Source organism: Nelumbo lutea, chromosome 5 (genome assembly GCF_056320005.1).
Source record: "Nelumbo lutea isolate HS-2025 chromosome 5, American lotus-T2T, whole genome shotgun sequence".
NCBI lineage: Eukaryota > Viridiplantae > Streptophyta > Magnoliopsida > Proteales > Nelumbonaceae > Nelumbo > Nelumbo lutea.
The window spans coordinates 82289842-82434020 of record NC_142688.1 but is presented as its reverse complement, the minus strand read 5'-3'; the positions used below and the strand labels follow the sequence as shown (position 1 = coordinate 82434020).

The following is a 144179-nucleotide window of genomic DNA, read 5'->3' as shown; positions in this document are numbered from 1 at the left end:
GGACTTGGTTCTAGTCATCAGTGCGACAAGGAGGGTCTGGAACCTGGTCCTGATTCTGGTTGTCGGGATGTTGGTTCACATATTGTTGTTGTTGTTGTTGTTTGGTCATTGCTACAAAACGGCTTTCCCATGTTCTCATCTATAGATCGATTCCTCGGATGAAGTGCACCAACTCGTTGAACTGGCGCGGGTCAATCTTGGTAGGAACCACTGAGGGCTTAACTAAAGGAGGAGGTGCATTCACGTTAGGTAGTGGCACGTTAAGATTCTGCATAGTTGGAACGCCGGGCAAGGTCAAAGGGATAGTGAATTGCTCGATGGTCACAGTGGGGATCTCGGGGTGTGCTCCAGGTTGGTCCTACCCCTCGGTGACTTGGTTGTTGTTGTTGGCGGGTTGGTTGCTTGAGGAAGCCATTGAGATAATAGTAGTAAGGTGAGGTGATAATACGACTTTTGTTGCATTTCCCACAAATGGTGCCAATTGATGTAGCACGATCTGGTGCTCCTTGCTAGAGGACAGGTCTAACATTGGGTTAGTGAAATTGTCTGGTCAAGCTATAAAAATAGGATGTCAGAGTGTCTAGGGTGTTTACCTAGTGTGGGCACTCCAATGCTTAAGTTAGCGATTTGGAGATTTGAGAGAGCTGACAACTAGATTACAAGAGAATTTAGAGAGCTGAGTTGCGCATACCTTGTGAGACTGGAGGGAAGGCCTTTATATAGGCGAGCTGTTGTGGGCCTCATGATGTGTGTCCGAGATCATCGGCCAATCTGGTCTGGAGTTGGTTTCTCACCCGAAGATGGACTCCACGTAAACTGATAAGGCTTCTTCAGGTCCATCCGAATTGGGTGGAGAGAAGATAAACTCTTTTGACGTGGTGCTGTGATCCCGAGGAGATCGGAGACAATTGGCTTGCTTCTATATAAAATTTACTTGGGACCTCAATAGATTGGTGCATGCAATTGAGCTATTCAAGCCTCGGTCTAGTTGGGTGACCTGAGGTGCGTGGGGTGATTGGGATTGTCAAGGTCATTGAGATGTCGCCACATCATTTCATCACTCCACGTGTCATCACATAATTTGATAGGCCAAATTATCGGTCATTTAAGCGTCTTTTAGGCTCAGTTTGGAAGGAGTATAAATACAAATATGTACAGTATAAATATGGGTTTCTTCTCTCTCTTTTGAGCTGTATCGCTGAATATAGTTAAGAAAAAACTAAGGGAATGGAGATTTTATTTTGAACTTTTTGTCTTTACGAGAAACTTCTTTCAACTGATCATTATACTCCGTTTGTTTGAGCTCAGGTGTCTAAACCATAAGGATCCTACCCACAGGACACTACAGCTGTATATTAGGAATATCTCCAATGAATGGTCAGCTGTAGTGTCCCGTGTATAAGTGTGAATAGGATTTTTGTGGGTGGGAGATCCGGATTCGGTTTGAGAGGTATACAAATACAAATATTTACTGTGCAAATATAAATGCTGTTATTTACCACTAATCATGTATATATATTTGTATTTGCACTCTTCTCAAACGGAGTTTAAGACTCATATAATGCGAATACATACAAAATAATAGAAAATGCAATGTTTTGCACTCTACATCTTTGTATTTGTATTTGTATTCTTTCCAAACTGAGCCTTAAGGCTCGTATAAAGGTGTTATAAGCCTGCGTAGAAACTAATTTAGGCCCAACTAATATTCCATGTAAGTCTCATATGAAGGTGCACGATCCAATGCTTCAAACAAGGGAAAGGTAAGTATGTTATGGGCTCAAGCCCATACATGGGTTCTTTGTGTTAGACCTCAGCTTTAGCCATAAGATAAAAATGAGCATCCTTACCAACAAGCTTTTACGTGCCAATTGCCTTAGATGTTGATGACCTAAGTTCGGCAGTCCAGTTGGACCAACAGATCCAAACTCAACAAACAAGAGTAGTTAACCGTAGGAGGACGTAGGATTTCTACAAGGGAACAAAGAAGCTAAACTTTAGGCTGTGGTACAGGGCCTCTGCTTAGCTATGTATCTCGATAAGTTTGATTTGATCAGTAATCAACTCAATAATAATAATAATAATAATAATAATAATAATAATAATAATAATAATAATAATAATAATAATAATAATAATAATAATAATACTTAGCCCCTCTCTCCTGACTTTATCAGGCCTGTACTTGTTGATGATTTAGTGCAATAAATCAACCTAAGGGCTTTTCAAAAATAAAAAAAATAGGCACCCAGTCTTTATGTATGTGTCTGCTGTTTTGTTTTGTATCATATACATTAACAACCACCCAATAGTCTGCCTAATACTGGTTGATGAGATCAGTTGCCAAATTCGCTTCCCTAACCTAACATCTGCATAATACTGGTCCCTTCCCTCCCCTGCACTAGAGAGAAACCATTTGGCAAACCGATTGGCAAGAGTTCAAATCAACCCCCACAATGTCCTATAGTATGTCTCCCAATAATGATATCATCATTTCTGGTATTATCATCAGGAGATGTTCTCAATAGACAGTGGGAATGTGTCATGGAACATTGTGGGGGGCAATCTTATGGGGGCTGATTTGATCTTGATCGACAAATGCTCTAAATCCAACCCTGCTCCCAAACCGGACAGCTCTTGCGAAATTACATGATTCCCAATTCATTATATGCCAATAATTTATGATTTGAGTTGTCTGAATTGATTGATCTTGTTCATTGGAGGAAAAAGATGAATCGATATCTATATAGTTAAGTACCCATGCATGGTTCAACTGAGTGAGATGAATGAGTTAAATAAATGAAGCCAGAATGTTATGCTGATCATGAATATATATAGCTAATTGGCCTTGAAATCAATTTTTACAATCTGAACCAATTTGGTATTAAATCAGATATAGTTATTTATTTTCTAGCCAACATACAAATTAAGTCCAAATCAGTTTGCAGGTAATAACTGCTTCAAAAGTTCATTCCTGTGAAAATGAACACCTCAGTGTATCTTATGGATAGAGGGTCTAACCGTCTAAAGAAAATAGAGAAAGGAGACAACCAGAAAGCAAAATGGAATTTCATGCATGGCTTCAAACTGGTAGGATGAGAAAGTAAGTAATGGCATCTTTACATAAAAAAAAAAAAAAGGTAATGGTATCATCTAGATAACTAATTTGATTACATTCATATTTATATTTATTCTTTAATAGATTGTACAAAACTTTTCCCTATTTTCTAAGTGTAGGTACAGCCATTTTGGGCATATACCTAAGACCAAATTGTACAAAACATTAATTGTTCATAGGAAAAACATTATGAACTCTAAGCTGTTCACGGGTCAGGTTGGGTCGGTTTACTGGGGTTTTCCCAACCGACCCAACTTGGTTGGGTTACCTGAAATCTAAATTGACCCAATGTTAAGCAAAACCGACCTGGTCGGTTTGAATCGGGTTGGATCGGTTTGGGTTGGTTTTGGTTTTGCTCCTATACAAAAAGAACATTGAAGCCTAAAAGGAAATATCTATTCTGAAAACTGAAAATTGAAAACTGAAGTTTTTAAGATATTTTCAGGAAATATAGTTAAAAAGTTAGAATTAGAATAGAAGACAAAAGTTATCAAGAAAATAGAAAGTCAAACTGTTTTAAAGAAAGAAGGCTGAAATTTGTATATTTCAAAAAACTTTCTAAGTTCTAATCTAAGTAAAAAATGACACCTAATTCTAATTGTAATTGCCTAATTGATTGCCTATTTGGTGTAAAAGACTAGAAACTAGGATAGAGACAACTTAGTTAAATAGGAACTAGAAGACTAGGTTAGGTTGTAATTAGGAATTAGTATAGAGGCAACTTAGTTAAGTAGGAACTAAATCGGTTCGGTTCGGGTCAGTTTCGACTTTCACACAAGAAAACCAAAACCGATCCAAACCATCGGTTTATGAATTTGTACAACCCGAAACTGACTGGTGCTTATGAAAACCCGGCCAACTCGAGTTGAATCGGTTTGGTCGGATTGAAACTTATGAACAGTCCTAATGAACTCGGTAGTAAAGAGCTCCATATATATATAACTCTATTTTTCTTTCAACCCTTTTTAGTGTCAAAACCAAAACTTTAAGACAAATATTTGATTTCCTTTAATTAATGAAAAGAAATGGAGCCTTTGGATACCCACTTTTCTTTCTGTTTGTATATTCTTTAATTTTTAGTACAGAGATAATAACATCAAGCAAGAAAAGAATGGTAGTGACAACTCACATAATAAGAAAAAGTTGAAGAAACTCATGTATGATAATGCTGCTTCTCGGTGACAAAAGGAAACCTTGCATTAGTTGAAATTCAAGTAAAATGCCACATAATTCAAAGTCTAAAGTCTGGATGGAACTCGATCAAAACCCATTGTACGAATAGTATAGCGTCAATTCTAATTTCCAGAGTTTTGTGGAGGGTAACTGGTAGAGTAGCCAAATTTGAACATCAGATTCCAGACTTTAGAGCATTTTTGCCATCTGGTGTCCACTTACACTGTAGAAATGACAGATGAGAGATATATAGGATAGGCTATAGATGATCATTAATCATCCACAATCAATGGTTAAATTTATCAGAAAACAGAAGTACCAAATCCTCAATCAATGGAATTGGAATCCAGCTTTCATTGCAAACACCTGGAGGCTGAAGCTAATTTATAATCTATCTTTCACAAAACAGAAGAAATTGTTGTGCCTTTTGTCAACCTTTTAAGTTGAATAAAAATAAAAGTTTTGAATTCATTGGTATGGGAGACTTGGGAGTTGGGACCTCACCTGACCTAAGTAAGAAGCAGGGGACAATTCAAATTGCAGGTTGTGGAAACCAGACAAAAAATAATGTTCCTGCTGGCAGCCTCAACCACGGACCACCCACCAACTGGGCTCTGCCCACTGCCTTCTCTCTCTCTCTTGAAATTTAAAACCAAGTTCAATGTCAGTTGATGATGGCAATCAATCGTGATATACTCATGACGGTCTCCTCAATTCAATTAGTCACTTGTTCACACTTTCCATCCCGACCCCACCAACCTTCATCGCCCCGCTTCTCGGGGTCCGGATATTCTGGTTCCAGGAGAGCCAGGTTTATGTTGTGGCATTGATTTAATTTTGTGTTGGGACATGGGGGCCTTAACCTTTTTCTTCTATCCAATCTGCTTCGGCCAAACACGGAACATGATTCAAACAACCTTTGTTTATTGTCGGATGGGAATCAAATTCGAAATCCTGTAGTGGACTAAGGACTATGGACAGGCAGACAGCAGAATTTGCAGGGAGGATAAGTTTCCTTTCTGCATCACTTTCAGACTCGTGATTATCTTTCTCCTCACTCCAACTCTAACCTTGTATTTGTTTAAGAGTTAAAAAAGCACAGAGAATTAAAAACAAAAAAGAGGGGGGGGGGGGTGCAGCACAGCACAGGTATTCTGATTCTTGAAATTTCGTTCAGTTGTAAGGCTACAATTCACGGACGACATTTTCATAACAACGACATGCCTTGTTGTTTAGGAAAAAGCTTAATGACATCTCACACCCATGACCCTCCTTTTTTTCTCTCGCTTTCAAATGTTGTCACTTCATTGGTTTATTTAAATTAAATTAAATAATAGGCTATCCATTTACTAGTAAATATATGAAAACTCTATAATGGGTGGATCAAATCATAATTCACCAAAGAATGATTCTACAACTTTAACTTTCGGTGGATAGACATGCTTGCTCTTTGTTCCCATCACTTGTTCCAGATGTGGTTGGGACTTGGGAGTTGGGACCTTGATTACATGGACAAGATGTGCGCCGGTTTTCTTGAGTATATGAAAAACCTCACCATTACGGATTACGGTTTACTACTTTATCCTGTTCAACTCTGAGTCGGGAGTTCCAGATGTGGTTTACTTCTTCTTCTTCTTCTTCTTCTTCTTCTTCTGTTTTTTTACCACCACCTACATGAATGATTATAGGTTTCAACAACTTGGGAGACATGGAGTTGGCCTAACATAATATTAATTAATTAATAATAATAATTAAAAAAGGACAGCCCCACAAATCTCCCACTGGCACCAGGCAGTCTCGAGCTCTCCCCAGCAAGTTGCAGGGAATGTTGTTTACTTCTATCTTGCATAATGTTAACTAAGAAACAAATAGAGAAGAACCCAGAGGCAAGATTTTCTACTAAGTTCACAGGCAGGTATCATAATAATGATTAATTGAAAAGACAGAATTAAGAAGAAGAAGAAGAAGAAGAAGAAGAAGAAGAAGAAGAAGAAGAAGAAGAAAAATCAAAGCCCATTTCATTTCATCTGAATCTATGCAACTCTAATGGAACATGGGTTTCTTGTTAGCTAGTCTGACCGTTGATGGGGAAGAAGCCAGTGGTAGAACCTGTGAAGAACTTGAATGGGACTGTGGTAAATGATGATGAAGCTCTTTCTCTTCGTTCTTGCCAACAAAAATTGTGATAAAAGACCCATCTTCCTCCTCTGGGATAGTTGATGCAGGAGCTTTCACCGCATCATCTTGAACAGACACAACATTTTTCTTGGCCCTTTTCTCAGCTTCTTCCACCAATTTTCTGTACAGTTTCTCCTCTGCGTCCTTCAAGAACTTGAACTTTGGAGGAGGAGATGACCTTATCCTGTTCAACTCTGAGTCGGTTGACGATTCAAAGAGAGGATTGAACCCGTGGTGGTAATAACGGTCCATGGGAGTAAGAGGAGGAGTGAAAAAGGGGGGAGACGACAGAGGTGTCAGAAACGGGGTCTCCACCGTAAGGAGGAGATCACTCAAACTCCTACTTCTTGACCCTTTTCGGCTTTTATCACCTCTAGACTTCCCATCTTCAGACTCCAAATCCTCCTTTGTCTCTTCTTTGATGGTGAAGAGGAACCTTGGGGGACCTGAGAGATTATGCAGCCTCATGAGTTCTGTGTCCATGCTGTCTTCTCCAAGGGGTTTTAGCATAAAATCCTTGCTTGAACCTGAATGCAGGTGAACTTGAGTGTCTGGTTCATGGACATGGGCGTCTGTGATTCTCACGGTAGTACAGAGTTCTTGAGGGTTCAGAGCCGTGGAACTCAACGGAGATGGTTTCTTCCAACAGAACAGATAGAAAAGTTCTCTGGTAGAGCTGCTATAATCCTCCTCAATTTCCCTATTGGTGATTCTCTTCTTCCACCATAGCAAGTAGTAGAACTCTGCAACAAGAGCTAAGAGGAGACAACCAAAAACCAGACTAAGACCGATCCCTAAACCGCTCAAAGATCTCATCTTTGCCTGTAAATCACATCTAGTCTTTACTTCGAAACAATCCCAACAATCACTGTAGAACTACAAACTTCCACCCAAATTTCACAGAGAGAGAACCCCAACAATCCCACATAGAACTTAAAAATCACATTCTTTTGATTGAAAATAACACAATACAGAAATAGCCCATAATGTATATCACACTAGACCGAAGCTCACAGAAACCAAACCCTCATTTTCCTCAAAAGCTACCATATACCCTAACTTTGGCTAAAAATTGCAAAAACCAAAACCACAAACCTCCTAAAACAGCCGAAAGATCCAAGGTTTTTACTGAAAATCAAAGATCTCACCTTTTGCCTGAAACTCGTATCAATATCATCCATGTTGCCAAAATTTCTAGAAATCTCACCTTTCAAGCCGAAACAACAACCCAGAAAGCAGAGAGAGAAAATAAAACCCTCCTCTAACAATGAAGAAGAATATCTTTTACCTGAAAACCACCACTCCTGCTAAAATGCTCCATTATCAGATATCCAGAAACCACCTTCAAGTGTTGTTATAATTGGCGGGACAAGGGGTCGGCAACGGGCCAACGGCAAAGCTTTTCAATATATTGTATAGATAGAGTGGTCACATCCTTCGAGGGCTGCTCACATGGGTGTAAAAGTAAAAGAAAAAGTTCTGTCGTTTACTGCAATTTCATTTTCAGTATTATTCGAAAACAAAATTAAATTAAAAAAAAATCAATAAAACACTGAAAAAGTGAAAACTGACCTATTGAACGTTGACTATTGAATTGTACCAACCAGGGGCCCAGGGCTAACAAGAAAAAAAAAACAATAAAGAAAATCCCCACACCTGATGCCCAATGGATCATCATCATCATCATCGTGAAAGCTTCTATTGCGAGCTAATGCCTAATTAAAATCTTGTTCGTAATGAATTGTAGCTTAAGGAAATAACAAACTTTATATTGCTCTAAGTATCATATTTTTTTATAGAAAAATGATTCCAAACGAATAAATATTTCTTAGAGCACCATTTTTTCTGATATGTTAACGATGTGTTGCTATTTTCTGGAACTACATTGATGTTAAATAAATGCTATAAAAATGATGTTCTTTTATCGGTTTGGAAATATTGCTTTCAAATAATAAAACGTTTTTTTAAGACAAAACCATCATCTTTTTATTTAGTACCAATGTTTCATATCTATTTTGACGACTGATACCCATAATAGGAAGTCCATGTTACTGCAACATCGTATCCTTATTATCAATAACGAACTCTAAATTGAAAAACCATCAAATTTACGTTTTCCTAAATCACATCTTTTCAATTTTCAAAACATGATTTCGAATACCTTTTTTATGGAAAAAGAGTTCCAAATATATTATGCTTTCTGGAGCACCAATTTTTTAAATATACCGCTGATGTATCACCGTGTTTTTGAACAAAGGCATCGGTGTTTGTTAGTCTTTAAAAATAAAATAAGCAATACCACAAGAATTCACACTGTTGATTTAAATGACTATGACGTCATGCACCCCAGCAAATCCTGTTCTCTCCTTTCTCCTGAGAGTAGAGTAAAGAAGTAGAGATATACATGAAGCTGATTCGCCTGTCGTATGAAAATTTTATCTCGGGCTTGGTAAAATAATCGGTGATCTCGAAGCCTATATTTAATGGGCTTTTTTTTTTTATGTGTGAGGCCCAAGAGAGAATTAGCTGGGACCTGGGAGAACGGTCTTAAATTCTGGGGAATGGGAATTGACAAATTGACAATCTAGAAGATATTGCAAATTGCTAAACGTGGTTTAAACTGTTTAAAGCTTAAGCAGCAGACGGAGTGGAGTTCTGGGTGGGCCTTTTGTCTCACATGGGAGCGTCACAACTCACACGTCTTGTTTGTAGTGGAGTTTGTCTGGGCCTAACTTGCCAGCTATCCATTTTCTTAATCATAACCAAATAACCAATTATGAATCGATTTAATCAAACAACTTTTAGATTGATAGAAAATAAGAAACAAACAGGAAGGAATTTGGGGGAAAATTGTCAACGATTGAAGGATTCTCTATTATTTTCTTATCTTACCAAACACAGCATAAATCATCAGATTTGGGCATAAAAAAAAAAAGAAACCTTGTCCACCGTTCATTTAAATGCATTTATCTGGGAAGGTCAAAACATTCTTAACAAGCCGGTATTTTGGCCCAAAGAGATGAATCATCATCGCTTTGTCCCAACTATATTATGGGGTCGTCTGTATAGTGTCATATCCATCATTAAAACCATTTTTTTACTTCCATAAAAGTCATTTTTCTTCTGCCACTAACTCTTTTAACTTGTAACAGATTAGTCTAAAATTTTCTAAGCAGAAATTATGTAAAAATGGGGCCACATGGACCGGTTCATATATGTACTTGGTCGTGAAATCTTTTTTTTTCTAGGGTACATACTATTGTATCTGACCTTCTGACCGAGTAATGGTGAATGAGCTTTCTCAAAAATGTATGGGTCATAAATTTGCCACCTGCTACGTGTTCTTAGCATCAGATCCCATGTCCTACTTAAAATACTTGAATAGGAGATATTCCCAGTATGTGGTTGGATTCTGTATGCACAGAATTTTTACTTACAGGAAATGGGGATTTACTTCTCATAACGCCACCTTCACAGAACATCCCACAATGCATTGAATATATCTCTCGATGAATAATATCCAAATATGGGAGATGCAACTGGAACATGCTGTGAGATTGGCGTGAAGAGTGCCGTGTGAATAGCAAATCCAGAATTGAATGCAATGGCTCTCTAATGGGCAGTAGAACCATAACATCCTCACACCAGCCATGGATTAAATGGTGGTGGGTCATATCTATATCAATTTTATCACTGAGTGGGGCATTATCATTGATTTCACAGCTGGCAAACACAGTCATGATGTTTAATATTCAATTTAATGTAGTGTTGCTTAAATGTACATGGTGAATGAATAAATAATTACAATATAGTTTAATTTATTTTGGTGATGAATTAAAATAAATAGTTTATTTTGGCTTCATGGGGACTACACGTTTGGTAACACGAACAAAACTCTGTATTTTAGATATCACAATGTTACAGTTTAGAAAATGGAAAACGCATAAAAATTTTTTTGTCAGGCCGGAGCAAAACTCAGAAAAATTTTGGTTGTTGATGTTGCTCGATCCGAGGTGGTGCATGAATAGAGGAAGGTAGTCACTTAGTCCTTGCCAACAGGCGGAGCTGATGTAGTTAGGATGGAGCCACGCTTCAAGACCTACGATCAAGAATGGATGTCAACAGGAAGTGGTGGATGGTTGGGCTGAGCACTATGGGTGTTGGTTCGAGCAGAGTAACAGTATGGGTGCTAGAAGTTGGAATCCCTTACCTTGAGCGGGAGATACCTTTTTATAGCCAGAGATCCGTGCCCTACTCGGATTAGGCTACCGAAGTTGTCAATATGAGGTTAACCATCGAGGTTTTTGGGATAGAGTCCTATTCTCCAATGGAGTTGTCCTCATCCCTCCTCCTATCCTTGGTCATGCTTATGTGACATATAGATGATGTGGCTGAATGGATAAGATGGGGGGCTACGGTAATAGTGTAGCGTAGTCACGGCCGCGAAGTCGCTATATGCCACGGAGCTGGTCGAGCCATGCCGACATGGCTGGGGTGAGGGTGATGACTGGGCGGACACGTGTTGCCTAAGGCCAGCTCAACCATGACCCAAATACCACTCTCACAGTTCTGAAGTCGATAAATGAAGTGCTCGGCCGAGGTATAGCGTGACAAGGTGCTTTTGTTTCTCGGCTGAGGAACTCCAAGTTGAAGTCTGGTTGAGGATCCGGTCCACTTAGTATTCCTCAGTGCTTGTCAAATTTTGGGATTCGTGCAATTGTGGGTTGTGGCTGAGGAGCTCTTCAATCGTAGGCTATGGAACTCCGAGAATTCTAACTTCGAAATCTGAACATCACTCCCCCCAGCTCCGAAGTTGAAGAGTGGAGTGCTCGGTTACGTGGGCTCCTTTGGTCAAGGTCCGTCATTGGGCGTCTTGAGGAGACCCAAGTGGTTGGTTGGACCGATGGTCTTGGGCGGACCGTGGAGGTTCACAGATTTGGTTGGATTGGCACTTTAGGGCGGACCAGCGTAGTTAATGCCTTTACATTGCTTGTCAAGAACATCGCTTTGGTTTCCGAGGCCTCGCATGTGGTGACAGTCGCATCGATTGGTCTTATCGAACTTCATCAGAGCGGCGCTTGATCTCCACCATTAATCTAGTTTCGATTTGCACTTCTAGGGGTTATAAGAATGGGAGGAAGGGCATTTCTCCTTCTTCATTCGCAAGAGGAATTGCTTAGATTGCTCGACAAGGGGTTGTTGGCGTTGCTCGGCTTTCACTCTAATTCTGCGGCTTCAAGTTTGGTAAGATGTCTTCCCTGTCTTCCCGTTCCTCTTCTTCTTCTTCTTTTGGTTCTTCGTCCAGTTCTGGTGGCTCTAATTATGAGTCTGAGGTCAGGGAATTTGAGACTGCCAAGGTCGAGGAGGCCGAGGTTGGTCCTTCCAGAGTAGAGGTAGAACTTCCCGTGAGCAAAACCCTCATCGTAGATCAACGCTTTTAAATCGTTTTTATTCCATTTCTTTTATACAATGAGAGGCAAAAAACTTTGGTGGTTGGTGCCAATAGCCTATGTTGTTGACAACATTCTTAGGAATGGCAAAGAGGTGGGTTCGGGGCAGGGATTACATTCTCCATCCCCAACCCCGACCCCGAAATCATCCCCCATCCCCGTCCCTGATCCCTATCGGGGAAAGGAATTCTCCTCCATCCCCGACCACGATGAGGATGAATTCCCCATCGAAGACCCAAATCCTCAATTACATGGAAGCCAGTAGCCACCAGCTGAACTTGAAACATATCATTTTACTTCCAATTCTATTCCCCCAAACAAAAAAAAATACAATTTAAATTTCATATAAAGTCTCCATTTAGCTTTAGTGCAAATCCCAACCTATATACAAAATTTGGATCCCATTCACATTTAGACTATGATTTGAACCCATACTTGCTGCAAATTTTGTACACTTCTGTTTTACTTGTGAGTTTTCTAGGAACTTGTGAGTTTTCTAGGAACTTGCAAAGCTTCTCTTCAGATCTAAATGAGAGAGACTTAAACCTTGCAAGTAAATTCAGATCTATACTGAAGTAGATTCAAATCTGTATCTGTAATCTGTTTGAGATTTAAAAAATAAGAAATCAAAAGCACAAAAATCAGAAAATTGAAAGCAGAGAGAGAGAGAGAGGGCTGCCACGAGTTGTGGGCTTGCGGTGTTGATAGATGAAAAAGGAAGCCGAAGAACTAGGGTTTTGATTACTGACGTCCAACATTCGACGGGCGACGGTGACGGAAATGGCGGTCGGCGATGATAGACAAAGGAAGAACTAGGGTTTACCTTTGTAGTCTATTCTTTCTTCTTTGAGTCTTTCTTTGTCCTCTGTCAAGTCACTCTAGTGGTAGTCTAGAAGAGAAGAGAGTCAAGAGACTCTCGACTCTTGAGAGTTTTTTAGTTTTTGTCTTTTATTTTTTAATTAATTATGAATTGAAATTGTTAATTGTTATAATGTTATTTGTTAATCAAATAAATGAATAATATATAATATAATAATATTATATAAATAATATATAATAATCAGGCTCGGGGTGGGGTTGGGGTTGCATTTCCCATCCCTATCATTGAACCCGACTAGGGATTCAATGATAGCCCCATCCTCAACCTTGACCCTGACAAAGTACTACTTGACCTTGTCGAGTCAGGGAGCCTGGGTACCCGTTGGGGACGAGAAAATTGCCATCCCTAAACATTCTTGAAAATGCCACATTATCATGAGAGTGGAGTAAAATAGTAATTGCCCCTATCTCCTTTTGACCAAAAAGATAGACATGGTAGTGAATGGGGAACGTGTATAGTTCATAAGTGTCTGTTTGGCTTCGATGTCATTTCTCCAGAAAATGACAACATATCAATGCCATGTTGGAAAAAACGGTGCTCTAGGAAACGCCTGTTTGTTTGGAACCGGTTTCCATAAAAAAAGGTACTTCGAGGTATGCCTTAGAAATCAGGAAACAGGAAGGCATGTCTTAGAGCAACACCGAATTTGATGTTTCCTAGAGCTACAGCTCGTTGCTGCCAATAGGGACATGAGGTGGCAATGACAAGGACATGACGTGTTACTGGATAATAGGTACCGGTACTGAAAATGTTTCCTGGAGCATTGGTACCAAACAAAAAACGTTGTTGTTACTCCTCCAGGAAACATCTTACCTAGCAACAATGTTTTGAAACAAAAAAAAAAAGATACCATTTTCTCAGAAAACAGTGATTCCAACCCACACATCAACAGTGTTGTATCTGTAGCATCAACGCTAACAATATACTAACACTCTCAACAACATAGGTTGTTTGGCCAAGCCAAAGTTATCCCACTGAGAGGATCAAACCCAACGAGGAGCACCCTATTGGCAGCATCAAGACAAATCAAATTTCTAAGCCCTGTTTGATAATGTCCCCACCTGTTCATATTCTTTTAGAAATTCTTGTGCTAGAATATGAATTTTATTTTTTGTTCTTCGGGAGTAATAGAGGCGTTTGGCAAATGAATGAAAGGTGGGTTGTTTATGGCTTGTTTCTATCATTTTGTATGAAATACCAAACATACCCCTTCTCTCATATGGGAATCCATGGCACATATTCATTAATATGCATTAACATTGTGAGAGCCGTGCGCTCTCTGGGAACATGTTCTTTGAGTTTGTTCGACTTGAGAGGTGGTGCTTGGCAGAGACGTAGAGAGGAAAGGTGAGAAAGAGAGAAGAGAGACAGAAGTCTGTTCGACGAGCTTGGTGCTTCTGTGCTGGCGGTTGGTGTTGGACCGTTGGTGCTTGCTTGCCAGTGAGGTGGCAATCGGCATTGTCGCTGGTGCTGCCGTGTTGGTGGTTGACGCGGGCTGCACGGCTGTTAGGAGTGGGGGATTAGGGAATAAGAGAAATGAGAGACAAAAGAATAAGGGAAAAGTAAAGAAGTGAGAGAGTGAAAGAGACCAAAGAGTAAAGTAGAAAGCCGAGAGACTGAATGAGACAAGCGAAAATGCTAGACTAGCAGTTTGGGGAAAAGATAAAAGAGAATTGATGGGTGATGGATAGTATTGGAGACTGTCAGACTAGCAGTCTGGCATTGTTGAGAAAGGTTGCAATTTCAAAGAGAATGGTTGAAACAGACTGCTGAACTCTTTTATTCGAATTTCAAAAAAAGTAAAAAATATAATGTAATAATATATATATATATATATATATATCAGTCGATTTGGTTAACCGTCAGTTTTTTTAAATGGTTAATCAAAACCAAACCGACCAATTCAATTAACTGATTTTTTAGTTCGATTTCAACTTGTTTTTTCAGTCGGTTTGGTTTTTTGGTTTTTTTCTCACCCCTACCTTCATCACCATCACAATCACGATAGAAGCAAGCGCAATAAAACAAGGAGATAACTTGGAGGCCAAGTTTCGCATTTCAACAATTATAATTGTTGTTCGGCCAGTATTACCCATCTTAGCTTTTATGAATTCTCCTAATCCTAGATGATTTCTTACTATTACTCATTTTTCGCTTTTGCATCAAAGTCTATTTTTATGGAGTTTGATTCAGGGGGTCATCTAATCCATATTACCTGCTTTCCATTTTGGTGGTGATGTATTCGTCATGAACCTCATCGCTTTTATCATAATTTTTGTTTTTAAAAATTCGGTTGTTGGGGCCTTGGGGGGCCAATCGCCTATGCTGTTGATAAAATTCTTGGAAATGCCACATTAAGATAGGAATGGGGTAAAATAGTAACTGCCTTTACTTTTTTTTGACAGAAAATATAAACATAGGCATGAATGGATGAACGTCTCCAACCCATAAACGCTCTCAACAGCATAGGAGATCCCAATTTGGCTCAGCCAGTCTCCAAACAAAGGATGCTACTTGGCATTTGACTAGAATGTGGTCTGTATCTTCATCTTGACCGCAGAAGGGTCAGGTTAGGTCAATGTTCAATCCCGTTTCAAATGATTTTATTTTTTTCTTGATTGTGATTTTATTCAAGACTAAGAGCCTCAATATTTTGTTTTTTTTTTTTATTCAGGCACATCAACTTTATATTTCAAGGGTAATTGGAACCACGATGGAATTTTCCTTTATGAGGTTATGTGCTGATTTAATATTGAATTCCCCTTTTAAGTCAAGCCTCCACATTACTATCTTCCTTCCTATTTATAGGAACATAGATTGCTTTCATTTGATGGATGATTTTCGGAGGAATATTTCTCACTTAACTTTCTTTGATTCCAAACGTTGTTCTCCACATTTATTTTCTATGTATATGTTTGATTATGTGAGTGTTTATTAAGTAAATGTTTGCTTTTGATTTGTTTTCAAAATTGAGAAAAACTGGTTGATAAACGATTTTCTAATATTTGTTGGTAGCTAGACGTTGTTAGGCGTGACATATAAGCGGAATAGTAAATAAATACTTTTGTGTTTGATGATACATTAAAATGAAACTTACTCCAATGATTGATTTACGTAAATCAAAACAAACATTTATAAGATAAATAGATGTACAAAATAGTGTGATGGGACAAATACCCATATGCAATGACATGACACCTTTTATCAAATAAACATAAGGCATACCAAGCACTGCATATATAATCCCCAACTTTTTGATCGCCATTCCATCCTTAAGTGCCTTATTTCCTACCCACACATCATATTGCAGAAACTACACATGGTTCCATTTCCAATCTTCCAAACAATCTCTTTATTCACGTTAATTTTCTCAGCATTTATTTTCTTGCATGCTCAAGAGCTTGATTTAGGGGCTTTATGATTTACGAAGTTTTCACCTCTAATATAATTTTGTTTTACTACTTGGGTCCTGAGATTATTATGTGGCACTTTCTAACTTTTGCAATCCCAGTGGATAGTTCAGTCAAATATAAGGGAATCTCATTGGCCTCAAAGTCAGACGTTGTGAGATTCCTAGCGAAAAGACTTTTGATCGCTGGTTTTCCTTGGGTGTGCTAGCATTCAAGTGTTGGTACCGCGCACATATCTTAAATTTCATTACACCCTTCTCAGCACATCAGAGATTGTACTCTAGATTGGTGGAACCTATGTAGTAAAAAACTTTAGCGTTGCCAAATTTTAACCCCTCAAATCCAGGTTTTCATTTGAACATGTATTACTAGAGCGCTTTCTTACAAACTTTGGCAAGGTTCAACGAAAAGATAGGTAACATCTGTAGGTGTTGTGGTAATGGGATTGAAGATTTGGATCATATCTTCTTCTTTGTGAAATAATGAAAGCAATATGGTTTGGATTGGATCGTGTGACATTGGTGTTTGATGGTCACCCATCATGGCTTGGATGTCACATTGGTGGGGTGTTGACTGCGGGACCCGAAAGGAGGATTTATCTCTTCTTTTCTAAATCTTCTATTATCCTTTGGCATGGGGAAGGCTTATTGCAAGAGGGTTATGGAAGGTAAAGATATCTTCCACAAAGGTTATTAGAGGGAAAATTTTCAATAATTTAGCATTCAAATTTTTAAAATGTAACAATTCAGTGCCCAAATTTTTAAAATGTTACAATTCAGTACCTACTATTAACCAGTTGATTAATCAGCCGTTAAGTAACATTTGAAAGGTTAAAAATACCCTTCGAATGCCATCTAATTCTCTTTATCAACCATCCAAACATTGACAAAAAAACTGAGCAGTCCCAAATCCTAACCTCTTCTATTCAGAAAAGTTGATGATTGTATAGAAGAATTTAGAATTTGGACTGTTCATTTTATTGTCAATATTTGGATGGTTGGTAAAGAGAATTAGACGACAATTTTAGAGCATTTTTAACTTTTCAAATGTCAATTAATGGCTGATTAACATGAAGGTATTGGATTGTCACATTTTAAATGCCCGAATATTAGATTAAATTCGGGGACCAAATTATCACTCAAGCCAAATTACAGGATACCGATCAGGGATTTTGTCATATTATTATTGCAGGTCACTCTCATATGAATTGAGCTCACAAGACTCAAATTGGACAGAACAACTGAAGTTTCTTTACAATCCGTACAAAATCTTACTTCCCCAACGACGAAGCAACTGGATACCTCCTTCCTCACCCTTTATAAAGATTAATGTTGATGGTGCTTTAAGCATCGCTTGCTTTGGAGCTGGTTTGGTGGTCCGGCGGGACCAAAATGTTGCCTTTTTATGTGCTAGAGCAGTGGTGTTGTCGCTGAAGCTAGAGCTTTTTAGGAAGGTCTTCGTCTTGCTCGAGATTTATAGCTTAGTCATGTGCATGTAGAAGGTGACGTGCAAAAGCTCACTACTATCTTGTAGGTAGGACCCTAACTTTGAGGTCCCTAGGCGCTTACGCTCAGTTATCGCCGACTGCGAGTCTTTTGCTCGACTTTGATCACTACTTTGTCTCCTACATCCCCTCGTACAGGAAAGTGGAAACAGAGCAGCGTACACTTTAGTTAAACATGCTTGTAATTTTTCTCGACCATTAACTTGGTCGTCAATTCCTGATTTTCTCTTACCTTTACTTTCAATGATTTGAATCAATGAAATAGCCTATGTCTGGTTGTATAATGGGTTTTTTGTGAAAAAAGAAAAAGAAAAAAAAACTCTACCCTCGCCCCTCCGTGTTACTTTGGGAGGTGTGAACTAAAAAGATGTAGGACTTTTAAGGGTAAATCCCCCTCAATGAGTAAGATTATCCTGTGCATTAGATGTTGGTTATTTGATCTTAATAATGTGACACCCCCTCCAAAAGTAAGGGACCACAACAGAACATGGGCAATCACCCTCTCTATTCCCCCCAAGCCAAGCCTCTTTCTCCTAGATCCTACAAATGAATTAACTAGTTTCCTCCGGTTGTAACATTCAAATTAAACACTAATGGTGCTTCTAGGGGAAATCCAAGCCTCAGAGGTGGTGGTGGTGGTATTATTCGGGACATCAATGGTAGATTCTAATAGGGTTGTCTGTGACTTATGGTCGATGCACTTCTATTCAAGTAGAAATTAATGCCCTCCATGATGGATTGAAGTTATGCTATGATCATTATTTTTTCAATATTGAAATTAAAAGTGATAATTGCATCATTGTGAACATTTTCAATTCTAGAGCTATTATGCCATTGGAGGATATAATATCAAAGTATTTAAGTTAAGACTGTGTTTGGTTTGAAGGAAAAAGTAGGGGCAAAGGAAGGGAAAGACAAGAAAATATATACAAGGTTTGTAAAGATTTCCCTACATTTCTCTTCCTTTCCGTACCTTTTCCTTCAAATCAAACATAGCCTAAAAGGAATTAGATTCTGAGTTATCGTATTTTGTTAATCACATCTTTAGAGAAGCAAATAGACCCATAGATTTTCTTGCAAAATGAGGAATTAATCTGGAAAATCCCATATCTTTATTTAGTTCTCTCAACTTCCAGGTTAGCTCAGAATTTTAGTTTTTGAAGATTCTATCTGCAGCCTTTATGTGTTGAGTCTCTTAAATGTTTTTTTTTTTTTTTTTCTTTTTCTTTTTGATTGTTTAGGTGGGACTGAGTAGTTTAGGGAGAGCTTATTTTTCTTGGGTTTTGGGGCAAAACGGGTTACTTCCTCCCGTGTATCTTTTAATATTACCTTTGATATTGGTTAATAAAATTTCAAGATGACCACCCTTCCACTTTGAATAAATTTTGGGATTTAAAAAGAAATTATTATTCCTAGCCCTCCTTTGGTGTTGTCCGTAAATACCACATCCCATTTGGCTATGGCAAAGATTTTATTATTTAGTTTTGAACCCTCTTTGTAATTTGATCATTTATTTTGTTATCTCCTCCTGAATGCCAAATATGCTCATCTGATACTTGAAGATTAGCCACAACAGTTTAAAGAAGGGTAACCTTACCTCTAATAAGATCATTTTATTTGAAGACTACTCATTTTGGAGCTCTTATGTTGGTCTATCTGCTCACTTTGATTGGACAATCGTTCTTTCGCTTGACTATCATTCTTTTAAAGCAATTGAATCGACCTTCTAAAAACTTTTGATAGATAACTAATTGCATTAATTTTTGTATCTCATGAAAGATGGGGTGGCCTCTGAAATAGAAAATATATATGTACAATGCACATAGCATAGCATTCTTTAGAAATGTGGTGATTGCATGTGGAATATTAAATCTTAAATATATTACTTTCTTTGGAATCATGGCTAATTCTATTTGTCTTTTTCCAAACACTTTGCTCACTATTATATTGTACAAATCTTCACCTTCTACTTATTCTTAGTTGGGTTGAGAAATGTGGTGATTGCATGCACCTTCTTATTTAAGAGAAACTAGCATTTTTATATTAAAAAATTGAAGAAAAAAAAAACATTCTTAACCCTTTATGAAAATTTTCTCTTCTTTGTAGGAAAACCATAAAAATATCGCTTGGATTTCCTGACAATCCTATAAATCTTCTCTATGTTTTGACCATATATAACAAAAAACCTTCCCTATGCTCAGTTTGGAACCAGTACAAATACAAATATGTGAAGTATAAAACCTTATTATTATTATTATTATTATTATTATTATTATTATCTTCCATCCCAGTTTCATGAGATTAGGCTGATTGACAATTGTTAATTTTTTTTTATTCCTAGTCCTCCTTTGGTCTTGTCCAAACATACCATATCCCATTTGGCTAGGTTAAAGATTTTATTATTTGGTGTTGAACCCACAAAAATTGTCTTTGTAATTTGACCATTTATGTTGTTGTCTTATATTCGTATCGTTTTGTATGTATATTTTTATTCTTTCTAAACTGAACTTATGGTTGTATTTGTTTGCAATATAAATGCAAATATGTATTCTACATAAATACCCATTTTTCGATTTAAGGATGCAAAGTGGATTCTCAATTCTAATCCATTTTTGTTCTCTTCCTGTTTGTTTTAAATTGATGAAAATGGCTGTATGGTGTTCTCTCTCCCATTCGGTCAATTCGAGATCCAAAAAATACAAATTTGTACCCAAAAAATAGATATAGTAATGCACTCTCCTCACACTATTAAAATGTCAGAAAATACATTCAAACATACAAAGATATGAACCGGGGTGCAAAAATACCCAGGTTCTGCATTTGTATCACAACGCAACCTATAGTTTTGGAAAAAAGATGCAAATACCACTTTGCTTTTTAGTGATCAAGACTTTAAAGTTACTAAAATGGCTTTATTAACATTAAGATATTAATATACAAAATTTAAAATTTCAACTTTATTCTTCACTGTTTTACTCTACATGCTCTAGTACTATTTTGGAGGAGAATAAGGGAAAATGGTTATTGAAGTGAACTAAAGAGAAGTAAATATGTTATTTTTAAGGTATTTTAAAAAATGTTCATTTTAATGAGGTTGGTTAAGGATAAATTTGATATTTTGAAGAATTATTATATTATATTAACATATTCCATCAGAAAAAACACATGGATGGTTTTTATAATCTTCCCATTCTTCTTTTATAATTAGGTCAACACTTTTCTACTCCAATAGGAAGGTTATCTATTTTCTGACATGTGGAAGGATGATATGGTAGTCCAAACCGTCCACCAAGTAAGCAACATTTTGGATTGGCTACTTGTTTAATCCTCCGATGCACATCATCTATATACGTCATTCAGCTTTCTAAGCTAAACTAAGTTAATAACCACCGCGTGATGAGTATGGAACAACCATACCTACATGGCCCACAATACACAAGATAAATTTTGGTTGAATTTTTTATTTGATTTAGAACACTTGGGTTTGATTTGTAATTAGCACAACCCACAATATCTAAATTGATGTGACCCATACCAATACATTGAAAGACCTTATGTGCTAGGGTTTTTTTAACTCCTTTGCTTCCAAAGGGGAGCCCTCTTGTTCTTATAATCTTATTATTAGATCTGATCGAGGTTTCTTCTATTCTATAGGGGGAAGCTGTTTGATAACTAAGGGAGCCATTAAAAATCTCGGTGGACTATTGTCTATGTTTGCTATAGAGAAGCGTTGGTTATCTGTCACTACTGAATCTAGTTCCCTCTTCTCAATTTCTTCTTTTTTTTTTCTCTCTATCTAATGGGCAATACAAAATCTACAGTGGTGGATTTAATGTATCCAGATTAGGTAACCAAGCAGTCCATTTAGTAGCTAATTTTGTATAACAAATTCTACAAGAATAAGATTGTTTTGTATATGTAGCAGTGTTCATCAAATTTTTTAGATGAATAAATAAATAAACAAAGGGTGTTGGAGAGAAGAATGATAGAGTCCTTTTTCAGATCCAAACTAATTTGGAGCGTGTAGACGGATTACAGTCTTTTAGGAATGTTTACTTAAAACAACACTATCAGAAGGCATTAGAGAGTAGAGATGCCGAGATGGGGCTGATAAGGGGTGATTTGGCCCTACAATGACCGAACGACATGTGGTATTACAGAACTACCAAATGACATCTCAACACCATGTAAGTATCAACCTTAAGCGCATCTCGGACACGTTGCACCTGCCTCGGTCTCCTTGATCCCACCATGTAAGTATCGACCTTTGAATGCCTTGAAGAGTATAGGTCGACATAAAAGGCGATCTGCCTCCACCAACTTGACCATGGCCCAGTTAGCAACTCGCACGATGTGGCTTGTGACCTATTTCACGAGTGGGCTATCGTCTCTGGCTCCTCTGGGCTCACGTCGCCATGCTGACAGAATTGACTCTTGTCTCGCCCACTTCAGAGGCAACTGGATAAGCATTATCGCTTTACGTAGAGTTCGATTCCAAGCACGAAACCACCTTTGAACCAGACGGGCAAGTGATCTAGGACACACTATGTGAAACCCATGGCAATCCGCACTTATATAAAGAAGTCTCCATTTCTCAAGAAAGGTATGCACGATTTAGTTCTCACCACTCAAGTTTTCTTGCATTCTAACTCTCCAAAATACTTTTCACTGACTTAAGCATCGGAGTGTCTACCCCGAATAAAGCAACTTAGACACTCTGATATTGTTTCTTGCATCTCACCCAGATGACCTCATCAGCAGCCCAGTGTCTGAACTATCTGCGAACAAAGAGCACCAAATCACGCACCATCAGGGGTCATGCGTGGTATGGTAAAGGCAAACAACCCCTTAAGAAACGAGCCAAGTGGATGATGGATGAGTGACAAAGCATTACTATCAAATACTGATTCTTTCCTCTCATCAAACAAAAAAGTAGTTTGAATGGGCAATTTCAGGTGGGCCTAAGCCTAACCTGGGCTCTCAGACAAGGATGCATCGGTTGCTCCAAGTCTCAACCTTTTTGACCCCCCGCTTATCGAGTAAAGTTTGTGCAATTGCATTGTTGAATCTTGAAACTTGGCACGAGTGGGCCTTTGGGGCCCCCTTGAGACGTATGTTGATGCTGATGCCTCATGCCATCAAATGGACTACGGGCTTATCGAAAAATACAACAGGTGGGGTGGGACCCACGCTACATCTCTAACAAAACATTTTCTGATTCTCCACACAAAAGATAAAAATATAAAATGGACGGAGCATGACAGAGGAACTTGTCATGGTTCGACTTAGACACTCAACGTGGTTACGTTGAGACAGGTGGGCCCCTCTGTTTGTTTTCATACGACTGATGATGGCCCATCATGGCCCACATAAAGAATCTCTTCTCTACACAGCAGACTACACTCTAAAATACACTGTTTCATCACCGCAGAAGCAATCAAGCAGCAACAACAAAAGACGGGCCGTTTGCTATTTAAAGCGTTGGAATGGAAGAACCTATGCCATCTTCATGATTGAGCCATTTAACTGTTCTAGTGAAATCTTTCTTTCTCTCTCTGTCTGAGTCACGACCTCATCCATTTTTATACAGTTCCCTTTGCCGAGGAATATATGCCAATGACAGATTTACAGAATTTCTTTTCCATTTAAAGAAGTTATATATCACAGTTGGTCCAGCCTGGTCTAGACTCTAGGCTCTAGAGTCGAATGGGAATGACCCAAGCTCAACTGAAAGTCAGGACATCACCCTTCACTTTCGGTCTTTTAACTAGGGAGATTAGGACTATCATACGGTGAAAGGTATAGTCACGTTGTCGATATCATGGTTCTCAAAACCAGAAAACCCGGGAACCGGTCCGTTTTCTCCAAAACCGCTTTTATCTCAAAATATTGATTTTGGTCAATAAACCGTTGAACCGATCGGTTAATTGTTTGAACGGTTTTGACTGTCTTTCAATTTTTTTTATTTTTTGTTAAAACAGGCCAATCGTTCGAATCGAACGGCTGAACCATTCAAACCAGTAATCATGGGATGTTTAAGCATGGGTCATGCCATGGGTGACGTGGCTGAGCTTTAGGCCTCACTCTGAAGTCTGATCTCCACCACGTCACACACGGCACCACCACTCACCAGGTATGTAAGATAACTAGATTAGATAAGATAAGACTTATTCATAACTCCAAAATGGGCAGTTCCTGTCCATTTGAGTTTTGACGCGTTGGCTTTGCTTGAATGCTTAACGTAGACTAAAGCCCACACCATTATCATTATCAGCCACATCCATTGTATATGTCCACAATATTAGATAAGAGTGGAGATGGAGACCAAGCCCATCTGGATCTTATTTCATCATCGCCTAAGCCCGTCTAGATCTTATTTCAGCCTTAAAAAAAGCAACATATGATATATGGGTCTAAATATAAGGTGCCATCCAAATATTATCTAATATATCAATTTTGCTTTTAAGCTGTTTTTGGCCAAATTTGGGAGTGCTTCTTTAAATAAGTACTTATTTGTGTTTGATAGCAAGTTTTTTCAAGTGTTTATTTTAAAAAATAAGCACTTCATTTCATATTAGGTATTTAGTGATCTTTTTCTCCATAAACTTTTTATTTAAAAAGACAATTTTAACCCTCATTTTAAGAGTACCACATTTATAATGATTTTAACCTGGATGCAAAGCTTGATTCGAGATTGTAAAACCCCAACGTTTAGGAAGAAGATAAGTTGGTATTCATAGAAAAAAAAAAATTAAGGATGGATGCATGTAATGGTTGTTCAATTGAATATGAGACAATGAAAAAAAAAAGTGCTTATTTCTAACAAGTACTTATTTATGTTTGGAAAATAAATCCGAAACAAATGTTTTATTTTAAGAATATACTTATTTGAGAAGCCCAAAATTTGGTCTTATTTTTAAGTATTTATTTCTTATTTTATCCCACCACGTCCTATTAAAAATATCTATACTACCCATGTTAAAAAGAAGTGATTTTTGATTTTTTTAATTTATTTTTAAGTACTCCTAAACTTTACTTTAGCATACAGGACTTAGACATGCCTAACTATTGGAAAATAGTTGAGTAATAGACATGCCTAACTATTGGAAATAAAAACACACGAACCTGAAGACGCCAGCTACAAGCGGTTTTATTCAACAATGTAACGATGATTAATTAATTGCTTATCCATTGCATGCTTTTCACATCTCACTATCCACAAGAACGAAGCACAAGAAAAAGGAAAAAGGAAAAAGGAAGTAAACCAGCCAAACCCATTATTTAATTACAAAGGTAAAATTCATGAAAAAAATACAAAAGGATTGTTGTTAAACAAACAACACTCTAAAATACACAGCTGTAATAGAGCTGGCTTGGCGTGGAATGCAGGATACATATAAAGCCAATCGAGATGGTTTCTATGATGAAGATGAACAGTCACAATGTGCATTGGGTAGAAGATTAATCTAGCTTCCATGTTGGGAAGCTCCCTATTAATTTGACCGATTAGGAAACCTGTTTGCTTCAATTTTAATTTGGACTCTAATTAATGGATAAATAATTGTTACTCACTTGGGGGGTCTTCAGTAGTGTGGATGAGAAATTGGTGGGTGTGAATTAATCTACACTACATTTTGTGAAATGAACCAATCCATATCACACCACAGTCCATAATTGTTTTGAATTGTAGATAGATTGTGTGAATTAGATTAATCCACACCTATGATGGCGTTTTGTAGTACTAATCCATATTACACTTTTTGATTTCATGTATCTCGTATATATTTGATAGGAAATCTACATAGTCGATCATAAATGTCTAAATTTTTGCATTTTATATAGTAAATAAATAGGAAAATGGCATCAATATGTAGACAATAATTGCATTTTAAATAATTAAAAATATTATTTTTAAATATTAAAATAAATAAAATTTAATATTTTAAATATTATTTTATTGATAAAAATATTAAAAATTAATATTTAAATAATAAAAAAAGAGTTGAGAATGACAACCATCGAACTTGTGCTAGAATTAACATTAAAATTTATTTTTTATTGATAAAATGTAAAAAATTTAAAATTTAAAAATTATTAAAAGATTAAATAAAATGAAAATAATTGGACCAATGTAACGCAAGTGCGTTACACTAAAACCTTCCCACAAACTATCTACACCATAGTGTGGAGTGTGAATCATCCACGAGAAAATACTATGGATGATAAATTGGGATGTTGTTCATCCATTTCCACACTATTTTATGGACAGGGACCATCTACACATAGCAAAACACCATATCTTATCGTAGACAATATCAAAACAGTCCCGTCCACGATATTTACACACTTCCGAATGCCACCTTGGTCCCCCACCCCCCATTATAAATTTACGGTATATACACAAGAATAAAGAATCAAAGACATTTCTCATTCATCTCTATTCTTTATGCCAACTACTTTTGCCTGTTCCTCGTCTTCATTAGAGGATTCCACAGTTGAGTTAAAATTGATTTATTTGGGAGTTGGGACCACGCTATTGTTAGCTGAACCACCCTCTACATCCAACAGTACACTTTGCTCAATGGACTATGGACCATTAACCACCCCCTACTATTCTTGCTTATACCAATCAACTTTGCTCCACCTCAAAGCTCAACCTTGTTTAATGAACTGTATGTAATCTGTACTGGATTCCATGTTGATCTGGTTTATTACGGGGTGGAGATTTCAGAAATATATAATTATATGGGTGTTTTCCCTTTCTTGCCTAAGTTATCAATTTAATCATCATCTTAATTTAAATATGTCTTGTTTGCTTTCATTGCAATTTGATTTGCAGTTTTGCACTAGTACTAAAGTATGGGAATGCAAATGAATTGATTGCAAATTCTGATTTATTTCCGCTATAGCTAGGTTTTACTCTGTTTTATTATGTGAGATGCGGATGAAGTAATTAAGGGGGTGTTCTTTTTTTTTTTGATTTTGAGAGAGGGGAACGTTGGTCAATGAGATTTTGGTTTCTATTGACTAAGAACCCCATGTTCTTTTTTTAGATTTATGTTGGGATTAGGAAAAGTTTATTTTCTTAGGTATCACTTACCCAGGAAAGTGATACCCATCTCTTAGGTGGATAAATGACTTTCTTACATAGAGGAAAAGTTGTCAACACTTGAATGGAACAAAAATGACCATTTTAATCATGGTTTTCAAAACCGGACCAGGCCAAACAGTCGGACTAGAAAAACCGGGAACCGATCACCTGATCAATTCCGTTTTTCCCAAAAACCAGATTTCCCTCCAAAATCGTTGATTTTGGCTAGCAAACTGCTGAACCAGGCGGTTAACCGTTCGAACGGTTTTGATCGTTTTTTATTTTTTTGATTTTTTTTATTTTTCTGTCAGAACAGGCCGAGCATTCGGTTCGAACGGTCCGGTAACCGAACCCTTGACCGGTTTGGTCACCGGGTCAGTTTTAAAAACTATGATTTTAATATTGAATTTCTATGGCCAAAATGGTCATTGCCTTATTTACATGGGTAAATACACTTACCCGGATAAGTGTTTCCTAAGAAAAATTTACCCAAATAACTGCATTTAATTACCCAGATAGGTTACTTACCAAAAATGAATGGGGCCTAAAACATGAAGTAAAGTGAAGTAAAACTTGCAAAGAAGAGAAAAAAGAAACGGGCTACAAGTTTTGCGCTGCACCAAATAGACTATTCCCATTCCGATTCCAATTTTGATTCCAATGGTGAACCGAACGTATCGTAAGAGTGTCTGACGTCTGTAGAATTTTTTCCAGTGCTCTAGGGAAAGTGGGATTTCCATTCAATATCAGGTGATTGGCTAAGCCAATTTGGCTTAATTAAATCATATTAATAACCGATTAAATTCCAAATTCCAATCATATCCTACCTTTTTAGGTTTTAATTGAAAATAATAATAATAATAATAATTGATGTAGCCATTTTCGGCCACGTACCAATGATTTTGTGATGTAAAATTTTTTGGCTAAGTACCTCATCATTTGACCCGGTGGTGGCGTGCCTTAGTGATGAGCTACTTGGTTGTGAACTGTCTACTGGCAAACTGCTTGGGGGTGAACTACCTGGTGGTGAACTGCCCGGTGGCGAACTGCCCTGTGGCGAACTGTCTGGTGGCGAACTGCCCAGTGGCGAACTTCCCAGTGGCGAACTGCCTGGTGGCGAGCAGCTCAATGGCGAACTGCCTGGCGGAGAGCTACTTGGTGGTGAACTCCCTACTAGGCAGCCGATGACTTAGAGAATGGTGGAGCTCCCTGGTGCGGCGCAATCCTACTGCCCTCAGCATGAGGTGGTCTTCTTTCCTTTGTAGGCAGTGGGAGCTGAGGGACCTGCGAGAACTCCATCTTTTCCTCCTCTTTGTAGGTGGCGGGAGCTGAGGGACCTACGAGAACTCCATCTTTTCCTCCTCTTTGTAGGCAACGGGAGCTGAGGGACCTACGAGAACTGAATCAGAGGTCCCAGGGGTATTTTCCCAGTGAGGGCTCTCCAATGCTTAAGTTAGCAATCTTATTGTAGAGAGCTTTGAAGATAATATGAGAGAGCAAGAGAGCAGGGATTACTTCACTTTTTTCATCCCCCTCCTTTTTGGGGGGTGAGGTCTTTATATACTGGAGTCCTCGCGGGTTAGGTGGGTGAAAAGCCTCCAAACAGTAAGACTCGTCACATCCTGTTAGAACCGGGGTACGGTGGTGAACTCCTCGAGGTTGTCAGGCTGGCGCTTGTGTCAGGCGGCTAGGTCGGTGCCTGGGCCGGGTTGTCAGGGGGGCGCATGCATCAGTAGGCAGGTTGGTGTCTGGGCCAGGTCGTCAGGTTGGCGCCTCTGTCAGTCGGTGGGTCAGTGTCTAGGCCAGGTCGTCAGGCAGGAGATCTTTCTGCGATATGCCAAACTACTCCTGTACCGAACTTCTCTACAAGTGGCGAGCTGCTTATAGCAAGCTATCTGGGGGCGAACTCCCTATGGTGAGCTACCTGTGGCAAGCTCTGCCGAACTGTTTGTGGCGAGCTCTGCCGAGTTGCCTGGCTCTTTGGCGAGCTCCCTGGTGAGCTACCGAGCTCAGGGGGGATGTACGCCGCCGAGTTTGTCGGTGGGCGTCTTATGGGCGGCTTGGCCGGATCATGTGCTAGGCTGGTCCAGGTCGGCCAAGTCGTGCAGGCCGCGCCAGGTCGCGTGTAGTTCGCGCAGGCCACGTGCCAGGCCACGCGCTAGGCCACACGTAGGTTAGAAAAGATAGGCATCCCCTTCATCGAGTATAGATACTACTGCTCTGTTTTCTGCAATTGAAACAAAGCAAACTAGTTCATTGCCAGTCATCCCAAACTTCACTCCTCTTTGAATGGAAATCTACCATGGTATATATATGGAAGCTAATAGACAACTCATTCTAAGCCTAGAATCCAAACCATAACAGTTCTAATATGAGACTTGTTCTGTTCAATTTCAGACCAGAACCTCCCTTAATCGATCTTTGATTGTGATTTATCTTTTCCATTGAGTAATTCTTGGAATGCCATTGTCATTACATTAAGCTCACAATTAGGTCAACAACACCCATCTTCACTTCAGTTTTATCCTTGTACATAGTTATACCATGGGCCAAATATAACATCAAGTCAGAGGAGAGAGGCAAAATCATGCATATTTTTTTAAGGAATACATAGGGGTAATAACACCGTCAGTGTTATTTGCAAAGTTAAAGACAAAAAAAAAAGACGTTTAGAGACAGGTGACATTGTTTTATTGGGTTAGTAGAGAGGATTATAGAATTGAGTTGGTAAGAAATCTGTACCGAAAAGGATGTGCCTACTATAGCTAGCCAAGGGCAGCAACTGGGCTCCAATCAAATCAACCTAAGCATTTGGGTACATTATGTCCGAGGCCTGGGCCCGGTCTAGAAGCAAATCGGATTGGGCAAGAATTGGGTGAGTTTTAGAAGAATTGAATTGCCATGCTTACTTGAAATTGATCCAAAGTATGAAAGTATCATCGGCGAGATGGGTCATATCTTAAATTAATCCTCATACACGCAACCTCATCACTACCTATATATTTGATACTGTGTTCATTTGTAGGCATTTATATTTTACTTCATCAATCAACATCTATTATTTGGTTGTGCTGGTGATGCATCTGAAAACATATCTAAATCTTGTTTTCAGATCTGAAAACCATAGCACGTGGGCCGATTCTTAACGCACTCAGACGTGTTTCAGAGCCAATGAATTGTCAAAATTACCCTTCCAATCTTTCAAAAGTGATGTGCACTATCTCTCTCTTTCTCTTTCTCTCCCCCTGTCTTCTCGTCACCACCATTGCAACTCTCTCTCTCTCTCTCTCTCTCTCTCTCTCTCTGTCTTTCTCATGTCTTCCTGTCACCGTTGCTGCAAGTCTCGTCTTCATACCACCGCCACTATATCTCTTAGCAGCGACTCTCTCTCTCTCTCTCTCTCTCTCTCTCTCTCTCTCTCCTATCTTCCCACCACTACCGCTGCAACTTGCAGCGGTGACGGTTGAGTAATAATAATAATTATTATTATTAATTATTAATTATCTTAATATTTTTTATTAGTGATTAATTATTTTATTAGTTTTTATTGTGTTATTTATAATTAGTAATTATTTTTAGTAATTATTATCAATTACTATTTATTTTATTATTTTTATTTGTGTTAATTCAATATTATTAATAATTAATTAATTAATTATTAATTTTATTGGTTATTTTAATTTTTATTACATTTTAATATATATTTATTAGTGAATAATTATTTTTATTATTTTTTATAATTTTGATATTAATTTGAATTTGATAAGTTGTTTTATATGAAATAATGCTAACTACATTCACGATTACAAAATAGCCTGTTTCAGGGGTAAAATAGTAAAATGAAATAATTTCAGATCTTGTAGAATTGATCCAACACAAACAGCATTATCTATTTAGATCCTCTAAAAAATAGAAAAGCATCTATACCTCTTTTCAAATTTTAGACATTTATAATATCTTTTTAACTTTCAAACTTCAGATTTCAGATTTATGAAACGCCACCTTTAGTAAATCCCAATTGTACCTTTTTAGTTTATTATATAAATGAAAGTAATTTTGTTTAAAAAAAACTTTTTTGAGATTTCTTGTTTCTAGGGGGCGTTTTCACTTCGGGTGCATCATACGACACCAAATAGAGTGTATTAAACAACAATAAACAAATGTGCACCCAGTTAATTATATGCAAAAAGCATATACTTACTTTTATTAGAATTACAAATATCATCCATTTGTTTTAAATTGAATTTGAATATGGCCAAGGTTGTTTATTTATTTATTTTTGAAGTACAGCTGCATCAATTCAATTATATATCTCCGATCAAAATTATAGAAGATACAATGGGGATAATCCACGCCAGGACATAGAGGCCAAGTACATGGCCAAGGGTAGGGTGTGATTCTTCCGTTTATAATTGGATTAATGAATATCATGGTTTTCAAAATCAGACTAGATCGGACGGTCGGACCAGAAAAATTGAGAATCAGTCCATTTTCTCAAAAAATCGTTGATTTTAATCAGTAAATCGTTGACCTATGCGATTAATCATTCGAACGATTTTGACCATTTTTTATTTTTTTTAATTTTATTATTTTTTTTTTGTCAAAACAAGTCAACCGTTTGACTTAAACAGTTGGACCATTCGACCCAGTAACCGGACCCCTGACCGATTCGGTCTCTGGGTCGATTTTAAAAACCATGATGAATATGAATCCACCCCCTATCCGATCCGTGTCTTATAGGACACTTTTTTTTTTTTTTTTTTGAATAAGCCCAGCAACTTCATTGCATCAAATCTACAGGCCTGATAAATTGAGGAGGGAGAGACCAAGACATTGGTCGGGTGATAGTACAGCCAAATTTAGCTATAGAGTGAGAGACAATGTTTCCTGTACGTTGGATGTAGCTGAGAAAAGGATGACAAAAGGTTTCTGCAGTCGGCTATGTCAAGGGACATTCAAAAATTAACCATCTTTGCGTTTCATTCAAGCCAAATGTGAGAGAAGTTTAGATTTGAAGGCCTGCTCTGGCAGCTGGAGCCTCAGAAAGCTCCGGGTTTGATATATAGTTCTGTAGGAATGGCTCTACCAAAGAAGAAGGCACCGCAATGATCCCGAATTACAGTACCCAACCTAAGACTTACCATGGCCCATTGCACCATTCACATTTATTAATTTTGACAAATGGTGCAGTTGGAGACTAGAGGTGCAACGGCACGGCCCGGCACGGCAGATGGCCCATTCTAGGCCCAACATGATGGTCTGTGCTGTGGGTATGGGGTTTTAAGTTCGCGGCCCGGACAGGCATGGTATGACTGAATGAGCCAAACCGAACCTTTTAGCAATGATATACAATATTTTTCATCAATTTTAGTTTGTTTCATTAATGATGTTCTAACATCCAAATATAACCTAATATGGATCATATCTTAACGAATCAAATTTGGATTTAGCTATAGCCAAACCGAACCTTTTCGCAGCTCTACCTTTGGACTAGCCTAATTAACATTGGCTCCATTAGACAGGAGCTCTAAATTTTGAACATAAATTAGAGCAGTCGAGATGGGATTATCTTTAAGTCATTATTTTTTTTTTCTCATAAAAAACTTTCAAGTTTCATTTGAGAATATTGTAAATACAAATGTGCTCGATCAATGCAAATATAAATGCTTGGTTCATAAAAGTACAATAGTTTTAATTTTGCAATGATAATAGTATACTCTTGCCAAAGGATTTATAGTCGTAATGGGCATGAATATGAATTTGTAGTTTGAAATCCATCTAGTTTTGAGTACAGAAGTTTGCATCCATTTTTTATTCAAAACTTGCTTTTGTTTTGAATGCCAAGACATCTTGAAATTCATCAATGTTGTCATTTTCAATACATAAATGTTTTTGTCAAACACTTGCAAAATTGTACCAGAATGAAGATATGCAATGAACTAACAATTGCACTCTTCAAGCTTTATGACTACATAACTGATAGCCCTTCATTGTGTTGGGCCAAAATGTAATTCCACAAGCCATGGTAACCCAGGCTTTGAGGGAGGAGGTATTTTAACCAAGGTTTTTAAAATCGAATTGGTTAGGGGTTCTGTTTCTAGGTCAAACAGTCCAATCATTCGAATTGAATAGATGACCCATTCTGACAAAAAATAAAAAAAATAAAAATAAATAAAAACCGACCAACTCGTTGAACGGTTCAAATAATTTTACCACCTGATTCAGTGGTTTACTGATCAAATCAACGGTTTTTGGGGAAATAATGATTCTGAATTTAAACAGAACCGGTCACCTAATCAGTTCTGGCCAATTTTCCAGTCCAACCATCCTGTCTGGTCCGATTTTGAAAACTATGATTTTAACAACTTATGATAGTAATCCATGTTTTTTCTTTTTCAAATTACTACAGTCATGTATCATCAATGCAAGCTGAACTTATGGCTCTCTATGATGACTTGAATCTTTGTTTCAACCAGGGTATTAAAGAAGTTGAAGTTGACAGTGATAGCTCTTTGTTTTTTGAAATTATGATGGGTGCTCATTGGAGTATAACATACGTCATGAGAAAAATAGTACATATTTCTTTTGCTAGCATACAAGTTAAAAGTTTAGGCATACACTATGAAAGGAAATTGGTGTGCTGATTTCTTACAAATTTGAGTATAGAAGAAGAGAGATTTATTGTTATTTAGGCTTAGTTTGGAAAGAATATAAATACAAATATGTACAGTATAAATACATATAAAATAATGCAAAATGCAAGGTTTTACACTGTATATATTTGTATTTATACTTCTTCCAAACTAAGCCTTAGGGAATTAAGAAATTCCTTCCCTATTAGACTATTAAATTTTATTAGAAAAGATCTTATATGTAATCCCTGCCTCGGAATTGGTTAATATTATATTGATTCCTTTAATTTAGCTTGTCTTGTTTGGTGATGTTTAGTGGTTTAGAACCTCCTTGCAGTTTTTGCTTTTTATTTTTCTTTGTAAGAGGTAAGGTTGAGTTATCAAGGGCAAGGTTCAAATTATAGACACAGGCGGCCTGTGTTGGTGCTTTTTTTATGTTTTTTTTTTCAAAATTGGTTTAGAGGGGTCGGTTTAAGTCTCAATTACCCTCTGAACCATGGTCTGACCCAATACAATCCCTGTAGGGATGTATCGGGAAGCTCCCGGCACGATATATATCGATCGATACGGATCGATACGTATTGATACTTTAAACCTTGCTTAAGGGAAAGACATTTTTATCTTGGACTTGGGGCAAGGTAGGCTATATCATCCCATCTAATCTTTTTTCTTCCTTTTTGATAATGGTTAATAAAATTATAAGTTGGCTCCTCCACGTAGAGTAAATTTGGAGATAAAAAGGGCTTTTTATAAATGCTTCAAGTTCCAAATCAATTGATAGAAAACATGAAATTGTATTTCGTTAGATTATTGGTTTAACTATCAAACCTAGGTGTGATTTTGATCCAGACGAAGCTGGCCTGTTGGGCCAAGAAGTTTTGGGCCTAAGCTTGGACTGTTATATATGGTCCTGCTTCAAGTCCTAGCTAAGATGGGCTTAGATAGAAAATGTAAACGTAGGCCAATGATGCAATACCAGAGGAAGTCTGAAACACTTCGAAATCTTAAAAAATGGTTGGAATTTTGGGCGTAGGCAGACAACCTCAGCTCTACTTAAAACCTTTAAATTCTGGTTCGTTGCTCTATTGTTATTTGGATTACCTTTAAATTCTAGTTCGTTGCTCTATTATTATTTGGATTATTTGGAAGGCCCGTTGTAAAGTGGTAATGGAAAATGCTGATTTTGACCCAACCCTGAATTCTATTGAAGCCCATTCAAGCCAAGTTTAAGTAGCTGAAAGTTAACTTTGATGGTGTAATCTTTAATAGTAGGGTTGGTATAGATATTGTACTTAGGGATCATGGTGGGTGGTCCTTGGTGGTAGCTAGGGTTGTTCCCCTTCCCATTTGCTCTTTGGTGGAAAGTGAGGCTAGGGCTCTACTTGAATCCCTCAAGTTAGTCCTGGAATTAAATCTAAACTACATTCTTTTTCCAAGGAGATGAATTGCAAGTGATTGATATCTTCTTTATTGGTGGAAACTCTTTTCCACCTCGGTGGGTTTCTATTATCCTTGCCGATGGCAAATAACTGATAAGATCTGTCTCCCACTGCCCAACTGCTCATATTAGAAGGAATCATAATCACTATCATTCCATTTCTAGACCTCATAGTGGCCTTGCCACCTCCTTTCATTTCTTTTGATTTACTTGATTGTAATTGTTCCTAAGCAATTCTAATGATTTGCCATTAGGTATTAAAAAAAAAAAAAATGAAACCACTCCAAAGCAAGTTTTAAATATTGATATGTATCGGACTGTATCGGCTGATACGCTCTTATAGAGGATGCATTGGGTTTTGACCGATTTAGGGGGTGGACAGACCTTAAAACATTCCCTCTGAATTGGATTTGAAAAAAAAAATACTAAGAAAAAAAAAAGCTATTGATACTGCCTGATACACCTCTACAAGCATATCAATATTTTGAACCTTGCTCCAAAGACATATAAGTAGCAAAATTAAGGGTGTCAATGGATCAGTTTTGGACCCGTTCAGCCCAAAATCAATTTAGGTAGATTGGACGGATCAATAAGACATATTGGATTGGACCAATCTGGTCCAAAATATAAATTTATATTGGATTAAGCCAATATCCAGTTCATTGATATAATATAAGAATATGTGTCAAAGGACCGAGGTTGGGTTGAAGCTAATCTAACCAAAATGAATTTAAATAGATTAGACGGTCCAGATATTGAATTGGATTAGTCAAAATTGGTCCAAAGCATTCATTGGATTGAATTGGACCTAATCCATTTATAATGGACTCACATTGGACTAGATCCGATTGGACCAAATCCAATCCAATTGACACCCTAACAAAAACGATGCTATTGAATATTGACCCATTTGAGCATGCATTTACCAAATTGATAACATCATCCATCTCCGCCATCGTACCAAGTTGGTACTGGCCTGCTGAATAAGGGGTGTCAATGGACCGGTTTCGAGTTGGACACCATCCGAATCGGAAGTGATATGGGCGGACTGGACAGATGTCGACTATTGCAAGCAGAACAGAGTAAGTTTTCCAATTACCTTCTCGCGGTTTCTAGTTGAAGTTTGAATATCCGATTAAAAATGAATTTCCCAGAATTTTTGGTGTAATACTGTTATTTGGGAATGTGCGTCTGAATTGTCGAGCCCATCCATCTCCTTTGATGGAAAAAGTAAAATTTTATTCACACGTCTGTAAATTAAAATTCACGTAATTAGTCTAAAAAAACAGTGCAGGATTGTTAATACAAATCCTAATAGATCAGAGAGGGAAAAAAAAAAAAAAACTATGAGAAGCCTCTGCGAATCGGATGGATGTTGAAGTCGGAGCATGTCGTTTGTCGAGTCAAGAGTGAAGAACTCTACCCTAGTCTCGGAGCACACACATCCAACTGTACAAGATTCTTCTCTAACATAAGTGTCTCCGATAGGTCGATGCCTGGAACCACCGTATAAGGCCCATTGCCGAAGAAAACAACTCTGTCCAATGAGGTTGACGACGGCAAACCGATAGCGAACTTCCGATCGAAATTAAACGCTGCTACAAGCTGCGACGATAACCCAATTTGGTTGCGACTGAAGCCCACCATTCCCTTGACACCACTTAGCCAAGAGGGGAGTTGGGGCACACGAGAAGAGGAAGTGATGGGTGGCAGCAATTGGGCTAGGCTCTGATCCGTACGCAGAGGGAAGGGCTATCACGTCTACTGCAAGCTCGCCTTCAGTTACAGTATTGGTGACAGTTTTCTCTGGGGATGTGGTTGTCACAGCTGGGGCGAGGAGTAGGGAAGCATAAGCCACCGCGTTGGAGAAAGTGAGAGAGATCGAGAGAATCAAAGGGAAATTAAAGAAGAGGAAAGATTCGAGGGGGAGTGCAAGGCTATTATAGTAAAAACAGATTCACATAATTTGTAAAAGGGTAAAATAGAAATTTTGAAAAAAAAAATTTTTTAACGTTTTCCATCTTAGTCATTGATAGAAGGGAGGTATTTGTTAAATTTTTCAAAAAAAAAAAGAATAAGTATTTATGAGTGTAGACCATTGCTAGAAAAGCAATTAATTTGAATTTATTCACATAATTAGTATTATGTTCTAATTTTGACTTAAGCTTTTTTTTTTCATGGATTTTTTTGAACGACGTGAACTGAGTAGCTGCTCCAACCAAGAAATTTGATAGCCACATATGGGCAAGCTTTCCAATCTTAGCTAAAAATTGTCACCCCTGCTCAGAGAGATAAGAGTTTATAACACTCCTAAAGAGAAGGAAAAAATATTAAAATATTATATCTAAACTAAATTCATTAGGTTTTGTATAAAAGATCTAATTTTATCATATAGAATTTGATAAAAAGAATAAGACCAAGTTTGTGAGTGTTTATTTAAAAAATGATTGATTAAAAATAAGTATTTATTTTAATAAGTATTTATGAGTGTTTGGTGAAAAAATACTTATTTTAAATATGGGTATTATAGACACTTTCAAAATGATGTGATGGACCAAGATAATCCAAAAAGGAAATAAACACTTATCAAATAAATATTTAAAAATAAGTCTTCTCAAATAATGCTTATTCTCAAAATAAACACTTATTTTGACCTTAAAAATAAGTGTTTAAGCACTCCCAAATAAGTGCTTATTTGGTGTCGGCCCAAAATAAGTGCTTAAGCACTCCCAAATTTAACCTTAAAAATAGGAAAAAAATAAAAACGATCAGAACATAATTCGCATAAAGAAGGTTCAAGTCAAATGTTGCAAATTGAGGAGAACACATAAATTACCGGTTGCAAAGGAATCGAGTCGAGTTGTATATACCTGAGGCTAAACTAAGTTTATGATTTGAATCGAATCTTATTCGTTTGGTTCAGGTTCACAGGGATTTGGATATTAAATAATTAATGATAGTTAAATATTCTGTATTATATAAATTAAATTAAAATTAATTTTTATAAAATTTGAGTTTATAAATGATTTTTCACCAAAATTAGAGGTGTAAATGGGGTCATGCCACTCACGGCCAGGCACGATCATGTGGGCCGTGCTGGGCCTGGGGTTTTAAGTCCACAGGCCGGCACGGCCCAGCCCAATACGGCCCGCAAAATATATATATATATATATATATATATATATATATAAAATATTATATAAATTATAATTATATAATAATATATAATATATGATATATTAATAAAATAAATAATTTTTTAATTTTATTATATTAATTTATTTAATTATTGTATATATAAGCAATTGTATACACAAAATTTATATAAAATTAAAATTGTAATTTTTTGTCAAATTTTTTTAAATAAATAGCTTTGACCCATTGCATGGCCCAACCTGACCCAAGGTCCGATCCACAGGTCAGTCCAGCCCACAACACGGCACTGGCTCGCACGAATCTGGGCCATGGGCCATATCACACTAACCCCCAAAATTTTCACCAAAAAGTGCGATACGACCCATAACGACCCCCTGGGCCAATACGGCACAGCCCGCACTTTGCACGGGCCGCCCACGGCACGGCACCGCCCATTTTGGACCCTTACTCCGGTTCTTGTTCCTGTTGGTTGGTTGGGCCCACTCTAAATCTACAATCCAGTGAAACTTACAAAACAAATCAGATGAATCCCATCGAAAGGAGTTTTGTCCCTTTTCCTCTCCAGGTATTAGATTTCCTTTTTTTTTTGTCCCGACCCTTGATTCAAGCTAGACCGAACCCTGCAAAACAGACTTTTGACCGTTGATTTATCACAGCTGAACGCTGGGGGGAGCGATATCGAAGCTCGAGGCCACCCATTGGGTCCCACTTGAGAGCTTCCACGTCAATACACATGGCAAAATAAAAACACCTTTTTTTTTATACACTAAAAACTTGGCCTCGTCAATTTTCTTTTTCTACCAGACTACCACCATTGTCCATTGCCATCGGCCAGTGCCCAGTGGCCACCCATTGCTTGAAGTTGAAGACGTCGCCGATTTCTTCCGTCGCCGCCGTCGCTTTGGTGTCGATAATCTGGTGCACTATGCTACAACGGATCGACTTCTGCGAATGCTGTCATCGTTTTTATGTCGCCAGCCTGGTACTTTGGCACACGTAATGCAATAATCCCAGTCTTCGGAGTTAGAATGAAGCAGAACCTTTTTATTATTTTCCTCTTCATTCTCCCACTCTCATTGATTTTAGTGTTTTGATTTGTTAACAAATGGTCTTTAGCTAGGTTATTTATGAATCAAATTGTGGAATTTGAAGTCGGGCTTAAAACTCTGAGGGGGTGTTATATAGTGTGAATGAAAAATTGATGGATCACACCGTGTGGTAGGGATCAATTCATACCGCACCACACTCTATAACCGTTCTGAATTGTGGATAAATTGTGTGGATTGGACACCTACAGTGGCGTTCTATAGGCGTGGTGTGGACCAATTCACACCACACTTTTTGATTCCATGTATCTCATATACATTTATGAATGATCTACACCAACATTTTAAAAAATGACCTAGAAACGGAACCGTTTTGGCCACTGGTTTCCAGCTCGATGGCCCGACTGACCGGTTCAAACGGATGGGCCATTTTGACAAACAAATTAAAAAATATAAAAAAATAATTAAAAATAAAACGGTAAAAACCGTTGAACAAGTCGGCAGGTCAACGGTTCGACCACTTGGGTCATAGGTTATTGACTTTTTCAATGGTTTTTGGCCAAAAACCGGGTTTGGGGTAAAATGGAACTGCTTGCCTGGACGGTTCCTGGGCCAAACGGTTCGACCATCCGAGTCAACGGTGATTCAAAAATCTTAATCTACAAAGTTAATCATAAATATCTATTTTTTTTGCATTTTATATGATAAATATATTGAAAAATGCATCAATGAATTAATATTAACCAAGAAATATTAATTTTTTGTAAAAACAATAGTAAAATAATTAAATATTTTAAATATTATTTTATTGATAAAACATTAAAATTAAAAAAATAAAAAATTAAGTAAAATAATTAATATTTTATTAACAAAAATATTAAAATGTGAAACAAACAATAGAGTTTCAATCTTTTAGGGAAAGTGTGAAGTAGGGGATCAAAAATCAAGTGTGGACGGTCCCTAAGCATGAGATTTTGCCGTGGATGAGAAATTGGGGTGTGAACGCCGTCCATAGCCTGTAGAATAGGTGTTCATCTCGTGGACGGAACCGAAATGAGATGAACACGGTGTCGAACACCACTTTAATTGCTCAGTCTCGTTTTTGATGGATAATTACCAATTACCACCACTGTTATGCAATCCCCTAACTTACTTGTTTTTGATGGAACCGTAGCTGTTTTTCAAAAAACGGTGCCACATCGGGTCCACATAGGCATTTCAACAAATGCCCATGTATCTCATTGTTTGGTTCAGTCGATTATTAAAAAATCGGGCATGCCTCAAAATTCAGCACCCCACTAATGCATGAATGCATCGGTGAACCGTTTCCCCCAACGGTTGACCGATGTGTATTCTATGTGGTGCTTACCTGTCTACACATACATGAAAAACGGTGATGAAAATCATCTTACCAAACAACATAGTGTTGCTCACTGCCTACATGGCAGAAGCATTTTTTTTGTGAAAGACAAGTCTTGGAAGCATGGGCATTTTTTCTTCAAAATTGGTCCCAAAAACCTCTCACGCTACCAAACACCATGTTAATCGTTGCTTGTTGCATGCGTTTCTTCCTTTTCAATTGTAGGATCTATTCCCTCTTTTATCTATCATCATTTCATAATGAGACATTTCATTTATTTATGTTTTCCCATACTATTTTTTTGGGAAAATTCCCGATAGGTACCCTGTACTTTAGGCTGAATGCCAATTTAGTACCCGGACTTTAAAATGTGACAATTTAATACCCAAACTTTCAAAATGAGACAATCTAGTACCTACTATTAACCAGTCGTTAAGTGTCATGGGAAAAGACACAAATGCCCTTAAAGTGGCAGCTAATTCTCTTTATCAACCTTCTGTTAATAAAGCAACAATTGTGTAACAAATGGCCTTCAAGTTAAATGCATCTCAGCACTCATCAATATTCGAAGGGAAAATCGAGGGAAGAGAACCTGGCGGAGCCAGTTTGACAATGACAACCATTGCAACGACCTCAAGACTCAAAGAACCCATATACAGCAACATACCAGAGATGTAAACCAACATAGCAAATAGCAAAACATCACATTTCCAGTGAACTACAGAAAGAACGATGTAGACAAGCCGTTCCGCAAAAATGTGCAGTTTCAGGCTGTGGTTGCCAAAGTTCGCATTCTTGCTCTAGCTGTGGTGGAATCTTGGTTACGAGGGAGGTGGAACCTGGCATAGCAACATACCGAGTCAACACATCCATGTGGAGCAACGTAATCAAGACTACCTAGACCTCACTTCTGTTGAACCCTCTGAAACTTACAGCCCTGGCAGTGCTCTTGATTTTATGGAACTCCATCACCTGCTTGAAATATTTGTAGTTGGTGTCACCAAGAGTGGCCATGAAACCAACATCACCTCCATCACCTGCCCCTGATTTCCTTCATCAGCTCGTAGCACATTACTAGGAAGCCCACTATTGAGGATAACCCTACTGCCACATCATTAGATGCTGCCATGCCATCAGATAGATCACCATCCACAGATGTAACTCTATCTAGATTAAGACAGAACTCAACTAACTAGATAGATCCTATTCAAACCAAAGATAAACTCTATCTGATAGAGTACAATGTTATCTGACTCTCTCCAACTATGTATTGTACTCAAACTGTACTTCATCTACAAATATACAAGGTTCGAATGGTTCTCCATTCCATCAAACCATTCTCAATTTATTTAGTCTTTCTATCCTTTATTTATTTCTTAACTTGGTATCAGAGCCATATTATCATGGCTTCATTCAACAGGTCGACAAGAGAGATCAACAACCTAGTGTCATTGACACCAACATCTACAACTGGTACGCCAGGATCAATTCCAAATGTCTCCCACTATCTCCCCATCAAGTTGAATAGTGACAACTACCTCCTATGGCGTGCGCAACTTCTTCCCATTCTCCGTACTCACAAACTCATGGGTATAGTGGAAGGGAAAACCCTTGCTCCTCCTAAAGAAATTGATGATCCTGTGGATCTATCTAGAAAGATTATAACCCAGCATTTGACCATTGGTATCAACTGGATCAACTAGTACTCAACTGGACCGTTTCATCCCTTACTAAGGGTATACTCGCTCAGGTCGTAGGTATGTCCTCATCCTCTAAAGTTTGGAGTGCATTGGAGGAGTCATTTGCTTCCCACTCTTGCTCCAGAGTTTTGCAATTGAAGAGACAACTCTAGAGTATCAAGAAATGTACCCTTTCTATTTTTGAATACACACAGAAGGCTAAAGGTATTGCTGACAAGCTTTCTACTGTCTTTGGCCTTGCTTCTCGGTAAAATCTTGTTATGTGTATTTTGAGTGGACTCGGATCTGAATACGAGTCCATTATTACTACTATTGCTAATAGACATGATTTTGATAGACTAAGAATTGCTGATGTTGTTGGCCAACTACTCAATCATGAGTCTTAGCTTAAGGAAAATCATGTTGTTAAATCTGATGATGGAGTTTCTACCAAATTTGTTTTGAACAAAAAAAAAAAAAAACTCACAGAACTCCCAGTAGTCGCACAATAATTCATAGTGCGGAAGAGCCAGAGTCAATCGCAGGAACCAAAATGATGGTCCCAGATGCGGTCATGAACGCAATACTATTATCTGTCAATTATGCAACATCCTTGGCCATGGTGTTTGGAAATGCAGGTGTCAGTTTGATATCTCCTATTTGTTCTGATCGGCAACCTACCCAGAACCCTACTCCGGTTCCAACTATTGCTTTTCACACTGGTTCTTCATCACAATTTGATCTGGCTTGGTATCTGGACTCTGGAGCAACACACCATATCACATCCGATCTGGACAATCTACAGATTCGATCAGAATATGGAGGGTCTGACTAGGTGAAAGTTGGTAGTGGTGCTGGTTTGGAAATAAAAAATGTTAGTTCTTCTGTTATTTCTCATAATGTCAATAAATTTTATCTTGAGGATATTTATCATGTTCCTTCCATTACAAAGAATATGCTTTCTGTCAGTAAATTTACCAAAGATAACAATGTTGTCTTTGAATTTCATCCTTCGTATTTTCTCTTGAAGGACAATACAGGGAGAATTCTACTCTACGGGCCCAGTAAAGGTGGACTCTATCAATTTCCTACTTCAGCATCCATCTCTTCGTCCTTTAGCAATACTGCATTTGTTGGCGAGAGAGCATCAGTTTGAGTTTGGCATCATCGGCTTGGGCATGCTTCAATTAAAGCAGTTCGGCAAGTGCTATCTCAGTTTGATCTTCCCTACAATGGTTCGTTTAATTTTTCAGTTTGTCATGCTTGTCAGTTAGGAAAAGTCATCATCTTCCCCTCCCTAGTTCGTCGTCATCTTACAATCATCCTTTAGAACTAATCTATTCAGATGTATGGGGGCCAACCCCGGTTGAGTCAAATAATGATTTTAAATAGTATGTGTTATTTGTTAATGCATTTTCTAAATTTTCTTGGATTTTTCCTATGCGACAAAAATCTAATGTATTTGATATTTTTCTCAAATTTAAATGACATGTTGAACTTTTATTTGACAAAAAAAAATTAAATATGTCCAATATGATTGGGGAGGGGAATACTGAAACTTTCATAATATCTTGACTCTCAAGGCATCAGACACCGTGTCACCTGCCCTCACACTCATGAGCAAAACGGCATGGTCAAAAGGAAGCATCGCCATGTGATAGAGTCCACCCTCACCTTACTGGCCACCTTCTCTCTTCCCCAGAATTTTTGGTTTGATGCAGCTGAAACTCCGATTTTCTTGATTAACGGCATCCCTTCTCAGACTCTTCAAGGCAAGTCACCATATGAAATTTTATTTCAGCACATACCAGATTATTCTCTGCTTTGCACCTTTGGCTGCGCATGTTATCCTTTCCTACGACCGTACTATAGACATAAAATGGACTACAGATCCTCTCTCTGCATATTTTTGGGATTCAACTCCTCTCACAAGGGTTATCTTTACTATGATATCAAGACAGGTTGGCTGTACATTTACCGCCATGCTATTTTTTATGAAGACCTATTTTCTAGCTTGCCACCACCAATACCATCTCTAGAACCTAGTTCTACAAGCATCAATCTGCTTCCAGTGTGTGTACCTTGGCAACCAAAATTTGTTCCTGCAGCTTCATCTCATACACCTTACGTGACTGATGTGCCTAGATCAGATACCAACAATAATGTTGTTGAAAGTGTTGGCCCTACTTCTGCTTTAGATGAACTTCCCCGCACCCGACCTCAGACTCGGTTGGTTCAAGATCTGTTAGACTCCAAGCAACTTGTTCCCGCTCCAGTTCGGTGCACTCATACTATGGTTACCAGGTCCAAGTGCTTTGAAGTCTCTATGGCTACTCGGTACCCTCTTCCCCTTTGCTATACTGCTTCTATTGCTGCTACTATATCTGAACCAATCATTTATTCCCAAGCCTCTAAACATCGTCATTGGTCTGATGCAATGTCCAAAGAGTTTCAGGCTCTTGTTCAAAACAAGACTTGGAATCTCGTTCCATATCATTCTTCAATGAATGTGGTTGGTTCTAAATGAGTGTATAAAATCAAACGGAAACCCGATGGATCTGTTGATCGCTATAAAGATCGGCTTGTTGCTCAGGGTTTTACTCAAATCTCGGGTGTGGATTTTTTTGACATTGTTAGCCCAGTTATTAAACCCACCACTATTCGTATTATCCTCTCTCTTGCAGTTTCCCATCAGTGGGTTATTCGAAAACTAGACTTCAATAATGCCTTTTTCAATGGTCTTGTCACTGAGAACATTTATATGTACCACCCTAAGGGTTTTGAGAATGTAGATTGGCTCAACCATGTGTGCAAGTTGTCCAAAGCCCTCTATGGGCTTCGACAGGCTCCTTGAGCTTAGTTCTCACACCTTAGCTCTAAGCTAATTGAACTGGGATTTCATACCTCTAGATGTGATCCCTCTCTTTTTATTTATCCTCATGATGCTCACTATATATACTTGTTATTGTATGTGGATCATGTTATACTCACTGGCACTTCCTTGGATATTATCAAGTTTATTATTACCAAACTAAGTCGAATGTTTCAACTCAAGGGCCTTGGTGACCTCCACTATTTTTTGGGTATTGAAGCTTACAGAGATTACAATGGACTTTATCTCTGTTAACGTTGATATATTATTGATCTTCTTCATCGTGCTGGTCTTGATGGTGCAAAACCTCTCTCTACTCTATGGCGGTGAATGCTACACTTTCTAGACTTCATGGGCCTCCTCTCTCTAACCCGTTTCAATACAGGAGTATTGTGGAAGGGTTATAGTATCTCACTCTCACTCACCCTGACATCAGTTTTGCAATCAACAAGGCTTGTCAGTTCTTACATAATCCCACAAATGAACATTGGAAGGCAGTTAAGCATATTCTTTGATATCTCAAATATACCCTAAACCACACTTTATTCTTCTCCTCTCAGTCCTCCTCTAGTCTCATTGCTTTCTCTGATGTTGATTGGGCCGAGTGCCCTGATGACCTCCGGTCCATTGGTGGCTACTGTGTTTATCTTGGTTCTCATCTAGTGAGTTGGAGTGCTAAGAAGCAGTAGATTGTTTCTAGATCAAGTACAGAAGCAAAGTTTAGGTCTCTTGCAAATACTTCTACCAAATTAATTTGGTTGCAGTCTCTCTTACAGGATCTCGGAATCCGACTTCCATCTACTCCATCACTTTACTGTGATAATTTCAGAGCATGTTATCTTGCTGCTCATCCAATCTTTCATGCTCAGACTCGTCATATAGAAGTTGATTTTCACTTCCTATGGGATCATATTCTCAAGAAGTCTCTCCAACTTCACTATGTTTAGTCATTGCATCAGCTAGCTGACATCTTCACCAAACCGTTGGCTTCCCCTTGGTTTTCATCCATTATGCACAAGCTGCATGTGCTCCCAATGCCCATTCGATTGAGGGGGCATATTGAGGATAACCCTACTACCACATCATCAAATGATGCCATGTCATCAAATAGATCGCCATCCACAGATATAACTCTATCTAGATTAAGATAGAACTCAACTAACTAGATAGATCATATCAGATAGAGTTCAAACCTAAGATAAACTCTATCTGATAGAGTTCAATGTTATCTGACTCTCTCCAACTACGTATTGTACTCAAACGGTACTTCATCTATAAATATGCAAGGTTCTAATGGTTCTCCATTCCATCAAACCATTCTCATTTAATTTAGTCTTTCTATCCTTTATTTATTTCTTAACTCACATTGTGCCAAGCAAGAATGTGGGGCTTTGCATCTTTCCATTCTCACACTCATTGATAATAGGTTGAGTGTGATGTACACCTGTAGCAGTAGAAGTGTTTCGTATCAGGAGGGTTTTGGTTCTTGGAATTGAAGGAGCTGTAGTGAAAGCAGAAGGCAAGAGTACGGTGGTGGTGGCCATATTGGATGTGGACGGAAGACGCCGAGCTATAATCGCAAATTTAGGTTGAATATGGACCTAGGAAAGATGAATATCCGATACTTCTGTTAGAGCCACTAGTTTTGTTCTGTGGTGAACTTTCAGGTGGGAGAATATTGTCGATGAATTGTAGCCGTTCGGTGAATTGTGTAAACTACAAAGGGCTCAGTGGCCCACCATTACCTGCTATAGGTGTACATCACACTCCACCTATTATCAGTAACTGCAAAGCCGTGAGGGTCACCAAGGCGGAAGAACTCAGCCCAATGAGGCCAATACCTTGTTGAGATTGCAGGCTGACAAATGCAATGAAAAGGGTGATGCCCGCCGCACGAGCAAGCCGAACTGGCAGAGGGATGAGACGCGTAGGCCTTGCATGCAAATCAAATGCAGCTATCACAAGAAAAAATACAGCCCTCCACTAACACTATCACTAGTGTGGTTTGGTATGAGATGGAACCTGATCCATGAAACCCCACTAAGTCGTATGAAAATTCACCCAAGTCTTCAAGAACGGAATAATCTCGGCATTGCTTCCCTGTAACAATGAGCACACCCTTTATGTCTCAAAGAATGGTGTAATTGAACAGCTTGTCTTAGGTTCTGTTTCATTTTCTTGAGAAAGAAGATGATGAACAGTGTTTTATTTTCAAGGGTAATTTTGGCATTTTTAAGTCTTAAATTGCACATGTGATCACATGATATACATAACTGATAGTCCATTTATAGGGTACTAAATTGGCACTCAGCCTAAAGTACAAGGTACCTATCGGGAATTTCCCTTTTTTTTGTTCTCGTTTATGCCTTGAATGGAAACCGATTCGTCTGATTCATTATTTTTCATTTTGACGAATTGATTCAATGCTCCTAGTTTTCAATACATTTACACATAACTAGAAAGGGAGAAAAGTAGGTAGGCAGGCAAGATCGGATATGCTCCTCAAAACTGGCACCTCACAGACACATCCTATCATGTATTGGGAGCATCTTCCATACTTATTTATTATTGTTCACAGGAGATGTTCCCAATGCACCCACCCAGGCAGGTTGGGTGGCTTAAAGGGGAGGAGGAGAGGGAGGGAGATGCCAAGGCAGCTGATTCTAATTGAAGCTACTTCCGATGTGTTAAAATGTGCAACTTTTGCCACCACCATGGATCCACACTGCAACGCCGCTTCATCACCCTCTCCTCTATCGTTCTTAGTCCAATTCGCGAAGCCTAGCCCAAAACCTACTACATACACATCCTATGATCCTACTACCCATTTACATCCTCAAGCAAGGCATACTTTTCTATAGACTTTGTTTGTTCGCGATACAAATGGCAAACCATGGTATTTATGTACCCCGGTTCACGTTTGTGAGTGTTCGTTTGAAACATAAAAAAGTAATGATTATTAGAGTAAAAACATATTTTATGATAGTTTTGTACTCTGAGAAGAGAGCACTACTGTACTTATTTTTTGGATACAATTTTGCGTTCTTTTGATAATTAACTTTTTGACCAAAGTTAATGCGTTGGTGTATAAGATAGTTGGAGCATTTAATGATGGACTCACACTTTTGCACTGATTTCAAACAAACAAGATGAATGCAAAATTGGTTTAAAATGTGAACTGCGTTTGCATTCATGAACCGAAAAATGGGTAAATATGTAATGTACATATTTGCATTTGCATTGCAACCAAACACAGCCTTAGTGACAAACATACCCTTGTCTTCCCACTTAATGATACTACTATACCTATTTCACTCCTAAGGATAGATGCCGAGTCTGTTCGCTATTCAAAACAAAAAAAAAAAAAAAGAAACTCATGGGCAGAATCATTTTTCAATGCATGCATGGCCCAACCAAGACGAACCTACCTATTCCCAACCTTTCTCCAATCTCCACCTTGTTCTCAAAGAGTTCGGCTTCAGTCCAAGCACCCTTAGTCAAGGCACCGTTTGTGCAATTGGAAGGTGTGCGTCCTCCAATTCGTGTAAATAGTTGAAACATGCGGGGGATGCTTCACGCCTAGACCTGTTCATGGGCTAGGTTGGGCTCGAGCTGGTCTTTTGCTCTTCACTAATAGAAAATTTTCAAGCTTGAGCCTGAGCCCAGCCTGACCAACGGGCTTACAACTTGGGCCCAAGCCTAGCCCTCATAAAAAGCCCAAAGCCCGACTTAAAGATGAAGATGATTAAGGGCAAACTTAATAAGAGAGAGAGAGAGAGAGAGAGAGAGAGAGAGAGAGAGATGACCTAGTTAACTGGTGGCATCAATGCTTGAGTTTGCCTCTAAGAGTGATAATGGTGCTTGACTTCGCCGGTTCTTGGGAGTATGGGAGTGAGAATGAAAACTGAGAAAGTGAGAAGATAGAAGATGAAAACTGTGCCAACCGGGGAGAGAGAGAGAGAGAGAGAACCTAGTTCGGGTGGTGCTGGTCATCGGTGCTTGAGTTCGCAAAATGAAAGCAGTGCACTTGGGTTTGCTGGTTCTGAGAGTCTGAGAGTGAGAATAAAAGTGAGAAGATAGAACGTTGCTGAAAATAGGGAAATGGTAAAGGGTTAGGCACTTTATGAATTTAAGGTTTAAACTATATAAAAGTCGGGCCGGGATTTTTTTGACAAATCCTGAGCCTGGCCCAAAAAAAATTGAACCGGTATTTTAGGTCCGAGGTCAAGCCTGTAGGCTAAAACTCATGTTCAAGACCATCCCCAGCTCGTGAACAGGTATTTCATGCCCTTAGTTAAGCAAAACCCATTTTTTGAGTATTTCTTGAGTGTCACAAGGGAGTGACTCATTCTTTTCTCCCTCTCTCTCCCCCCATCCACCCAGCAGCAACTTAACATCCATTACGATCGGCGGCAAACAACCATCACCAACGGATAGATCAACATCAGGTATTTTCTTCTTTGCATCTCTTCTTCTTCCATGAAAACTAACCCTAATCATTTTGGATGGCAGCCATCATCACCGGATACCGGCATCCAACAACCATTATCGGCGACCAGAGGTCTCTTCTCCCTCTTTCTCCCCCCATCCACCCGACCGTGACTTAACAACCATTACCGCCGACAATAAACAACCATCACCGGTGGTGGGATCAACCTAAGGTATTGTCTTCTTTGCTGAAGGTGCTTAGACTAAAGCCGAACTCCCAACTACATTGACTTTAGGCCATTTTAATAACCTAAATCCTCCAAATATGGATATAGGGCCATATATCGAGTCAAGCCGAGATCTGCAACTAACATAACAAACATGACTGGCTACAACTCCACAACAGATGTCGATTTCCGACACCTTGTGAATCTCTTGCCAAAGGGAGCAAGCTTCACCATCATCTCTAACTCCTACCACAGTGGTGGCCTCATCGACAAGGAGAAAGAGCAAATCGGGCCTTCTGTTGCCACCGGCGCACCGCCAGCCCACTACCCCAAGATCATCCCTCTAGACTCAATCCTGCAACACCTGACTTCACTCACCGGCATCGACTTACTAGACATTGGTACCCACATATGCCAAGTCTTCGGTGGTGACGCAAGCATCAAGTTTTGCCTACAAAAGCTTTAGAGCAGTCTGGTGGGGTCTCTACACCCAAATGCAAGCTTTCTTCTCAGTGGTTTCCAGGTGAAGGACACATCTGCAGACATGAATCCGACTGACAACGGAGACATGGCGTATGGAGCATTTAGTAACGTTGTCCAGATGGTGTTGAAGGAGCACAAGACCAAACTTAGTAATAGAGAGCCAGTGACCATGGCAAGAACTATTTTGAAGGAACAAGGCTTAAAGCAGCAACCTTGCTTCCTTTTCTCGGATAGCTCTAACCGGGATCCCAATGCTTCTTCCGTGTGAACTTGTCTGCTTCGGCGAGGAACTTCTTCATAGGTGTTGGAGGGTTCAGTTCGATCTCCCAGTGCAAGTCAGGGTGGTGGACACCGTTCACTGCTGCGGTTAGCTGTACCGTCGGGTTGAGGTTGGGGATTTGGAGATGTTCTAGATTGAATCTTTTGTTATAATCATAGAGTGTCTCATTTGGTCGCTACATGACTCTTAGTAGGTAGGTTGTAGATTTATGACACTTTTTACTGGTGGAGAAGTGAGTGATAAATAGATTAGTGAACTGATCCCCACTTTTTGTGGAACCATGGGCCAATCCTAAGTACTACAATCGAGTTGTGTCTCGAAGAGTTGTTGGGAAAACCATGCACAAACTTGCATCGTTGGCCCTGTGCAGTTGCTAAGGTCTGGAAACTGTCAACATGGTCCATAGGGTTTGTTGTTCTGTTGTAGGATTCGAGGCTGGGGGCCCTGAAGTCTTTAAGCCGCAGAGCTGTTAGTATCTTGGGGGCTAACGGCGAGGTACGAGATATTGGCCGCCTAGACAAGTTGCCTACCTGGCTAGCTTCCTTGTTTTCGTTTCTTTTGTCCATCTCGCTTACAAACGGAGCAAGATGACTCTTCTTCGAGGCATGATGGGTACATTTGTGGCACCTCCTTCTGGACCCCTTGGATGAACTAGCGGCTTCAATTCCAATAGGTGTAGTAGCTCGCCTTTCCATCGGGGTCTGGTTCAGGTTTTGGTTTGGAACCTGGTTAGGAACCTAACTAGGAACCCAATCAGGAGTTAGGTTAGGGTTCAGCCCGACATTCTAACATTGTTGTAGTTGTTACTGCTATGTTCACTAGTTTTGTTAGTGAGCCTGTTGTTGTTGTTGTTGTTGCCCCCCAATTAGGGTGGCAAACCTATCTTCATGAGCCCTCATTTGATTGTTCATCCCTCAGACACATTGCACTAAGTCATAGAACTAGCCTTATGGGATTAGTCCGAGTTGGTCGTGTCCTGTAGTGACCAGATTGTTGTTATTGTTGGTTAATTGGTTGCTTGAAAAAGCCATGGATGTTGTTAAAAAGTGTTGAGTGGTGAGAACTTAGCCTTTTGTAGTGGCTCCCACAGATGGCACGAATTGATGATGCGCGATCTGGTGCTCGCACTTAGCAGGTGACTCGGATGCTGAAATAGAATTTTCCTCTGTCAATGGCCAAGCTGTATAGTTCTTCAAGAGAGAGAGAGAGTTAGAGTGCCTAAGTTGCTTTTACCTAGGGTGGCACTCCGATGCTTAAATTAGCGAAGAGTTCTTTGAGATGCTTAGAAGATTAGAGAGTGCAAGAGCTTAATTGTGCGTACCTTCTCTGAGAGGAATGGTGGCTTTATATAGGTGTGAGTGATCAGAGACCTTCTGTAACGGGTCCCAGATTCTCATAGAATCATTTCCATTAAGTTGGGAGAGAGTAACGATGTCGGTTATGTAATTTGTGCAAAGGGATAAAGTTCATTTGATTGACTTTGACACATATGATGCAGGTGGGCCAGCCTAACGGTCAACTCATTAATATTCCAGAGAACTCGATCTGTCAACTAATATGTGTGATATGTTTGCGAGCATGCCTTGTAGGTCACCGATAGTACCTTTCTTGGCTCGATCAGTCCTTGTGATAGGTCGCTCCTTGCTCAGAGGTCCTTTAGGTCGGCCAAACCAAAATACCTTAAGTCGGCCCTGTTGAGGTGCTACAAGCCCATCTGCCGAGGTGATCTACTTACTCAACACTAAGATATCATTTGGAAGCCACGTATAGTGATGTAATTTGGAAGACCCAATTACCCCTCATCACTTCTAAATCTTAAATTGTTGATATGTATAAGTTTTTTCTTTGTAAACATTGACAATTAGTGCGATATGCGGTTGAAGTTACCAAATGTTCTTCATCCATTGGCAGAGAGGCAGATCCATTCACCATTCACCATTTCTATTGCACGATACATTCTTTTTTTTTTTTTTTTTTCCTTCTGAAAAAGATTGCAGGATCCATTCACCATTCAGTGCTGGGACCCAATAAAAAATGATTGATTTGTTGGGATGACTTATCATGGATCACGGATATCTATACTAATCACTGTTATTAATAAATTATCTTTATGCAGATTATTAAGATATTGATTGCTTTGGTTGTTTTTAATTTATATTTTTGTCGCTATTTTCATGTGAGCTGGTTGATGTTGATTGAACTCTCAATGCTATCCAACGGATTTAATAATTAATATAATTCAGTTGATAAAAATTATTCTGTGCCTTTTCTGTAGTAATTTAATTCAACGAATTCAATTTGGTAGCAATGGATTTATTGAACGAATCTAGATTAACTATTCTATTAAAATAATTAATAGAGTTCAAATGGCTTAAAAAAGATAATGATGCTTCTTTCTTCAAATTTGAGGATTGATATTTCCCTTGTACTAAAAAAAAAGGGGTAAATTGCATATTATCAATCTGTACTTTAGGAATAGTTTCCTGAACTTTCATTTACGACAAGAGTCCTTGGACTTTCAGATTTTAGCACTTTGTCCCCTTTTCTATTAATTGAATTGATGAAATAATTAATTTACTAAAATGCGCTTTTAAGTTTTGTATAGGTGAAAGGATGACATTTTGAAATGATAAAAATCTCTTTATGCATAGCCGACTTTGTCCAATAAATTAAGGGTAGTTTGGGGATTTAGAAATATTAAACAATCATATATCATTATTGAAATAAAAATCTTTTTTTATGCAAATATGTAGTGTAAAACCTTGTATTTTGTATGTATCTATACTTCACATATTTACATTTGTACTCTTTTCAAACGAAGCCTAAAGGACAAACTGGTAAATATTCTTTCTTTGTTTCATGTGGATAAGTTGAGGTTTCCTCAAGAAATTGGCTCTGATGTGCATTGAAAACATCTCCCCATGAATATAAACATCCAATTACAAAGATGTTACCATGTGCCATTGTAAGGGTTGTGTGGTGGGTGTGAGGACCAATTTTTGTGAGGAGGAAAGCCCAGATCTATATGGACATATTAGCTATTGAAACGAATATACTGACAAATATCAGGTTCCACTATATCAGAAGGCAGGCTTTTATTAAGAAGAAGAAAATTCTAGAGCCCCATACCATGAAACAGTAAAAGAAGACTGAAAAAAGTAGTACTAATTAATTAAATAAGGAACTTATAATTGATCATCAAAGCATTCACGTGAAGCAAAAGCATGGAGCCAAAGTGATTTGTTGAAAGCTCTATAAAGTTTTTGAGAACATTATAATTGAGGTAGATCAAAAGGCCAACTGAATATGCCACCATAGCCCATATGTGTGGGTTTCTTGAGGGTCAACCCCTCAATCAAACCTACTGTTAAGTGTGATTGTACAATCACCAATATATGATGAGTTGGAGTCTAAGAGTGGCCAAACCTGCAACTGTTCCATTTTAAAACATATATTCTTCCTTTTTTAATGATCTATAACCTGCTGCCAAGAGTGGCCAAACCTACTGTTACCATTATGGGTGCAAGTTGGACGGGTTTGGGTAGTGCTTTTCTCAAAATTTAAATGGACCCAGTCAAAAGCCCGTATAAAATGAAGAAAGAAACAAGGAAAGAAAAATTGATTCAAAAGAGCTTATTTTCACTCAGACATTTTCACACATGTTGCTTCGTTCAAATCAATTACATTAGAGGCGGCAATTTTTTCCATCCCCGATGGGGACTGGACTTCTCCAACCCGATGGGGTCAGGGATGGGGATTGAGGTTCTTGTCCCACCCCGACCCTGATTATATATATATATATATATATATATATATATATTAAATGTAATTTATAGTAAATATATATTATTTATATATATCAAAATATATTTAAAACATTATTTATAATTTACAATTTTTATTTATTTAAGTAAATTTCTTTTTCAAAAAAGTATTAATATCTAAAAAATTTCGGGGATTCGGGTCCTTGCAAGGAACCCATCCCCATCGAGGATCAGGGATGGAGGACAAATTTTATCAAAGCAAGGATCAAGAACAGAAATGGGATTAATTTCAGAATCGGGGGCAGGGACGGGGAATATGATCCCCACACCATTGCCATTCTTAAACTACAAAATCCCCACATGGATGAGTGGTCTTAATTAAGGTTCTAAATATCGATATGCCCGATACACTGGTAGGAGCGTATCGGACGATATCAATAGTGTTTTTTTACTTTTTTTTATTTTTTTTAAAACTAGTTCAGAGAGGCCGATTTAAGACTCCTCCACACCCTGGACTAGTCAGAACTCTGATGCACCCTCTATAAGGACATATTAGGGAGCTCCCAAAACAATACATATCAGCCGATCTGGGCAAATACATGTTGTTACTTTGAACCTTTGTCTTAACTAAACTTAACTGAGAACAAAAATACAGAATTCTCATCACAATTGTAAGGGATGAAAGCCACTGCATGTACTACTAACAGGAAAAAAAAGGAAGCTGAGGTGTTTCATTCCCAAAATCGTCTCACAGGTTTTTTTTTTTTTGTCAAAATCGATTTCTCCTGCTTTGCTGACTTAACTTAAATTCTAGATCTCATTCCCACCATAACTCTGCCATGTCTTTCCCTACATAATATGATATGATATGTTCTCGATATGTAACTGCAACGTTGTATGGGCAGAAGATCCGGACTACAATCTTTGCGGAAACAAATTTCGTGGGGATCAAATTATTCAAACACATTGTTTAGAAATTAAAACCCACTTCACAAAATACGGCCCACTGGCACCATACGGAAGATCTCCCTTTGTGCACCTCCCATACCAAATGATTCGTAGCGGGCCTATATATGGTCCACTCCATGTAATGGGTAGACAATACGAATCGATTTTAAACAAACATTCGCCATATACAAATGCAAATAAATATCGGAGAATTCCAGTTGATTGGTCATATATTTGCTTATTTAAGTATTTGCTATTGAACTGCTTATAACATACATTACGGTGTATCTCATGATGAGATGAAAGAATGTGATATGAAGGATTGCCTCCCTTTTGATAAATTAAATACACCATTAGGCAAGGAACATTATGGCCCTGGCCGGCTAACTAACAGCCCAACCAATCAGAAATTTCAAAGAAAGTAAGTCCCCGTTTGGATTACAGCGACGGCACAGAAAAGAATTCCTGAATTCCTCTATAATTAATTGTTTCCCCCAAAAAAATCCTCCATTAATTATTGACCTCTGAAAAACAGGTAGTGGCAGACTCCATGGATAACGAGGAGACCAGAGGCAGAGGGAATAGTCGTTCAATCATCCACTGAAACTGAACCATGAAATCTGCGCCCTTTCCCACTTCCACCCCTGCAATCCGATCACATCCTCTGGGTATTGTAACGTTAACATCAGCTTGTGTCTGTCTTACATGCAAACATCATTATCTGATTTCTTGCACCTCTCAGTCTCACCAAATGCCAAATTATAAACAAATAAAAAATAGAAACATTATAGGGAGAGAGAAAAAGAGAGATAAGGTAGGTTGACCGTCGACGCACGCACCATGCCACCATTGTCATAATGCTGTAGACCGTTCACCAAAATCCGGCACCCTCTGTCCATCCGGCAGTGGTAATATCTCGGATTCCGGCTGAGGCCGCACCATGTGGTTGCGACAGAGCGGACAATTTGAATGGGAGTAGAGCCACATGTCGATACAGGGTACATGAAATGAATGCATACACTGAGGCAATATCCGAACCTCCTCACCTTCCATGAATTCGCATAGGCACACCGGACACGTCCCGTCATCCCTCACCTCTTTGGTATACCTTTGAGCCGGGATGATTTGTATCATACGACTCCCTACGCTATTAGTCGTCTCTTCTTGTTCTGCACGGAAAACCTCTCGTCGCCGTTCTGAGCCTGCTGAAGTAGTCTGCCGCTGATTGCACCAACCGACGGTAATGCAATGGTAAATTGTGAGCACGAGGATGGCCGATAGAATGCCAACGACGGCAAGAGTAGCCGGAGAAAGATAAAAATCAATTTCTTGGGGTCGGGGACGGTTCTCATCCATCAGCTGGAAGACAGGAAACCGCCTTCAAAATACAGGCGAGGTTGGTGTTGAATTGCAAAGGGTTTGTGCTGTCTGCACTCTACACAAACAGAACTTAGAATAGGTGTATATGTGTATTATTTGGGAACTGGGTCGATGAATTGGTGGGCCATGAGTACGCCACTTGAGGCTCAATTGCTTCTAGTTATTTTATATGCTCCATTCGATATATATAAAATTTCACTAGGCATGCATGGATATATAGATCTGATGTGTATAAAATCAGTTTAATTTCTAAGGTGAAAGAAGCACCTAAATATAAATAAACATGGAAGTTACAAGTATCTATCAGTCTTCATCCACCAACCTCCGGCAACCTGTTTAGGGTGGAAGACGGCCGGAGGCAACAGTGATGGCAGTTCGAATAAAGGCCAATTGGCGTGAGAAAAGGGCCGCATATCGATACAAGGCACATGAAACGACTGTTTGCACCCTGGCAAAACTCCCTAACCTCCTCCCCATCCTTAACTGACATAGACACACAGCACATATGGAAACAATTAATGGAAACATATGGGGATGAGTTGTAGCAGTTAAAGAAAGACTAAGAGCAATTTTAAACAATGAAAGAATTTGTATTACTTGTATATGTCAACCAAGATGTTTTGGGTACAGTATATGTACACAAAAGAATAAAATAATAATAGAAATCAAGGAGAGCAGTTGCCTATCTACAATGTTTCCTAAATGGTTCTCTTCCTAATTTAGTTATTTCTAAATTTGAGTGAGAACCTCCACGGGTAACTCCTAAACTTGAGTGAGAGCCTCCATTGGTAATTTCTAAACTTGAGTAAGAGCCTCCATTGGTAACTACTAAACTTAAGTGAGAGTCTCCTTTGTTAACTTTGCATTATTGTAGAGTCACCATTTTTAGAGCTTTCCTTAATACGCCCCCTCAAGCAAAACTAGGCCGGAAGCACATTAATCTTAGACCATAATTAAGAAGTCAAATCAAACTGGAGAAAGGGGTTTGGTAAATATATCATCCAACTGATCATTAGTAGGAATATGTTGGACCTCCATATTTTTGCAAAGAATATGGTCGCACAAAAAATAAAAATCCACTTCAATGTGCTTTGTTTGAGCATGAAAAATTTGGTGCGTAGCCAGATACGTAGAACCAATGTTATCACAGTAGAGAATAGGTGGAGAGGATTGATGAAAAATCCTGTAAGAGAGACTGAAACCATAACACTTTAGTTATGGTATTAGCTAAGAAGCGAACTCAGCTTCAGTTCTGGAACAGGCAATGGTGGACTATTTTTTAGCGCTCTAGGAGATCAAGTGAGAACCAAGGAAAATACCATAGCCGCCAGTAGACCAACGGTCACCCAGGCAGCCTACCCAGTTAGAATCTAAAAATGCAACTAAAGATCCAGGAGAATTAGTAGCAAAGAGTATCCCAAAATCAATGGTACCTTTGAGATAACGCACAATTCGTTTCAATGTCGTCCAATGATCATCAATGGGAGTTTGAAGAAACTGGCATGCCTTGTTCACAACAAATACCACATCTAGTTGAGTCAGGGTGACATATTGTACGGCACCAACAATGCTGCGATATTGAGTGGGGTCAGGTAGAGGCTCGCCCTAGAATTTTGATAACCTGGATGTAGACACCATAGGTGTGGTCAAAGGTGTGGAAGCTGCATGATTGGTCTTCTATAGAAGATCCAGAATGTAGCGCCGTTGAGAGAGAAATAACCCGTTCTTCTCTCAATGAGCCTCTACACCAAGAAAGTAATGAAGAGATCCAAGATCCTTAAGAGAGAAACTTCAAGACAAATCCATAATAAGTTGAGAAACATGAGAAACAGAAGATTCAATAACAATAATATCATCAACATATATTAAAATATATAGAGAAATATTATCTTTGTTATAGATGAAGAGAGAAGGTTCACACTGAGAGCCTCTAAAACCAAGATCATGTAATTGGTTACTAAGTCAAGAAAACCAAGCACGAGGGGCTTAACGAAGACCATAAAGGGCTTTATTTAAAACCATTCAGAATAAAACCATTCAGAAAAGCATTGTGAACATCCAACTATTTGATGTCCCATTCGTGTGACATAGCCAGTGATAAGACCATACAGAAAGTGGCAGAAGCGAAACGACATGTCTGACAACCCATTTCAAAAATGGGATCTGTGTTGAACCAACTGGTTTGTCTAGAAAAACTGGTCCAACCTTGAGCCGCATGGTCTAAATTAAACGCTTAACCAAACTTCAACTTCAAATTCCTCAGCTAAGAACAAAAGAACTCATCCACGCCACACCGCGGCTGTAGACTTCACTCCTCGACTTCAGAATTGGGGGAGTGGTGTTCGGGTTATGGTTGAGCTGGCTCTGGATGCCACATGTCGCCTACATGGCCTCCTTATCTTTTCAGTTATGTCAGCACCATATCACCTTCGTGACCCACCTTATCTCTTCAGCCACGTCAGCACTGCTGGGGATTAGGTCTTATCCCGAAGATTTCGGCGGGTAACCTCATCCCGACAAGCTCGGAAGCCTCATCCGATCAGGACATGGGTCATCGACTATAAAAATGTACCTCCCGCTCAAGGTAAAGGATCCAACTTTTGACTCCCATACTATTACTCTGCTCAAACCAACATCGTTCTCCAACTGCTCGGCCCAATCGCCCACTACTTTCTATTGACTTGAGCGTTGGAGTATCTACCTAAGGATAACTCATCAAGCCTCTAACATTTTCTTGGTTTCAGATCTCATTGCATGGCTTCATCCTTCCATCTCGGCTCCGCCCAGTTGGCAAGAATTATCTAATTGTGACCTTGGTTCGTGCATTACCTCAGATCGAGTAGCATCAGTTTCTACTTGAAATGCTATGACATCAGCACCACATATGCATTTTGAGTTTAATGGTAAATTTTCTATTTGTTGAGACTATTTTGGGTGAAAACAGTCATCAAATGTTTCTACTCGAAAGATAAATTGGAAATGTTTCAATAAAAATCAATATGATGTTTCTTGTTTTGGGAGGTAAAGTCTTAAGACTCTACACTCTGATGTGGTGATGACATACATGGTGCTGAGATGACTAAAAAACACATATTTCTCACAAAAACAAAATTAAAGTACAAACCGTGGTATTTGTGTTTTAGATATAAATGAAATTTCAGCTGAAAACAGTGTTGGACGAAACACCAATGGCACCAGACAACCTTAGGTTGTGTTTGATTCCATTGGCGTATTGTCGTTTCCTCATAAAACGCTTGGGGGTTGATCAGTAGAAATTGATGTTAAAATATGTTTTGTTATGTTAGATAATCAGAAATGTTTTGAATTGATCAATGCAAATTACTTCTGTTACTTAAACATCAATTTGATGTTTTAACTCTAAACATCAATGGTCAGAAATGTTACTTTTGTTAAACAAGCCTGCCGAGAAACTCCAAACTTAGCTAGTAAACACGCAGCTCATTACACAAATGTGGAGCATGTTGCCAAAGGCAAGCAATGAAGGATTTCAAACCCAAGCCCAACATAAATTTATGGGTCCGCTTGGGAGGGTTGAGCTGAAGATTCAGGTAAGCTGGAATAAATGATTTGAAGCAATTCAGATTTCCTACCCACAAGAATCTTACTCACACCTACCCACATGACATTACATCTGTATATTGAGAATCTCCCCATGAATAGTAACATATAAATATAGGAGATGCTCTCAATGTACATCTATAATGAGGCATGGGTGAGAGATCGGATCTGCTCCTCATACAGAGTGCCTCACACGCATATCTTACCATGCATTGGGAACATCTCCCATATTTATTAGTTATTATTCACAGGAAATATTCCCAATGCATGGTGGATGTTCCTGTGAAGCACTCATTTGTGAGGAGCAGATCCCATTCCAGGTAAGAGATCCAAACTGGATTTGAGTCACTCTAAAGAGGTTAAAGTGGACAGCCTTTCAAACGACTGACTGACAATGGATTATGGATCTCCAGAATTTCATTAAACGTAACTTATAACACTCCCGATCTCCTACCCACACATTTTCTATATCCTTACTCACGAGATACTGCTGCCATGTATTAGGAATATCTTTCCATGAGTAGCAAGGGAGATATTCCCAATGTGCACCTGTTGATAGAAATGTTGCAAGAGTTTGTGGGTAAGAGATCCAAGCTCAACATATAAGCTGTCCATGTGGAGCCCCCCTTGAAAACGTTGGGCTGGCTGGCTCAGGCTTCTGGTGGCATAAACCCAAGCTCAACATGATCCAAGAATAGGCAAGATATTTCAAACTGAAGTAACCCAAATCCTAGAACCCAACCCACTCTGTGCAAAAGGAATATGCAGAAAAGTGCCCAACTTGAGTTGGCTCCCACAGATATTGCAGCCTATACTATGTTACATAACCAATTATCAATCACAGTAGAAGTGGCTTAACTGAATGGCTTATTGCTTAATGTCTTAAGGAGGTTGTGAACTATTGGGTTGATTACTATATCCTCAAATATTTTGATTATTTAATTATTTAATTTATTAAAAGACAAACCAATAGGTCGGTCATTCAATTCAACCGCTTGTGCTTTATTATCAAATGTAGTCAGATCAATACAGCAACCATCCCAAAATGCTAATGAACATTTCATGTTATATGACATGAATAATTAAGGGTCTGTTTGGTTTGTAGTCAGAATCGGAATTGAAATCAGAATGGTCTACTCCCATACTCTGTTTGGTTTAGATAAGAGTTGAAATGGAATTAGAATAATTTGGAATGGGATTTTATTCTCAAGGGAGAGGGAGGGAGAATGGTCATTCCCTCAATGGGAAACAATTTCACCAAGAATGAGAATAGGATTTCGATTCCACTCAACCAAACTATTAGAATTGAAATGGCCTTCGATTCCAATTCCAGACCCTTATTCCTGCAAACTAAACGGGACCTAAATAATCCATCTAAATATTATGCATGAATTATGAGACACCAATAGTCAAGGTCAAGAATGATAATTCATGGCTTGTGAATAGGCACCCAGGATTTTTTTTTTCTCCAGGAGTAATGGAGCAATTGAGCAACTAACGGGCATGGGCACAAGATATTACATGTTTAGATAAAGCATAGACACCACCACTACGCAATTTTTTTCTGATTCCACAATAACAATGCAGGATCAACGAGGTGAATCAATGGAGTCGAGTAATGGAAGCTTAACAAGTTGTGCATTAAGGGTCCCCTTACCAACTTCTTTGCCAATGCACCTTGCTGCATTATATGCTGGGTCTAATACATCATACAGTTTGCTATCCTTGGACAAGTGTAGGGAACCCTGTGAACGTTTCACGGAATGGGTTCAGGAATGCTTCGGCTCGTTTATCGGCCCGCAGGTTTTCAATCATCAATATGTGATGCCATCAAGGATGGCATTCAGGTACATATCTCAACAACCCAAATGTGATTGAATCATCAAACACTTCCCTCAAACCATTAATTAAACCCAAATTGGGTAATTTATAGTATATTTTACTAACCTCGATCTTTCAAATATCTAGTATTCTACCATAATTAATAGTGTCCAATATGAGATTTTGTTTACATCTATTTTTTCTATAAGCTTGACTTTACCCCAACCTACAACAATCCGTTGTTACTGTTCCCAAATTTTCCACCAATAAACCATCATAATTCCACAGACACATTCATACCCATTTTGCTTGCTATTTCATAAACAAATAAGAAAATCAAAATAGTCAATAAAAAAAAATGGTTTTATCGCCTGCATTTGATACAAATAACAAAAAAAAAGACAACTTCTAAAACAATATTCTTCATGTATCGAACAAAGTTAAAGTGTTGATTACAATACTTAGTGTAAATTGGTGATTCTTCGATGGAAATGACTGGCATGTTTTTCTCTCTTTTTTCTTTAATGGAAACAACGGATGGGTTATTCTTTATCTTTGTGAACGCAAAGACCTAAAAGATCACTGTGAAAGGAGCTCGCTTCTGACCGGAGCGAGCTTGAACGGCAGTTGGAGATGAAGAAAACGATTGGAGTGAGATCAAATGGCAATCGGAGGTGAAGAAGACAATTAGAGTCCTGATCCGTTCACAAAGAGTTTTTTTTTTTTTTCAATTAGGTGGTGACGTGTACTTGTTTCTAAAGGGTAGGATTAATGTGTGAGACCCACTAGTAAGTACAGCATCAACATTTTTGAATTTTTTATTTGGACTCAATCGAAAACATCAACGTCGTTGCAAATGTCATTTGTTTTTGCCTACAATTGGCCTGTTCACCAAAGTCTAGGGACAAAAATGACCTTTTCTTATTCTTTAGCGTCAAAATTGGCCGTTTTGCAAAGTCTATGGGTTATTAGAGCCAAATCCTATCTTTTTACGTTGTTTCCATATCATTCTTAGGCCTTTAAACATCTTGTGCCCTGGTTCAGGGGTTGTTACGGCTAAAAACATAAAATATATATATCTTTTTACATTGTTTCATGCTATATCATGTATATATGGCTTTCATTTGGTTATTGAATGATGTTGTTAGGTAGTTCACATCCCATGTGATCCCACCAATTGAAATGGGAGAGGGGTGCCTAACCCCTTTCTTCTCTCAACTTCTATCTAGACTGATTCAACTGATGCTTTGGGTTTGAAATCACCTTTGGACTAAAATGATTTCATGCTTAATCCATAGAGGACCCATCACCTCCATTTCCTTTGAATGATAGATTGTAATTCCAAATCAGCCCAAATGAGCAATTTCCCAAAGCTCACACTCCTCCCTTCAGAATGAGAATCCATTCCAACTAATTCCGATTTTTGTCTAAACCAAACAAGTAGAAGAAATAAACCGTTTCGATTCCAATTCTAATTCTTACGGATTTTGATTCCAATTCCAACTGTGAACAAAACGGGCCATGAGATATGCCAAAGAAAGTCCAAGAAAATGAACCCATAAATATCAGGCTGCTTGTTCGAATCCCCCTTATGCATGACTATTAAATCATCTTTAAACAACCAGGGCCCCCCCATCCCAAACCCGATCTCGATCATAAACTGGTAGGAAATTTAAAAATGTATGAGTTGTGTGTAAAATCAGAGATTGCTGATTGGTCAATCCAGCCTTGGAAAGCATATCTTTCAGGCCCGATATCTTGACGGTGCGGTCAGTGAGAACTGTGAAAATAAGACTTCCTCACCACTCCTCACTTGGCAGAATATCATCTTGATCGGCAGTACTCGGGAGTCGGGAGCAACAACTTGGACAAAATCCCGAATGATTTCATCATCTGCCATAACTAGATTCAGCAGAAGACAGTGTAAAAGGAACATAGAAGGGAAAGGAACCTGCAAAACAGCAATACCAAAACTCCGGGAAACCTGTGCGAAGATAGGAGGGAACAACTGTGCGGCCAAAGGTTTTCAATTGCAAAAAAAACAAGAAAGTGCAGATCAGATTAGTATTGTAGATAATACGAGTTGCATCCTATGGCAAGTCTGGAAAACCCGCAGCAGAAAGCCAGCATGTTCAATGTTACACGTAAAGTGAAAGGTACAAATTTCATGCCACATTTGTAGGGTGAATTGAATCGAGATCAGCTTCGGTCACTTCTGTGCTTTATTTCATGGGGAGATATTCCCAATGCAAGGCTCTATTATGGGTGTTTGAACGGACTTTGCACTGACTGAATCCGATTTCGAATCCTTATTCAACTTGTTAAGACTCAGTTTGAAAGGAGTTCAAATATATACAATACAAATAGATATATAAAATTATACAAAATACAGGATTTTGCATTCTACATACTTCCAAATGGAGCCAAGTACAATGAGAACCTCCTTGGTCAACAATTCAAAGTTCAGACTATAGTTACTTAGACTCAACCAAACAAAAAGAAAAAGAATTAAAAAAAAAAAAGTCACCACATGACAGATCTTACCAAACATGTAGCAATAAAAAAAAAAAATGACCAACTCATGGCTCAGGTTATCCATTGTTTATTTGCAGGTCTAGGTGCTAATTTTTTATAGTTTTTATTTCCATTCTCCTAGAACAGAGACCCAGTTCAGTTCAATTAGCAAGAAATTCCTAACCTTGGTTATTACACATTTACACTCGCGCAACATTTTTTTTCCACATTTTACTCAATCATTTACTGCTTTGATCAAACTATTCCTGTTGACATAATTATCCAAAAAAAAATCCTGTTGACATCTTATGGAAGTAGATTATCTTAGATACTTCCCATAGTTTATAAGCAAGATGATTCGTCATGAACTAAAAAGAAATTAGTCTTGAGTTTTGGTTCAATATTTCAGAATAATGGTGGTGGCATTGTAATCTGCATTTTCTCTTCCAGTCCCCATAAATGGGAAATACATTATTGCATTTCGTCACTGAATTCCTTCAATTAATGTCTCTGTATACCCATGATTGCACACTGCATCTTGAATTACTTAAGATTCTTAAAGATACAGTATTGCATTTTGTCACTGAATTCGTTCAGTTAATGTCTCTGTATACCCATGATTACACACTGCATCTTGAATTACTTCTGATTCTTACAGATACAATAGCAAGTCTATGAGTAATGCAATGTGTGAAGAGTCTGCAGGTACACCAATTTCTGAATAATGTATTTGTATCCCTTCCGGTTGTTGCAGCTAATATATGCATTTTCTTAATCGCAACCTGCCTGTTTGGATGGCTTTTCATTCTTTGAGAAAAAACGACAAATTTGGTGAAATGTTATGCGTGAAGATTCTGTTAGTACACAGATATGCACAAAAAAAAAAGGCTAAATAAATTATAGGGGATGCCTCAATAGAATTTCACTCATGTAGAATGGAAGATATACAAAGCAGCCTCAGAATTGACGGCGATCCTTGGGTTTCATGAATAATTGGCAAAATGGATGACAGCTTTTCATAAGAGTGATGATAGAAAAGTATTTTGGGCGACTAAATACATGTAAATAATACCAGCAATAGAAGCCAAGGTAATTTGACCATTGGATCTCTCCTTGCCAGATGAAATGCCTTCTTGGTGAGCTGTTAGCTACATGATTTGTGATTTTATAACTTCTGAATAACTCTGAGCTTTGCACTTCTGCTCCTCCGATTCAATCTCTCCTCCATTTCAGAAGGTGTCAATGGTCTCTTTGTCAGTATAGTCCCATTTTTTCCCTTAATTATCTGTTTAATCCATGCTTCTTCATTTTCATTACCATTCCTCTGTGTACCTTCGTATCTCTTGTCCCTATCCTCATCTTCCCTATTGATTATATCAAGAAAAGTCTGTTTGACTATCCTGTCCTCCAAGCTATGAAAAGAGATGACGGCAAGCCTGCCTCCAGAAGAAAGGCAGTCAAAACAAGCATCAAGTGCATCTTTCAGTGTCTGGAGTTCATCATTAACTGCTATCCTCAAAGCTTGAAAGACCCGTGTGGCTGTCTTTATCCAGCCCTGTCTACCTGCAATTCATCAGAAATTCATTTGGGGGAGTGTTCAGAAATACAGAGCGGTTAATTATCACTTTATATTCTGGCCCAATAAGAGTAGGGGATTCAGTAAATGCAGAAATTCAAGCAGTGTTACAAGGAGCTGAATTTGCCAAGGAACTGAATTATGAACGTCTTTTAACCAAAGGTGATTCCAAGCTGGTGATCCAGTGGTTAAAAGAACCAGAAACAGCTGCCTGGTCCTATAAGGGGGCTTTACGAAGATTCAAATGGTTAACTACAAACATGTCAGTCCAATTCCAATGGGAAAGAAGATCAGCAAATGGGTTAGCAGACTCACTAGCTAAACAAGGGTTGCATAGGAATCGGATGTTTTGGGCTAAACTGTAATTCTTTGTTTTAATCTGAGGCTGCATCTCGTGCCTCACTTTGGGAACTTTCTTTGTGCATCTTTTATGTTCCTAATCTTTTAATAAAATCATTCATTAATCATAAAAAAAAAAGGAAACGAGACCAGACCACCCAGTTGAACCAACCTAACTGCTTTAGGTCTTTCCAGTTCTCAAATAGGAATCATCCTTTGGTCAAATGATGGTCGAACCACAGTTAAGCCTCAAACCATTCAACCTATTTAAGCTGCTGCAACTACCAGGAAGACCAGGAAGGATTGTAGTTTTTATTTTTATTTTTTTGGTTTCATGGGGCTACAATGGGGGGTAGCCCATCCCCCGTGGCCCCGCCCTTAACCCCCCAACCCTGGTGGCAGTGGGATTTGATCCCAGGAAGGGTTGTAATTTTAAACACAAGTCGAATGACAAGAGCCCTAATCAATCCTAAACGTGTAAGACCCTAAAAAAATACAAGAGACAAGCATGGGAGAGGCAGAGTAAGGGAGAAACAAACAGTTAGACCGAGTCTTCTAGCCTAGGGGGTGTTTTCCAACATGAATTGTCTATTATGTTGTGATTTCAAGAAAACTGGGCCCCACCCCTGAACTTTGACCTCTGAAAAACTTCCCTCCACATTTAGGGTAAACTATACTTATTGATCCCTTCCTTTACTTTGATGTTAGAAGCCTAACCAATATGGATATTGCATTAAAGAAAGTTACAAAAAATAATATAAAATTACAAAGATAAATAAAACAAAAAAAAATGAAAATTAGTAGAAGGGAAGCTGGATTCTTGGTGATGGAGAAGACAAGAGTCGTCCTGTGACTGGTTCAGTAGTAGAAACCAGTGAAGAATCAGAGGAAAGAGATGGAAGAGGGTGTGTTACTGTTCATAATGAGAACATTTCAATTTATAATAAAGACAATAATTACATTTATGTCCCTATATGGGCACCCAAAATACAAATAAAATGAAATGGCAACAATAACCCTAAGCCAAATGCATATTCTCAACACTCCCCCTCAAGCTGAGCATAGATATCTATCATGCCCAGCTTGCTTAGATTTCTGTCAAGTTTTGGCTTGTTGAGACCCTTAGTGAGGCAACCAGCAAGTTGGTCTTCTGACTTGACAAAAGGCACACATATTTCTCCATTGGCTGTCTTTTCTCTAATGAAGTGTCTGTCAAGCTCAATATGCTGTGTGATCACGTTGAACAGGTTTATGAGCAATGCTTATAGCAGCTTGGTTATCACAGCATAGTTTCACTGGGCTTCAGCCTTGATCCCAATCTCCGATAACAAGTTTTCAACCATACTAGTTCTGAAACACCATGGGCCATAGCTCTATATTCAACTTCAGCGCTAGATCAAGCAGCAACAAATTGTTTTTTTGCTTCTCCAAGACACAACATTACCTCCTACCAAGGTGCAATAACCGGAGGTGGATCTTCTATCATCCACAGAACCTACCCAATCAGCATCAGTATAAGCCTCAACCTTGAGATGTCCCTAGTTAGAGTACAACATTCCTTTTCTTGAACATCCCTTTATGTAGGCAAGAATCCTATTGACAACTAGCATATGTGAATAGGGTTGGCCATGAGCCAAGCTCTTCACCAGCTATTGAGCTCAGCTCGTGAAAAGCTCGGCTCATGAGGCTCGCAAGCCGAGCTCAAATAGCTAAATAATAATTAAATATTTAATAATATATAATAAATTATAGAAAATAATATATAATAAATTATAGAAAATAATATATATAATAAAAACATTATATACATAATATTTTTATTTTTATATATAATAATAACTAATTATTATAATTCTTAATTTTTTAATTACCAAATAAAATATACTATATATATTTTATTTTTATAAAACATTTTTCTCAAGTCGAGCTCGAACTGAGCTCGAGCATCGTAATACCTTGGCGAGCCAAGCTCGAATAGCTAACTATTCGTCTCAGCTTGGCTCAACCTATATGTGAAGTTCTGAGACTGTGCATATACTGGCTCACCATGCTTACAACATAGGATATATAAGGTCGAGTCAGGCACAGGTAAATAAGTCAACCAACAAGTCTATGGTAGACACCCTTGTTTAGAAGAATATCTCCATCATCAACACTTAGTTTATGATTGGGGTCAGTAGGAGCTTCAACTGGCTTGCACCCCAATTTCCTAACCTCATGAAGGAGATCAAGAGCATACTTCCTCTACGAGATGAATATACCTCCCTTTGACCTTGCCATTTTGATTCAAGAAAGTATTTTGATTCCCAAGATCTTTGATCTCAAATTCAAAAGCAAGAAATGACATTAGTTGGTTTATCCCAAAGTGATCATCCCCAGTGACAACAATATCATCAGCATACACTATCAAGAAGGTTACTAGGCCATTAACCCTTCTTATGAGCAAAGTATAGTTTGCCTGTGATTGTGTAAACCCAATTTTGAGAACAAATTTCCTGAATCTATCAAACCAAACTCTAGGGGACTGCTTAAGCCCATTAAGGGATTTTTTTAGACGGCAAACCTTCCCCTTACCATTAGGGAAGCTTACCCCTGGGGGTAGATCCATTAGGGAAGGTCTCCATTTAGGAAGGCATTTTCACATCCATTTGGTAAAGAGGCCATGAATAATGAGTAGCAAGAGACGTAGTGACTCAAATAGAGTTCATTTTGGCTACAAGAGGAAAGGTCTCTTGATAGTCAATCCCATATGTTTGGGTGCATCCTTTTGCCACCAACCTAACTTTTATCTTTCAATTGATCCATCAGCCCAATGTTTAATAGTATACATCCACTTGCAGTCCACTGGGACTTTGCTTTCAGGAAGAGGAATGAGCTCCCAGGTGTGCTTTTTTAAGAGGGCTTCTATCTCTTGGTTAATAGTATCCTTCCAATGAGGTGACTGCACTACATCTGAAACATTGCGCATAACAAAAACAAAGGAGATAGCAAAAATATAGGCATAATAGAAAAGTGAAAGAGAATCACAAGAAACATAGTGATGGGGTAGGCAGTGCATTTTCTTTTTCCTTTTCTAATTGCAATGGGAAGGTCAAGGTCAGATTGTGAGATATTAAGGTTCAATAACAATAGGAATAGGAAGTTCATGGTTGCTTTCAGAATTACCTGTAGGCCTGTGATTAGATTGTTGTGGACATTCAGCCTCAGGAGTATCCTTCCTTCTATGCCTTATGAACCACTATTGCTAAGACCGCTGCAGAGGAACAGGAGGAGTATGAACACTGTTACTACAAGTGGGAAAAGATGAAGATGGGCCAGGAATATCCATAGAAGTAGGAACAAGAAAACAAAAAGGAGTCCGATCTTCACTAACAATCTCCCCCAAAAGAGGACAAGAGGACTAGAAATACGCGATAGACTCAAGGAATGTAACACCCTTAGATACATACTGTCGACTAGAGTGGGGATCAAAGCACTTGTACCCCTTTTGGACAGGAAAGTAGCCCAAAAATATGCATTTGACGGATTTAAACCCCAAAAATGGGATCTTTAGGGAACAAAAGTTGATGAGGGGATTGAAGAGAAAGGATTAATGAAGGAAGTTTGTTATTGAGATATACTGTTGCTTCAACAGATGTCTATTTTTTCTCTTTGCTACACCATTCTATTGCGGAGTATGAAAACATGAGCTTTGATGAATTGCTCCATTTTCTTCAAGGATTAGTCATAGATGCTTTTCAAAATACTCAGCACTGTCAAACCTTATTATCTTAATGTGCTTTTCAAACTGTGTTTCCACCATCTTGAAGAAGTTTTGAACAATGGAAAGAACTTCATCTCTACTCTTCATTAGGTATAGCCATGTATATCTAGAGTAATCATCAATGAAAAGTATAAAATATTAATAGCCACTCATACAAGAAATCATTAGGCTTGTTTTAAGTGAGAAAATCATTAACATAATTAGTGCTTATGCACCTCAAGTGGGTTTAGAAGTACACATTAAAAGGCAATTCTGGGAAAACATAAAAGGATTAATCTAAGAAACATAGTTTTCAATGCACCAAGGCAAGGCTAGGCGACAGGGGGGTGCCTAGTCGCCTAGTTGCCTAGGCGATGAATTTTTTTTATGTAAAATCATATATCCTAGGGTAGTTCCCTAGGTTCCATAGTCATATTTCCTTAATAATTATTCATAATTTTCATAAGAAAAGTATAAATTTCATGTTTAAGTCTAGAAAATCAACATTTTATGAGAAGAAAAAGAACAAAGTAGAGAAAATTCAAAAAACATAGGGGCTGAATCCCTACTTTTGTTATAGGAAAGAAGAAAAGAAAAGGTGGAAGAAGAAGACATGGAAGAAGAAAATGTGTTGATTAGACAATTTTAAGTTCTTCCTTTGCTTATAGGTTCAGGTTTTGAAACTTTTGAGGGTTCAATCAAGGATCAAAATTTCAATACGATATGCCCCATATCAGGTGTATTGTATTGTACCTTTGGGGTCCCGATACCTGTTTACAGGTGTTTTCGGGGACCCTTTTTTTAAATAATATATTTAAAAATGAAATTGAAAACCAAAGAAATAAAAAAATAGGGGAAGTATCATTATAAGTACCGATACACCTCTACCAATACACAGAGGTGTATCGATACTTTGAACCATGGGTTCAATACAACAGTTAGCAATGTTGCATTGATTAAACCCTAACAAAATAAGAAAATAATAAAAAGAAATTAGTATATAAACACAAAATGAATATTCTAGTTTAATAATGTTTATTTTATAATTATAATGTCAAAACATTAAAAATATAAAAGTATTTTATAACCCAGTGCACAAAACTGCTAGGCGACTGGGCAAGGCGAGCCTCCAAGGCGCCTTGTTACCTAGGTGTCGCCTTGACAACTATGCTAAGAAATTCCTAATTAAGAAAGATTTTTATAGGAGGGAACTTAAATTGGCATGTGGGGAAAAAGTGTAGGATATAATATGGTGAATGGAATATTTTAGTTTGAAGAGAGGAATGAAATAGGAGATACAATCTTAGAATTTGCAATAGCTTACGATATGACAATTCTAAACACATTTTTCAAAAAGAAGAATGAACACATAATAACTTTTAAAAGTAGATCAAACATAAGTCAAATAGAATTTTTTTTTACTAAGGAAACAAAATAAATGATGTGTAAGGATTGCAAAATTATTTTAAGGGAAAGCTTAACCAAACAACATAGATTAGTGGTGGTGGATGTGCATATCAGGAAATGAAGGAGAAAAAGGGTAGAAAATAAGTGTCCAAGAATTAGGTGAGAAAACCTAAAAGGAGGAAAATCAGCTCAATTTGGAGATAGGTTGAAAGTAAAAGGAAAATGGAATTTTGATGGAAAGACCAATTATATATGGCTTAAAATGGAAAACTACATAAAGAAAGTAACAAAGGATGTCTTAGGGGAATCTAAAGGACAATGGAAAAATGCTAAAAAACTCGGTGGTGGAATAAAGAGATTCAAAATATAATCAAATTAAAACAAGCCTATTACAAAGATGGAAAATAACTAGGAAAAATATAAATTAGGGCATATGATGAGCCTTATCATAAATTAGGCACTAAGGAGGGAGTAAAAGAAATTTAAAGTCTAGTAAAGATAGGAGAAAGAAAAGAAAAATTTAAACCATGTTATGTGCATTAAAGAGGAAGATCTAAGAGTCTTCATAAAAGATGAACAAATCAAGCAAAGATGGAAAGGCTGTTTTGAAAAATTATTAAATGAACATGTAGAGGGCGCTGATGGAGGAGAGAGTAATAATACTAATAATGTTAAAAATAACATGCACCTTCGTAAAATTGAAACTAGCGAAGTGAAGGAAGTGTTAAATAAGAAAAGAAAAAAAAAGGAAAGACATTAGGATTGGATGGGATTTCAATAAAAATGTGGGAAGGTATGAGAGAAGTAGGTTTAATTAATGAAAGAAAAGAAGATGCCTAATGAATGAAAGCATAGTTGAGCAAAGAGTACAACATGAAACAAATATATTAGAGAACCAGTTTAGGTTTATGCCAGGGAGATCAGCCATGGAATTTGTCTTACTTTTGAGACAATTATAGAAAAGTTCATAGCAGAAAAGAGAGATCTTCATATGGTGTTCATTGATCTAGAGAAAGCTTGTGATAGAGTTCCTAGAGGGAAAATATAATGGAATATAGTGGCTCTTGGAAGGGAAAGGGTTCCAAATAGGTATGTAGAAATAATTAAAGGATATGTATGAGGAGCAACAACTAATGTTAGAACACCTATAGGAGAGACATTAGATTTTACAATTACGATGGGTATTCACCTAGACTCAGCACTTGGCCCTTATTTATTTGAACTAATCATAGATGAATTGATTAAACATATTAAAATGGAGGTCCCTTGGTGCATGTTGTTTACAAATGACATAGTTTTAATCGATGAAACTAATTAAGGATTAAATGCAAAGTTAAGCTTATGGACAAATGCCTTATAAACAAGAGGTTTTAAAATAAGTTGGACTAAAACGGAATATATGATATATAAATTTATTAAAAATAACAGTGCAAATCATGGTAACTTAGGATTGAAGACCAAGAGATAGCTCAATGTGACCTTTTCTAGTGCCTTGGTTCAATAATTCATAACTTAGGCAGTCAAAAAAATGAGTGTCATAAATGTGTATGCTAAGATGGATGAGTGGAAAACAAAAGTAGACTTAGATAGTTTGGTTACATAAATAGAAGACCATCAACAACACCTATAAGAAGTGGTTTACTGCAAGTAGTAGGAAAAAAAAAGATTCAAGTGGCAATAGTTTAACAATAGATATGGCTTCAAACAGAATGGAATGGCAAAACAAGATTCATGTAACCAACTCCATATAGTTGGGAATTGGGACAAGGGTTGGATGATGATGATCATAGTGGAGAAAATAAATATAATATAAAATAAATAGAAACCCCTTTACTGTAATCAACTCAAGATAGAAAAGGAGGAGACAAATACATTCAAATTTCAAATTTCAAAAAATAGATAGGAGAGCTCTTTATCTTTATCTTGGTATAGATTTAGACTAAGAGAGCTGTTGTTGCTTCTTCACATGGAAACTCAAATATTTTTCCTCTTGTCTGGCTTCTTTATGAGTTGTTGGAGGTGAAAGAAAAGAAGTAATACAGACTAGTGGCTAGATGGGCTCCCTGTAAATCTTCAAGTAGGTATACATGTTTTGCTGCCCCTTGGCTCTGCCTAGGAAGTAGCAACTAAACCAAGTATAATTAAGAAAAGAAGCAAATAGATACACCACAACTACCATGCCTATATGCTCTGTCTCTTCTCAACCTGATTCTTCTTTTTCTTTGCCTAGAAAACCCACTTAGCAATCAAGAGAGAGAAAGAGAGATTATGATTAGAAAGTGAGAAGATTTTGAAAACTTGGAACCCCAATTAAATGATTTAAATTTTCAAAAGAATGTGTCCTTAATGAGGATAATTGATTAGTCATCCTCCTAAGGATGTTGCTTGTTTCAAATTGGAGCATGAGCACTTAAGCTTTGGCAATTCCCAGAACTTTGCCTTTGCAATCCCTAAATCACTAACATGTCTTCTTTCAATCATCTCGGTACCACTTTGACATCTTATACGATTCGCTCTCAGATTGATTACTACTCTCATTACCCATTGAATGGGAAGAGATGTCATCTCTTTGTTTATTGATTGCTTTGTATCCTCTTTGTTAGCTACCTGATCTTGGAGATCAAAATCAGAGGAATCCCTCTTCATTGACAAAATATCGTCATGCTCATCTTCCCCTTCATAAGAGGCCTCTATCACCTCAACTTGGACAGGACTTTCCTCTCTTGCAATGCTGTTGTGGTTGTCAACTGAATAAATGGGAAAAGAAAGGGAAGGGGCAGTGACTGTTTCAGCTGCCAGCAACAGAGAAGAGGAAGGAAACAAGAATAAGAGTGGAGGTATTTTGTTATCTACTCAATTAGCAGAAGGGATCGGTAAGCATGGTTTACCCTAAATGTGGAGGTGGAGAGAGGTTCTTGCAAAGGTCAAAGTTCAGGGGAGGTTAAAGCAATTGTCAGAAAATGCAGGGGAAGTTTAAATAATTTAACCTTCAAAAAAATATTTTCTTAAAACAAAAACACATATTTGGCTATGCAGTGTTTTCCTTATTTTCAAAACTGAAACCAGAAACATGTTCTCAAATTTCTGGTTCCAAAAATATGATTTCCATTAGTGGTTTGATATTACATTTCGTAGAGCATACAATATTCAAATGGAGATTCTGATTGAGTTGATATTAGTTCACCTTGCCTATTTTTACATTTTTTATTTAGACTTTAGACCTGAGTTCTTGGTGACCTAAATCCAATGAATTAATAATCCATTTCAGAGTCATAATTGGTACAAATTAGAAGCTTCAAGGGTAATAAAAATAGGTTTCCTTAGGTTTTTAATTTTTTTAGTAGATAGTAATAAAAGTTGGGGTTGAAGGTGGATAAAGATTTATATATCCATAAAAGCACAAATAATTGTTGATCAGTGGTAAGAGGTTTGGTCCAGTTTTGAAAAGATTGGGTCTAATCTGTTGAATAAAGAATGAATGAAATCCTCTAGATTGACAACCACTAGAAATAGAATTGCAGAGATTCAAGTGCTGTATCGGCAAAAGGATTTTTCCACTTAAATAGTCCAACTAAGAATCTATTAAACAAAAACTACTTGCCAATTAACAATAAGGTGATAAAACTTACCTGCCGACTTTGGTGTCATACTCCGAACAAGATCTACCAATTCACCAGTGGAATGCAATCCACCACATAAACGAGCATTCACAATCTTCGTCTGAAGACAATGCCAGTTGCTCTCTTCACCATAATCCCGCAAAATCCGTCCAACTTCAGCCTCTGGCCAAGAATTCAAGATGTCTTCTGCTTTCAAACTTCCCTGTTATGAATCTGTTCCAATCAGTTAAATAGTGGAAAAATCTGTGGAAACTACATGAACATACAGTTGGCTAGTCAAAGTTTCAGGCATATTACAATACATTAATAGCATGTGAAGGAGTTCAAAGAATGGAAAGGCCCAGGGTATGCATCTAGGGCCATAGAACCTGAGCAAATCCCCTCTATATTGGAACCTTTCACCTTGGGATTGACAAAAAGATGGAAGTTCTCTCTTAAAACTACTGGACTTGAACATTAATTTGCATCAATGTAGATAACCCATTTTGACCCCTGGCTGATTAGGAGTCTTTGAGGGTTTGCTAACTTGGATTTGAGGGATACAAAATCAAGCAGAAAGAGCCAGTCAACTGAGCAGAGGATCTGGAGGGATTGAACAGGAAAAACACTAGAAGAAAGTTCCACATCAGTAAATTCATGTTTTCATATGATCTTGATGAGCCCTACAGCTGTAAGTTTGTAAAGACTGCCATATATCAACTTGTGCAGCCATACAGCACATGGGCCCTGTTTTCTAATCTGTGAATTGCAGATTTAGGAAAGGTGTTTCTGCTTTTGCTTCACTTCAAGCCACCTAGGATCGGTCCTAAACCCCAATTAATTCAACATAGGATCAGAAAAAGGTTCCTAAACCTTCCCAAATTAAGTTACTTTTGAATCTCAATCAAATTAAAATGGATTTTTATAGATCTCCTTAGATTGTCTTACTTTAGGAATGAGACAATGAATCTTGTGTGATTAAAAGAAGGATAGGCTCATGATTTGAGGAAGCTACAATATTAAAAGGGGAGAAAATGGGAAAAATGTCTTTCTGTCGAAGAGTGTAAATAGATGGGGTTAATTACTTAAAGTACCCCTGAACTATCTACAATTACTTAAAGTACCCCTAAGGTTTAAAAACCTACTTAAAGTACCACTAATGTTTCGTATATTCACTTTCCGTTAGGTTGGGCCTTTAAATTGGACAAAAGACACTTTTGTCCTTAGTTATTCTTCACATTTTTAAAATGTGCATTCCTTAAACTAAAGCATGTTAACACCCCCCCCCTCCCCCTTTCTCTCCTTCCATCTCCACTGCAAAATCTAGCTGTAGAGTTGGGAAAATTCTCGCTGCCAGGTTTGGGCAGGAATTCCTTAGCTTCTCTTTGCGAACATATGAAAAACTTGCTTCTTGCTCATCAACATATCTGAAACTTGTGAGTCAGGTCCCTTAAAATGCTTTTCATTTCAACTACTGCTCCCATGTGATATAAACCTGCTTCTTATTGCTTTCCAATGTTGCTTGCTTGAGATTATTTCTTGTCTTTCAAGCACTTGTTGATTGGATAGGAGGTTTTGCTCAGGAGTCCAGCCTGTCAATTGGAGTGCAGAATTTGAGTTTTAGATTTCCCGTCTTGTAAGTGTTACTCAGGAGTTCTTTTCATCTATTTCCCTGTCTAGGATTGGTCCTAAATCCTAAATAGTTCAATCTAGGAGCAGAAAAATGTTTCTAAACCTTCCCAAATTAAGTTACTTTTGAATCTAAATCAAGTTAAAATGGACTTTTATAGATCTCCTTAGATTGCCTTATTTTAGGTGTGAGATAATTAATCTCAAACGCTTAAAAGAAGGATAGGCTCATGATTTGAGGAAGCCACAACACTAAAAAGGGGGGAAAATGTCTTTCTGCCAAAGAGTGTAAATAGATATTTTTGAGGGGGATTTATGAGAATCCAAGGTTCAAAGTATTGGAAATGCAAGGTGTATCGGAAAAGCAATTTTAAGGGACATATTGAGATACACTTTGGATACGTATAGATACAAATGAAAAATCAAGATATGCGTGGATACACTAGCAAATTCAAATAAATCTTAAAAAAATATACATTAATAACAACAAATATAAGTTTAATATGACTTTTAATAAGTTATTTACACATAAAAAGTCATGCTTTTAATGGTTTATATAAAGTCTGAGATATCAGGACACAATTTAACTGTTAAAAAATGAGAGAACTAAAATCTATATGTACATACCTTAGCTTTCAGAAAATCAATATAATTTGTATTAATATTTATTAGTATAAATTTTAATAATCAATTTTAGCATTTATCAACAAATATCCTAAGAAGATAAAGTTTGCTTAAGAATCAAAATGCATATAATTGTGACGAGCAATTACAATATGGAATAGTGGTTGACTTATGCCCTCTGTTAGTAGTCCTAGCTGGCTAATAACTTAAAATGTGTCTTGGGCCCAATAACTAAGACGTATTGGCCCCTTTCGGCAGCAAAAGACATGGTCTAGGTTCTACAAACAGAGACCAAAAAGGTTTCTTGCAAGAGAAGAGAGGGGACTGGTTGGATGATGAGAAGAGGAACCCTTTTTCTGCTGACAGAATGGTTCCCAGGTGACCTGGCTATCAGAAGGGAAGGTGTGTACCAAAGCTAATCATTGACACCTTTTCCTGGAGGTCAAAGCTAGAGGTGTAGAAAGGCGGAAGAATATTTTTTAAGCATGCCTAGTCGGATGTTTTGACCAAAAAGATTTAAGGGTGGAGGAAGTACGTCAGTGGGCTTCAAAAACATGGGGATGTTCAAAAAGGATGGAGGTGAGAAGGCTTGACAACGACTTCTGGCTCTTTTTTCTCCCTTCTTCGGAAGACGCCAGAAGAGTGGTAAACTCTGGCTCTCTGCGTTTCAAAGAAGTTCTACTGCACCTAGAACCTTGGACGGATTTGACTGGAACCAGGAAATCCCCTAAGGACCCTGGTTCTGTGTGGGTAAGAGTATATGGGCTACCTTTACACCTCTGGAGTAACAAACTTGCCAGAGGAATAGAGGACCTTTGCAGAGATTTTCTAGAAGCAGAGAATGCAGATGCTGACAAGGGCAGTGTTGAGTTCTTTCGTATCAAGGCACATTGGTTTGGTGTTCCCCCCACCCCCTCTGACAGTCAATGTGATCACCATCTGGCCAGAGATAAAGCCGGAAAGGATGTCTGTTCCAGCCGATTTTGCCGAAGCAGTGCAGGTTAAGCAAAGAACAATACAACAAGCTTTGGTCGGGTTTTCCATTGAGGAAGACCTCAAAGGCAGTCAGAAAAGAACCGGAGCTGACGGTTAGTTGTCAGAGGAGTTCCTGGCCACTCTGGAAGTGCTTGGTGCACAGACCGGCACCGGAGATGAGGAAGAAGATGGGTGGAAGCTGGTCAGGGGAAGGAAAAGGAAGAAAGCTTCAGAGCTGTAGGATGGACCTCAGATCAGACAATCAGGGTAAAAAGGCGGTCTGGTCTAGCTCGAGATGAGGTCAGCATCTTTTCAAAATTTAAATAGTTTGGAAGAGAGACAAAGGATCTTTTTTGGATCTTCTGGCAGGTGTGGTTTTGGATCAGATCAAGGCGAGTGGACGGGATCCGGATCCGTTACCAACTTATTTAAGGCTGAAATAATGGCCCTGTTACAACTTACAAGTCTTGAGACTAGCAAAACGGCTGGGTGTTAGAGACTTGGAAGTTGAGAAAGAGATTCACAACTAGTCATTTCCTGGACCAAGCAAGTCACTTTGGCACCTTGGAAGACATGCTTCCAGGGAAATGACCTCCTAGCAAAGAGGTTTAATTCTTCATTCATCTAGGTGAGAAGAATCTGCATAAGGGATGACAGCTGTATTAGCAAAACAAGGAGTTGATAGATCTACTTTAGGCAAAACTGTAATCTATTGTATCTAAGACTGGTGGAATGTTCCAACAGTTGTACTATGTTTTAATTAATTAATGAATTTCTTTCTTTGCTGATAAAAAATGTATTAAATGTCAACAGCACTAACATATTTCTAGAAAACTTCAAAAACTATATAATGTCATAGTTGTAGATATTTTAGAGATGCTTCTCCACCATTTGTTAATATTTTGAGAAAGAAGAAAAATACAGTTACAGGACAGGAGTTGTCACCTGAAAGTTCATCCGCATATCCAGAGGTCCATCATTGAGAATACTGAACCCTCTGTCTGCATTATTTACCTATCATAGAAAACAAAAAGCATTAAAGAAGACCAAAAATCTGGTCCACATTTTAAGATTGCCCAAATGATAAGGTTTTCAAAATAAATTCAAAAGATAGAGAAATTTCAGGATCAATTGTAAAAAGGGTGGTGGGTTGAGATTAGTTGAAAAACTAAGAGAAGATTAGAGAAAATTAGAGAAGAAGAGAGAGAGAGAGAGAACTGCGGCAAGGAGAGTTAGAGGATGAGGAGTTCGAACTTAACCTCCCTCTAACACTCTAATACTCTTTTATTAAGTTAATCTTTGATAAATTACAGAGAGGCCCTTGAGTGGGCAGAAAAATACAAAAACAGAACACTACAGCGTATGGGCCCAGAATAAGGCCCATAACAGAGAGAAACATAACATAACATGAAGTGACCGTCTATGGGCCATTCGGCCCATCTCCTCTACAAGATTGTAGCGTCTTTCTTTTCTTTTGTATCCACAACCTCTTGTTGTAACTCTTTTCATTTATTAATGAATGAGTTCCTTTCTTTATTTCTGATCGAAATAAATAAAACAAAATAAAATAAAAATTCCAGGTACCCTATTAAGATAAGAATATCGACATCTGCTTGAAAATAATTTATAAATCTTAAGTTAGAATTACTAGTAAAATAACATGATGATGCTCCAACACTTAATAAATATACACAGAAAAATTTGCAGCCATATCAATGAAATGAAATAAGAAGAAATGAAAAGCAGGATAATAGAGATAATAGAAAATTTAAAACATTGGAATAAGCATGGAAAGGAACCCATGGGGGTAGAGTTAATTGGTGGTGTGAATAAACCCTAGTTGTTTTTAGGTCAAAGTAGAGAAGAATAAAGAAGAAAGAAAAGAGAAAGAAGAAGGAGAGGAGAAGAGTATTCGGCCAGACTAGGAGAGGATGTTCAAAAGTCACTCTCCTAGCCGACCCACTTGACTTTTATTCATGAAAAACTTGAGTTACAAGAAAGACAATTTTGTCCCTCATAGAAGATGGGACACAAACTCAGATACAATAGACATTTCACTTTCAATAAGATACACCAGAATGACCAAAATACCCGACTCGAGCATTCTAACACTCCCCCTCAAGCTGGAGAGTATATATCATATAGTCCCAGCTTGTTACAAATGTAACCTATTCTTCCCCGAGACAATCCTTTTGTGAAGATATCTGCCCACTGATTTCCTGAGCTCACATGAGATGTAGTTATTACCCCACTTATCACTTTCTCTCTCACAAAGTGACAATCCACCTCAATATGTTTAGTTCTTTCATGGAAGACGGGATTGGATGAGATATGAACAGCGGCTTGGTTATCACAGTATAGTTTCAAGGGTTTGTCAATTGAGAAACCCATCTCCTGTAGTAGGTTCTTCAGCCATACTAGTTCACATATGGTATGGGCCATAGCCCTGTACTCTGCTTCCGCACTACTTCTTGCCACCACTATTTGCTTCTTGCTCTTCCAAGTTACAAGATTGCCACCCAGGAAGGTACAATACCCTGTGGTTGACCTCCTGTCTGATATAGAGCCAGCCCAATCAGCACCTGTGTACCCTACTATCTCAAGAGGTCCTCCTTTTTGGTAAAACAAACCACAACCTGGAGCACCCTTTAGGTACCTAACAATTCTCATAACAGCTTCCCAGTGAGGAACCCGGGGATGTTGCATAAACTGACTCACCACACTCACAGCAAATGATATATCTGGTCGGGTAATGGTCAGGTAGTTCAACTTTCCCACCAACCTTTCTGTATCTTCCAAGATCATCAAACTCTTCACTTGCATCCACACTTAACTTGGCATTGAGTTCCATAGGAGTCTCTACTGGTTTAGCACCTAGCAACCCTGTTTCTTCAAGTAGATCAAGAACATATTTCCTCTGATATAGGTTGATCCCCTGTTTTGACCTCGCAACTTCTATTCCTAAGAAATACTTTAGCTTCCCCAGATCTTTCGTATTGAAGTGGTCCTGTAAAAATTTCTTCAGCCTGTCAATTCCATTGTTGTCACTTCTAGTTATGACAATATCATCCACATACACGACTAGCAAGATTTTTCCATCTTTTGAGTTATGGCTAAACACGGAATGATCAACCTGACACAGTTTCATCCCAAAGGCTTTCACCACTTCACTGAACCTGCCGAACCATGTACGAGGAGATTGTTTCAGTCCATAGATTGCCTTTTTGAGCCTACACACCTTACTAGCCTCCCCCTGAGCAACAAACCTTGGTGGTTGCTCCATATACACCTCCTCAACAAGATCACCATATAGAAAGGCATTTTTTATGTCAAGTTGTAGGAGAGGCCAATCATACATAGTAGCCAATGAGATCAACACCCGAACTGAACCAATTTTAGCCACAGGAGAGAATGTCTCCATATAGTCCACACCATATAACTAAGAATAGCCCTTGGCCACTAACCGTGCCTTCAATGGTTCCACACTGCCATCAGGAAGATGCTTCACTGTATAGACCCATTTACACCCAACATTGTGCTTACCAGGAGGAAGGGTGGTGAGTTCCCACGTATGATTATGTTGTAGAGCAGAGAGTTCTTCTTCCATGGCTTGCCGCCACCCTGGAGAGGCAAGGGCTTCCTGTACAGTCTTGGGAGTGGGAACCGATGAGAGTAATGATATAAACTTGCAATGAGAAGCAGAAAGGTGAGCAGTGGAAACATAGTCTGAAATGGGATGAGAAGTACAAGTACGTTTACCTTTCCGCAAAGCAATAGGGAGATGAAGATCTGAGGGAGAAAGAGCAGTAACAGGATCTGTCGGCGGGTGCTGAAGTGGAGGAGCCGAAGCACTTCTATGAGTATACACTTGAGTAATTGGCGACCTCTCTGTAGTAACTAGCATATGATGTGCATCTGCAATAGGAGTGGGAGCTACGGGAAGGGGGTCCACAACCGGAACAGGAAGAGGAACCACAGAGGGAGAAGAAGAGACCCCGTCATTGGAGAAAAAAGGAACTGACTCAAAGAAGGTGACATCAGGGCACACAAACAATTTATGAAACTTAAGGTTATAACACTTGTACCCTTTCTGAGTCCTTGAGTAGTCAAGAAAAATACACTTCGTAGCCCGAGCATCTAACTTGTCTACTCCAGGCCCCAAGTGCTGAACAAAACAAACACAGCCAAAGACTCTTGGGGTGAGAGGAAAGGGAGACAAAGTGGAAAACAACACGGAGAAAGGGGATTGACTTCCAAGGATTGACTTCCAAGGATTGACATGGGCATCCGATTTATTAAAAAACAAGATGTAAGAACAGCATCACTCCAAAAGTGCTTTGGGACATGCATATTGATCATCAAGGACCGAGCAGTTTCAAGAAGATGTCTATTTTTCCGTTCAGCTACACCGTTTTGTTGCGGGGTGTAGGCACAAGAAGTTTGATGAATTATTCCATGATGTTCTAGGTATTACTGAAATGATGAGGAGATGTATTCTTTGGCACTATTCAAAGCAAAGTATTTTCATATGAACACCAAACTAAGTGTGTATTTCAGCATGAAATTTCTGAAAAATAGAGAATAATTCACTACGGTCTTTCATAAGATAGATCCATGTCATCCTTGAAAAGCCATCAACAAAGATTACAAAATACTTAAACCCATTGTATGGCACCACTTTAACTGGACCCCATACATCAGAATGAACTAAAGCAAAAGGACTTGAGACACGACTATCAGTTCTTGGACTAAATGAGACTCGATGATGTTTTCCTAATTAACATGACTCACAATCTAATGATGAAAGATGACTCAAGGAAGGAACTAGCAGCTTCAAAGCCTTGAGAGAGGGATGACCAAGTCTACAGTGCCATTGGAGAGGAGTAAGAGACGACTGAAAAGCCACTGGAGGGCCACCACCATCAAGGTAATACAAACCACCAACTTCATGCCCTTCACCAATCTTCGTCCCCGTCTTGAGATCCTGAAACACACAAGAAGAAGGATAGAATGTTACAGAACGATTAACGGACTTGATTAATCTACTAACAGACATAAGGTTAAAAAGGAACTTAGGAACATATAAAACAAATGCTAAAGACAATGAAGAGATATCAACACCACCAACACCACAAATAAGAGATGTAGAACCATTAGCAAGTGTAACTGTCTGAGATGTGGAGGTGCGAGAAAAGGAAGAAAATACATCAGGAGTCCCAGACATATGGTCCGAGGCGCCAGAATCAATGATCCAGGATGAGGCTTTGAAAACTAAACAAGTCACACCTGAATGGGCAAGTGTAGCTCTGTTCTGCTGAGATGTTTGAAGGAACTGCTCATATTTTGCCCATGATACACTCACCATTTCCTGCCCAGAAGCACAAGTGGGTGTGGAGGGGGTTGGTGCAGTTTGCTGGCTGTCAGTAATTGTGCTACTACTCTTAGATGTAACATGGTTAGCCCAAGTGTTGGGTGGACCATGCAAATCATAGCAGAAATTAACTGTGTGCCCCTCTAAGCCACAATGTGTACATTTTCTCTGAGCATTACCCCTTCCTTTTCCACGGCCTCCCCCTGACTCACGGCCTCCAGTTCGGCCACTGGCCCGGTTAAACATGTTCAACCACGGTTGCTTGGAGGACCACTGTTGCCACCACCACTTCTACTTCCACGACTACTCCCTTTAATCACTATCAAACCAGATCTATCAGAGAAGGAAGAATGTTCCACTGGCTCAATGATGTCCTCTTAAGACGGGTAAGAACTGATCCCCCCAATATCAGTGCTCTGACAGGCTCATACTCAACCTTCAAGCCCACAAGAAACCTAATCGCATCAAGTTGTTCACGTTGCTGTTGTTGGATCTGGACATTTGATGTTAGAGGGTGATACACATTTAGCTCATTGCGGATGTTTCTCAAACTTGCATAATACTCTTCTAAGCTTTGACTTCCTTGCTTCAAATTGAAGTACTCTTGGTATAACTAATATACCCTAGTTGTGTTGTCTTGTCCGGAGTACAACTTTTTAGCATGATCCCAGATCTCTTTGGCTGTATCTAGGAACATGAAGTTCACACTAATCTTTGGTTCCATGCTGTTCCGAAGCCATGTCATTATCTGTGCATCATCTTGTTCCCAATCACTGAACCCAGGAGAATCAGAGGAAGGTTTCTCCCTCACATGTTTTACTTTCCTCTTGGCCTTCAAGAACACCTCCATAGATTTTGCCCATGGTACATAGTTCTCACCGTTCAACTTTATGGATGTCATTTGAACACTTAGATAATCTGAAGAGAGCATGATGCCTGTTTTGTTGTCATTCCCAACTACAGTTGAAGCCATCTCAATTATGTCTCCTTTGAATATACACCACAATCTCACACTTGGCACAAGACTTATCTCACTTACAATACCACCAACCCACTTTCTTCAACTGCACATTACACACTACACTCTAAAGCTGAAATCAATCAGTCAACACATCAAACACTTGGACTACACACTGCAAAACCATTTACCACCAACACACCACTACTGAAATTACTCAATCATTTCATCGAACACTTGTTCTGCATACTGCAGAACTGATTACACACAAGGTCTAGGGGTTCACTTTTAAGCAGTTAAAAACATAGATATGTCAGCCACCACAACACAATCAACATCACACCATTGTTGTCGTGGACATCAGCAGTCTACCACTCTTCTTTCGACACACATGTGAGCAAGAAAACACAAAAAAAAAGACATGACTGATATGTGTATTAGTTTCACCAGCACCACAACAACCAACTTTCGAAGCACACAAAAAAAAAAAAATCAGCATTCACAGTCCATTTCTGAACACACGACAGCAGTGTCCATACCTATATACGACCAGCCCTCTCCGTACACTAAATAGAGGGTCTAGTATACCACTTCAACGACCACCACAGCACCGGCCATAGGCATTCTCACCTCCAGGCCCTCAAAACGACAACTCCTTTTCAGCCCTTTATCGAGTCTTCAATCGGATCAGTTGTAGGATGATGAAACCTACTGTGAAGCTGGCGGCGAACCCAGGAAGAAGACAGCAGCAAGAAAACGAACACCAGACCTTAATGCTCTGATACCATGTGAATAAACCCTAGTTGTTTCTAGGTCAAAGTAGAGAAGAATAAAGAAGAAAGAAAAGAGAAAGAAGAAGGAGAGGAGAAGTGTATTCGGCCAGACTAGAAGAGAGGATGTTCAAAAGTTACTCTCCTAGCCAACCCACTTGACTTTTATTCATGAAAAACTTGAGTTACAAGAAAGACAATTTTGTCCCTCATAAAAGATGGGACACATAACTTAAACTCAGATACAATAGACATTTCACTTTCAATAAGATACACAAGAATGACCAAAATATCCCTAACTCGAGCATTCTAACAGGTGGGAATTGTGGAAGTCCACAGGAACATTATAAAATACAAAACCTATGCAAATATCAGATACTTAAGACAAACTTTAGAAAACTATCAAGTAGTCATAAGTGCTCAACCAAGTACATTGCATTTAAACGGTTTGGAGTTGATTTGTTGGTGGTAAAGTGGTGCTTTTTTCTTTCTTTCTTGTGTGACTTCTGGTCATTTTCTTGTAATATATTTTTTTCTTTTAATTAAATTTCAATTTTACATTTTTACTATCAAAAAACATCTTAACCAACTAAGACCACTCAAGATAATTGTTTCATCATGCTTCACAACCAATAAACAGAACCTGAGTATTCTCCAATGTTGATGATAGTGTTGACACTTCTAGAAACATCCTAGGAAGACAACTTTAGAACACACAGCTCCAAGCACGGTAAAGGATATTTACTGATTACAGTCACTGAAACTGATAAAAAAATAATCACAGGGTCTGCCAAACCAAGTCCAGGAAATCAACTAATCAGCCGATCAATAGAAACAATTTCCATAAACAACCAAAATATAGAATACCTCCAAAATACTTGTACAGAAAGAGAAAAAAAGTGGAAAACCCACCAATGCCATAAACAAATTCAGTTTTACCCTCACCAGATGGAAAACACCACCACCATACATCCAACCAAGCCTGGGAGGCTGGTGCAAAGAGAGTCCAAAAGAGGAAAAAAACCAGTTGGATGATAAATAAGTTAGGAAGAAAATGTCACAGAAAATTTTCTGCCACTCCAAAAAATACCAAACCAATTCTGGATTGTAGAAAAATATGCTAGGGGATAAACAAACCAATCCTCATTAAAAAAAAAAAAAAAAAATCCACTCCAATTGAGATTTAGGGCTGTCTAATTGCCAAAATGATTTCCTGCCATTTCTTAGAAAAATTATTGAAAAAGTACTAATCTTCATTTGTTGCATATGAGACTTTCATAGAAAAATGATAAAAAAAAAACTTTGTAAATCACACACTATCACCTAGTATAATGTGTCATACCTTGGGTGGGCACCAGGTACAATGGTTGACACAACCAATCTGTATGGACAACATCAATATGCCATCCAACAATAGAACTTCAGTTCAATTGGATGTTGCTCTAATACCAAGTTGATTACTTAAGGATAATTAGACTATTTGTTTAGGGTTTGAGAGTGAAGAAAAAAAAACAACAAATAGAGAAAAGGGAAGGGTTGGGCATATATGTACCACAACCCTCTTTTCCAATATTTTATTCATTATGAGAAAATAGCATGAATGACATAACTGCCAATACAAAAATACAATAACATGAATAATACCCTACAAATCCAATACAAAAGAAATACCCAAATATCCTCCATACATTTATATAACCATCTCAACATTTAAACCTGTTTTACATTTGACTTTATCATTATAGAATATAGATGATTCCTTCCTTCTTATTTTCCTTCATAAAATATTTTTTAATTATTCATAAATTAATAAAACATAGTTTAGAATCCATAATTTAACATTTAAAACTCTTATTTAATAAAATATTGTTGATACTAACTATTGCTAATATCTACAAAGAAACAAGCACAATCCTATTTAAATGCCACCTGTGACTTTCTATGCACTCATGGATAACATGTTACTGAGCTCACCATTACCTTGTAAACCACCAAAGTTCCATACTTTTTGTCCTAACATTTAATGAATTCGGATTAGTAGAACGTGATAGCTATTCAGCGGGCTGTGGAACCAATGATAATGTTCCATGCCAGTAATAAATTCATGGGCCCCACTGTGAAAGGTGCAAGTCCCAGGTATTTTATTACTGGCATGGAACATTATCATTGATTCCACAGCCCACTGAATAGCCATTGTGTTCAGCTAATTCTTGCTCACATTTAATAGTATGAATTTCTAGGCAAAACCATTTACATATTTTTCTTCTAGAACTGCCTATGCTATAATGTACAAAAAGTTCATGCAGGATCTGCTTTCAAATCAGGTACATATAGTGTCTGACTAGATGTCACATTAGTACAAGAATTTCAGTTATTGTTATATAGAGATGTGATTCAGTCCAATAAACTTGCAAATAATCTCAGTTTTCAGCAAGGAAAACAGGAGAAGATAGAAGAGGAACAGCAAGAAAAGAAAAGAAGAAGATGGGGAAGAAGGGGGAAGGAGAAAAAAGTTCAATGTCTTCTCTCCTTACTCTCTAAACATTTATTAATCCCACTTAATAATAGATAGTTATAATTCTTCCTTAAGTGGGCGGCCAGCTCAGAATGATACTTAAAAGAAACAAAAAAGGATTAGTAGGCCCATTATCAACCAAGCACAAGTAAGAAACAATAATAACAAAATATAAATCACTTGGGCCCATTTGGCCCAATCTCTTTACACTCCCCCTCAATCTAAGCATAGATATCAATCATTACCAACTTATATAATCTATCAACTTCCCTTTTAGAACACCTTTGGTCAAAACATCAACCAGTTGTTCTTCAAAAGCAATAAATGACAAGCAGACCTCCACTGAAGCAACTCTCTCCCGTATAAAATGTCTATCAACCTCTATGTGCTTAGTCCTATCATGGTGGACCGGATATGTACAATGTTGATAGCTGCATGGTTATCGCAACATAGCATCATTGGCTTTTCACAAATCAATACCCAATTCTCCCAAAAGTGATCTAAGCCATAATAGTTCTAAAACTCCATGTGCCATTGCCTTGTACTCTGCCTCAGCTGAGGATCTAGCCACTATAGACTGCTTCTTACTTTTCCATGAAACAATGTTCCCTACCACCATAACACAGTATCTTGAGGTGGATCTCCTATCATCAATACATCTAGCCTAGTCAGCATCAGTGTATGCTTCCAACGTCATGTGTCCATGCTTGGCAAACAAGACACCCTTCCCTAGAGTACCTTTCAGGTAATACAAAAGCCTCTCTACAGTTACTAAATGTGTATCTCTGGGGGAATGTATGATGTATGAACTATCTAATGATACTCACTGCATAGGAAATATTTGCCATAACAACTCCCAAAGCAATCTTTGAAACACTCCCCTATTAGTCAACAATTCACCATCAATAGCTGAGAGCTTGTGATTCAAATCGATAGGAGTGGAAGCTAGTTTAGCACCAAGTTTGCCAATTTCTACAAGTAGATCAAGGACATACTTGCATTGAGAAATGTAAATACCATCCTTAGACTGAGCAACTTCAATGCCTAGGAAATATCTAAGTTCACCCAAGTCTTTAATCTCAAATTCAATGTTAAAAAACCTTTTGAGGTTAGCCATTTCCTGAGTATCATCACTAGTAACCACAATGTCATCAACATAAACAATCAAAAAGGTCTCCAAGGAATCTCTCCTCTTAACAAATAAAATATGACTAGACTGAGCTTGTGTGTAACCAAAGGCAACAAGGGCAGCCCTGAATCTCTCAAACCAAGCTCTAGGAGACCATTTAAGGCCATAAAGAGACTTCATTAATTTATACACCTTACCTTGCATTTCCTTCCCATACACCCCTAGAGGTAGAGACATAAACTTCTTCACGTAAGTATCCATTCAAGAAGGTATTTTTAACATCAAATTGATGAAGTGGCCAATCAAAAATAGTAGTCAAAGATAGAAAAACTCAAACTTTAGTAGCCAACCGAGTCTTGAACCTCTTAATAGTACCATTAGAATGATACTTGATAGTGAACACACATTTACAACCAATTGGTTCCTTCCCCTTAGGCAAGTCCACAATATCCCAGGTATTGTTCTTATGCAAAGCATCTAGTCCAGTCATCATAGCATCCCTCCATTCATGTTTAGATAAAGCTTCTAGGATAAACCTAGGGACTACATATGTAGAAATAGAGGCAAGAAATGAATAATAGGTTGAGAAAGAAGGCTATAGGTCAGGTGTTTGGAGATGCAATGAACTGTATACTTCCGTTTGCCTTTGCGAAGGGCAATAGGAAAATCAAGGTCTGAGAAGGTATCAGAAGGGGTAGAGGAGGGCTGACCTATTACCTCAAGAGTAATGGGAGGTGGCAGAGAATCAACTAAATGAGGGAAAATAACTTGTTCATACTTGGGTCTTTGTCTTTGGTACCACCTTTGGAGAATAGAATGAGAAATGAATGTGGAAGGATGAACATGAGGAGGAGGGGAGCTGGAACACGTGAAGGAGACTTAATGGGAGGAGAACCAACAAAAGTATACTCAATAGAGGAGTCAAGAGGAACTGGAAGAGGAACAACTAGGGACATAGAAAACAATTCCTCTGAATGCTTCCCCTCAAGAGAAGTGCCAAAGAAAAGGATAGACTCTGCAAATGTGATATTCCTATAAACAAATCGGGTGCCACGGACTGGATCAAAACAACAATATCCCTTCTATGTAGAGGCATATCCTAGGAAGACACAATTGTGTGCTTTTCGCTCAAATTTATGTCTCTAGTGTCTGTGAACATGAACATAGCAAATGCATCCAAAAACTCAAGGGGGGAGAGGAGATACTCATTAGGAAAGAGAAGGCTAAAGGGGGTTTTTAAATCCAAAACATGGGAAAGCATACGGTTTATCAAGTATGTAGCTATTAGAAATTAATAGGAACATGAGATGAATTACCCCAACCACATGACGATTTTTCCTTTTTGCCACTCCATTCTGTTGTGGAGTGTAGGAACAAAAACTCTGATGAATTACCCCAAAAGTATCAAAGTAGGATGAAAGATTCTTTTCAAAATATTCCTTAGCATTATCAGAGTGGAATATCTTGATCCGAGTATCAAAATGGGAAAGAATGAGTTCATGAAATTTCTACACAATAGTTGGTACTTCATCCCAGGATCTCATAAGGTAAATCCAAGTATAGCGAGAGAAATCATCAATGAAAAGGTTAAAATATGTAAAGAGACTGGGTCGAATGGGCCCTAACCCATTAGTGTCTTATTTATTAGTTCTTGTTATTTGTTCTTAATGGGCCTTTTCTTTATGGACCTTTAACTCTTGTTTATGTTTTCTAAGTATGCTGATGAGGTGGATGCCCATTTGCCTAGTTGGTAGAAGGTTTGGATAGTCAGAATCTGACTGTAGATTACCAAGAAAGTGGGACTTCAGAATTTTTACCCAAAACCCTAGCCGACTATAGAGTTTCCAATTACAGGATAAAGAGACTGCTTGGGTGTGGCACTCAAGGCTTGGATGGTTCCTTTTTATCTCCAAAAGTGGACAGTTGTAGTTGGAAGTGGTTTGGATAGCTCTGGTTTGAGCAGCTACATCTTCTCTCTTTCTCCCCGAAGGCCAAGTACAATGAGACCCTAGTTTTGAGTTTTTTAAATATTGGACTGACCTCAGTTAGGTCTATAAAGGATGAAAACATTGTTTTTTTTTTATTTTCGTTTGATTGATGGAGCAATCTGGAAGTGAGATGAAGCAGATCCCGGTGTCGGGGGTTGGTCTCGTAGATTCCATTCCGACAGGGGTGACTACAATTAAACTTGACGGAACAAATTACTTAGCTTGTCCACAATCTATAAAAATTCATGTTTGTAGTAGAGGTAAACTAGGGTTTCTCACGGACAGTAAGGTGAAACCGGAAAAGACTGATCCTACATATGAAAAATGGATGTAGGATAACTACACAACTATTGGGTGGTTGGTAAATTCTATGCAACCCCTCATAAGTCAACACTATCTTTGGATGACTTCATTTAAGGAGATTTGGGATAGTGTTACAAAAACATACTCTCAGAAATTGAATGTTGCAAGGGCCTACAAACTGAAGAATGATGTGAAAATTTTGAAACAGGGGGAGAAGAGTGTAGCTGTCTACTATTCGATGTTGAAGTCACTATGGCAGGAGATTGATGTTATGGAAGCAATTGTATGGGAAAGCACCAAAGATGCAGACACATTTAGAAAATTTGTGGAAAGAAACAGGGTGTTCGAATTCCTTATAGGACTTAACCCAGAATTTGATATTATGAGGCAGAATGTTCTAGCCAAGGATGAAGTAACACTTGCTCAGGCATACTCTATGATGAGTAGTGAAGAGAGCAAGAGACATGTACAACTACAGACTCCACCACCTTCAAAACATTTTGCAGATGTTGGAATAAAACCAAAGGGGGTAAATGAGAAGAAAGAGGTGATATGTGAATATTGCAAGAAACCGAAACGTACTAAGGATACTTGTTGGAAACTTCATCTAGATCTTCTTCCAAAGAGGTTTCGGAACAACAACTTTAAAAAATATGGTCAGTCTAGAAAGCCCAATAATGCAAATGTTGCTACAGCATCTGAAGGTGAAAAAACATCTGTTGTGAAGCAGTTGGCAGCAGAAAAGGCAGAGTTTGAGAGATATGGGAGGTTGATTAATCACTTGGAGACTACTGTTACAACTTCCTCCTCAGGCAACCCCTCTTCATCCGCTTTTACTCATGTGTTTCTGCAAATCATGCTACAGCCTCAGGTAATCGTAGAATTCCTTGGATTATGGATTCTGATGCATCAGACCATACGACTAGCATACCTAACCTTTTTTTGTTCATACCAACTCCTCTCCGATAGAGAAAATATTTCTCTTGCCAATGGGTCTCTTGCTCCCATCTCTGGCAAGGGGAATATTAAAGCCTCTAACTCCCTTGTATTATCCTCTGTCCTTCATGTTCCTAAACTCACTAACATTTTATCCGTTAGTAACTTAACAAAATCAATGAATTGCAGCATAACCTTCTTTCCTACTTATTGTGTTTTTCAGGACCTGAAATCTCAGAGGGCGATTTGGGAGTGGCCATGAGGCAAGTGGGATATATTTGTTGGATGTCTCTGATCAAAGTCCTGGATCACCTAGTGGAGTAATCTTGGAGTCTATTTCATCAAAGTCAGTTGATAGAGTCATGATATGTCATTAAGGATATTCCCTTAAACATTTTTGGAAACAAATGACTCAAAGTTGAAAAAGACAAATGACCAAATCTCAAAGTCCTGGATCACCTAGTGGAGTAACCTTGGAGTCTATTTCATCAAAGTCAGTTGATAGAGTCGTGATATGTCATTTGAGATTTGGTCATTTGTCCTTTTCAACTTTGAGCCATTTGTTTCCAAAAATGTTTAAGGGATATCCTTATCAAGTCTTCATTGTGAGTCATGTGAACTTGCAAAACATTGTAGACAATCTATTTCATTGAGTAATAATAGACCAATTTCTCGTTACACATGGATTTACCTTATGAAATCCTAGGATGAAGTGCCAAATATTGTACAAAAATTTCGTGAACTTATTCTTACACAATTTAACACTTGGATCAAAATATTTCGATCTGATAATGCAAAGGAATATTTTGAAAAGAGTCTTTCCTCCTACTTTGATACCTTTGGAGTTATTCATCAGAGTTCTTGTTCCTACACTCCACAACATAATGGAGTAGCGGAAAGGAAGAATCGACATGTGGTTGAAGTTGCGAGGAGCCTCCTTTTTGCTTCCCATGTTCCTGTTAAGTTTTGGGGCGATGTTGTCCTTTCAGCTACATACTTGATAAACCAAATGCCTTCCCATGTTCTGGAGTTTAAAACTCCCTTTAGCCTTCCTATTTCCAAATGAGGATCTCTTCTCTCTTCCTCTCTGAGTATTTGGGTGCGCTTGCTATGTTGATGTTCACAATCATCAAAGACATAAGTTTGAGCCTAAACCATACAAGTGTGTCTTCTTGGGATATGTCTCCACACAAAAGGGGTATTGCTGTTTTGACCCGGTTCATGGCACTCGCTTTGTTTCCAAAGATGTCACATTTGCAGAGTTTGTTCCTTTCTTTGGTACTTTTCCTAAGGGGGAGCATTCAGAGGAGTTGTTTGCGTTGTCACCATCTGTCCCTCTTCCAATTCCCATTGAATCTTCTATTGAGTCTCCACTAATCGAGTCCTCTATTGGCTCTTCCTCCCACATTTTCTTCCCATCCTATTATCCAAAAGTGGTACCAGAGACAAAGACTCAGAGACATGCAAGTTGTTTCCACATCTTCAGATGAGCCTCTTGCACCTCCTATCACCACTGAGGTAGCAAGTCAGCCCTCTTCTACCACTTTGGATACCTTCCCTGACCTTGATCTCCCTATTGCTCTTTGCAAAGGCAAACGGAAATGTACAGCTCATTGCATTTCCAAACACATGTCCTACAACCTTCTTTCCCCTTCCTACTATTCCTTCCTTGCCTCTATTTCTATACATGTAACTCCTATAGACCTAAATCATAAGCTATGAGCTACTGATGGTGAACTGTTGACTGATAGGGGAGTGTTCCAAAGACTGGTTAGGAAATTATTATACCTTTGCATGAATCGACTAGATATTTCCTATGCAGTTAGTGTAATTAGTCAGTTCATGCATTCTCCCAGAGATACACATTTAGCAGCGGCTGAGAGGGTTCTGTGCTCTCCAATGTTTTAAAATGCGGAGGTGTGACGCGAGGTGTTCCACTACCTAGGGGTGTGAGGCGTAGTTCAGAACACAAGAGGCGTAAGCCTCCCGAACACAAGGAGGTGTAAGCCTCCTTAAGAGGAGGGGAGGTTAGGAGGAGGATGAAGAGTAAGGGGAGATCTCATTTTTACTTTATTTTTAATAAAAATCTTTTATATTAAGAAGAATAAAGATGCATTAACATTAGTTGAAAGGGGGGGGGGGGTCTGGGGGGCTTCGCCCCCTAGCCGAAAGGGAAAACCACTTTCTTTCCCCTTATCTTTTCTTCCCTTCCCTTACCTTTTCTTTTCTTTCATTTTCTCTTTTTTCTTCTCTTTCTTTTTCTTTCCCTTCCTTTTCTTTTCCTTTCCTTTCCTTCTCTTTTTTTTTCTTTTTTCTTTTTTTCTGTCTTTTTATATAAGATGTGCACAAGGCACATAAGGCGTACGCCTCTAGCACGCCTCATGAAAAAAGCGCAAGAGGCGTATGTCTCGGAGGTGTCAACACCTCTGGCATACGCCTCAGTACGTTTTGGGAGCGCCCCGCTTGGAGGCACACCTCCAGGCGTACGCCTCCCACGGCTTTTAAAACACTGGTGCTATCTAAAAGGGACTCCAGGGAAAGGTATCTTGTTTGCTAAGCATGGACACATGAAGCTGGAAGCATACACTGATGTTGATTGAGCTGGATGTATTGATGATAGGAGGTCCACTTCAGGTTATTATGCTATGGTAGCAGAGAACATTGTATCATAGTAAGAAGCAGTCTGTAGTGGGTAGATCCTCAACTGAAGCAGAGTACAAGGCAATGGCACGTGTTGCTTTAGAAGTTTTGTGGTTGAGATCACTTTTAGAAGAACTGGGTATAGACTATGAGAAGCCAATGATGTTATATTGTGACAACCAGGTCACTATCAACATTGCACATAATCTTGTTCAACATGACAAAACTAAGCACATAGAAGTTGACAGGCACTTTATACAAGAGAAAGTTGCTTCAAGAGAAGTCTGTCTACCATTTGTTGCTTCTGAAGAACAGTTGGCTGATGTTTTGACAAAAGGTGTTCTTATAGGAAATCTAGTTCGCTATATAAGCAAGCTAGGCATGATTGATATCTATGCTCAGCTTGAGGGGGACTGTAGATAGACTTGGCTGAATGGGCCCTAACCCATTAGTGTCTTATTTATTAGTTCTTTCTTGTTATTTGTTCGTAATGGGCCTTTTCTTTACGGGCCTTTAACTCTTGTTTATGTTTTCTAAGTGCGCTGATGAGGTGGACCCCACTTAAGGGCAGACTTGTAAATTATGTAACTTAAGTAAGATTAATAAAAAATTAGTGTGGGGAAAATAAGAGATTATCGAACTCCTTTCTCCTTTCTTCTCCATTCTTCCATCTTCTTCTTCTCTACTTCTTTTGCTATAATCTATATTATTCTACTATTTTTTATTGGTCTAAATCACATCTAAATACTTGTAACCCCCCTTCGTAGATATATGATACGGCTCCCATAAATCAGAGTGCACAATATGAAAAAGAGAAATTAATCTTTTATTACTCACTGAATAAAAATGTCTACAATGTTTTGCAAGTTCACATGACTCACAATGAAGACTAGACAAAGAGACTCCCTTAAACATTTCTAGAAACAAACAACTCAAAGCAAAGGACAAATGACCAAAACATAAATGACATTTCATGATTCTATCAACAGACTGAAGAAATAAACTCTAAAGCTACTCCACGAGGTGGTCCAAGACTTCCATTAAGTGTATCCAACAAGTATATTCCATTCGCCTCATGACCACTCCCAATCATCTTCTGAGATTTCAGGTCCTAAAAAACATAATGAGTAGGAAAGAAGGTTATGTTGCGATTCATAGATTTAGTTAAGTTACTAATAGATAAAAGATTGGTGTTATGTTTTGAAACATGAAGAACAGAGGGTAAAACAAGGGAGTCAGAGGCTTTGATATCTCCTTTGCTAGAGATGAGAGCAAGAGACCCATTAGCAAGGGATATCTTCTCTCTACTAGAAAAGAGATGATATGAACAAAACCGGTTAGATATGTCAGTCATATGGTCCGATGCTCCAAAATCAATAATCCAATGGATTTTACGGTTACCTGAAATAGTAGTATGATTTGCAAAAGCACAAATACAGTAAGCAAACACAGATGAAGAGTTACTGCTTGAGGAGTTAGATGTTGCAACTGTAGTCTCCAAGTGATTAATTAGTCTCCCATACCTTTCAAATTCTGCCTTTACGACCGCAAACTGCTACATAGCAGACTTCTCTTCATTGTCTTTATTTCTGCCTTTAGGTACAATTGCAACATTCGCATTCTTAAGCTTCCCAATCTGACCATTCTTCTTCGAATTGTTGTTGTTGTTGTTGTTGTTTTGAAACCTTTCAGGGAGAAGATCTGGATGTAGTTTCCAACAGGTGTCCTTAGTATGTTTCAATTTCTTAGAATATTCACACATCACCTCTTTCTTCTTAGTCGGCCCCTTTGGCTTTATCGAAGCATGTGCAAAATGCTATGGAGGCGGTCCCTATAATTGTATATGCTGCCTACTCTCTTCACTGCTCACCATAAAATATGCCTGAGCAAGGGTTACTTCATCTCTGGCCAAAATAATCTACTTTGTAATGTCAAACTTGGGGTTGAGTCTTGTGAGAAACTCAAACACCCTATTTCTTTCTACTAGTTTCCTGAATGTCTCTACATCCCTGGTGTTCTCCCATACAACTGTCTCCATTACATCAATCTCCTGCCACAATGACTTCAACATAAAGTAGTAAACAGCTATACTCTTCTCCCTGTCTCAAATTGTTCACATCATTCTTCAGCTTATAGGCTCTTGCAACATTCAATTTCTAAGAATATGTTTTTGTAACACTGTCCCAAATTTCCTTAGCAAAAGTCATCTAGAGATAATGCTAACTTATATGAAGTTGCATAGAGTTGACTAACCATCCAATCACTATGTAATTCTCCTACATCCATTTTTCATATGTACGATTAGTCTCTGCCGATTTCTTCTTGTTGCCTGAAAGATACCCCAGTTTACCTCTACTACAAGCATAAATCCTTATGATTTGTGCCCAAGGTAAGTAACTTGCTCCATCTAGCATAATTGTTACCACTCCAGCCAAAATGGAAACTTTCGGACCAAGCCCGAACACTGGGGTCTGCTTCATCTCACTTCCAGATTGCTCCATTGACCAAACGAAAATCCAAAAACAAGTTTTTTTTTTGTTTCTATGGACATAACTAGGGTCAATCGAATACCAATAGGTCTCAAAATTAGGGTTTCACTGTACCCGGCTAAATGGGAGAAAAGGGAAAAGAATAACTGCTCCTAATAGAGCTTCCCAAACTCTTTCCAACTTCAGTTGCCCACTTCTAGAGATTAAAAGAGACCCCTCAAGCTCTGAATGCCACACTAAAACTATCTCTTTAACCTATAACTGTGAACTCTCTAGCCGACTAGGATTTTGGGAAAAAAAAAAAAACAGCAACCTCACTTTCTTGGTAATCTACAACCAAATTCTCTCTCTCCAAACCCTCTACCAACTAGACACAAATGTTCTCTAAATAATCAGCAACTCATCTCTTCATACACTCTTATAATCAAAGGGCATATGAGGAAAAAAGAATAAAAAAAGAAAAGAAAGGACAAGGTTCTCTGATACCAAGATGTGAATCAGTCCAATAAACTTGCAAATAATCTCAATTTTCAGCAAGGAAAAGAGAAGATAGAAGAGGTACAGCAAGAAAAGAGAAGAAGATGGAGAAGGGAGAAGGAGAAAGAAACTCAATGTCTTCTATCCTTACTCTCTAAAATTTTATTAATCCCACTTAATTAGGGATAGTTACAATTCTGCTTAAGTGAGCGGCCAGCTCATAATGATACTTAAAAGAAGCAAAAAAGAATTAGTAGGCCCATTATCAACCAAGCACAAGTAAGAAACAATAATAACAAAACATAAATCACTTGGGTCCATTCGACTCAGTCTCTCTACATATAGAAAATTATACGGGTTTCTTCTATAAATCTTCTTTCTCCTTAAATGCAATCTGCATTGCATGTTCACCTTTACTAGTATGTCATGAAGTCATGGGCTTGGCAAACAAATGAACAAGGTAGTTTAGAAGACAAACCTGCATGGATGACATTCCCAAGTCCATTAAGATTCCATCAACTCCATGGATCAAGAGTTCTCCATCAACTCCATGAAGAACAGACTTGATGTCTTTAAAATTTCTCAGGAGTGTATATGCTTTTAAATTTGAACCTGAGCGGCATGAATTAGCATTTAAGATGGCATTTATCTGAGCTTGAGCCATTTCATGTGCCATGGAATCAACATCTAATCCAATGTATAGTTTCAATTCAGAATGGGCTTGAATCATCTGGAGGTTTCTCATTACAAAATGAAAGAGAAATTATAATTAATTGTCAAAATTAAAGCATGAGAGTGGAAATGAAACAACAAAGAAATAAAGGGGCAATATAAAAACATCATCATCATCTAAGCCTTGCCCCAACTATATAGAGTTGACTACAAGTTAAAAACCCAACCATGAAAATAAATAAATAAAAACCTAACATCATTGTATGGCCTGCTAATGTCAGCAGGGACTTCAGCTCAAACATTCAACAGCAGAAGATATCAAGAGAATAGATCTGCCTTGTTACCAAGTAGGGGAGGATTAGGATGAGATAAGATGAAGAAAGGGAGGAAGAAGAACAAGAAGAAAATGCCTGCAAGTGGAAGATAATGAAATTAGAAAAATACCCAAGTGATTAAAAACTAATATATTCAACAGATCATAAACATTTGTTAGAATCTATTGACTGTTTTTTTATGAGTACTCTATTTATTTTTTTTTAATCAATAGAACCCACTCAAAAATATTATTCAGATTCCCCATCTTAAGGGAGATGGTGAAATTTCTAATTATTTCCTCTAGACAATCCACATCCCAGATGATCAATATTCTACTTGGTGTTCCCCAAGAAGAATCGTAAATTCAGTTGTTTGTTTTCAGCACCCTAGATGCTTTTTTTTCCCATTTGAGGTCAACTTCTAACAGCTTTGTTTCTTAAATCACTATAATAATACACCCCAGATGCTTTTTGCCCAGGAATAAAGGTGCAATACTTGTGATTTGCTTCAAAGGAAAAGATCTACTTGGTTCTTATCCCCTAATAGGTGTTTCCTTTGCCAATGGTGAAACTTGAGAGCTGTTACCACTTGTTAATCTCCTGCACCTTTGTTTCTGCTATTTGGGATTGGTTCTTCCCTTTGTTTGGTTGCAGGTGGATTCTATTCTCCCATCAAGTATACAAGGTTTATCTGCTTCTTCCTTTGTTAGGTGGTTAAGGAGGGGCAGAGTAATGTGGAGATGTGTACAGGCTTCCATTTTCTGGACAATCTGGGAAGAAAGGAACTCAGATTTTTTTTCCGAAAAGGGAATAAGTAAAGAGGCCATAATTGAAGCTGTAACTATTAGGTCGTGCAATGGGTAAAATTACAAGAGATGTTTGAAGATATCTCTATAGATATGTTGGTTAGAAATTTGAAGGAAGTGGCCAATTCAGCACCAATCCAAATGAAAACTAGCCCACTTTGGTCTACACCAGCTCCTAGACTTATTAAATTGAACTTTGATGGGAGTAGTGAAGGTAATTTGGGACCTTTAGGTATTGGAGGAACTTTCAGAGAGGAGGAAAGGTAGGTTATTGGGGTGGGGGATTCTCTTAGAGCTGAGATCATGGCAGTACTGAAAGAGTTGAAGAAGGATAAGAAATTGAATTTACAAAAGTTAGTTGTTGAAGGAGATTCTAAAGTGATTATAGAATGTTGCATAAAGGAAACAAACAGAATATGGAAATATGCTAATGAAAAATAGGGAGTTCAAATGGTTAACTCAGGGTGTAGAGATTCAGCTTCAATGGATAAAGAGAAGTGCCAACTCGTTTGCGGATGAACTTGCTAAGCAAGGGGTGGGAAGGGAACAAATGTTTTGGGCTGTGTTGTAACTTGTTTAACCATAGCTTCCTGTTGTAACTTGCTTAACTATAGATCCTCCTAGAAAAGGACTTTTTCCCCACACCCCACATCATATCTAGTAAGATGTGGGAAGGTAGGGAGTACATCATGAATTGATTTCCAAGGGGATGCTGAAGAAGTAGGAGGCCACCTTTGTGTCCCAACTATTGTCCATAGCACCATGAAATACTTACAATTGCCTAGTAAAGCTGTATTTTTGTGAATCAAATTCCCAACAATCCCTAGCCTACCATGTTTCTTAGACGTACTAATTCCCATTTTATCAAATGATCTTTCTCCCTCAATTCCCAAACAGAATCCCTCATTTATTTCTCTAATAGCCTTGCCACTTTTACTGGCATACAGAAGGTAGAGAGAAAGTAAAAAGGAAAATTGACCATTTTGGACTGAACTAGAATAATCCTTTCACCTAGAGAGATAAAATTCCTTTCCCAAAATACCAATTTCTTAGCAAACCTCTCCACCACAGGCTTCCAAAAGCCTTCCATTCTTGGGTTTCCATCCAAAGGGAGCACAAGTAGTCCAATGTAAACTACAACTTGGGCTGGGTTAGCCTGAACCTAACCCTAACCCAACCTGAAAAAGTCAGCTTGATGCTTGGGTTAGGATTAGAGTTGGAATTCATGAACTCGACTTTACTTCGGGCTAGGTTAGGGTTGACCCCTCGGTAGTGTTTTAAAAGTGCAAGGCAATAAAAAAGGCGTAGGGGTCAATTAGCACCCAAGGCACAAGGCGCAAGGCGAGGCATGCGCCTTTTTAAGCAACACGCAAAAATTTAAAAAAAAAATCAAAAAATGCTAAAAAAATAAAAAAATAAAAAATATATAAATCATAATATTAATAAAAATATAAACTTAAATTATAAAATAAATGTTTTAAAAAAACCTATTATCTAAAATTAAAATACATAAACATAATATGTAAAGCATATTCACATGAGAATTTAAAAATGAAATCAAACATATAAAACATTTTCAAGCATATAAAACCCACAATCTCTCTTTTTCTCAATTACATTACTTCAAGTAGCTAATGTGACACATTACATTCCTAATTCTACGAGCCTCCTTTGTGCCACACCCCTCGAGGCAAGCCCAAACAAATCCAAAAAAAGCCCAAACAAGCCCAACTGCTAGACTCAAAAAAAGGAAAAAGCGTCAAATTTTCAAAAGGCGCATGCCTAGGCTAAGGCACAAGGCGCACTAGGCACACCAGGCATGCACCTTTTGAAAGCATTGTGCCTCTGACCTAGGCGAGGCGCCTACCCTAGAATGCACCTCAACGCCCTCACCTATGCGCTTAGGCATGCCTTTTAAATCATTGCCCCTCGGGCAACTCAATCCAACCTGAACCCAACTCTATAGTACATGTCATATATAAATATATGTTGCATATGTGATATATCATACATTGATTTGTTTATATGCATGATAGTTGTATAGCCCCCACCACATACTATCATGTCTTTCTTTTAAGATAATCACTTAATCCTATTTGGAAAGATTAATACCTTAATAACATATTTTATGTTTTTGGAATACTTTATTCTTCATCTCCTTTCTGCTAGTTGCTGCCCATAAAAGATCTATCATAAGTCATAATAAACTATAGTCATTTCAAACACTCATTTTTTCTAAAATTTGTACTAAAAGAACCAATAAAAACATCAACAAACAAACACTAATAAAACATAGGATTAATATATGTACTGAAAGTTGAGTTAAGATCTGAGATTGAAAAGTTCTGCGAGATTTTAAGGGATAGGAAGAAGGTTGGGTTGGGCCCAACCTGAAGTTGACTTCGGGTTGGATTGGGTTAGGGTTGAAAGAATTTAGTTACGGTTAGGATTGGGTAGCTCAGGTTGGATTAAGGTTAGGGTTGGGAGTTTAGAACTTAGGGTTGGCCTTAACCCAACCTAGCCCAGCCCAACTTGCAGCCCTACTCCAAAGGACAGTTTTTAATCCCACACTCTAAGATCCTTGCAAGCTCCCTGGTCTTCTTAAGAATAAGAGTACAAATGTAGAACCATGTTCTTGTTGATAATGCCATTATAGTGGAAATCTTCAAAGATACCTAGTGAATTCTCTTTGACAATATCCTGATACACCTAGTAGAAGCCCATGGTGAATCTGTTAAATCTAGATCTTAATATTCTTCTAACCCAAAATAACTTTCTTGATCTCTTCTTCCGCAAAGGGTCTCTCCAACTAAGATGCATATTCCACATTCAAGTCCCTCCACGATCAGCCTTCGAGCCAGGGATGAGTGGTCCTAGAGTGCATATCTCCTCCAGTTTTGATATTGGCTCCATGAACTACCAATTAAAAGATTGGATGGATTATTTGTTTTATTTCCACTAGTAAGTATTGAAAAGAATTTGGAGCTTCCGTCTCATTATTTAATCCACTTGCACCTAGCCTCTTCTCTTTAGAAAACCTTTGTAGAAACCATTGATGTAGTCCCCACCTCTTTCTATTGTACTCGTATACAACTACTGGTTATTTAATTATCAGTCTACAATTAGTTGTTAGTCTTTTATTAGGACTTCAGTCTTTTAATCTTTTATTATGACTTTAATTGTTGTCTTTTATTAGGATTTTAATTTTTCCATGTAAGCAGTCTTATCCTAAATTCAGAATTAATATAAATAGAAAGAGGGGGCGGCAGATTAAGCATCCTCTTCTTTCTTGAAATCCTTCCTTCGAAATCTTCTTCTCTTCTTTTCTCTTCCTCCTCTCATCCTCTTAATTTCCTGTTGATTATACACCACAGCTTGGGCTGTCAGTAGTCTCATACGACTACAACCTTTATCTTTTGAGAAAAGGTAATTTCATTAATTTCATTAATTTCAGTGGGTCAGATTATGCTTTGGCACAACCATCTGGGTCATTTATCCTTTTCTTCTTTGAGTTGTTTGTTTCCAAAACTGTTTGAGTCTATGAATCTGTCAAGTTTGAAGTGTGAGGGTTGTGAACTTGGAAAGCATTGTAGACACCCTTTTAAACCTAGTAACAAAAGATGTTCTTCTCCCTTTGATGTTATTCATTCGGATGTGTGGAGCCCTTATCATGTTCCCTCTATGGGCGGCTATCACTATTTTCTCCTGTTTGTGGATGATTTCTCTCGATATTCCTGGATTTACCTGATGAAATCACGCGATGAAGTACCATCCTTGGTGAAGCAATTCCACCAGATGGTACTAACACAGTTTGGGACAACAATAAAGATGTTCAGATCTGACAATGCTAGGGAATATTTTGAGAGACATCTTGCCTCATATCTATTAGAGTATGGTGTTGTCCATCAAAGCAGTTGCCCCTATAGTCCACAGCAGAATGGTATTGCAGAGAGGAAAAACAGACACATCGTTGAGACGACAAGAAGCATGATGATCACAGCCACAGTTCCGGTTCGTTTTTGGGGTGATGCAGTTCTCACGGCAGTATATCTGATTAACAGAGTGCCCTCTCGTGTACTCGGATTCAAGACCATAGTCAGCCTTCTTTTTCTCAGGGGGAGATGTTTCATATTCCTCTAAGGGTGTTTGGATGCGTCTGCTTTGCACATATTCTTGGCACTTACCGTTCGAAGCTTGATCCCAAGGCAAAGAAATGTGTTTTCCTTGGATATGAAGAGAATCAGAAAGGGTACAGCTACTATGATCCAGTCTCTGGGAACCGGTATGTTACTATGGATGTTACCTTTTTTAAATCTACGTACTTCTTCTCAAAGGATCCTTCTCAGGGGGGAGTGTTTTGGGGAAGTAAGTCAGCAGTCTATCCCTCTCCCAATTCCAGTTCCTGTGTCTACTCCTATGCTTGACCACCACCCTATGTCACCCACCTTGCCACCTCCTTTGCGTTCCATTTCACAGCATTACTCACGGCAGAGACTCTATAAGGCGGTTGATTCCACTATAGCATAACTCACACCACTTCCTGTCGATCCCTTGGAGACTCCAGATTCGGCTGATACGGAGATTCAGGTATTCCTCTTGATCCCACTATTTCAGTACCCATTGATCCCACTGACACTATTAAAGATAACCTTGATCTCCCTATAGCTCTCAGGAAAGGAAAGAGAAAGTGCATTGCTCATTGTATCTCACAGTACTTATCCTGCAGTGGACTTTCTCCTTCCTACCGTGCTTTTCTCTCTTCTCTTGATTCAGTGTCTATACCAAGGGTGTTAGTGAGGCTCTCTCCAAACCTGAGTGGAAGACAGCTATGCAGGAAGAGATGGAGGCTTTGATTAAGAATCAGATATGGGAGATTGTGGACCTACTAGAAAGCAAGGAGACAGTTTGATGCAGATGGGTTTACACAGTAAAGTATAAGGCAGATGGAAGTATAAAGAGGTACAAGGCAAGACTTGTTGCAAAAGGGTACACACAGACCTATGGCATTGATTATCTAGAGACATTTGCACCAGTTGCAAAGATGACCTCTGTTTGGATACTCTTTTCTGCTGCTGCCTCATACTCTTGGCCCTTGTTTCAAGTGGATGTAAAGAATGCTTTCCTAAATGGGGATCTGCAAGAAGAGGTGTATATGGATCTTCCAGCTGGTTTTTATGATAATGCTGAAAAGGGAAAGGTATGCAAGCTGAAGAAGTCACTACATGGCTTGACAATGTCCCAGAGCATGGTTTGATAGATTCAAAAAGCCACTAATTGTTTTTTGCTACACTCAAACTCAATCTGATCACACCTTGTTTGTGAAGCGCAAGGGATCTTTGGTGTCAATCCTAATTGTTTATGTGGATGACATTGTTCTGGGAATGATCTGAGTAAGATTGATAGTCTGAAGAGGAACCTGCATAAGGAATTTGAGATTAAGGATATTGGAGAACTAAGATACTTCTTAGGCATCGAAGTTGCAAGATCGAAACATAGAATTTTTATCTCTCAAAGGAAGTATGTCTTGGACCTTCTCCAAGAGACTGGGAAGCTTGGAACAAAGGCAGCTAACACCCCCATTGATCAGAACCATAGAATCAGTGCATCAGAAGGTGAACTAGTAAAGGACCTTGGGAGATACCAAAGACTTGTGGGTCAGCTACTATACTTGTGTATGACAAGATTGGACATCTCCTATGCAGTAAGTGTAGTGAGTCAATACATGCATGCTCCACGAGATCAGCACTGGAAGGCAGTTGACAGGATCCTTGCATATTTGAAGGGACATCCAGGCAGAGGCATATTGTTTACTGATCATGGACAACTGAAGCTAGAGACCTATACAGATGCGAATTGGGCAGGATGCCTTGATGACAGAAGATCAACTTCAGGAGTGTGCACCCTAGTTGGGGGTAACCTAGTCTCATGGAAGAGTAAAAAACAAATAGTTGTGGCAAGATCAAGTGCAGAAGCGGAATATAGGGCCATGGCACATGGAGTTTCAGAACTTCTCTGGATCCATTCTCTGTTAGAAGAAATCGGTGTACAGGCAAAAGAACCTATGATGCTATACTGCGATAACCAGGCAGCAATCAATTTTGCCCATAATCCAGTCCAGCATGACCAAACTAAGCAAATTGAAGTAGATAGACATTTTATCAGAGAAAGGGTAACTTCTTGAGAAGTTTGTCTTCCATACATTTCTTCTGATCTGCAGCTTGCTAATGTTCTCACAAAAGGTGTTGCAAAGAATAAGCTGGAACATGATCTACGCAAGTTGGGAATGTGTGACATCTATTCCCAACTTGAGGGGGAGTGTTGAGTGGGCTGATTTATGTTGGGCCGATTTATGTTTAGTTTGTTTTCTTTTAAATTAAGAAGTTGTTGGGCCTTGGGCCCATTAGTCTTTTATTTTTAAAAGAATTGTAAGTACTTAGTTGAGTTGTCACCCTACTAGGGGCATCATTGTAATACATATTTAAGTTAATTATAAATAGAATGAGGGGCTGGCGGCTAGGGTTATGCATCACTATCCTAGTCGACCTTCTTCTCCTTTTCTTCCCTTTCCTCTGTCTATTGCTGAAACCCCCAACTTTCTCCTCTTCCTTTCACAAGAAATTTGGTCAAATCAGCACATAAAGCTTTCTACTCTCTCATTCTCTCCTCTCATCCTCTTAATTTCCTGTTGATTATACACCACAGCTTGGGCTGTCAATAATCGCATACGACTACATGGTATCAAAGCCAACCTAGGAAATCTTATGATAGTCTAACATGGCCGACTACATAAGAATTTCCTAGGGTTGGATAATTTCCAGCAAAAGAGATCATCAGCTAAGTCTTGGAGATTGTTGGTGAAGCATCAGAGGATGATCAGCAATCAGGAAGAGTCAGAAGGAAGAACCCTCAAGATTAGGGTTCAGACTTATCTTTGACGGTTGCGGCTAGGGTTTTGCTGAAGTAAGTCAATCTTTTCTATTAAAAGGATTACCTTTTCTGGTTATTTCTAAGGTTCGACTGAAAGTGTTTTCCTCCTGAACTGCTCTTGATACATTAAATGAATAGTTTTTTGGTTACTTTAAGAGGTGCTGCTGAATTGGTTGTGTTCTTGGCTTGTTTCTTAACCTTTGACTGGTTCTAGGTACAAGATTGTAGTTTCTTGACTGTCGCCAATTCTAGGGCTGCAGTTAGTTTCAGCCTTGCACTCTTACCCTGCACTCTAAGTTGTACTTGGATGGTTATCCTTTTGGGGTGGATTGCCGACCTAGAAGGATAAAGTAGGTTCGGCTGATAGCAAATTCTAGGTGTAATTACCCAGTCTCAGTGATACAAAAGGCATTTGTTAATCTTTTCTTGAAAAAGAATGGAGTTTAAGAGCCAAGGGGAACACTATTTAGGGGCTGGTGGTGTTGGTAGCATACCTGAGAACAGTTTTCAGATTACCACTATAAAATTTGATGGGTCAAACTACCTAGAGGGGGCCCAATCAGCCATGATGGCTATTGGGGGTAGAGGAAAGCTAAGTTATTTACTAGGAGATGTCAAGGAACCAGCCAAGGAGGACCAAATATATACCAAATGGGTTCAGGAGAACTATTTGGTTATGACATGGTTGTGTAACTCCATTCAACCACATATCAGCCGAAATTATTTATGGGCAAAAACAGCTAAAGAAATTTGGGATATCATGAAAGAAACCTACTCCCAACCCTTCAATGTTGCTAGGGCCTATGAGTTAAAATATAAGGTGAATAACCTTAAGCAAGGAGAGAAGCCAGTCTCGGTTTATATTTTCACCTTGAAATCCTTGTGGCATGAGATTGATCACTTAGAAACAATTGAGTGGGAAAGCCAAAAGGATGCATAGACCTACAGAAAGCAGGTTGAAACTAATAGGGTATTTGAGTTTCTAGCTGGTCTGAATTCTAAGTATGACATTCTGAGACAACAACTTCTAACAAGAGACAGTGTGACTCTATCACAAGCTTACTCTCTAATGCACAGTGAAGAAAGTAGAAGGAAAGTTATGTTACAACATTCGCCACTTGAATCAGCCTTGGCAGCAACTAAACCCAAGTTTGGGGGGGATAAGGAGAGAAATATGAAGAAGGAAGACAAGAAGGACCTAATATGTGAACATTGCAAGAAACCTAAGCATACCAAAGAAACATGTGGAAGCTACATCATCATATAGTTCCCGCAAAACTCAGGAACAGAAAGGGGAATGCTAACACAGTTGTTACTACTGATTGTGCAACCTCATTAGGCACAAGAGCAGCACCACTAGACACTCTAGTTGTTGTCCGAACTGCCTTGACTCAGTTGGAAAAGGAGGTTGGTAATTCAACATCATCATCTCATCCAATCACAACATCAACTCCTCCCACCTCAGCATTTGGTCATTCAGGTACACAAGCCTCAGCTTATCATGCTTCAGCTCCAGGTAACACTGAACATTGTTGGGTAATAGACTAAGGTGCATCTGATCTCATATGACTGGTTTGCCTTCACTATTTGCTACCTATCACATATCCTCTAGTAAAAACAAGGTGACTATTGCTGATGGATTACTTGTTCCCATTTCTGGCAAGGGAGACATCAAGTTGTCTAGTGCCATTTCCCTATCCTCTATTTTGCATGTTCCTAAACTTAGCACCAATTTACTTTCAGTTAGTAGCATTGCTAAAAACCAGAATTGCTCAATAACCTTTTTTTCCTAATCGATGTGTTTTTCAGGACTTGGAGACAAGGAAGGTGATTGGGACTGGCCATGAGACAAATGGAATCTATCTGCTTGGAGGAAGTTCACAGTAGGACGGTAGTGAAGTTAGAGGGTCTTTTGTTTCTTAGTCTATTGGTCAAGTCATGCTTTGGCATAACCGATTGGGTCATTTATCCTTTAGGTCTTTGAAAAGCTTGTTTCCTAATTTATTTGAACCTATCTAGATGTCTAGTTTAAAGTGTGAAAGTTGTGAGCTTGCATGGGGGGATACAGATACTTCTTTCTGTTTGTTGATGACTACACCCGGTTTTCTTGGGTTTACTTGATGCGTTCTCGAGATGAGGTCCCTACCCTAACCCAAACCTTTCATCAGATGATTTTAACCCAGTTTGGGGTAAAAATCAAAATTTTCAGATCCGATAATGCGAGAGAATACTTTAAAACATCACTAGCCTCTTACTTTCTTGACCATTGGATTATCCATCAGAGTACCTGCCCTCATACCCCTCAACGGAATGGGGTGGCTGAGAGAAAGAATAGGCATATATTGGAAGTAACTAGAAGTATCATATTCATCTCCAATGTGCCTATACATTTCTAAGGAGATGCCATTCTCACAACTGTGTATCTCATCAACCGAATTCTTTCACAGGTTCTTGACATGAAACCCCCATTCACTCTTTTATATCCTGATAAAGAGTTGTTTTTTGTCCCCCTTAAAACCTTTGGTTGTACCTGCTTCGTGCAAACTCTTGGCCCTCGCTATTCCAAATTTGATCCTAAAGCCTCAAAATGTATTTTCCTTGGTTATGCACAAACTCAAAAGAGATATTGTTGCTACGAACCTGTTTCAGGAAAGAGATTTGTATCCATGGATGTTACTTTCTTTGAGGATGTACCTTATTACTCTAGGGTTTCTTCTCAGGGGGAGAGTAGTACGGTTGGGGTTAACACAGAAGTCCCTTTACCTGTTCCATTGAGTGAAGAGGGGTGTAATGGGGAGGGTTGTCAAAAATGTCGGGATTTGAGAGTTTATCACAGACGATGGAGGCAGGTTGATTTCGGTCATCAGCAGTCCAGGCCAGCCCCAATTCCTTCTGAAGATCCAAATCCAGGTACTACATCTCTTCCAGCTCCCATTACAAATGAGCCTTCTGTTGTTGAGCCTTCTCCATCTTCTGAGCCCTCACTTCCATTGAATGACCTTGACCTTCCCATTGCAATCCGTAAAGGCAAATGCCGTTGCACTTCATCCACAGCCCATTGTATCTCACAATTCTTGTCCTATGATCACCTGTCTCCCTCTTATACGTCCTTTCTTGCATCAATCGTTGATATTCCCATTCCTAGAACAGTACAGTAAGCCCTGACCATTCCTGAGTGGAAAGAAGCAATGAAGGTAGAAATGGATGCCCTTTTGAGAAACAATACCTGGGAGCTAGTTGATCAACCCAAAGGGAAGAAACCAGTTGGATGTAGATGGGTTTTTACTGTGAAACATAATGCTGATGGTTCCATTGAAAGGTATAAGGCCCGGTTAGTTGCAAAGGGATTTATTCAGACTTATGGTATATATTACTTGGAGACTTTTGCACCAGTAGCAAAAATGACCACTATCAAAGTGTTATTTTCTCTTGCAACCGTTACTCTTGGCCCTTGTTCCAAATGGATGTTAAAAATGCCTTCCTCAATGGAGACTTGCAAGAAGAAGTGTAAATGCAGCTACCTCCTGGCTTTTATAGTACAGAGATAGGTAAGAAGGTCTGTCGGTTGAATAAATCTTTGTATGGACTAAAACGATCCCCCTAAACTTGGTTTGATAGATTCAGACAAGCCCTTGAAAAGTTTGGCTATGTGCAGGCTCAATCAGATCACACTTTGTTTATTAAAAAAGTGGATGCTTCCTTGACTCTACTTGCTATATATGTGGATGACATTGTAATAACGAGGAGTGATAACAGCAAAATTGAGTCTCTTAAGAAACTTCTCCATCAAGAATTTGTGGTAAAGGATCTGTGAGAGCTACGATATTTCTTGGGTATTGAGGTAGTTTGGTCCAAGCATGGAATCTTTGTTTTTCAAAGGAAGTATGTCCTTGATTTGTTAGAAGAAATAGAAAAGTTGGGTGTTAAACCAGCTGATACACCTATTGAACAGAATCACAAGATTAGTGCAGAAAGTGGAGAGCCTCTTGAAGATAAAGCTATGTTCCAAAGATTGGTTGGTAAACTACTATATCTTTGACTTACACGACTAGACATCAGCTCTGCAGTCAGTGTTGTTAGTCAGTATATGCACTCTCCCAAAACTACCCACCTATTTGCTGTTGAGAGGATATTGGCATATTTAAAGAGGTGCCAGGCAGAGGTGTACTATTTAAGGATAATAATCACATGAAGATAGAAGTTTACACAAATGCAGATTGGGCCGATTGTGTTGACGATAAAAGGTCTACCTCTAGATATTGTGCCTTTGTAGGAGGTAACCTTGTTTCTTGGAGTAAAAAACAAAGTGTTGTTTCTCATTCCAGTGTTGAAGTTGAATATCGGTCCATGGCAAATGTTGTGGCTGAAATACTATGGTTGAAATCATTGTTTGATGAATTGGGTATTACCTATGAAAAACCTCTAATGTTGTATTGTGATAATCAGGTTGCTATTAATATAGCTCATAACCCATTACAACATGACAGAACTAAGGACATTGAAGTCGATCGATATTTTATTAGGGAAAGGGTTGCATCTCAAGAAGTCAATCTTCCATATATCAGCTCCAACATGCAGCTTCCTGATCTTCTCACCAAGGCAGTTTCAAAGAAGTTAGAAACAGATCTATGCAAGTTGGGAATGACAAACATCTATTCCCAACTTGAGGAGTGTAGAAACCACTGATGCGGTCCCCACCTCTTTCTATTGTACTCGTATACAACTACTAGTTATTTAAGTATCAATCCACAATTAGTTGTTAGTCTTTTATTAGGACTTTAGTCTTTGTCTTTTATTATGACTTTAACTGTTGTCTTTTATTAGGATTTTAATTTTGCCATGTAAGCAGTCTTATCCTTACTTCAGAATTAATATAAATGGAAATAGGGGGGCGGCAGATTAAGCATCCTCTTCTTTTCTAAAATCCTTCCTTCGAAATCTTCTTCTCTTCTTTTCTCTTCCTCCTCTCATTCTCTCCTCTCATCCTCTTAATTTCCTGTTGATTATACACCACAGCTTGGGCTGTCAGTAGTCTCATACGACTACAACCTTTATCTTTTGAGAAAAGGTAATTTCATTAATGTTTTACTATAAACATTAATGAAACAGCTTTAACCGAGAGTGTTGGATGCTCAAAATACTTAATGTGGGAGATTACTTTAAACAGATCATGGGCTGCAGCCAGCAGTAATAAACGGACACAGATTTATCTTTGTCATCAATGTCATCAAATATTCAGCCATTCCTTTACTTCCAAACCATCCACATCACCACTGGAGGAATGTGCTCCACGAGAACCTTCTACCTGCTCAGACCCTGCAGCTTCAACTCCTAACATGCTCCCTTAACCAGACTGAGATAGTACCAACAAAAGTTCATTAAGCTGCAGAAAAAGTCAAATATACTTCTAGGAAAACAACAGTCAATGAATAGGAGGTGAGCAGACTCAGTGGGAGCTGTAAAGAATGCACTCCAGAGAGTTGAGGTTAATGCCCTTGCACATCAAAGACTCTCCTTTATAAGAGTTTTCCCCAGCACAGCAGACCACACAAGAAATTTGTTTTTGATGGGACATGGGGTAACAATACCTCCCTCTCCAAGGGAAATCAAAAACCACATATTTCATCAGCTAGCTGTAGAATGATTTGACAGAGCTAACACTCCATACTTTGCCCACCTCCAGCATCTTTTATCCTCTTATTCTTGGGAAGGCCCGCAGCTCTGCACAGTAAGAGTCTAAGCAGGTTCTCAATCTCTAAATCATTCTAAAGCTTTTTTCTTTGTTAAATAACTGAACATTTTAGTAATAGATATCAGAAATATTATAGCGCATTACAATCAACCCTTGGGTGGGGTAGCAATTACTACCCTACCACTACATAGACATACAAATTATAAGCAAGCCCAATACAGTTGATTTCTGTTAACCCTTTGCTTTGCTAAAATATTAGTGAGCCCATGTGTAGATCCATTGTATTTTAATATTCATTTTCCTCACCAGCCATTTGATCTATTTAACTTCATTTCTATAGCTGCATTAGGGATGCAAATGGATCGGATCAGATTCAAATCAGGGTAAATCTGAATCCAATCCAATAGCACATATCCTAGATACGATCCGATCCGAAGATCTGATCCAGTCATAGACCCGTGAAGGATATCGGATATCCACATCTGGTCCAATCCGATTTAAATTCTGAAAATTGTAATAAATTATTAATAAAAACATAACAGATTATATAAAGGAAAACAAAAAATATAAATGCTTTTTTTCAACTATTTTCACCATATATATTAATATATACATGTCTTTTTTAAAAAATTACAAAAAGTGCAATATAAATATTTTTATAAATAAATAAGTAATGTATAATACATTGGGTCCTTTCAGATTGGCATCGGATAGGGGGTGATACAAATTTGATCCAATTTTCAATCGGATCCCATTATCTGATCAGAAAATCCAACAAAGGGTTATCCGAGTCGGGCAAAAATATGATTGGATTCGGATCAGATTGGATCATGATCCAATCCATTTGCACCCCCTAGCCCCATACAGATTTCTCACTATTTTTCAGCCACCCAATTACGACCCAATTACGACCTTGAAGTCACCTTCTATAATTAGATTTAATTTCCCTTGCCTGTTGTAATTCATGAACATAAGGCACTACCCTTGTAGAGTCCCCATGGCCAATTGATCCTGAATAATAGCAATAATATGTCCTTCCATGTTTCTAAAGACACCTCCCACACCAGATGGGCCTGGATTTCATTGCTTCCATCAAAGTTTAGTTTAATGAAGCCCTCCGATGGTTCTATGAAAGCATATAACATATAAGGCCCAGTTGGTTGCAAAATGGTATACTTAAACTTATGGCATAGACTACACTTAGACCTTTGCTCCAATAGCTAAAATGAATTCTATTAGAGTTTTGTCAGCTTTTGCTGCTCAAGTATTGGCCCTTGCACCATTTAGATGTTAAAAATGTTTGTCTTCATGGAGAATTGAAAGAAGAAGTGTATATCATGCCTCCTCATGGTGTTGTGATTCTTTCTGGGAACATTTATAGGTTAAAGAAGTTTATTTATGGCTTAAAACCGTCACCAAGAGCATGGTTTGATAGATCTAGTACAACTATCAAGAGATTTTGTTACTAAACAGAGCCAAGAATATCATACTTTATTTGTTAAACTTGAAAATGGTATTACTTCTACACTCATTGTCTATGTTGATGATTTAGCTGTAACAGGTGATCACCAGTTGAAGATCTTTCTAGCCAGTGATTTTTTTTTTTTTTGGATCAATAACTGAATGAGATTCATTAAATAAAAATCAAGAAATTACAAAGAGAGGAGGGGAGAGAAACTCTTTTATCTCCCCCAAGAGGTGAAACAAAAATTACAATATAGCCTAGAAAAAGTTGCTTCTTCCCACCCCTTGCTTGGCCAAAACATCAGCCAAACAATTAGCATATCTCTTAGTCCAATGCGGCTGAATTTCCATGCCTTGAGTCAGGAGCCTGAATTTCCTTTTTTCATTTATGTAATCCCACCAGCCCATCTCCTCCTCATTTTGAAGCCATCCAATAACAAGCTTAGATTCCCCTTCAATTATTAGCTTGGAAATATTTAATCCTTGGCCTTCTGAACTCCTTCCAACACAGCATAAATTTCAGCTCTCAATGAGTCATCCACTCCAATAGGGCTTGAGGAAAGAGCCCTAATGAAGCCATATTCATATCTGAAAACGCCTCCAATACCTAAAGGTCCAAGACTGCCCTCACTACCGTCAAAATTCTAGCCACTGAATTTGAGATTAAGGATCTGGGAAACCTCAAATATTTCTTAGGCATTGAGGTAACGAGGCCCAAGAGGGGAATATTTTTGTACTAGAGGAATTATACTCTTGATCTTCTAGAGGAAACATGGAAACTAGGTGCCAAACCTGTGGACACTCCAATTGATCTCAATCATCAACTTAATGAGAAGGGTGGAGATCTCTTGGAAGATCGATGTATGTTTTTAGAGATTAGTTGGCAGGCTAATCTACTTGTCTCTGATGGGACCAAATATTGCTTATGCATTGGGGGGTAATAAGTCAATATATGCATGCCCTCAAGTTCCAAATCCTGAACAGTTGAAAGAATTCTAAGATACTTGAAAGCTTCACCTGGGAGAAGCCTCTTATTCTCTGATCATGGTAACCTACAACTTGAAGCTTACACAAATGTAAATTGCACAGGGCCAATTGATGATCACAGGTCTACATCAGGTTATTGTACTCTGTTTGGAGGTAATTTAATTAAAAACAAAACGTAGTAGCCCGGTCTTGTGGAGAAGCTGAATTTCGCTCAATTTCCAATGGGATATTAGAGTTGTTTTGGCTGAAAAGGTTTCTACAAGAACTTGATATAGAATCCAATGAGCAAATGAAGTTGTATTGTGATAACAAAGCAGCTATAAACATTGCTCATAACCCTATGCAACATGACCGAATTAAACATGTGGAAGTTGATAATCATTTCATAAGGGAGAAGATTGACATGAATGAGATTTGCTTTCCATATGTTAGGACTGAAGATCAACCTGTTGATGTTTTGACAAAAGATTTAGTAAAAAGTAAATTGGCACTATATTGGACAAGTTGAACATGATTGATATCTATGCTCCACTTGTTGGGGAGTGTAGTAATACTTACTGCTTTAAGTATTTATTGTAATGGGGGTAGTATGTAATTTTATCATTTTTTAAACAATTATATAAAACCAAATGGGCGAGTCGGAACAAGTGACTCAACACTATTCAACTCATCTCTCTGTTCTCTTCTTTCTTCTTCCTCTCTTGTTCTCCACTCTCTCTTCTCTATTTTCCTCTTATTTTTCAGTTTCACCACAGGTGGCAAAAGAACTTGGACATACACTTGTTTTCAGACAAGGAAATAAAGTGCAGAGAAGGAAAGAGATCCATGAGAGGAGGAGAGCCAACCTAGACATCCTCCCAAAACCTAACTTAGTCCCTTCAACATACACCATACTTGATAAAACTGAGAAAGTGAAGGACGATACCATGGAGATGCCAAATTAGCCTGATATGATATACCTGCATTTCAACCAATAACCAACCTACCATGTATGCTGGCAACCACCTCATGCCATAGCCTCTCCCTCTCAAACGGCCATCTCCATAGCCATTTCCCTAGCAAAGCAATATTCATCTTACTATATTGCCAATACCCAATTCACCCTCCTGTTTACTCCTACACACCATCTCCCATCTGACTAGATCATCTTTCTTCCCTTCCCACAGCTCCTACAAGAAATACCTCGTGACTTTTATCTATCTTTTTTGCTTCCTTTTGTGAAATTTTAAACACTAAGAGATAGTAAATCGGCAAATACTATCAGCAAACTTACAAATATAGGTTTTACCAAAGTAATTATACGTCCCAATGAAATGCAATTCCTCTTCCACACTCGAATCTCTTCATGCACCTCTCTAAGACTAGGTTCCAAAATCTACTCTCTTTGTAGTTTGCTCCTAAAGGGAGGCCCAAGTATATCAAAGGCCAATTGGTGATAGAACACTTAGGAGAGGCCACTAGAGTTTAATTCACTGTCTTCCAAATTAATCCCTGCAATGCAACTTTTATCAAAATTGATTTTCAAGTTTAAAATAAATTTGAACTCATTCACCAACTCTTTTAGATTCCCTACCAATCTATGGTCTCCCCCTTCATAAAAAAATTATTATATCAGCTGAAAATTGAAGGTGAGTAGCTAAGACATTAATCTCTCCCTCCCTATCAGCCTTGGAAATAAGACTACTAAAAACATCAGCTATTAGGGTAAAGAGAAAAGGTGAAAGGAGATCCCATTGCCTTAAATCTTTGCTTTCCGAAAGAATTTTTTACCGCCCCATTAACCAAAATAGAATGGTGGTGAGATTTTAAGCAACCAACCCAATTTCACCATTTCTCCCAAAATCCATAAATTTTCATAAATATCAACAAGGAAGTTCCAAGAAGTCATAGGGTTTTTGTATTTTCAGCTTGCACACAAATCCTTTATACTTTGCCCTCCTCAACTCCTCCACACATCCATTACCAATGAGAATTTTACCAGTTCAATCCTCAAGGAAAGAACCTTGGCTAGTATTTCGTGGATACTTGTCACTTAATGGGCCTAAAAGTTGTACTCATCTCTCTAGTTCTTAACCTCATCTCTCCACCTTTTAGGCCTGCAAACCCTATCTCAACACATTAAATGAAGCTTTGTACTCTTCCAATCACCACTCCAAAGAAATCTACTGAATATTTTCAATTTGATCAATCACTGAAACTATAATTTCCAAAACATATCAGTAATAAATAATAAACAGGAATTCCAGAAAGAGCACTCCTAAAAAAGAGTGGTCGCCTCACCAAAAAGATAACTACCTACATTTCCACCGCACTAATGTTTTTTCAAGTGTCTCCAAAACAGGATGGCAAGTGGAAGATGCCAAAGCTTTAGCCTCTATAGGAATGCCTAAATATGTAAAAGGAAAATTGCCAAGCTAGCATCCCAGCTTCCATGCATTGTTCCAAAAGATCAGCTTCAATATTAATACTCTACCAATGCACTAGACTATCCATAGGCTGAACACTCCTCCCACTACTCACTATTCATCCTGATCTCCTTTCTTCTCTCTCACAAAGCAATGCAGCATTAAAATCATCTTAAAACCAAGAGTTTCTCCATCTAGCCTTACTGTGTTCAATTTGCATAGAAGCCTGGTCACTAAGAGAAATAATTTGGACATAAACAACAGAAAGGATCAATTCAACATTGTCATCAAACAATTTAGAAAGTACAAAGATACCATGAATTCCACATTGCCAATCCAGCCTTCCAGGATTCCAAAAAAATAACTTATTCAAATGATCAAAAACATGAAAAACTAGTTCACCTGCAACTGCAAGGCCATCAGAAGGATGCTCAACTCAACCAACCAGGTCAGGGTCCCATAACCAGTCAAAAAGCAGTACTAATATTATGATGTCATAGCTTCACATGTTTATTAGCTGAAGAAAAATCAAAGTATCAAACAATGGGTTTCTCTCAATTTCCTCCAAATGCCAGTCATACATTATCGTATCAAACAATTAGTTTCTCTCAATTTCCACATTTAACAAGAGGGAGGAAATTTCCAATATAATATAATATAATAGGAGAAAGAGAATCAAGTGATGGGTCTCTCTCAATTTCCTCCACATGATGGGTCATATAGTTCTACATAATTAGTTACAATTATGTGATGGGTTGTTCTTAATTTCCTTTTTTTTTTAATTTTTGCTCTCAATTTCTACAGTTAACAAAGGGAACGAGATTTACATATTATATACAGAGATCAGAATAATAAATGATTGGTTTCTCTCAATTCCATATTTGGCAACAGGAAATAAGATTACTTACTATTGTAGTAACAAAAAGGCTTGTAACGAGTGTCTCTCAATTTCCACAGGATCATGCATTTTCACATGACCATCTGTGCATAACAGGTTTACAGGTTATACATAGAAAAAGAAAAGAAAAGAAAGAAACCCAAATGTTGGTTCTTAAGAGCTTGCATACTGGAGGATACCCAAGTAATGTGATCAAACGAAACGAAGATAATAGTGAAGTGATTAGCATAGTGCTAGCAAAGCGAAAGAGGTGGATTTGGATTTTAGAGAAAGTGAATACCGCGGAAGAGTGACCGGCAGCTCCAAGGGTGCAATCAACAAAGGAACGTAGAGTTGAAGCAGCAAAAACCTCCAAGACCTCACCCAGCATAACGGGGGTGTGGGCCCCAGAAATGCCGTAGTGCTCCACAAGCTCCATATCGAACTCCCTATCCGAACGGGTCCTTCTCTTCACCACTGCTTCCGCAGAAGCAGACCTTGAAGTCTGTTCTAGCCTTCCATTCTTTTTCTTCTTCTCCTTCTTCTCAGTGCTTTTGTTACTGCAAAACACACTAACTTTACAGTGAGCAAGGCCCCGGGAAAAGAGATTTGGAGTGAATTTCAATTTCGCTGATGATGGTTGTGGGGTTAACGAGCAACGGGAACGGCATAATGAGACAAGAAGGAGCCTTGTTGCCACCGCCATGCCAATTTATGGATCCCTTTGTTCAATAGTACAAGATAAGACGAACAAAACGGTCCAAAGGACGAGTTCTCCGGCGTAGGCACATGGCCGCCGGTGGATTGGCTGGAACTCTGAACTAGAATGTGTTTTTTTAGGAGAAAGATGAAAACAGGCGCATCAAGGATCAAAGACCTTATCACAGCTCCACTGATTTTTATTTGGTGGCAAAGCGGGATACACGAGTCATTTACAAAATTACAACCCGTCCCGACCGATGAGGCTATGACCCGTTTATTTCTAAAACGGGTCCGAGTATGGTATCAAAGCCATATCGAATGATAACCATATCCAAAATAATGAGTAGAGCGGTGCTAAATGTAAACTACAAAATACTAATAGAGTCAAGCTACTGGGCAGTCTATACAAAGAGCAGGCTGTGCTAAATGTAAACTGCAAGGGGTCATTGCATGATTAGAGGTGTAAAACGGTCCGCCCGTGGGCAGTCTATACAAAGAGCAGGCTGTGCCAAGCCGTGCCGCCCTCCCTTGGAATAACTTGGGGGGTCGGCCCAGCATGGCCCATGGCCAAGCCTTGGGCCAGGTCGGTTGGCCCAAAGCTATTTATTTCAAAAATTTGATAAAAACTTAAAATTTTAATTTTATATTAGTTTTGATGTATACAATTGTTTATATATACAATAATTAAATAAATTATTATAATAAAATTTAAAAAATTATTTATTTATTTAATATATTATATACTATATATTATTATATAATTATAATTTATATAATATTATATAAATATAAATAATATATATGGGTAGTGTTGGGCCATGCTAGCCTGGCTGCGGGTTGAGCCATGCCATCACGTAGGTCATGGGTGGCACGGCCCGCTCGGTTATGTCGTGTCAGCCCAGCCCATGGACCTAAAACCCTAAGCCCAACATGGCCCACACGATCGTGTCGGGCCTGGCATGGCTCGCAAACCGTCGTGCCAGGCCTATCCAAATTCATACCGGGCTGTGGGTGGCACAGCCCGATTTACACCTCTATGCATGGTGTGGTGGTAAAATCCCAAGTTGACAATCTTGAGAACATAGGTTTTGTCTGAGAGCAAACACTACAAAAAAAATGCCAAAACTGAATCTAGTCCACCCCTCCTAAGATCCCAAATAGCTCAAACATACATTGGGTAATGGCCTCGTTTGGCCTTTATAGTTAGACTAGTTGCTATGTGAAACAATTGCATAATTTATGTACTTCAAATGTTTGCAAAAAATTGTTGATCTATAGAAAAATAATATTCATGAATCAATTAAAATTTTAGATTCTTCACAAAAAAAAAACAAAGTTTTAGATTCAAGTCTCAGCCTCTAATAATCAATACAAAACACAATGAAACTAATGAGGGCGGATTTGGCCCTCCAATGACATTATGACACCTAGCACCTTATGACAATCAGGCAGCTTGCCACTAAGCAGCTCTCCATCATGCAGCATGGCACCTTACAGACAGCTCGCCATCATGTAGCCTGGCACCTTACAGACAGCTCGCCATCATGCAGCCTGGCACCTTACAGACAGCTCGCCATCATGCAGCCTGGCACCTTACAAACAACTCACCATCGTGCAGCCTGGCACCTTATAGGCAGCTCGCTTCTTAGTCAAACCGACCACCGCATCACAACCCTGAGGACCTCACCACCATACCCCGCATTTTACGGGATTGACTTGTAATGGCTATATTAGCTCACCCACTCCCCGATTTAGGCGGAAATGGGAAACCTTACTGGTTGGTGGCTTTATCCCCACCTAACACGAAAAGCAGGTCCCATCACAGCGAGAATCCAGGAACTGCTCCACCAAATCTACAAGGACTCTAGTATATAAAGGCCTCACCCCCTAGGGGTGAAAGGAGGAAAATGAAGGGTGATCACTACTCTCTAGCTTTCAACTCACTATTAAGTGCTAACTTAGACATCGGAGTGTCCCGTCGGGTAAGCCACCCCGGGTTCTCTGATTCAGTTCTTGCAAGCAACCAGTTCCCGCCATCTACAAAGATGGGCCGATCATCTCTTACAGGAAGAATAGGTTCCTTAGTTCCCGCTGTCTACAAAGATGAGCCGATCATCTCCTGTAGGGAGAATAGGTTCCTTAGTTCCCACCGTCTACAAAGATAAGCATATCATCTCTTGCAAGGAGCAATCGGGTTGCACTACACTAGGGAGCTCCACTTCAGCCTCTGAGTCATCGGCCACCTAGGAGCAAACGAGATGACGAGGTACTTAGCCAAAAAAAAATGATACGTGACCAGAAACGGTTACATCAATTGGCATTGTCTGTGGGAAATCGCTACTAAAAGCCCTTGTTTCCATTTCCAAAATCTCAAGCTCAAAATCAAATCCATGGCTTCCTCTAGCAATGCTGGACAAAACAATGAAGCGAACGTCTTTGGGTGGCAACCTCAGTTCCCGTCCGCCTGCATAGGTCAGATCACCATACTACTTACTGCAGCTAGGGTTCCAGCGCTGACGATGCCCCAAGCGACTGCACAAGTGAATGGCCACTCCCTCCTATAGTCAGTGAGACATTCACTGAACCCTCTATGGTTTTGTGGGAAACGCTACAATAAACTAAGTTCTCATCCTACAAAAAGCTAAGTCCTCACTTTTTAGAGACTAAAGCTCTCACTTTATAATTTTCATTTTTTATGAACTCAAAGACCTGTTCATGGGCCGGGTGGCCCGATGGGCCGGACCAGCCCGGCCTGACCCCCGAACGGGCTTGAACAGGCTTTTTGGCCCACGGGCTTAACCTCGGGCCAAAAAGCCAGGCCCGCATAAAATTCAAGCCGGGCTCGGGCTTTGCCAAAATAGCCCAGCCCGATCCCAACCCGACCTGACCTATAGTTAAACCTAAGTAAACCCGGCCCGACCTATAGTTAAACCTAAGTAAAAACCCTATGTGATGTCCATTTGAATAAATTTTTTGATTTGAGAAGGTTGTTGATTCACTTGTAGGCCCATTGTTCATTTAAATAGGGGAAAAACGTCTGAATTAAAATAGATAAAGTCTATTTGAATAAGAAAATTTTGAATTTCTTTTATTAGGTCGGGCTTCGGGCTTTTTATCAGGGCCGGGCTCAAGCCCAAGTTATAGGCCCGTTGGTCGGACCGGGCTCGGGCTCGGGCCTAACATTTTTCTGTTAATAAAGAGTCAAATCCCGGCCCGAGCCCAACCCATGAACATGTCTACTTTCAAATAAGATAAAACCTCATCAGTCCTCTTCGTGAAGTCTCCTCTACAAAGATGAGCTCTTCGTGGCTTCCATGGGAGTTGGCGGCCAACAGACTACATGGGTGCCCGTGCTAGTCGAGCCTTCCAAGGCTCCCGTACGAGCTAGCGACCTAAAGTTAGTAGTGTTGCCCTCGAAGGTTGAGCTCCTATTAGATTCTTGTAGGAGTGGGTGACCGGCATCACGAGGCTAATGCAGTGCAATCATAGCTCCAAGGCGCCCACCCGGCGGCCTAGTGGCTGGTCTAGGCGTGAACTGACAAACTGATAAAAGACTTCCTCATCGCATAAGACCTAATTGCCTCTTCAGCATGGGCAAACTTCAGGAGTGGACTATAAGTCGCTCCCAAAGCCTAAGGGCCACAACACTACATAAGACCCCAATCGCCTCTTTGACATGGGCAAAGTTCAGGAGTGGACTATATGTCGCTCCCAAAGCCTAAGGGCTACAATACTGCTTAAGACTCAGTCGCCTCTTCAACATGGGCAAAGTCAAGGAGAGTGGACTACAAGTCACTCCAAGAGCTTAAGTGCTAAAGTACCGAATTGGTAGAGAGCTCGACACCTAGGCAGCTCGACACCTCACAGGCAGCTCGGCACCTCACAAGCAGCTTGGCACCTTGCCATCCCGGCACCTCACAGGTAGCTTGGCACCTGTTCAACTCGACACCTCACAAGCAGCTTAGCACCTGGTCAACCTGGCACCTTAGAGGCAGCTCGGCCCCTGGTCAGCCCGACACCTCACAGGCAACTCGGTACTTCACAAGTCTCAGTCGCCTCTTCGGCATGGGCGAGCTAAGTCCCATTCGCCTCTTTGGCATGGGCACCTAAGTTCCAGTCACCTCTTCGACATGGGCACCTAAGTCCCACTCGCCTCTTCGGCATGGGCACCTAAGTCCTAGTCGCCTCTTCGGCATGGACACCTAAGTCCCAATTACCTCTTCGGCATGGGCACCTAAGTCCTAGTTGCCTCTTCGGCATGGGCACCTAAGTCCTAGTCACCTCTTTGGCATGGGCGTGCTAGTCCTAATCACCTCCTCGGCATGGGCACTCAAGATCCAGTTGCCTCTTCGGCATGGGTGACTAGTCCTAGTCGCCTCCTCGGCATGGGCACTTAAGGTCCAGTTGCCTCTTCAGCATGGGCACCTAAGTCCAGTCGCTTCTTCGGCATGGACAAGCTAAGTCCCAGTTGCCTCTTCGGCATGGGCACCTAAGTCCTAGTCGATTCTTCGGCATGGGCAAGCTAAGTCTTAGTCGCCTCTTCGGCATGGACGAGATAGTCCCAATCGCCTCCTTGGCATGGGCACTTAAGACACAATCATCTCTTTGGCATAGACAAAAATAACAAAAGTGGACTATAAGTTGCCCCAGAGCCTAAGGGCTACATTACCGAACTAGTAGAGACCTCAGCACCTTACGGGCAACTCGCTTCCAAGCAGCTCCCAGAGCCTAAGGAACTGAATTATCGCTTATGAGCTCATCAAACTCTGGGCCAAAAGGAGAAATCTACTCCCTTCACCGAATTACTTTCAGCTCGGGAGTGGGGGGCAAATGATGAGGGCAGATTTGGCCCTCCAATGACATTATGACACCTGACACCTCATGACAACTAGGCAGTTCGCCACAGGCAGCTCGCCATCATACAGCTTGGCACCTTACAAGCAGCTCGCCATCATGCAGCCCGACACCTTACAGACAGCTTGCCATCATGCAGCCTGGCACCTTACAGGCAGCTCACTTCTTAGCCAGACCGAACACCGCATGACAACCCCGAGGATCTCACCACCATACCCCACATTTTACGGGACTGACTTGTAACGGCTATATTAGCTCACCCACTCCTCGATTTAGGCGGAAATGGGCAACCTTACCGGTTGGTGGCTTATCCCCACCTGACATGAAAGCAGGTCCCATCATAGCGGGAATCCAGGAACTACTCCACCAAACCCACGAGGACTCCAATATATAAAGGCCTCACCCCCAGGGGCGAAAGGAGGAAAATGAAGGGTGATCTCTGCTCTCTAGCTCTCCTATTCTCTAATATCATTTTTAGCTGACTATTAAGTGCTGACTTAGCCATCGGAGTGCCCCTGCCGGGTAAGCCACCTTGGGTTCTCTAATTCAGTTCTTGGAGGCAACCAGTTCTCGTCGTCTACAACGATGAGCCGATCATCTCCTGCAGAAAGAATGAGCTCCTTAGTTCCCGCCGTCTACAAAGATGAGCAATCATCTCCTGTAGGGAGAATGGGTTCCTCAGTTCCCGCCGTCTACAAAGATGAGCAAATCATCTCTTGCAGGGAGCAGTCGGGATGCATTACACTAGGAAGCTCCACTTCAGCCTCTGAGTCATCGGCCACCTGGGAGCAAACGGGATAACGAGGTACTTAGCCAAAAAAATGATACGTGACAAGAAACGATTACATCAAAAACCATCTAATGAAGGAGAAAGGGAAGAACTAATCCAATAATTCACCTATGTGATTAGAGTTCAAATTATGCTTTGCAACAAATTGTAGTAGTAATAAGAGTACACTATTTGAATAAGCTAAACAGATTGTCTAGGTGAACAAAGTAGTATTTGATGCGGCACATTTTCGGCACTCCTAGCTGGCTGGGGACTGGCTCCTTGTTGGCAGCCGACAACACCTAAGAAGATGGAAAAAAAGGATTCCGGGGGGTTTACCCAGTGGGAATACTCCAATGCTTAAGTCAGAACGAAGGGGAAAAGAGAAAAGATGTACTCTATTAGAGTATGAGAGTGCAAAAGTATTCAAAAGTTTGAAGATCATTTTCCCTTCTGCCTTAAGGGCTTTTATAGGGGCGTTCTTGTCAGATCAGGCGTAACCGCCACTGGGCCCCTGCCACAACCGTTACCTGCCAGGGCTGCATAGGTGGTCGTTGCGGCGTACCCCTTGCTTGGATGGGTGACACGTCTCCAAAGGGCAGGCACGCCTCCGCCTGCTGAGAGACGTGGGCACAGACTGTTGAAAGGATAGGGACTGCGCCATCAGTCAAGGGACGTGGTGATGTCTGATCGGTATGGTCTATCAGATAGAAGCTTTCTGAGAAATGCCTGCACTGCTCACTTTTCAACTATTTTGTAGCGAGCTTAGGAATACTTCAGGGTTACCCTTCTAATGACTAATTTGCTTAGGGGCTTGAGCGAGCTGGTTTCTCTAGCTTGCGAGCTAAGGTAGCCTTGGAATATCCCCTTCGGGGTAGCTCGGGGAATCTGGAGCTTGTGTTGTAGCGAGCTCCTTCTTCAACGAGCTACGATATAGCAAGCTGCTTTATAGGCCTGTTACTTAGCCGTTACCAGGCTATGATGTTGAGTTGTTGCTCGCGTTGAGTCAGGTCCACATGTCATCATTTCGTAGGTCGGGCCAAATCATTCTCCATCAATTGCCCCCCACTCCTTGGGTTGAGAGCGTTGCCTTAGCGCAAGGAGTTCACGAAGTATGATGGACTGATTTGATCGAAATTCAAACTTGATTGACTACTCACATTAAATGCGTTCGTGGGAATCAGGAGATTTTCTAACTTTTCGAATTCCGAAAATGTGTTGTAGTGGCTCTTAACTCCGGATGTCGTACAGCCGTCATTACCTCAATCATGGGAGACGTGCAGTCAATCACTTTTCGATTTTCAAAAGGTGAGCGGTCAATACACCTGTGAACTGTCGGATCTGCCTTAATATGGGCCGCTTAATCAGAGGCGTGGAGGCTATAAATAGAAGGGCCCTCTGGGTCTCATTTTCCCTCACGCCATCTTGCTGTCTTCGAATTTTGAGGTCACGCATCTATCAAGTCTACTCGAGTTCCTCAGTTCACTTCGTCTTGTCCCTTTCGGTGAATCTCGATTACTATCAATCATGTCTGGGTATCCGTACTACACTCGTCATCGAGGCGGTGACCAGGATAATGATGCTCCCTCGAGCTCAGGGGGAGCTTAGGAACAGGCCCGGGGGCCAGAGAGACCTCCGATGATGGGAAGGGAGCCCAATACTTTTGGCCCTTCCTCCATGACAGAGGGGAGACGTAGGTCTCTAATTAGCTATTTCCACCTTCCCAGGGACCTCATCTACTGTCTTCCCACCGGTAACTTTCCATGGGAGCATGGTCCCAATGAGATAGTCATCTACCAGGAGCAGCTCGAGGCTGGCCTGCGTCTCCCCCTGCACCCCCTGATAGTGGAGGTGCTAAAGCATTTTAACGTCACCATCGATCAGCTTCATCCCAACGCCATTCGGAACATGGTTGGGACGATATCCTTGTGTTGTGAATACTGCCTTCCCTTGAATCTTGACATTTTTTCTGCCATCCTTTGTATAAAGAATGCCACCCCCAAGGCTCCACCAGAGAGGCGTCTCTACTACTTCTCTTCCCATCGTGGCTATAAGCTCTTATACGAGCTTCCGAATGAAATTCCCGCCTAGAAGCGGGATTATTTTTTGGTTTGTAACCCTGAGGGGTGGCCCTTCCCTACTTCTTGGAGGGGCGCCATCCATGACTCCGTGGTCGAGCTGGACCTCGACACTCAAAAAACGATGCTGTCCTAGGTATCATCTGGCTTCCTCTATTCGGATAACTTGACTGAGGAGAAGCTCGTGCAGGCCGGCCTGAGCCCGGGTAGGTTGCCTCTTTAGGTCGCGTAGTACCTTATCACAATGTTGTATATACGCATACTTTGTTTTCACCAAACTGACATTTTACGTTTTCTTCTTGGCAGCCATCATGTCAAGTGTTGATTTGCACCGCCTTCTGTCAAGCAACCAGAGGCGCAAAGTAAAGAGGTCGTGCCCCGACTAGACTCCCCTCTCCGGGGGTACTGAGTTCGGGTCTGTCGAGCCGGGTTTCACCTCTCCACCTCTCGAAGTCCCGCCGCCTCCATCCAAAGGGGGTGCCAGCGGGGCCAGCCTCGAGGAGGGCGAGCTCCCACCGCAAGAGGTACCCCCTCCGGGGTCCTCTCGGTTGTTTCCCTATCCGCGGCTTCCAGTAGGGAACTGGGAAGGCATAAACGATTTCGTCGAGGCTTGCAGGAGGAGCCGGAGAGCGATCTACAATGAGGAAGTCGCTAAGTGGGGGGCGATGAAGCCTAGGGATCTTGCCATGCTCACTGCTTCTCACTGTATGGTGGTAAGTGGTCCTTCCATCTTTCTTTGCCCTCATTTCCTTTTTGTTGTCTTTTGACTCTTGTCTCCTGTTGGCAGGTAAACACCGCCATACACACCATGGCCCTTCAAATGCACATCCACTCCTGCGACGCTCATAACCAGAATGTCAACCTTCATAAGCTCTAGGGCGAGCTCGGCCGGACTCGGGGCGAGCTCCTTCACATTTGCAAGGGGAGCGAGTCCCAAGAGCTGCTCATCCGAGACCAGGAGGCGTAGATCGCCAGGCTCTCTGAAAAGAGCGGGCGTTAGAGGGAGGAGTCATCAAGGGTGTCAGCGGAGAGGGAGCTCCTTCACCAACATGTTCGAGATTTGGAGTCTACTCTGTTGGATCGAACTCGAAACTTTGACAATATGGTGGAGGTCGAGCGAGAGAAGGCAGTCTGAGACTTCACAGATTCCCAGGAATATCATGACCTCCTGGTAGAATATGGCTCGAGTTCATACCGCTCTGGGTTTAAGCTTTGTCGGTGGTTGGTCCGAAAGAAATTCTTCAGGCTCAACCTCAACAGCATCACCATGAAAGGTCTGTCTTCTGAGACGACGGAATAGGCGGAGGAAGAGGAGCCTGACTCTTCGGAGGACGAGGATGAGGAGGCGGATCCTTGAGGCTTTGGTGGTGTTTTTCTAGACTTCTGGGGGCTCCCGGGTGCCATAAACCCGGTCTTGAAAAGATCTTTTGTTGGAAGGTTGTGCCCTTTCACTCTGTTAGACTTTCCCGAGCTGTTTTAGCTCGGCTATAGCTTTATCATTTGCTATTTTTCTTTCTTTTCTCCTCTCTCTTTTTTTTTAAATGGTAATGAAGTTTCTTCTTTTTCCTTCCAAGTATGATGTGCTCTCTTTATTTTTGCCAATGCAATCTCAACACATGAGCTATTAGAGCTACCTACCCAAAGTAAGATTTCTCGATAGTCGTCATTCCAAACTATCCCTTAATCATTTAAGGCATCTCTATGGTGCATGGCGAAGTGATTACCATGTGTGCCCAAACTATACACTTGTCGATTATTCCTTAGTTCAACCAGTGCACTGAGACGAGCTATGTTTCGTGGGGTTTAAACCCGAGCTGTTTACGCCTCTAATATTTCATACTTTGCCTTCACCACTGAAGTGGCTAAGTCTTTCTTGATGCCGAGGTCTTAATTAGCTCAGTGTTTTAGCCCATAAGCTGGGGGGTGACTTATAGTCTGCCCTTGAAGCTTGCCCATGCTATGTAGGCGGTTGGGTCTTATTGTGCCGATGTCACGTTAGCTCGGCATTTCGGCCCTTAGGCTCTGGGAGTGACTCGTGGTCTACTCAGTTGTTATAGGTAATATCGTCTTAAGTTGACAATATTCCATGCCCGAGGTACTTGTTTCCCTTCGAGGGTCTCGAGCTCGTATGTTCCCTCCCCGAGCACACATTTCACTCGGTAAGGTCCTTCCCAATTAGACCCGAGCTTGCCAATGCCAGACTTAGGTACCATAACTTTACGGAGGATCTTGTCACCGACGCGGAGGTTGTGCTTCTTAACCTTGGCGTTATAGTACCGAGCTACTCTTTGCTGGTAAGCTGCAGTCCTTATGTACGCGAGGTCCCTTACTTTGTCAAGTAGATCGACGTTGGTACATAGCTCATCTTCATTTGTCTTGTCATTGTATGCTTCTAGTCGTAGCGTAGGTACTTCGATCTCTGCTTGGATAACTACTTCGGTGCCATAGGAGAGGTTGAAGGAAGTTTCTCCTGTGGTAGTTTTCTCCGTGGTTCGGTAAGCCCATAGAGCACTGGGTAGATCATCTGCCCACAATTTTTTAGGTTGATCCAAATGTGCCTTCAGTCCACGGAGGATGGCTCTGTTCGTGACCTCTGCTTGACCGTTTGCTTGAGGGTGTGCAACCGAGGTAAAATTATGTCGTATCCCCATATCTTGGCACTAGTTCTGGAATTTGATGTCCTCGAACTGCTTTCCATTGTTAGAAATTAGTACCCGAGGTAACCCTAAACGACACACAATATTCTTTCAAAAGAAGTTTTGGACGTTCTGGGCTGTGATTGTTACAAGAGGTTTAGCTTCTACCCACTTGGTAAAGTAATCCACTATTACTACTAAGAATTTCCTCTGGCCTGTCGCTAGCGGGAACGATCCAAGTATGTCGATGCCCCATTGTGCGAAAGGCCACGGGCTGGTGAGATACTTGAGGTTGGCAACGGGCTGATGGTGGATATTGGCATGCCTCTGGCATTTGTCACATTTTCTAACGAGCTTGATGGTGCCTGCTTTCATTATTGGCCAATAGTACCCCTTTCGTAGTGCTTTTTGGGCGAGGTCCCTGCCTCCCAAGTGTCCATTGCACAGACCCTCATGAGTGTCGCAGTGTACGAGCTCAGCTTCGGTAGGTCACAAGAAGCACAGGTAGGGGAGTGTATAGGGTCTTCAGTACAGCCGTCCGTCTATCATGACGTATTTGGCCTCCTGATGCTCTACCTTTCTGGCGGCATTGTGGTCTGTGGGGAGGGTCCCGTGTAGCAAGAAGCTCGTGAGTGGGTCAATCCAGCTTGGCTCTGCTTGAACGATGGGAGCGACCTCCTCTTTCCCCCCGAGAATGCTAGGTCGAGGCAGGTCCTCTATGTACACGGTCCTCATGGTGATGTCGCCGGCGCTGGCTAACTGGGACAGCATGTCGGCCTCAGTGTTCTCCGACCTCGGGATTTTCCTGATGAAGTGTGATTGGAAGTTGAGCAGAGCCACTCTTACTTTGGCTAAGTAGGCAATCATGGTCGGTTTGTGAGCTTCGTAATCTCCTGTGACTTGGTTGACTACGTGCTGGGAATCGCTGCAAATGACGATATGCTTGGCTCTTACTTCTTTGGCTAAAGCTAGCCCGGCTATCAAAGCTTCGTACTCCGCTTCATTGTTGGACGCTACAAACTCGAAGCGTAGTGCGTACTCCAGTTTTGTGCTACTCGGGCCGTGCAGAACTATTCCGGCTCCGCTGCCCTACTGGTTCGAGGAGCCATCTATGTGAAGGATCCAAGGCTCCTCATCCTAGTTTGCGCTTGGCCTAATTAGGAGATATCCTGCACTAGCTGCTACCTCATAGGGCCTGAACTCAGCTGGCCTGGGATCTCCGGGCTTGCCCGAACTAGGGGCCTCGTGCTCGACCGGCTTGGGGACTTTAGAGTTGAAAGTTCACTTCGCAATGAAATCTACTAAGGCTTGGGCCTTAATAGCAGTTTGCGGCTTGTATTGGAGTCCGGATTCACTGAGCTCAACGGCCCACTTCGTCAGTTGACTAGAGACCTCGGGCTTAAGTAAGACTTGCCTCAAAGGTTTGTCAGTGAGGATGATAATAGTATGAGCTTGGAAGTACGGGCGACGCTTTTGAGCTACGATGACCAGCGTGTTGGCTAGCTTCTCTATCTCTGGATATCTCGTCTCTGCTCCCTGCAACACTTTACTAACGTAGTAGATGGGTCATTGGACCCGATCTACTTCCTTTATCCGTACGGAGCTGACCACTTCGTCACTTGCCAAGAGGTACAATTCTAAAACATTGCCCTCTTTGGGCCAGGATAAGATGGGTACACTAGCGAGGTATTTCTTAAGCTCGTCAAACGCGAACTGGCAATCTTGGGTCCACTTGAACCCTTTGCTTTTAATTGCCTTAAAGAAAGGCAGACAGCGGTCCGCTGACTTGGACATAAAGCGGCTCAGGGCGGCTATGCGGAAATTCAACCTTTGGACCTCTTTCATCTTCTGGGGTGGTCTTATATCTACAATAGCCTTAACTTTATATGGGTTGGCCTCAATGCCGCACTGGTTGACGATGTACCCTAAGAATTTACCCGAGGTAACACCAAAGACACACTTGTTTGGATTTAACTTCATGTTAAATCGTCACAGAATTTGAAAGACAGAATGTAAGTCTTGTATTAATTCATGTGAGAATTGGGTTTTGACGACCATGTCATCTACATAACACTCTATTTTTCTGCCGATTAATGGTTCAAATAGTTTATTTACAAGCCTTTGAAAGGTTGCCCCAGCATTTTTCAATCCGAAGGGCATAACCTTGTAACAATATAGACCAAACTCTGTGATGAAGGTAGTATTTTCTTCGTCCGCCGGGTCCATCATGATCTGGTTATAACCCGAATAGGTGTCTAGGAAACTCAGCAACTTGTGCCCCGAGGTCGCATCAACTAAGTGGTCGATTCTGGGGAGGGGGAAGTAGTCTTTCAGTCAAGCCCGGTTCAGGTCGATGTAGTCGATGCACATGCGCCACTTGCCGTTAGCATTCTTTACTAGAATATGGTTGGCTACCTAGCTCGGGTAATGGACTTCTCTTATGAAGTCGGCTGCGAGGAGCTTCTCGGCATCCTCATCGACTATTTTCCATCGCTCTAGGGATAGGTTGCGTTTCTTCTGTCTAACGGGCCTAACTACAGGATCATTATTGAGTTTGTGAGTTATGAGATTAGGGTCTATGTCGGGCATCTCTGTCGTGGACCATGCAAAAACATCTAAATTTTGAAGTAAGAAACTTACTAGTTCGAATCGTAGGGCTCCTGGACTGAAACTCCGATCTGAAGTGTTTGAGTTGGGTTTTTTGCTGAAGCTGGAATAGCAACTATTTCTTCCGTAGGTGCAGCTCATTCTTCGCCTGGCTCCGTAGGTCACTCCAGTTCGAGATTGTTGGCCACCTTGGTCTTTCCCCTAAGGGCAGCAACATAGCACTTACGAGACTCAAGCTGGTCGCCCCATGCTACCCCTACTCTGAAGTCTGTAGGGAACTTCATTGCCAAATAATAAGTGGAATCCACCGCCCGTAGGGCATGGGTGATCGGCTTGCCTATTATGGCATTGTACGGGGAGGGGGTTGCGACCACTAAGAAGTCATGGTTGAGCCTTACTACGCTGGGCCATGCGCCAACTTCCATAGGTACTATTATTTTCCCCAGGGGCCTGACTTCTTCTCCGCTGAAGCCTACCAAGGGAGTATTCGCGGGCCTCAAGTCACTTCCTTGCAGCTGAAGTTGGTCGAACACGGCTTTGAAGAGGATATCTGCCAAGCTACCTGAGTTTACGAGGACATGCCTGACCTCAAAATCATTGATCCTTACTTTTATGACGAATGCGTCATCGTGGGGGTAGTGAACCCTACACGAATGGCCCTCTATGAAGAAGACCGGTTCCTCTGTCTTTGGCCGCTTTGGGGGATTCTGTTCTTCTTGGGCAGCTTCACAAACTGATGTTCGGGCTACTACTGAGGTACAACCCGCAACGATCGAGCCTCCAACTATCATGTGGATGGTGCCCCAAACTGGCCTCTCTTCCGGGGGCTGCCTCTGTGACTGCTCTGCCGGCCTATTGCTGGACTCAGGAACATCCTTACCGTGCTCCCCTTGTCGAGCTTTATTATTATTATTATTATTATTATTATTATTATTATTATTATTATTATTTTGTACAAAATTCCTTAGATATCCACGACGAATGAGTTCCTCTATCTCATCGCGGAGATTCTTACAGTTCTCGGTATTATGACTGTGGTCTCTGTGAAAGCTACAATATAAATTTTTATTCCTTTCATTAGGATTCCCCCTCAGTCGAGGTGGTCACTTCACATATGAGGCATCCTTGATTGCCATCAAGATTTTGGCCCGCTTAGCATTCAGTGGGGTGTAGTTAATTTGGTCTGCTACAAGGGCTCGGAATGGCTGACTCGGCTTTGCCCCTCGAGCTAAGTCCTTCTTCTTTCGGCTGTCTCCTTGGTTGGAAGGTTCCCCTTCTCTCTTTCTCTTTTCGGGTGCGCTTTCGCCCTTCTGGTTGATCTCCTCTTTTGTGGCTATGAACCTGTCTGCGAGCTTGAGGAATTCAGTTATGGTCGCCGGCTGGTTGACAACCATGTGCCACTTGAATTCCTTGTGCTTTACGCCCTTCTTGGCTACTACAAGGTGCACTGCGGGGTCTAGGCGCAGTATCTGCATGCATGCATCGTTGAACCGCTTGATATAGCCCTGGATGGATTCTCCCTCTCTCTGGACTATAGTAAGAAGGCTTTCCTCAGTTCGCGGACACCGCTTGTTGGTGACGAAGTGGGACGTAAAGGCTTGCGCGAACTGTGCCCAGCTTCTTATCGATCCGGGTGCAAGGTTCCGATACCATGTGCGGGCTGCTCCTCTGAAAGTGGTGGAGAAGGCTACGCACATGCAAGACTCACTGGCCCTTGCTAGGTGCACCTGTGACTGGAAAGCATCTACATGATCATTCGGGTCAAACGACCCATCATACTTGTCGAGGGGGGGAGAGCTTGAAGTCCTTGGGCATTGGAACGGCCAGGAGCTCGGGAGACAAGGGGATGGAACATAGAGGAGGGGAGCTTTTACTTCACTCGAGCTAACCTCTTCCCTACCTCTGAGTTCGGGCAGGCTGTGGGTGGCAGTTCGACGAGCTCGGCGATGACATCTTTGCTTCTTGGTGGGCTCCGCATTGGTGCTGTTCACCTCCGTACTGTTAGGGATAGTTTGCGCAAGAAGCAACTCGGATTGTTGGTGATGGCTGCGGATAGAGGGGTTCTGCTTAGAGTCCGCAGCTAGGATCTTGAACCAGTTCTCCAAAAGCGGAGCTTCAAACTTCGATTGCTGGGGTGATGTAGACCTAGCGAGTTGGGATCCTCCCGACTTGACTGTCTGCGGCGAGACTGGAGTGGCTGGTCTTTCCTTTCTACCGCGGGAGGAGGCCTGGCCCTTAGGGGGGTTCTGGTAAGCCTCTTTTGGGCGAGAAGGGCGCTCATCTTGGCGGCGAGGCCTAGCTTGTCACGTGGCCGGGTGCCGAGGAGGGAGCTGAGGGAACTGCTACTGATAGTGATATTGAGAGACTTAGTGTAGCACCTGCTACTGGTATTGCTGAAATTGCTAAAACTACTGCATCTGGGTTTGCATGGCCCGCATGGACTGCACCAGGTTGTCGAGCTGGCTCTAGCTTGTCATCGGAGGCACGATGGAAGGCTCAGTGAAGGTCATCCCGACTGAAAAAGGTAGAGGGACGCTCAAAGGTGCCGTTACTTGTGGTATGTTCGGGCTGGGGACTCCGTCCGCGGAGAGGGGAATAGTGAACTGCCCAATGCAGACCACGGGAACCTGGAGTTGTTCCCTAGTGATGTCCATCTCCATGCTACGTCCGACATTATCTGAAGAAGCCATGGGTGCTAAGTCTTAAAAGGTAGTTGCAGAAACTAAGGGGAGGCCTTTTGAAGTCTATCCCACAGACGACGCCAAATGATGCTACACGTTTCGGGCACTCCTAGCTGGCTGGGGACTGGCTCCTTGCTGGCAACGGACGACACTTGAGAAGATGGAAAAGAAGGATTCCCGGGGGTTTACCCGGTGGGAATACTCCGATGCTTAAGTCAGAACGCAGGGGAAAGAGAAAAGAAGAGTGTAGGTCGCGCTTTATCACTGTGCTCGAGAGAGTAGCTCGCTAGCAAAGATGTACTCCGTTAAAGTATGAGAGTGCAAAAGTATTCAAAAGTCTGAAGATCCTTTTCCCTTCTGCCTTAAGGGCTTTTATAGGGGCATTCTTGTTAGATCGGGTGTAACCGCCAATGGGCCCCTGCCATAGCCGTTAACTGCTAGGGCTGCGCAGGTGGCCGTTGCAGCGTACCCCTTGCTTGGATGGGTGACAGGTCTCCAAAGGGCAGGCACGCCTCCGCTTGCTGAGAGATGTGGGCGCAGACTATTGAAAGGACGGGGACTGCACCATAAGTCAAGGGACGTGGCATAGTTTGATCAGTACGGTTTGTTAGATAGAAGCTTCCTGAGAAACACCCGTGCCACTCACTTGCAAGCTATTTTGTAGCAAGCTTAGGAATACTTCAGGGTTACCCTTCTAATGACTTATCTGCTTGGGGACTTGAGTGAGCTAGTTTCCTAAGCTCGCGAGCTGAGGTAGCCTTGGAATATCCCCTTCGGGGTAGCTCGGGGAATCCGAAGCTTGTGTTGTAGCAAGCTCCTCTTTCAGTGAGCTACGATATAGCAAGCTGCTTTATAAGACCGTTACTTAGCCGTTACCAGGCTATGATGCTGAGCTGTTACTCATGCTGAGTCAGGTCCACGTGTCATCGTTTCGTAGGTCGGACCAAATCATCCTCCATCAGTATTCATGCATACAATTGGAATATAGTGATGAGTTAGAAAAATAAGAGTTGGATATTCCATTTTACATAATTGAGGAATATTCTTAGATCTAGATGAGAAGTAAAAGCATCAACTCCTAGTAGCCATTTGCCTTTTGTTAATTTTTAGATTTAATGGTTTTCACAATATGTAAAGCAAAAAACTTTTGAATGGAAAGCACTTCAGAATATTACAAATTTGAAACTTAAGAAAGAACTCTGATGGATTGATAACAAACTTAATGGCCTCAAATAAGAAACTTTGGAAAAACATTAGTTGTATTTTCTAACATGTGACAAAGCAAGAAAAAAATGAAGGGGATATTGTATTTCAAAATATAAAACTCACCCATTGAATATCTTCATCGATTTGCAAACTCTCTACATCCTTGTCAAGGAAGTTGGCTTTACGCCAATCACAAAATCCTGGTTGTCTTAGGAGCCAATTCTCTATCGATACCTTTTTGAGAAAGAAAAACACCCCCTAAGATGAAAAGAGCTCTGCAGCAATCTTCTATCGGTTAAGCAGTGGTCCAAAGCCATTGTAATGGTATCAATAGCCTCTTCTCTATATATACCATATTTTTGGGGCTCTACCTACAACAGGATGGTTTCAGTCTTTTGACATTTTTGCATTTTAATAAGTATAGCAAACTCCATGTAGTTTAAGTAAGAAATATTAAGTCATGCATTCTTTTAGTAATCTAAAAAGGATAGCAATCATTTACTTTGTCCTTGTAGGAAAATAATGGAGTCAATCCATCCATAATATCTTCATCTAAAAATACTAGCGAAGGGGACCCTACGTTGCAGGGGCTTGCTCATAAACTATCAGGTTCGAGCTCAATTCGAATTAGAGACTTGAGTTCGAGCTCGGCTCTAGTCAAAAGCTCAGAAGTTCGAGCTCGGCTACCCTTAATTGCCAAGGTGCCAAACCACGGTCTCCCTTAGCTGCTGAAGTGTCGAGCTGAGGTTTCCCTAGCAGGCGAGGTGTCGAGCTGAGGTCTCTCTTAGTTGACACAGTGCCGAGCTAAGGTCTCCCTCAGCTATCGAGATGTTGAGTCGAGATCTCCCTCAATGACCGAGGTGCCGAGCCAAGGTGGCACCCTATGCACACACTCGATTAGGGTCATTAGACCTTTGATTGTAGGTCTCCCTAGCAGTTAAGGTGTCGAGCCAACGTCTCCCTCAGCTACTGAAGTGTCGAGTTGAGGTTTCCTTAGCAGGCGAGGTGTCGAGTTGAGGTCTCCCTTAGTTGATGAGGTGCTGAACTGAGATCTCCCTCAATTATCAAGGTGCTAAGCCGATGTCTCCCTTAGTAGTCGAGGTGTCATCTAGCTTGAACTCGGCTTGGCTCGAGATCGACTACCTTTGATTGCAGGTTCCCTAACAGCCGAGATGCCAAGCTATGGTCTCCCTCAGTTGAGAGAGAGTGGCATTCTTGTAATTTATAAGGAGAGAGAGAGATAGAAAGAGAGAGTTGATAAGAGAGAGAATGGCATTCTTATAATTTGTAAGGAAAAAGAGAAAGAATTAGTAGGAGAGAGTGGCATTCTTGTAATTTGTAAGGAAAAAAACAAAAGATAGTGGCATTCTTATAGTTTATAAGAAAAAAAGAGAGAGTTGGTAGGAAAGAAATTGGCATTCTTGTAATTTGAAAAAAAGAAAAGCAAAAGGGAGAGAGTTGGTAGAGAGTGGCATTCTTGTAAAAAAAGCAAAATTTACTGTTAGATTCCATTTCTTATCTTCTCAAACCTTCTTTCATACACATTCCAACTTAATGTATTTGTATTGATTTTAAGCCTTTTACTTCAATCCGTTCAAACAATATAAATAAAAAATAGACTTCACTTGTAGTCATCATCCTCATCATCCATGTCATATCCCAACTATACGGGATCGGCTCATATCCCATGTCTTTAACATGATACCAAGAAATTCCCTTTACTTCATTAATACTAAAGAAATTTCTCATCTTTCTACTTGGAACTGGTGCATCTCAAAAGCCCTATGGGGGAGGGGCACTGGTTAAAATGATCGTCGATTTTTATTTTTTATTTTTTTGAAAAAAAAGTTGACTTTATTCATAAAAAAGAGAGTTATGTACATAGAGATCAAACACTCATAGAGTTAGTTATATAGGCTGAAAGCTATCACCGAATAAATAATCCCTGTAAGCATCAGATTTAGCTAGACAACCAGCTTTAAAGTTTAGTTCCCTCATAACCCAGCCCAAGTGTGCATGCAAGTAGGAGAGGACGTCTCTTGCTTCAGCCAAGTAGTGAGCTAAGGCCCAAGGCTCACTATCAAGATTTGTTAGCCAATTAATGGTGGTGAAATTTCTTCTCAGTAGTATGACGTTATTACTATCTCTATTTCTGTACTAGGGCCAAACATGTAGTGTTTTTGTTTTTCTTTTATGCTTTCTTGTAGGTGTTGACCGAGGCTAACCTCTCCACAGCGTGTAAGATTCCTCATGTACTTTTTAATTAATAAACCAAATAAGTCAGTTATATTCATAAAAAAAAAATTAAATCTATCAGTTACTATAGAACTCAATCTTGTCACAGTCCATATGCTAGTTGTCTTTAAATGCATTCAATGTACCTAACTGCATCCTCCCATCCTACTGGTCCAGAATACTAGATGGCCCTAAGCTATCTAGGAACATCCATCAAAATTCACTTTGTGGGATTCTAAAACAAGGGTTATCTAATGCTCAATGGAAATGTCACTAGATATTGACAAATATTAATTAGTCATTGCCATAGCTATAAAACTCTACTAGTGCAGCTGTAGAGTAATGTATTCTTGAGACAAAAGATTTGTCTCTAAATGAAACAAAGTGCCATATAACCTAAATGGTATCCTCAATTTCCAAATAAAGCAAAGAGCAACTCAGATACATGAGGTCAGGTAAATGAAGAAATACGCAGATATAGATGTCCAAATATTAGGAAGGCTAGATAGTAGATATAGTAGTAGCTATTAATCATGCTTTTATTAAAAAATGATAATATGATCCTGGGGATCATTTTTTTACAAGGTAAATTTATTAAATAGAGAACCAAAATACAGCAGTAGTCAACCCACGAAAGGCATCAGCCTTTACAGACACCAAACTGATTGTGTTCTCAAAAAATGAAATGCATTCACTTGATTATAAGCTGGATTGATAGCAATCCAGGAAGAAAGTTTGCCAACTACACAATGCACAATCTCTTCATGGCTCTTGTTTTTGTTGCAAGACACTCTGTTATTTCTCTCAGTCCAGATGGTTCAAAGAACAGTTGCAGGGATTGTCTTCCACACCACAGTTCTTCTTTCCTTCAAACCTCTTATTTTCCAATAGCTAAATAACTCTTTGACACTTCTCGGCATGACCTAATTGAGTCCTATTGCCTTGAAAAATGAGCCCATACTTGGGCTGCTATAGGACAATGCAGACACAAGATGATTAGTGGATTCTGGATGTACTTCATATAACCCACAAAAGATATCAGAGATCTGTACCCCTCTCCTCACTCGGCTCATTTTGGACAGGCATTTGTTAATGGCCATAGTCCAAACTAGAAAATTAACTTTAGAAGGACTAATAGGTTTCCAAATCTTCTTATTTGGAAATTTCTTAACACCTGAATTGCTTAACTTGAGAGCCAAAGAGTTAACTCAAAAACACCCATTCTTGCTCCATTTCCAAATCCACTCATCGTTTGAGTTGATGTCAATAGTCTGAATTGACGTGAATATGATCTTGGGGATCATATTCAAATGCTGGCCTAAATGGTAAGCAGATATAGATGTCCATTTTTCCTTTGAAAAGTCTTTTTTTTTTTTTACTTTTCATAAGGTAAATGAAGAAACATGCAACTTGGTAATGCTATTTGAAGAAAATCATTTAGAAACCAATCACGCTTACAATGATTCAAGTGTACTAGAATGTAAGATTATGAAATTAGTCATCCCCCATATGTATAACCTTTCCATCTTGTTCACGTTTGGAAAATAACCCCCTTGATATGAGTTGTCTACTTCTCTGGTTTTGCAATTAATTTGGTCAAACCAATAGCCAAATTAACATTATCTATACTCAATGTGTTGTTTTCATCATCCAGATTTTATCACCTTCCTCCACATCTGTAGCATTGGCATTAATTGTTAGGCACTATAGCTAGATAGTTGCATCTCTTCAACAGTTGTTGGATGCCTAGGAATGGTGTTCAATTTAGGGAAGTTGGAAAAATACAACTTGACAGGGTAAGGGAATAGATGAAATGTGACCTAGGTTCTGGATAGATACAAAATATCTAAAGCTTTCAAATGAAACAAAGTTGCACCTATAGGCTATAAATGTAACCCTCAACTTCCACAATGCAAAGTTTCGTTAGTTTCTCATGCAATTATATTATAGGGCAAAACATAGACTCAACCAAGAAAATAAATCAATTCAAATTAGGTGTTATTCTGTACAAGTGCTATTTAAGAAAAATATAAGAGCCTCTATTCCCTCATTCATGTATTGGTTGGTGTTATTTTCTTTGGTAAGTGATGTAACAGTTAGAAAGCATCAACATGGAAATGACAAAATCTATACCCCTGATGATAGAGCATCAATGTTGTTTGAATTAAATCGAACTCAACCATAGTCAACACCATTGCTATCAAGTAGATTTTAAAATCCAAAAAAGATATGTTGCCTAAGAACTCCTGTGCAAGGATATACAAATAAATCCTAGCAAATATTCATAAACAATATGAGAATGCAAATGAATTTCAAACAAATAGGGAATAATAACTAGATGACCCACGCAAAGAGAAGTAGAGATAGAACATAAGGCAAGTCCAGTCTCAACCTTGTTCTTGGCTTTAGCACTTCTTTTACAAAGCTAAGAAGAATGTGCATATGACTATCTTGAAAATGTTTAGAAATGCATTTGAAATCTGCATAGAAACATAAAGGTAAAAGAATAGGTTCTTTTAGTAAAAGGGCCAACAGAGTCTACAATCAAATTCTAGTGCTATAACAATTTATGGGAATGGAGGTATTTAATTAGTGCAATAAAACTAGATTAAGCATTAGATAAAAATTATGATGAAGTACCATAGCAACCAATATAGATACATAATAACGAAATGGTAGATACTACATGCAACCTTACCCCTACAAATACACAAAGAGGTTGTTTCCAAGATCTGAACCCTGTCACCTAGATCATAATGGACCAAAAGAAAGGAACATGGAAAGATGATAAGTATATATAAAAGAATAATGCTTCTACATTAAATGATATCGAACTATCAAACTGAAAATGATTGTTTGACATGTATTATGCATATTTTACAAGTTCATACCATAGCTAGGTTCCAGTCCCTCTTCACCCAGTAACCTGGTAATGGTTCAAACTACCCACAAAAGGCTATATTCCAAGTAGCATGTTAAATTAGACAAACAAGCGTAAAGTGTGAACAACAATTAATGAAGATTGAACAAGACTTCAGAATTGATTATTGTCTTAAAATATAAGAAAGCCAAAAAAAGTAACCAAAATAGTATGCTTAAAGCCTTAAACACCTGCACAATTTGTCAAATGAGAGCATATTTTTGTCTAAACATCACCGAATGTTAACATTAAACTATTAGCCTATTAAGAACAATATAAATAAATATTCTAGCTTCAAATCCCATGTAAACAAAAGAATATATAAAGTGATGTTTCAATGTACAAAACTAGTTTTATAACTTTTATGTGATGTTTGTTCTTACAATGCCTCCAAAAGAAACACAATTCTAATATGATGTCACAACTGCAAATAAACCTAGGATTTTAGGATTTTGGCTTTTGGAAAGAAGGAAATTTGAAATCATCATCAAACCTTTTTTCTCTAAATAAAGGCTATTACTAGTGCTGTATTTTTCCATACATCTAAGAATTTCCTTAGCCTTATAAATTAGCTTCCTACTACCGCATATGTTATGCCCTTAGAGTGCCTAATCAAAATATAGGGAACAAAAGTATTGCAATTCAAAAGTCTTTTTTTTTTTTTGTTTCTAACTAACATTGCATGAGCATTTTTTAAGTTGATTCACAAAACAAGTTTTATAACTATCATTCTAACTATGTATTAAATTCATTGACAGAAGAATTTAATTGAAGCTATGGAAAGTTTGAACAAAGAAGATAAAAAGGTGGAGACTTTTGAAAATGAAGACAATACAATGATATGAATGTGCTACTAAGATTTTATTCATTTATAGTTTTGATTACAATAAATCATATGCTTGCATATTTGTTATAGTTGGTAGAAATATTGCAAGTCTTAGAGAACTTGAAGAAGCGTGTTGATGGTTTAAGAGAAAATTTATTAGATAAATTGAAATTGGTTTATTAAGAGAAGACTCCCCAAGCAAGCATCTCATCCAAGAGTTCCATAAAAGGTGTTACAAAAGATGAGGTAAATTTGGTTGTACTTATAATGTTTTATTTCCTATAATTTCAATGATGCAAAATAGCTTGTTATGGTGTCTTTCAGGGATCAAATGGTTACATTTTAAAATATCTAGTGAATCACGTTGAAGCATTAGCAAGACAAATACATGAAATATATAAAGTGATTGAGTTGAATCTTAAAGAATTAATGAATATGATAGCTTCAAGACATGATGATACCAGATAAATGAACCATATCATTCCACAACTTAATACTTTTTAAAGGGAAATTGCACCAACCTCATCTTCTTCAAGTCTTTTAGAACCATTCTCTTCTAGCATCATAAAATTTTAATTCACTATCTTACTTGTAGTTTTTTTTTTTTGCTTTGTTGGCAAGACTTCAAGGGCCAAAAGAAAGCAAAATTAAGAGTTGTGTATTTCATTCTTCTAATTTCCCTAAATTGACAACAAAAGAAAATAATGTAATTAAGAAGATTTTTTTTTTATGATAATGTTGATATGGAATAAGTAATTCTATATCCATTAGTAACATATTTTAGTAATCATGATGCATTTAGATATTAGTAGAATAGATTTTTTTTTTTGCAAGAAAACAATACTTATTTATGATGGGATTATTTGCCTTAAAAGTGAAATGTTGTCTATGATGGATAATGGATGGGTGGAAAGTGGTGTAGGTAGTATTTAATAAATGGCTACACTTTTTCACTTATAATGATTTCTGACTAATAACTAATTAATGTTTATTGGTAGGTCATAGATGCTTTTTGCAAGCGATTGAACATTGTACAATCCACAAATGGGTCAGTAAAACATCATTACTTTTCAATTATGTTTTCGGTGAGTGTATATTATGCAAACAATTATTTTTAAGTATATACATTTGATGTTTGTAACCATCTGCATTTTGCTTATTACATGTGTTATTAACCATTACTATTTCATTGAACTAGTGACAGTTTAAGAAAATCACTAACAACTTGAAAACATACAACTCTTCTAATGATATAGTGATGCTTTCCATCCCCATATTGATATACATTTGTTTTGAATAAAAGAAACTTACAACTTATCAATTTACTCATAAACTTCTATTAAACTATATAATTTTATGAAAAATATGAATTACATTCCAAGTGTTTTTTTCCTTCATGGGGCTACACAATGGGGGTAACCCATCCCCCATCCCCTTAAACCCCTAACATCCAACCCAATGTATAACATTTTCAAAAATGCCTTCATAATAAACAATAAACATATAAGACTTTGATCCAATGTCTCCTGATAGCTATATATATATAACCCTAGCAAACGCACTAGTTATCAAGTAGTATAATAATATCGTTTCCACGAGGATTTAACAAAACAAGTATTAGAACCACCATCTTCCCTAATTATTTTGGACAATCGAAATTCAGATTTGAACAAGAACTACTAAAAATAAACACTAGAAAGAGAAAATAGAAACAAAGGTGATCACTAACCAAATATGCAATGGATGAAATCGCTAGGACTTTTGGTCCACCTAACCAATGTAATGAATATTGATGGGTTTGACTAACCAAAATTATTTGTCATTCTCATAAGCTGAGTTCTTCCTAATTTTATTTAATATTCTCTCTCGAGATATACTAAACTTACGCCCATCAGGTAACCCTTTGATCTCTCGAGTAGAGCTCTCAAGATGGAAGTGCATTGAGTCCAAGAAAAACCATTAAATTCAGATGAATCATGTATATATATCTCTATATATCATTCAATTCACACTATGAATTATTCAATCGATTATGTGAATTCCTCTCTCGATTCATTCACATAACACAAATCAATTAAGAGGTGGCCAAGCTCTTAATTGCATTAAGCACAATAATTTATAGACTATATGGTAATCACAATCTTTGATAAATCACAGAGATAAAAATATATTCATTAACATGGTTAGGCTTTCCATAGTCATAGCAAGAAACAAATTAGTTCATGATAAAAGAATTAAAGCAAACAAAGGGAAAGAAAGAACTCTTGAATTCGCCCATGGTGCTGAGATATCCTCTTCTTGCTGCCACCTTCTTCTTGAAGTTTCTTGAATTCTTGATCACCTTCCCTCAATTTCTTGATTTGCTTCTCCTTTCTTGACTGATTTCTCCTTTGCTTCTCGATTCCCTCCAGAGATTGAGTGATGCCTCCAGCTAGTCCACCTTCTCCTTTATATAGCTTAAAGGGGAGGTGATGGTCTCCTACTTCCTCTTGAAGTTTATCTTACAAGAATAGAAAGTCTTATTCTAATCTTACTCTTATCTCTTTATCTATTGAACTCAATTCCCTTATCTTTCTAAGATTACATCAAGAATTTAGATCTAGAAGGACTTTTCTCAGTTTCTTGTTCTTGGATTCGTATTAG

At 39.3% G+C, this 144179-nt stretch overlaps 2 protein-coding genes, 2 long non-coding RNA genes and 1 pseudogene across 5 annotated transcripts; 1 reads left to right on the top strand and 4 right to left on the bottom strand.

Moving 5' to 3' along the window:
* Positions 1 to 6183: 6183 nt before the first annotated feature.
* Positions 6184 to 7941, bottom strand: LOC148853111 (uncharacterized). The gene has a single exon (XM_088944114.1). It carries the CDS (start codon positions 7283 to 7285, stop codon positions 6335 to 6337), a length of 951 nt encoding a protein of 316 aa, XP_088800240.1. The 5' UTR covers positions 7286 to 7941; the 3' UTR covers positions 6184 to 6334.
* A 41855-nt stretch (positions 7942 to 49796) lies between these two features.
* Positions 49797 to 50393, top strand: LOC148853110 (metacaspase-9 pseudogene; annotated as a pseudogene).
* Positions 50394 to 55335: 4942 nt separating this feature from the next.
* LOC148853109 (uncharacterized) lies at positions 55336 to 56982 on the bottom strand. Its single transcript, XR_016099679.1, has 2 exons — positions 55957 to 56982; positions 55336 to 55781 (listed from the first exon to the last, which is right to left on the bottom strand). It is a non-coding gene; the product is annotated as an uncharacterized LOC148853109 (long non-coding RNA).
* Positions 56983 to 65282: 8300 nt separating this feature from the next.
* On the bottom strand, positions 65283 to 118895 carry LOC148853108 (mraW methylase family protein). 2 transcript variants are annotated; one of them, XM_088944183.1, is made up of 5 exons: positions 118324 to 118895; positions 98357 to 98608; positions 79248 to 79316; positions 75105 to 75297; positions 65283 to 65974 (listed from the first exon to the last, which is right to left on the bottom strand). In XM_088944183.1, the coding sequence occupies exons 1-5, from the start codon at positions 118726 to 118728 to the stop codon at positions 65577 to 65579; spliced, it is 1317 nt and encodes a 438-aa protein (XP_088800309.1). In that variant the 5' UTR covers positions 118729 to 118895; the 3' UTR covers positions 65283 to 65576. The 2 variants fall into 2 exon arrangements, with proteins under 2 accessions (XP_088800309.1, XP_088800310.1); XM_088944184.1 differs by lacking the exon at positions 98357 to 98608 and having other exon boundaries at positions 118324 to 118894.
* Positions 118896 to 140161: 21266 nt separating this feature from the next.
* LOC148853107 (uncharacterized) lies at positions 140162 to 141102 on the bottom strand. Its single transcript, XR_016099106.1, has 3 exons — positions 140682 to 141102; positions 140489 to 140536; positions 140162 to 140270 (listed from the first exon to the last, which is right to left on the bottom strand). It is a non-coding gene; the product is annotated as an uncharacterized LOC148853107 (long non-coding RNA).
* Positions 141103 to 144179: the final 3077 nt, after the last annotated feature.

Coding starts and splice junctions, on each gene's coding strand:
- LOC148853111 (XM_088944114.1), bottom strand. CDS start 7,285: ATGAGATCTTTGAGCGGTTTAGGGATCGGTCTTAGTCTGGTTTTTGGT.
- LOC148853108 (XM_088944183.1), bottom strand. CDS start 118,728: ATGGCGGTGGCAACAAGGCTCCTTCTTGTCTCATTATGCCGTTCCCGT. Junction 98,609..118,323: donor CTGCCGGTCACTCTTCCGCG/GTATTCACTTTC, acceptor AGAAACCTCCAG/ATGATTCAAGCCCATTCTGA. Junction 65,975..75,104: donor TATGACACCAAAGTCGGCAG/GTAAGTTTTATC, acceptor GATGAATTGCAG/GTAGACAGGGCTGGATAAAG.